Consider the following 144,179-nt stretch of genomic DNA (forward strand, 5'->3'; position numbering starts at 1 on the left):
ATCTCTTTTCTTAGGAAGAGCAGCTTCTGGGTTTTTCCATAATTATGCCATTCAGCATCAAATCACCCCTCCTATGCCCAGCTTGCCTCCTTGGGTTTGGAGATGATTTCTCAGACACTCAGTTATTCACTGTCCCTGCATCCCTGCAGCTGCCAGGGGCAGCTTATCCTACTAGACTCCCTGCACTTGGCAGGAAAATACATAGCTGACTCTTAGGATGTCCAGGATATTTAAAAAACTCTTTGGTTTATTGATATTTTCACTCTAGAGATTGTATTTCACTAAAAAAAAAAAAAAAAAAAAAAAAGAATTCCAGGTATTTAGAAACATATTTAGAAACGTCTTGGTCTTGCTCTCCCATTTACAACAGCAAGGACCAAAACTAACTCCACCACAGGCAGCAGTAAAACACTAGGATAAAACCAGAGCCATGCCAGTCACAGGATTGATTGATGTCTCAGAGCACTGTTTTTTTGAGCATTTTAGGACAGAAATCAGAGCTTTAAAATCTTCCAGCTCCCTTTCAGATGGCTCTTAACTGACCACAATCTCAGATGTTGCTCAGCATTTCCCGCAGACACCAAGTCCCTTGGAAAGCCTGGCTGAAAGACAGGCCCCTGAACTGGCTCTCTAAGGATCAAGTGTCTGTGCTGACTCTGGAAGCTGTTCTTTGGGGTAGCTGAAACAAGTGCTGCTGAGCCCTGGAGAGCACACAGAGAGTCCACCTGGGCCCACTTAGTGAGCTATCACCTCTTTGCCCAAAGCACATTGCAGGAATGGGAAGAGCTCCTTTCTGTCCTTGCTACTCTGCTCATCTTTCCTGCTTACCCATCACACTCCTCCTGATCTATTCCCTATAGCTTTCAAGATCTATTCCCTTTACTAAATTTCACAATTTTATTATATTTTTCCTGCATCTGCCAGTTCTGCACTGTGTTTCCCTCCAGCTGAGTGCAGTCCAAACACCCTCCAGGTCTTCTGTGAAATCCCTCCTCACATTCCCTTGTACCAAGGCAGTTTGTGGCATCTCTCCATTTTCTTGCAACACACTCACTCCAGTTCTCAGATTTGATACTCTTGGCGAGGAGTAATTACTGGGGGGAAAAAAGGGATGAAATTAAGTAACAAATCCACTCCAAACCAATAACTGCTGAAGAGGAGCCAGGAAGGCTACAGCAGTAAGGAATGGAGAAACTTTATCCATGCATGCTCCCATTCGCAATCAGCAATTGCCAGTAGCTTTCTATTAAAAGGAAGAGTAAAATTAAAAAATATTTCTGATACATATCACTGCTAATTGATGAAAAATGTGACTTTGAAAATGTGGAATTTCATTAAAATTTTCATGCCAAAGGCATTCTCCCTCTGGTTCCAGACATGCTCTCATGCTCTGCAGCTACAGCTGAGCTAAGAGACATCCCAGCAGCCAAAGGAATGTCCCAAGCTCCATCCTCCTGCAGGAGTCTGACCTGGCCAAGTGTGAACTTCCCCAAGTGACCAATGCTGAGCACTTCTCCTGCTATCCCCTGCCTTGAGCAGCATTAACTCAGAGCTTCTGCATCTCTCTTATGCTCTAAGGAGGGTCCTTGTCTTGCTCCAAGTGGTTGAGCACCACAAGGGTAAACTATACCCACTTCCACCAGGATCAGAGCTGGGATTCCAGCACCCTGTTCTCTCCTCAGATCCAGGCTTGGGACTGGAAGAGCTTACATGCCTGGGCCACTCCTGTAAATTCACAAAAGCTGAAGTAGAGCCAAACCCTGAACCCTGCTTCCCTCCCATCTCAGAGCAGGGCTAAAATCATTGCCTCATCCCTTGTCTCATGCCCGACTCCATGAATATAACAAGTTCTGCAACACAAGTCCATCAAGAGCAATAAAATCCAGGCCACCATCTTGGCTGCAAAGAGACTCCAGAGCCCTGGTTACAATCCCCTGCTCTAATGCCCACATAACACCATCTGGCTTTTATTCTATATTGGAACCAATGGTAGAAAGGCATATTACATAAAGAAGGAGTTTTATTTGCCTTTTTTTTTTTAATTATATGGCCCCAGAATTTTGTAAAACTATTCATTCTCTCACCTGAAAAGAGGATGCATTGAAAGAGAGATTATACATTTTTAAAAGCATGCGAAAATTAAAATATGAGGTGGGCATAAAACAGCTAGAGATTTCAACATCTACAAATAATTTCTATAGTTCTCAGAAAACATGATTTATTGTTGTTACCATCAGCTTACCTATGCACCAAATGAAATGAATTCAGCACTCAAAGTTTCAAACTGCAAAGAAGTTCCAATGAAGTCTTACCTTCTAAAATAAATCATAATGCTGCACCCATGTGCCACCAACTTCAACTGGGCAGCCCCAAAAAAGACCAGCCACAAGGGATCCCATCTGAAAGTAAGCAGACTAACTGGCAGATGTATCCTTCACCCTCATCCAACTCAAATTCACAGCTTGTTCTCCCAGTGCAGGAAAAAAAATAACCATTTTTCACTGGAGAAAGCCCAACTGCTTGAAATCCCATCCACTAAACTCAGAAAAAAACCAGAAATAGCCCAATTTCTTAACAGGAGTATTTCTGAGACAAGACCTGGTTGGAGTGGCAGATTTGTAAGTAATGTAGCCATCAAAGGGAGAAGAGCTCAATACTCAGCATCCAAATACAGCTTTTTGGGGGACTGAACACCCTGTTTTCATTCTGCCCTTCACCCTGAGTGTAGAATCCGTTATTAAGGTTGTTTTGAGTCTGGTTGCATTTTCAGTTCTCATCATGGTGATCCGCGGTCTGGTCCAGAGACTGATATCCAAGGCCACTTCGCCCAGCGTTAATCATGCTACAGTGCCCGCAGAAGAGCACATCGAGCTGGGGGACCTCTCCTCGGAGGCCGAAGAAGCTGCAGATGAGGAGGGGTCAACCGTGCCGCCCGCTGACCACCCATGGGCGGACGAGCCCCAGCTTGAAGAAGGCGAAGATTGGCCGGACCAGCCGCGGGTCCTCAAAGTTTAAGTTTATATGGACTCCTTTGTTCTTTTTATTTTATTTGTTAAGAAACAGGGAGATGTTGTGTTGTGTTGTTCAGTTTCCCCAGTTATTCCCCTATTTTTACGTATTCTCCCCACAGTTTCTGTAAAATGGTTCCTCCCTCCCCTGATTTTCCCGCCACTGCCTCCCTTCACAGTTCATCTCCATGGTTACCCCCTTCCCCCCTCAACAGTCAATCTTCCCTGTTATGTAATTACCCCTCCCTTATTTTCCTTATAAGTAAGTTTTTCCTCCTCCCTGGGCCCAGTCAATCACCCCCCCCACTCCTCCCAGGTTTCCAGAATCTTCTCCTCTCTGGGGGCTGTGGTTGGCTGTGGTCCCGGGGCCCCTCCTTTATGTTGTACCAATTGGTTAGTCCCTTATGCCAGTTATGTTTGTACCCTTCCTCGATTGGCTAGTTGGGCTCCCCTCCTCTCTCCACCCCCTTCTTTTTAAAACTGTGCCTCTCCCCCCACTCTTCGTCACTTGTTGGTGGGCACTCTCCCTTCCTGTTCGCGTCCTCGAACCCTCAATAAACCGGAGTTAGCCCCCAGCCTGTGGTCCCCTCTTTCTTCGTCTCACTGCGCTTCAGTCCGCACCGCGCATCCAGCCCAGCCTGAGGCCAAGACGCCAAAGGGGGCTGGCAGTGCATGCGCTGGGGGTGTCGGCCACCTCCCTCCTTACTTCAGCTAGCCGGACACTTGGGCCAAATACGCCCTCGCGCACTGAGCATTTAAGCTCTTCAGAATACAGACTGCTTTACAGCCTCCATTTCCATAAAACTTAACAGAACAGATGCCCATTCTGGTCTTCCAAATGATACTCCAGTATGCAATTTAGAAATAATCTTTTCCTATGCAGCTGATACTGATTTCAACAGAGAGCAATCAGATTTCTCTGTTCCACTCTTTCACTGTTTCATTCTGTATAGCACTTCTTCCCTCTACTTCAGAATGTGTTTCTTAGGCTTGGTGGCAAACTGGGATTTGGGTTAGGAGACATAATTTGTTTAGATATACGTGACCTTTTCCTCTCATTAGAGCTGCACTAGGCACATTAGAATTCCAAGCAATTTTGTGCTTTCTTGTCTGGTTTTGTTTTATAATGAAAGCTCCCCACTTGAAATTACAAGTTTTGGTAAAATCAGTGACTTGAAGGTTCTGGTCCTGAGCTACTGGTCAGATGCTACAAAGGGGAAAGAAAACTACTACACAATCCTTTGGTATATTCCAACTCTGAACTAAAGCAATTTAAAACTAGACATAGTCACTATTTAATTTTCCCCCATCAGACACAATATTATTGTCATTCTTGAGTTACATCCCATGATACACCCACCTAGGCCAAGTAAACAAAGTCAAGTCTGAGATACAGAAAGGCCAACCTGTCTGACCTCAATCCAAGGAGGAAAGCAGCACAAAGGTAATATCTATCTGTGATTGAGTAACATAAGAATTCAGTGTGTTGCTTTTTTGTTTGTTTGCCTTTTTTTTTTAATTTATTTCAAATGAGTGACTGGGGCATGTAAGGAAGTATTACTCTTTTTTCTGCTTATCCACAATGCAAAAAGAGAGCTCAGAGAAGCCTTTCTTAGGGAACATGAATTTTCCAGATGTGCCCATTTATGCTCTGCTTGCACTGTATCTTGGGACATACAGTGTGGTAGCAAGGCTGCACTTGCTTCTATCACTAGATACGATGTTTCAGTCTGCCTCTATAAGGAAGATACAGCTGAACTCACAGCAAAACTCACAAAAAGACTTTGTTTCCTTGGAAGAAGCTTCCCAAAATTTCTCTTCCAAACAGGCATGACAAAATCAGACAGGGAGTTTTGGTTTTGAATAACAACTAATTAAACCCCCTTCTAGAAGCTGACAGGAGATGGAATGAGGATGGAATGAAAACATGGATGAAAACATTTCTGTGGGTACTTCCTTTCCCTCCTCCTGAATCTGTATCACAGAGCACTATGCCATGAGAAAGAAAGAAAATCAGAGAAGCACCTATATGTGATTGACTTTCCTTACAAAACAAAAAAGCTTCACACTCCAACTAGCCCTGGCTGCAGATATGAATAAACACTTGAGTCTGAAGCACTTTCTGAGCATCAGCACATCCCTTCAAGGCTTGAATCCTAGATTTCTTTGAAGTGAAACACTTGAGGGCAACATCCCCCATGCATTTGACCTTGTGTTCAGATCTCTCCTCCAGCATGAAAGACTTTTAGGTATTTGTATTGTAGAGAGAAATTTCAGCACCTCAGTGGGAATTGATACCTGCCTGGCTGAAAAGAGACACTGGGCTGTCACCACAGCAGGCACCAGCTGGGCTGCCCATGAGACACTCCAAGGGAAACAGAGCAAGTACCAGATCACCCCTGCCCCAGGATTTTACTTCAAACAAAATACAAGTGCACAGAAAAACTGGCACTCACCAAAAAAGGTTTGAAGACAAATAGACACTAAATGTTTTAGAACCCTGTATACACACAGCACAATTATTTCCAGCTGCAGGACTACCATTAGGCTTTATTCCACATTCTATTAATCCCTTCAGAATTATAAAACATACTCCAAGAAAAATTTGAAAGATGAGGCTCTGTAAAAAACCTTAGAAGTTTAACTGTTAGCCCCCATGGACAACAGATCCTAGTTTTCAGTTGCAATGCTACTCCAAAGGTAGCCATAAACAATAGGGAAACTGTTTATAAAGCAGACAGGCTTTTTCTATACCTACCTAGTAAGTTCAGATGTTGCTTACAAAACCACATGATTGAATGATCCTGATTGCCAGAACTGCAAAATAATGCCTCCCTTGAAATACTGAATATTAACTTTCTTCCACTTCACTTCCTGGTTGCCTTTTGCCAAAAGTTGCCTTTGCCAGGTCCACTGTCCTTGCTGAAAGCTATTTGTCATACTGAACAGGGGTTCCTGGAAAAAAAGCTCTGCTGAGAGCAGAGGTGTAGAATGTCAATCTGATTTCTTTTTTCAAGAACTCACACTGCAGTTTTACAAAAACAAATGACCTGCTTATTTTTCCTGGATGCATGCAAGAAGGACAATAGAAAATTAAACATCAATATTGAAAGCACTTCCCTGACAAAAAAATCACAGAGCACTTCAGATTTTCCAGTACTAGTAAAGGAAGTTCAGTAATTAATGATACAAAACCCACCAAAAGGTAAGATTTGAGATTCCTTAATTAGCATATTGTGTTGGTGTATTGCTGAGTCCTCAGACTGTGGGTCAGCTCACACTCCAGAAGGCTAAAATACAAAAGCTTTGAAGGAGAACATCAGAGATAAAATCTGCAAATTCTGTGCTGGAGCTGAAAAACAATGCCAACAAAAACCCTCAAATGAAGCTCCAGCCTGGAGCTCTACAGTCCCTACAGATCTTTCTCCAGAACCTGTGAGGGAGGGAGCTACTGGGAGAGATGACCCAGCACAGCTTTGTGTCATGCTTCAATTTAAGGAAGGGATGCTCCTGCAGGTGTGCAGAACAGCTGCCTGCATGCCTGTGGAAGACCTCATTCAACCCCAGCCATCTGACTTCTCTAAAGTTATTTTTTCCAAGAAAAATTACGTGACTTCAGGAACACAAATGATTGTCACTCTGCATGTGTGACTTCCCATGAGGGCATTGAACTGGCATTCCATCTGTCTCCCCACCCAATAAGACTCTGCGCTCACTCGCTTTGGCACAGCAATTAGATTTCAGAATACTGCGAGACCAATGTATTTTTTGCTGTTGCCATGACAACTGTGCTGCTAGCCTGGACCTGAAGCAGCAGCTGGATTCTCCACTGCCAGGCCCTGACAAGTACAGCCCTTAACTTTTTTCTTCCCACCTTCTAAACATGTTGCCTATATACCAAGATTTTAGTCACTTAATTTTAAGACTTACAAACTACACCCATTTTTCTGCTTCTCAAGAATCATTTCTACCGTGAGGCAGGCAGCAGAAATAACACAAACACATATTCCTCCAGTAGCTCACATGACCCCAAGCATGCTGAAAATCTCATTTCCAAGTAAAGGCGGGTATGAGCTGCTGGCATTAGTAAGCTATGCATAGCTTAGTGAAAGGGTGGTAAATACAGCTAAAGCTAAGGAAAGCTTTTACAGGATGCCAGTCAAACAAAAATCTGAAATGCTGTGCTCTACATTTACTCTCTTAAGAAAATTGGGTAAGTTTTCAAATTAAGAAATTGAAAATAATACTAAGAAACAGCATCTATGAGAACAAACTCAACAGAGCATAATATAGGCAAGGAAAAGGGCAAGAATTTTTCATAAATACATCTGAGTTCTGCCACTGTCACCTCCTAGGCAGAGAGGCAACTGCTCCATTTTGAAAATGTTATGTTCCTATTCAGTGCATTACTTGGCCAAAATTTCAAATGCAACTGAGATGACAGGAGAACAGAAAAAAATAAAACCTTCACATTTTAGCTTTTTTTGCAGTCATTCATATTTCATACCATCCTAAGTGTTAACACAGATATTAGAAAACAAAGTGCTCTATGGTATCTTGGTATCACTTGTTTGATAAAAGCACTTGCAAGTTTCTGACAATTATATTACCACCATTAAGGGGCACACACATAGACTGAAAAAAAGAAACTAAAAACCAAGATTAACTAAATTTCTAACTAGCTTTTAAGAGGAAGTCCAGTTTGCCACAGAAAGTATAGTTCTTTTCAGCTCACAATGCTTCCCATACTCAGCTCTTCCTCACCTTTGATTAATACTGACATCTATCTAAGCTGTGTAAGTTACAAACCATCATCACTACAAATACAGGGCATTTTGGAAAGCAATTTAAATGATCAGGAGTATTTATTGCAAATCAGCTTCTCTCTTTTACCATTTACAGGTGGACAGTAAAAGTAAACACACATGAAGAAAAAAAACATTCATGAGACACAAATTGGTTTAATTAAAACTGTAAAGGAAAACAATATGCAGGAATAAAAACTCCAGATACATATCACTTATTAATTATGAAGCTGTTGCTGGTCTTGGAAAAGCATTTGAGAATCCATGACCAAACATTCAGTCTTAAATTCTGAGGGAAATGGAGGGAACAGCCATGACCTACCAAGTCCTTCTGCACTACTGCACATAAAACTGTACTACTTGATATACTTTTCCATGAACTTTTTGTGAAACTCTGATCGCAGAGTATCATTGACAAATCTTTTGTCCTTTTTCGTTTCGTCTATCCCCTTGGCACAGTTCTTGAAGACAACATCATCATCCCACCTGAAAACAGAAATTTTTCATTTCAGTAAGCTTGTATGAAAATTAGGTGAGATATACAAAAACATATAAATGGAGTTTGACCCTCTTACAGAACAACTAGTCATTAGGATTAGATTTCAGTCTTTCAGAAAAGATGATCTGTTTTTCTACCCCAATCTATCTCCTACATGCTTGTGACAAGATCTGAGGAAGGAAACAGAAACCAGCTACAGTGCTAACACTTTCTGACTCTGAACAGTGAGAGTCAGCAAGAGGATGGGTGTCACTGCACAGACTGCACAGTACCTCCTTTTAACTTTGAAGTTTGCCTGAGGCTGTGCTGGCCCAGTGAGGTTCAGCAGTGGGTTACCACTCAGGATGTTCTCCATCCGAATTCTCTCTTCTTCCGCCTTTTGCTCTTGTTCCTGAGAACCAGAAATGGATATATTATTTTTCTAGGCCACTTTTCTCCTCTAGTTGGTAGAGACACACATTATTTAGCTTTGAACACTCACACAGATGGAGCTTTAATTCTTAGCTCAGATTTTTCAGAGTGTTTGGCACTTGCACACAAGGAGATTAAGGACAGAAGCAGATATTCTACAGAGCTTGACTTTGCTAATAAACTGTCAAACTAGCAACACTCATATCAGCTCTACATAGATCTGATGTGCCATCAAATATTCAGGTAAATTCTAGCTTTACCACATACATATTTATTATATTAAAAACTGTATACACATTAAAAGCGTTTCTTTATCCTCATGAGAAAAGACAGTACATCATACAATATTCAGTAGGCAGAAGAAAACATACAGCATATTAAAACCTCTACTTTCAGCAGCTGTTTGGATTTTACAACTACAACTTCCCTAGGGACCAATTAAAAAGAATATTGAGAACCTCACCACAGTGAAATGAACAGAGGATGTCATAAGACTATTTAAGAGTTTCAATATTAAGAAGCAGACAAATTTTCTTGTCCTTGTACTGTCAAATGCATATTAACTCAAGCCTAAGTGAAGCAATGCTCTACAAGTAACACAAAGTAATTTCACTGCCTACACTTTCAAGCTCTATTAGCACATCTAGTGACTTAAATGTTTTCAGACTTCAAAATTAATGTTTAATATTAATTTTATATATTTTTCCACAAGCTTCCACAGATGTTGCAGGCAGTGTTCTTTGATGAAAGAACTAGTAGGGAAAGAAAGTAATTCTTTAAATTAGGATAACTAAGTAGGTTTCCTACTCTGAAGTACAGCGTGAAGACACTGGTTAAAAAATTAACTGAAACCTCATTAGCACTGCAGGAGAATCAAACCATCAAACCATTTTAAAAATTACATAAACTAAAAACAAAGAGATCATGAGGTGAGGGTTTGTCCCCAAGCTAGGGAGAAAGAAAAAGCCTGAGTAAATTAACTGCTGAGGACTTCTACAGGATCTCAAGACAGGAAACAGTTTCCTTGCTGCAGGAGTTAACAAGGTTTAAAAGCTAAACTTGATGATGATGCTAGCCAGAGTTTCCTAGCTTCAAACATGTAATCAATACTAAGTTATTTATTATTACCTACAATTTACAGTATTTTTCTATTAATTTGATCAGGCATGTTAAATTTTGGATGGATGCCCTATCCTTGGAAGTGATTAGGGCCAGGCTAGATGGAGCTCTGAGCAACCTGGTCTAGTGGAAGGTGTCCATGCCCACAGCAAGGGGGTTGGAAGGAGATGACCTTTAAGGTTCCTTCCAACCCAAATCATTCTGTGATTCTATGAAATTTTCTTTTAAAATACCTCTGCTTTCTTAAGAACATGGACTTAATGTACACACAAACAGTAGATGATACAGAATCACTGGTAAAGATTTTACTTTTCAAAATATACTCAAGTTTTAGTTATAAAAACCACCTACCATTACACTGCTTCTCACAAAATGTAGAACCAGCTGCAATTAATTGTTAGTGGGATGGAAAAAGTTCCCCAGATGGGCGCATTGCTCAAAAGCAAAGTACAGCTTCAGGACAAGCCCTGTAATGCCCTTATTAAAATATAGGCCTTGGAAAAACTTGCTCTTTCCTGCTACTGTATCCATGGAGCTTTAACACAAACCACAACAATTAGAAGTTATTAACACAAATCAATTGAGGTTTTGAATTTTCAAATAGCTCTAAATCTAATATTTGCTGTCCAGCTTCTGTTATTATCACCCCAGTAAGTAAGGAAACGTGGAGAACAAAAATATTTGATATGGAACAGCAATTTCCTCCCATGTTAGAAATATAAACTCAAATTATACTTTTCACTGTGGATCAGAGACAAGAAATGTATGCAGCTGCTTAAGCACAGGATGCCAACCTTTGATTTACCATCTTCCTTCCATGTAACATGGAACAGCCAAGAGCCATGAAATCCCATTTACTGCAGTCTGTTGCCATGTGTTCCCAGAAATCCAGCAGCCCTCAGATCATTGTACAGCACGTGCATGCAAAGCACTGCTTTCAAACCAAGCAAAATCCTGGATACTGGAACAAGCGAAAACCCAGTACTGATCTTCAGGTACCTCCCAGGAGGTGATCAGGTACTGCTTATGGCATCAGCAAATTTACAGCTGGATGCAAGCATGTGAAGTTTTCCCTGTGATGTCCAAAATGAGGTGGGCTCTGCACCACTAACTTTAATCTCCAGTGCTGCATTAAAAGTGAGGCTTTGAAAACACAACAGGCCAGGGAAAAACACTGAGAGCAAATGAAAAGGTTACAAACCAAAAATTCCTAATCAAGAGAAGGCAGCACTACTAAGACCATTGTAAGAAATTAATAGTCCTCTATTGAAAAATGGCTCTGTGGAGTGAACTTGTTCCAAGCTTTTATATGCAAACAGATGCAGCAGTTTCTCATTTTAGAGCTGGAGTCCAGGTGAACTCTTCTGAAGGTGGCAGGTAGAGCATGGCACAGTCTCATCCTCTAAGACATTAACTTCAGCCATGATCCAAAGTCACTGAACCTGTGCATCACGCATTACCTTATCTGAGTCAGACATTACTAATTTGGTTTGGGTTTTTATGATGCATGAAAATGCATCCACACACCACTCACATGCAGAGAACTACAATGCATTTCACATACAATTTTTTTAGTGGTCAAAAATCGACTGGAGTCAGCTAGCACCTCTTCAGGAGGAACTGCAGTTCCTCCTGCCTCCCTTTCCCCATTTCAGATTTAATCTCATCAATTCCTACAAAGCTGACAATTCCAGCACTCTCCACCATGCATGAAGAGAAGCAAAAAGCACTCAGTCATTTGAATGGGAAATATTCAGAATCACTAGAGAAAGATAAAGCCAATATTAAGAATCATAAAAAATAGGCATACAGTACTCCCATGTACTTCCTACACACAGATGCACATTCTCATCTTCTATACTAAGATTTCTAAAAGGCATCACATACATACATCACTCTAACCTTTTATCTGCTTTGACATAACCCACATGATATCCTTCAGCCTCAATCAGTCTGACATAGTTCGATTTCTAATAACAAAGAAAAGCATTAAGTGACAAAATGCAGTGATAGAAAAAAAAAATCAAAGCTGAAATAACACTTTTAAGAAGTGTTATACTACAAGCACTAGTGTAAGACTAGAAGAGGGATTTAGCTCTGGATTAAGACACCAACAGCTGGACATGGTCCCATACACACCTGAGCTCACATCTTGGCAGATGTGAGCTTAGAGGACACAAGAGGGAGCCAAGACTGCTTTTAGAGCTCACACTAAATTATGACATAGGAGACCAACCACACTCCAGGCTCTACTGCCTGCATCTCCACTGCACCACCACGCAGGCTATGAGACACAACTTGTACATTGGCCCCAACAATTTGGCTTTTCGGGCTCAACTGAATTCTGTCTACAGCTGATTATTGCTAGCAAAAACACTGCATTGACTTAAGTCAACTACAGTTGCAGGGGATTGGGAAGTGGCAGATAAAACAAGTGGTAGAGGCAATCTTGGGAATTTCTTTCCTTGGCATATCTGTTTCTGACTGCAAAGGAAAGAAAAACATCGTTACCGTGTTTATTTTGAGCATAGTTCCTACCTTTAGCACAGAGCAAGATTACTTTTACAGAAAGTGCTGAAATTCCCCAAATGACTCCATTGTATAAAAGTTAGTTATGCTACTCAGTTTTTATAGATGTTGAGCAGCTGAAAAAAAACCTGAAATACCCAATCTCATCAAAGGCTGAAAAAAAGTTTAAAAATATGAATTGCATAACCTGATTTAAATGCTAATTTTTGAATGACAAACTATGACAGCACTGCCTTTAGCAGCAGGGAATGAAATTCAAGAATGCACAGACACACCCTGTTATCTGAATTGTTCAAGTTACTAACTGTGCAATACAGAGACTCAAATAATTAACTGGAACTTCAAAAATACAGAGCACAAAGTAATCACAATGGCAGTGTCCACACATAGCTTTGTTGTGATTCTGTCCACAGGGAAAGGGGAAAGGGATGTTATCACTAGTTCTTGTCAAGGTTTAAGTGTTCCTGGCAGGTCTCACACACTGAATGAAGAAACATACTCTGCCACGTGCTTTTGCCTCTTGACTGAAGTTTTCTTAATCACTGATTTGATCTTCTAGTTTTAGTCAGATCCTTGAGATTTAAAGTGAAAAGATTAATAGCTATCAAGACTCATTTTCTGATGTTTTATTTGAAAGCCTGTGACATGGCTAAAATGGGGGGCCAGAGCTAAGATTTACTCTGACCACCAGTAAAGTAATATATTCAGTTATAGAGAAATCACTTGGTGAAATAAAACTGTTAGAAAACAAATTGAAAACTTTTTCTGCTCTCAGCTAAGCAAAGAACGACTGGATATTAAAACAGGTTTGCCAGAACCGCACACATACATTCAGCTGCTCACTGGTTTGATGTTTCTTTTTATTACTTCAACTTACTTTTTAAGGAAGCACTTGAAAACTGAAAAACAAAAGCATTGTAAAGCCTAATTCAGAATATTGAAATGTTTCCTGAAACCTACCTGTGGATGGCTAAAACAGACACCGATTTTGGGTTTGTACAGTTTTATACAGACCTAGAATAATTCCACTGAACGGGCATTCAAAACTAGAATTTCCTGGTCAGCTTAGTGTCTACTAGAAACAATCTGAGATTACAATTGTAGAGGAAACATCAAGAGGATTCCCATACTCAAACAATTTTGAAAAAACATTCATAGTATTTATTTAATGATTCTACATAACTTCAGGGAATTAAGCATTTTGAGAAGTTAACAAGCTTTGAGAGGAACTGTTTATTTGACTGACAAACAATTAGAATCTCTTAATATTAATACTGTCAAAATCAGATTTAGAAGGTTTCTATGGAAATTTGTGTTGCCCATAAGGGAAGTTAACAGAGAACAGGACACCCCATAAAAAGCAGACTCACATATTTTGTTTTTAACTGCTGTTTCAGCACAGATACATTTGGAAAGAAGCCGTTCTCCTTTAGTGGCAACTTAAATAATGGACACCAAAGTTATGAGTGAAGATTATTAACAAAAATACAGTTTACTCTAAATGAAGTCCCAGAAGTAATCAAAATAACTAAAGTATAAGAGAAAAAATCTATATATGGCAGAGGTTTGGGATATATTACAGTAGTTTACCTACTTAATCTTGTTAAGACCCTGGAATGTTCCAAGAAGATGACAAGAAGAGACACCTTAATCTGTCTGTGTAACAATGGGGTTAGAGAATGACGATCAGTGTGAAGAGAGAACAGGTATTCACTCCACAGTTTCTCTTTGCCTGGCCACTGGCTTATCCACATTGTCTCCTCTGGACAGCAGCATTTCAGCAGGTAAAGCATTCCTGAACATGGATTTGGATTAACAGCAACAGCACAGCTAAGAATTTACATGAGATGCTATCCTGAAGTCATCTGAATTATTAATACAAAGTTACTTATAAAATTAGGTCTAAATTATAGCTTGTTATAGTACATAGTAACATGAAATAACATGCACCTTAAGGGAAAAGGATTTTTTCTAAAATAACTCTAAAATGCTTAGCCTGTAACACCTTATTCCAAAGCCGTGGAAAACAAGGCATAACCTAAAGAGATTGCACACCAAAGCCAACAAACAGAAGACTTCTTTCCAAAGATGACACTCCTAAAGACTCTTTCCAAGGCTGTGGCCCACTCTGGCTTTAACTTTTTCCATCAAAATAGTCTTAGTTTCCTCTTCCCCAAAAAACCACAAGAAAATAAATTCCAGGTACCTGTAGAGCACCCTCTATTTATTGAAGGTGCCAATTTTAAAGAGAGACTACCTGTGAACACTGTAGGTCTAGATTCTGAGTGTGCAATAGTGGGCACTATTGCAAATAAATAACACAATCTTATTCACTATGCATGCAGCACTGGACATTACAAGCCCTGCTGCTGGGTAAGAGAACATCAATGAAAGTAACATAGAATATCTGTAGGAGACAGCAAAACAAAACAAGAGCTATCCCAAATACTTTGTAGCTTTTAGCACCATCTAGTGACAAAATGAGAATTTCAGAGAGATTATGATATTCCTACTTTCCACACATTATAAAAGAAGCAAGCACTTAGTTATCTGAGCTGCAATTTACTATTATTTTCCTAATGCAAGCTTTCTACACTGAAATGTGACCAGTTATGCTGCTTAATCTTATGCTGCATAACTTACAACTATCAAGCAAAGTGGAAAATCCACACAGACTGACAATTTCATTTTAAGTACTGTGCAAGGACAAGTGAAGTTAAAATCTTTCCTACACATGGCTACACTTAATTTGTAGTTTAGTACATTTCACCTACGAATGCACGGTCAAATTGTTGACAGTGTTTTTAAGTAATTTTCACCATGTTGTTACTACAAAAGACAAATTCATTGCTTCATGATGTGTGCCTCAAATGCCTAGATAAAGACACAAGAAATACTTTCAGACATCCTTTAATGCAGAAAACCTCTCACAGGCCAGATGGGCAATCAAGTAGCAACAGTCTTGTACAGCACAATTTCTGCAATGAAGCAGCATGGTACAGCTTTTAGCCTTGCATACTATTTAAGTGCAAAACTGCAGAGCTCACTTGTTTTACAGGCCTTGTTGATTCTAAAGGTAAATTTTTATATTGTTAGGCAAGAACAGGCTCACAATTACAATGCTGCCAACAGCAGTAAAAACATTATCCTCTCCTAGCTTTTCCTAGTATGTGCTGGAAGCTCAGCCCTGTTTGCTGCCAGCTAAACATGCATGAAAAACACTGAACTATGAATGTGTATGTTAAGCTACAGGAAAGGTTGTAAGTAGTTCAGAGGCACTAAAACATGACATTGTCAGAGCAGCCTTTGACTAGTCTCCTAATCAGCATCTAATGTGCTTATTTAGCATGTTCTAAAAAATACCTCAGATAAGTTTACACACAGGTGACAGGTAGCTTGGTTTTCTCACAGACTTTTTGATGGTTTGGGGGTTTTGTTTTGTTTTACACTAATGGAGAGTATACTATAAAAATGTACAAAACCACTCCAGGTGAAGGAACCAAAGTTTCACAAAAGCACTAAAATTATTTAAGTCTTACTCAAAAATAGAAAGCACTTAGTAAAAGCAGATGAGGGAATGTTGAACATACCCACTACTTCTGTTGCACCACCAGAGGAGTGTTTCAGCAGTGCAGATGAAATACCTGGACTCTAAACACTGCTGCAATACAATGTTAGATCCAGTACCCAATACAAACCTAAAACCTGCTAAGTTTGACAACACAAACCACGCCCAGAAACTAGTCCAAACTCCAAAGTACAATCAATAGTTAGGAATCTTGCTAATGCACTCCACACCAACAATCCCTCTTACACCAAGGACCACTAGGATAGGATTGAATCCCACTCACAGGAAAACATCTGTCACTACAGGGACTTTCCTCCCCTTTCAAGGGCAGAACGTGATGTAGAGAAAGAGATTATAGACAGGTATGAAAGCTGCATGTGAATGGAGTCTCCCAGTTCTGAAAAGACTACTGTATTGTTATTTGGTTTTGCAGAGACAACTTTCAAATGAATTTGCCTGTGTTTAATCACACAAAAATAGTTCTGGTCTTACAGTTCAAACTGGAGCTCCTTGCAACACCAAAGCTGTAACAGAACAACTACTGTATAAAACCTGCAGCCATAAGAAGCAGCACCAAAAAGCACACATTTTTATTTCATAAATAAAAATATTACTTCTTGTTTAATAAAAGCTAGTTAGCAAACTAAATTACACCAGATTGCATGCAGCTCACTAATGTCACTATATCCTTTGGTATGATAGCTGAGTGCAGAGGACTTACACATGAAATCAAGACTATCTTTACTCACTGCCTGTACAAAGTGTACGAAAAGGGAATGAAATGTTTCAGTGAGTGAAACATTCAATATGTCTTATTTGGAAAAAAACCCCAGTAATTATTAGACAGAAAAACAAATCCATCTGAGAGGAGGTTCTCAGTCATCCCAAGTACTTAAGGCACACCAGTTTTAACAGACATCAGTTCACAAAAAACAAGTGCTTTTTAATGTCTGAGATTTTACCTTTCGAGCTTGTTCTTCAGCTCTTTCTTTCTTGATTTTTTCCAGTTCAGCCAGAAGGGCTGCAGTGTCATCATCATCACTGTCTTCCAAGTCCTCATCTTCATCATCTTCCTAATAGTAACAAATGGAAAGCAAGAATCAGCTCATTTCCTTTAATAAAAAATGGCCCTGGGCTGCCAAACTAAGGCTACATTTTGCTGCTGGCTGATTTCTGAAACACTTGGGTAGCAACAAATACAATACAAATAGGGTTTTTGCTCTTTTATAGTAAAGTCAAGAGAAAAATATGTTTATGCTTTTGGGATGACTGCAATTAAAAATGCTACATAACTGACAGGCTCTAGAGAATGGCTGTCCCCAGTCACTCTCCAATCATTGTCATACAAGTCATTCTGTGTGCCTGATTAACCTGTCCAGTACTGCTGGGACCAAAAACCACAGGATTAAAAAACCCAGAGCTTATTGTCAAGCCTCTGACTTAACTCCTAGATATCAGCAATAAGAAGCACAGTCATAGGCAAGCACTGGTGGCTCCTGCAGACAGTCATTCGCAGGTACCCCAACAGCTCTACCCTTGGGAAATTCTTACTAAGCCAGTGGTAATTCCCCATACTGCAAGTGGTACTTTCAGTTTCCTAGATTTTTTGTGCTTTCCAAGAATATCACTACAGCATGGACCAGAATCCTCTGAACCACTCTGGACTTTCACCACACTTCAGAAGCTGTAAAAGGAAAATACATTGGAACCTGTCTGAAATCTTTAGGCAACCTAGAAGTATCTGTAGCATTAACAGCAAATCCTTAAGGCAGGGTAACAAATGGAAAGAAGACAGGAAAGAAGATACATACATCAGTAAGAGGATCATCTGCATCAAGATTTGCAGCAGGAATCTGGTCTAGCCGAGGCTTCTTAGACACAGAAGATGATGTTGTATGTTCTACGGAGTAAGAGTAAAAACAAAAAGTGTCTAAGTCACTTCATTTAACAGCATCTAGTGTCAGAAAGCAAAAATCTTCACAATTTGTCTTGCATTAGAGTGAGATAAACAAGCTTATGCTTACTTTCCCCTCACTTCTCAAATTTAATGCCCATGTTGATTCCTACCGCAGGAAACCTCAAGAGCAGCAATAACATCCCACACTTGTAGTTTGGCCTCCAGAAGTTTTTTTAAGTAATTATTATTGACATTATTATTAATCAGAAAAAAAATCCATAAAAAACAGAAGTGGAGAAATATTTTTATTATGTATATCCAACTGGAGGGTTGCCATTTAGGATGATCCCAAAGCATTACTGTTTGCTAGTTTGGTCCAAACCACATCTACTTTCTCCTGTGAATTTGAAAGCCATGCAATAGCTTCACAGCTAAACCTAAAGTACAAGAGGCTGTACTTAAATACTAAAAATGAATATTTCTCAAAAGGCTCTCTGATTTTGTTATTACTTCACCATATGTGAAAAGAATAGCATACTTTCAAACAGATTTATTGTTACACTGGTGCTGTAACAGAAGATGAGCCATTACTTTCTCCTTCCTGTCTTGCTGGTCCAAGTACAAAAAAAAGCCCTTTATTAGCTGTACACACTTGTTGCCAATTCATTACAATTATCCTGTATCAGCTGGCCATGCTTCTCTACGGGCTGGCCTAGATTCCTGCTAGCATGAAGCCAGTGTGAAAGCCAGTGGACATTCCCTTGCAGGTCAGCAGCTCTGAACTATCAGGCCAATACCTTAAATTCTACTCTCATGACATGCTGTCTGCAACTGCAAACTTCTTACAACACCGAATTTCATGCAAGAGCAATGTTTCACAAAGGAGTTAATATTTTTGTTTCTTGGTTTTTACCTCTGGTTGGTCTGTCTCTGTTCTTTTCTCTGGCAGCAACTCGTTCTCTCTCCTCCAGCTCCCTTCTGAAATCCCGGTTACGCACCTCCTCAGGAGCATCCTGAGTGGTCTGTCTACAACAACAAACAGGGAGAAAGCCTGGAGTTTGACACTCTGCAGCTGGGGACAAGTTTTTCATGGAGGCCACTAAATCCTGGGCTGACAGGTAAGGACAGGGAACAAGAACTGGGTTCCATGTAACATATGTTTATTCTCTCTTCAGCAGAGCCCTCCTGTGTGCATGTGCATTGCACACACAGACCTGCCACACCACACAGCCCTGCCCCTCCTGGTGGCTCCTGAATGGATGAAAGACCCTGCTTAAATTCCTACACAACTGGATGGTAACATCTGTCTGCATTTCACTAGGTTGAAATATTCTGTTCTCCAGCAGTCCAATCCCAGTGTCCTGGGAGACATCTACAAACATCATTGTCACCTTTCTTCATTGTTTTACCACCCAAAGTTGCCGCTGCAAACCCAATCTCTAAGGTCTACAGGTAAGACCAAGACTAGAACATCCTCTCCATGAACCTTTTCTTCTCCATGAGCACAGACCATGACCAATAATAAAAAAGTTGGGACAACAGGCAAAACACCTTGTAAATACATGTGACCCCTCTTTTATATAACAACACACCAGCAAAAACAATGAACTACATATATGTAAGCCAGATAAATTCCACCTAGAGGCTGCTGAAATTTTTGTGGATATCTTGAAAAGAACTAGTGAATAAAAACAAGCACTTCCCTTTGAACCCAGTGCTGGAAGTAAGAGTGCCTGGAATAAACCCAGACATGAGCCATTATAAACACATTGCGTGCACAGCCTGTCTTTATGATTAAGCCTTTAATTTGCTTTTGTAATTAAAAAACTGAATTTGGAATCCCTGTTAGAGCTGCAAAATCTCCCCAAACCCTGTGCCATGCACACAAACATAAGTGGGATTGAAACACTGGACTTCTCCTGCAGTGATACAGTCCTGGCAATTTAACAAAGACAACTTTTTATTAGCTATTTGGGAGGAAGAAGAAAAGACACTTGATGCTCCCTCCATCTCTCCCTCTCACACAAAAGGAGGGATTTAAAACATATACTGTATAATTCTGTCCCCACAGACATCTTCCAAAACAATAGACTGGTGCTTCAAACCCCATTTTTTTTACAAAACAAGCTACCAGAAATTTTCCCCATTTGGCAGCACTTTTTGTGTAGTTTGTTTTGGTATTCTCCAAAACACTCAACTCCCTTATGAATACATATTCTTGAAAACCAAAGGGGCAGGAGGGAAGAGGGGGCAGGGTAAATATCTACACAAAAAATGGCAAAAGTAAAACTTTAATAGTAATTTCACTGACAAGAGTAACATCAATTAGATAAAATAAGCATTTTTAGATTGACAGATTTAATTTAAATTTTATCATACTGACTCCAGGTTTTATTTACTCTTTCAAAAAGAAAAAAAAATATTATTCATTTCAAACATAGGAAAATATTAATGAGATCACTTTATCTTTCTCACTGGTTAAAGAATTTTCTTCTCCTAGGACCTGTGTAAACTACCTGCAGCTCAACATCAGCTCTTCCAACACATCCCACTACCCGAGTGCTATTCCATGGCTCCCCTGCCTCCTCTCAATGCCCTTACACAGTGCTCCTTTGCCAAATACATTATGTGGTTTTCCAGCTCTCAAGATGTGCTCAACTTCATTTCTCTCATCCCAACCTGCTCTGTAAGTGACAGTACTCCCTGTGGCTCAGCCACAATGCCAACTCACTTTCCACTTCACTGGCCAAGAAGTTCAGTCTCCAATGTTCATCTTCTGATAATTCATGCACATAAACAGCAACAAATTATCACTAAAATTAAACCTCCCCAAATCACCTGCAATGCATCTGAACTCCTAGCTCTGCTTTTGAGACTTTCACTTTTAGCCCACTTATTCAGCACTCCTGCACAATCTGGACCTTGCTCAGTGTCAAGCACATCAATATGTATTGAGAAAATTTTAGAGTGCCACTCCTAACAAAACAGTCATTCCCAGCCTGCTTTGCCCTGACACTCCAAAAATGATACTAACCTGTATTTGATTTTAGTATGAGAAGGAAGATCTCTGCTAGAATACTGTTTGGATAGCTGGCTTAAGTCTCCTTCACCTTTTCCTCTTCCTCCTCTGGCAGGTTCAAACGTTGGCCTGGCTGCTGTCGTCATCCTCACTCCTACAGAACCAAGGGATGAAACAAGTTGTTACTACAATTCACAGGGTAGGACACTCATTAGGAGCTACTCTGCCCCTGGAACAGCAGAAGCAGTGACAAGCCCCAGTGGTAACACATAGCTGGTATACAGCTGTCACTCAGCTCATGATCCTCCAAGTTTAAGTAGCATTTTATTGAGAGAATCTATTCAGGTTTCACAACAGAGTCTTCTCCAATATGCTTGAGAAATGATACATGGACTCTATTTAAGTATGAAGCTATGTTTGTAAAGCAAATAACACCAGCCAGGAACTGATCTCCCATCCCTAAAGCAAGCAGTACAGTCTGGTAGTCTGGTAACTAAACTCTTTCCCCTCCTGAAAAACCACCCTCAAGAAGGACTGTCTACTGGGCTGAGCCCTTCATCACTCCCCAGAGCACTCCTGGCTCACAGGGACACAGCGTGCCTAGGATGGTGCTGATCACTAACCACTCATGAACACCAGGCAACATAAACAAAGGGCAAGGAAAAAAGCTTGGATAAAGGGAAAAATTGTCACCAACTCTCCCCCAGAACATGCAGGAACCAAGCATGTCCTAAAAACCAAACTGGCAGATGCCCAAATTTCCACTATCAGCTCTTCCATGCATGAGAGTGAAACAGGCTCCAAGCAGCCTCAGCCACCCTGGGAGCACACACCGTGTTCAGCACTGCCTGACAGGACCTGGAGACCCTGCAAGCCCAAACCAAGCTTAGTTTGTTAGTTTGTCACTCTGAATGAGAGCACAAAATACCCAACTTCAGCATCAAAATGATAAGATCATGTGTGGCCCAAAGTAACATCCCATCAGGCAGAACAGTTACTGCCACTGAACTACCACTCAAAAAAACAAAATTAACAGAGGGAAAAACCTTTAAAAAGAAGCCGTGGTTTATTTAATCAAGGACAGCTGTCACATTTCAGTGATGCTGTACCAGTCAGCTGAAGATCAGTGAGCCATTTTAGATCGCTTGGCACACATTCTGCCAGACCCATGATCCAAGAAAGTCACTTGTTCCCACAACTTATCCTGTTCTAATTATGTGTAACAGGGGGATCCATGAAATCAAGTGAAGAATAAGATCTGGTGTGGCTCCAGTATTTTCAGGAAGCATCTGGAAAGCATCCCTGCTTCTCTTAGGTTACAGAATTAACCAGGTTGGAAAAGACCTCTGACATTGTTGAGTCCAACCTGTGACTGAATATAGCCTTGTCAACTAGACCAGGGCACTAAGTGCCAAAATCCAGTCTTTCCTTAAACACCTCAAGGGACAATAGCTCCACTACCTTGGGCAGCTCATTCCAATGTCCAATCACTCCTTCGGTGAAGGAATTCTTCCTAATGCCCAACCTAAACCCCCACTGGCACAACTTCAGGTCATTTCCTCTTGTCCTGGAACAAGACCCCACCCAACTGGCCCCAGGCTCCCTTCAGGCACTTGTAGAAAGCGATGAGGTTGCCCTGAGCCTCCTCTTCTCCAGGATAAACAACCGCAGCTCCTCGCAGAACTAACTCAGTCTGGATTCAAGCTGGCCTTCAAAGACCCAGACTCAACCTTAAACCTCTCGGATTTCAGAAATACCTGAAGAAGCCTCTTTAGCACTACCAGAAGTTATCGGCCAAGAGGGAATGACCGAGCTCGGCCCGCAGCCGGATCGCCTTGGCCTTGCCGGGCTGAGCCCTGACCGGGGGATCCAAATCGCAGCGTCAGGCCCGGCCGCAGCCCGGCCCCTCGCCAAGCTCCCGACACCCCCTGTTCCAGAGCCGCCTTTCCGCCTTCAGACCCCTCCCGCAGCCTCCCCGCCGCTTTCCCAGGCACTCACAGCGCGGCCTGCTCCGCTCTGCACAGCCGAGCCCTACACCGCCACCATAACTCCGCCAGGCACCCACAATGCCCCGCGGCAGGCATAGACTCGGGAGCGCTGACCATAGAGACGGGCACAGAGAGCGCGTCCGCCATGATGGGGCCGGAAGTGCTGGAGCGGCAGCGCCGCCTCGGTGGTAATGGCGGCTGCGCTGCGGGGTCAGGGCCGGGAGGGATGGGGTTAGGAGAAAGGAGGGTTGAGTAGCTTGGACAGATAACAGGGGAGGATAGAAACAATGGCAGGCGGAGGAGAAGGCATTCTCTTTATGCGGCGGGGTGTATTAGGAACATCAGCCTAACTGTGACTGTAAGGTCGCAAGTCACGTCTGACTTGTCCCTGCCCTCCTTGCGAAAAAGTCCTTTACATGATGTAGATACTTATACGATAGATTTAGATTGGCTATAAGGAAGACGTCTTTTACTGTGACAGTGTTGAGGCTGTGAAAAATCACTTGTTTTTAAATTTTTAAAAGTTTAATAGTCATAAAATTAATATAAAAATAGCAATACAATTAGAGTAATAATAATTTGGACAATTTTAATTAGGACAATATGAGACAATAGAGACAAAGAGTTACGGACGTCCTGGTACCTTTTTCTGGGCAGCACTCAGAACTCGAAGAAGGACACACATTAACAAAGCATTAATCCTTAAAAACAGCCTGTTGCATATTCATACACTTCATACATTCTGCATAAATTCCCTTCAAGTATAGGATTCTGTCTGGTCATAGTCAACTTCTTCCTCTGAATCCTAACAGCACCTTCGAGGTGGGAAGAAGTTTGTTTCTTCTGATAAGAGGGCAATAAATTCTTTTTCTCTGAAGGATTCAGGTGTCCTGTGGCTGCTATCTCACTGCAAGTCCTTTCTTTTAAAAAAACCATCCTACATAGCATAGTTTCTATTTTAACATTTTTTACAACCTAAAACTATATTTAACACACTTCCTAAGAGAATTAATACAGTATTACTTTCTAACACAGTAGATGTAATATTCATTTTAATATTTGCAAAAAGCCAATCATAAAATACGCATTTTTCACAAGGCTCTGGAACAGGGTGCACAGGGAAGCCAAGGATGCTCCATCCCTGGAAGCATCCAGGGCCAGGCTGGACGGGGCTTTGAGCCATTCGACAGGGGGTTAGAATAGGTGCTCTTTAAGGTCCCTTCCATCCCAAAGTGTTCTGTGATTCTGTAATCATTGCTGTCTGTGTAAAGAAGCTGAAGCACGAACGACAATCACTAAGGAATTAAATTCCCCCTCTTAAAATGCAGCTCCCTCCTTGTGTTTATTGCTCCTTTTAGATGCACTTTATTGTCAAGCTTCTGTGAATCCACACTTATGCATGTGAAGTAAAAGGCTCTCTGATGTACCTACAAGCGAGCACAGAAACATTTTCCCGAGTGCCGGACATCCAAAATGCAATTTAGGAGAGAGCCCACAAGAGGTCCCACAGATATTGCTGTCCAGGGAGCTACAGCGACCATGGCAATTGCACCCTTTGCCTCAACGAGCCGTCAGAGAAAGCACTTGGAAGAACTGGACCTTTAGTACAGGAAAAAATCAAACATTTTAAGCACGTTAAGCTTCGCTCTGAAGTTGAATAAATAGTGGCAGTAATTAGTGTGTCAGGTCCTCAAAGCTATACCTGTCATTAACTAAGTATCCAGCATTGCCTTTTCTCATCTACAAGCCTCTGTCAGCACCCTGTGAAATGGATTTATGATTTCTGCCACTACAGGCAGTTTAAACTCAAGATCAAACCTTGCAGAGAAGTCTGGCTTTGGGAAATTGGTGTTGTTGGGCTACAGCTCGCAGCAGCCTGAACTGAGTGCATCATTCTGCGATGGTGGGTGTTACTCCTAGATTATGGATCTGTGGATGCACTGACTGTTATGCTAATTTGACTTTCGTGGTGCAGCAGAATGTCATGTTTTGCTCGTGTCCTTAAGGCAGTGCCTACTGTCCAGTTGCAATATCCATCTGGCAGAAGCTATCAAGTCTTGATTAAAGACCTCCAGAACTGAAGGGACCTCTCCTGCTCTTGGGTTAGAGGAAAAGGCGAGCATTCCATTGTGTTTTAAAAACTACCACAGTCCCTGCTCTGAACAGATTGGAAGATTCCTCAAATAGTAAAGGAATGGCTTTGTGTCTTTGGCCAAAATTGTTCCCCAGGGAGCTTCCCTTCCCCCAGATTGTGTGTACCAAGATTTGGTTTATGGTCAAGGGCTTGATTTCCTTGAGCGCTAAAGAGGGATATTGGTGAAGTGGAGGTGCCCGAGCCCAGACTCCTAAAAATACAAACTCGGTTTTGTTGCAGAAGCACCTAACCTTCACAGATGCACAACTTTTGGGTTTAAAGATGTCAAATCACACAGAGTTTTTCCCAATCTTGGACTTGTTTGGGTTTAGTTTAGGAGTAGGAAGTTTAGCACCGTATTGTCTCCAGGGCCTAACAATAACAGCTGGTCTATTCCCCAGCTCAAGTGCTCAGAGAGCCTTCCCCCAGTAATTATTCTCAGAGCACATCCACACTCATCAATAGCACCATCAGCTTCTCAGTCCCTATGGGTCATATCACGGAGCTCCTTCCCAAGCAGAGCTTACCCCACACATGGAGAAATATTGCCCCACCAGGCAGGCTTTGACATTTAGGAGCATTCTCTGTGTGGTTTTGACTAGCCAAGCCCAAGTGAAGGGATTAAAGATCCACCAAAATGCAGGGATGTAGAAGGGGACACCACTCAGGTTCAGTGGTAAAGGTGGCAAGTGTGAATTCCTGTGTCCTGGATTCTGCATTGAAATGTCATCAGATAATGTAAGCAAGTAGACAATAACAAATCCACAGATCTTCCCCCTTCCCATGGCTGCTCCAGTCTTTGCTGAGCAATTTGGCTGTGGCAATGCTTAGAAAGGTATTATGTGCTGCATGGAAAACATGAAAAGCAGAAGTCACCACTTCCCTTGATCATTTCCTTCAGTGATTAATTATCCTCACAGTTTAAAACTGTACTTTATTTTTAATTTCAGTTGTCTTTGTTTCCAACCACGGGTGCCTTTTGTGCCTTTGTGTGGTAATTTTAAAAGCCTGTGTTCTCACTAGGTATTTATACTTTGTAATCTAGTCTTGCTGCTGCCTAGGCTCTTCTAGTCTTGGGATTGTTTTCTTCCTCACACCAATTTGAGGGCTTTTTCTTGCTCTCTGTCCAATCCGTCAACAACAAAAATATAAAAACTGTTTCAGCATCAGCTCCATCAATGTGAACTAGAGAGATGTAATCATTTTCCTACCACAGCTTTCTATGTAGTTGTTTATCTGAGGATCACGCTGGCCTTTTTACCCACACCACTGCACTGGGTGAATCCAGGTATATGTCCATGGTGTCTCTTGAATCCTTCTCAGAGTTGTCATTATCTGGATTAGAAAATTCCATGTAGTCTTTGAGCTGCAATAAATAAACATATTTGGTTGTGTTACAGGCATCGGTCTTAAAAATAAATTCTTTGCTGGTGTCACTGACATAGCCTCTTAGTGTCCCAAATCCTTTATGGTACCTTACACATTCTCAGTGCAATTTTGTATTTGCTTGTGGATCACACCAGGAGACCAGCATTCTTTGGTTATCCCAGTGCTTTAGGATATAGGTCTCACTAAAGTGCTGGTCCTTCTCTGAGATCATGGCAGGACTGAAAACGACATTGTGTCCTGACAGAGAACAAAAACATTTCTAAAAACCTTGTGCCTGTCTGGAGCCTTGTTAATGTTTTTCTCATCTACTTCTTGGCCTGCAGTGTTATGAAGATTGTTTATGTTCCTAATGGACTTTAAAAACTCCCTTTTAGCCTTGCCAGTGTAGGGATTTTTTCCTGTTTCCTGTGTAATTTTTCTGTTCTTGAAATCTTTCAATGTATATTCTTTGGGTTTTGGTTCCCCTTTCTTCCATCTCTAGCATTCTTCTTACTTATTGATTTTCACAGATTTTTTTTCCTGGATCCAGAAAGGCATTTAGTTGAAGCAATTGTAATTCCTGAGTTCTCATGTCTCCCACTGTAGGCTGTCTTCTTCCCACCCTTAAAGTACAGCAGAACAATGTGCAATCTCCTCTTTCAAAGCAGTGCTCTGAAGGTGAGCATTTTCCCCAGCAAGGCAGAGGTTCAGTGCTGGAATGGAAATCTCCCAGCTCAAATTTTCCCCTTGCCTCCCGTTTCTTGAGAGAGCCTGTTTTTAGCCATCTGAGGCCCAGCTTGCATGGCTGATCAGCAGTAAATGTCAATCCTGTTTCTGCCTTGGAGTGGCCACAGCACCACAGCACCGTTTCCTCCCTCAGGACACTGTGTGCTTTGAAGGTTTGTGTCTCCTGCTAGGAAACAGATACAGAAGGGCACAGGGGATTGTCAAGAGTGGAAACTTGGTGCAGGAATGCTCAGCATCCAAACCAGCCTTAAAAGAAGTTCGTGGGAAGTTGCTGTTTCCTTGATTGGAAAAAGAATAGAAGCTGGGCAGGGCTGTGAGTCAGCTGGTGAGTCAGCAGGGGCTGCTTTCCGATGTTGTGTTCTTTTGCTGTCTGCCACACCTTCCCTGCTGCCTGCCATGGGACAGTAAAGGCCATTTACTGCTGCTTCTCTGCTCACAAAGTCATTCCAGCCTGTAGCCTCTGCCCTGACTCCTCCCACTGCACCATCTCTCCAACTCTCTGCTTCTGTGCTCCATTCCATTCCATTCCATTCCATTCCATTCCATTCCATTCCATTCCATTCCATTCCATTCCATTCCATTCCATTCCATTCCATTCCCTGGGCTGCTGGGATTTTTGTGCCTTCAGTACTCCAGTCATGGGTGCATTTAGCAGCTGCAGACGCTTGCTTTGCAGCAACAGAGACGTGACCTAGATTGTGACCTATTCACCACAGAGGGAAAATCCCAGGAATGAGCAGGAATTCCCTGGAAGAAAAGACACAGGATGAGGAGCTGATCTGGATCCTCCCGAGGCAGTGATGACCTGCATCAGACACCGCAGACTGTGGCTCCTCAGCCAGCCATTAAACGAGCCAGACCAGTGCTGCAAGTCCAACACACTGGGATTTGAATACATCTTCTGTCAATTGTTTCTTCTCTGTCTGCTTCCCCACAGCACGGCTCTCCGCTGAGATCCCAGTGCTTTTCCAACGTGAGCCATGATGTCAGCCAAAAGGCACTCAGGGACTTGGGGAAGGGAGGGTGCTGCAGGAAGGAGTGGCGCCCCAAGACACACACAGCTAATGCTTCCTGGACTCACGGTCTTGGATGCATGCTCAGCTCCATGGAAGCTCTCTTGTTTCTACTCGAGGGATTTTTTTTTAGCTTGGACAAAGCAAATAATTTTAGCCATGCACTATTTACATCCAGGCAAGCAGCCAGGACATACCTCTGTCGATGGTTGCATCCACTGTTAAGCAAAAGTGTCCTACTGTTTTATTTATTAACCAAACATTTCTAATAGCCAAGCTAATTTTATCCTTTCCTTAATGCTGGCTGACGATGACTCAGTCTGGCTGGGAGGAGTCTCAGGAGCCCGGTGCCCAGATTTTGAATACTGGTGTTATAGGAGGGAGGGGCTGGCTGTCCATGTTCCACAGTGGCTCTGTCCTTGAATCTGTTCACTTTACCTCTCCCTTTGTGCAGGTGTGGAATAAAGCAACCAGTGAAGTAATTCACAAGTGAGTTTGTTAGGCAGGGTGGAGTAGAGATGACCTTGTCCCTGTAAGAGTCAGCTGCAGCTCTAACTTTTAGCAACATCAGGAGCTGGTACACATACTTCTCTGGACGTTTTTTAATGTTTTAATGCTTTATCTATATTTTCTGTCTGAATCAGTCCTCATTTTATGTGCATCTCTCCCTTAGCTTTATGCTTACTCTCATACCACTCCAGGTAAGTGAGATATCTAGTCTAGGCAAATCTTTAGGGCCATTTATCTGTTCAGTGGACAGTGACAGGTTCCTCACCTCAAGGGAGGTGATTCACTCCCTTGCTTGAGCAATCCCAGAAAATCCTGCTCTATATTTCATTAGTAACTTACAAAGCAACCAGAAGATGTGGAATTTACAATGTAAAACTATCTAAAAAGATGAGGTTAAGTTAAATGAGATCCTTCTGGATTCAAAATTTCAGTTACTGAAAGTTTCAAGATGCAGGTAAGTACTTCTTGTAAACAGGGCTCTAAGGAATAGAGAACCCAGTGTGGAAGCACAGAATCTTCTAGTTTATCTCCAGTCTCCAAACCAGGAATACAAGGAAGAGTTTATAAGAACAGTGAAACAGCTCTGTGTCACCCTGACCAAGTTAAAACACAATTCAGGTTCCTTTCCAGCAACATCTCAGTAGTGCAGTCCTCAAACCAATTGAAAGAAGGTCAGCCATCGGATCAATTTCTACTACCTGCAAAGATGCCACACAAATATAATATGTGTTCCTACCTAAGAGGATTCTAGCTGGTATCAGCCAGCAGTGAGTTCCCTTAACCACTGTGATAACCTTTAGTTATTCTTAGTTATCCTTTGTTTACTGAACTAGCGCACAGAGTAAAGGGTTTGGCCAGTAATGAGGCCTCTCGGGCTTTGAAAGAGTTTTAATCAGCCACATTGTTTCTTTCAGACGTGGGCAGAAGTGAGTTTATTCTGATTCAGATGGAAACAAAGAACAAGAGCTTGAAAAACAATGAAATCCCCATAAGTGGGATCAAGCAGGTTGTTTTTCTTTTAGTTCTTGATTGCAAATTCACAGTATTTTAGCTTCTGGGCCTCAAGGGAGCCTTTTGCTTTTGTGAAACTAAGTCAGTGCAGAGGGCTGGCACTCAGGAAACTCTTATTTTCTTCCTAGCACTGCCACTAGCCAGGGGACCTTGAAAAAATCACTCCCTCCCCCCAAGTCTTGTGGATTTCCCTTTTTGTAAAATCACAAATAATGGACCAAGGACTTTTGCTCTGCAACTTGTAGATGTAATGTCCCATTTAAGTGCAGGCTCTGAAGTTTTATTTCCCATATTACAAAGCCCATAGGGCTTTGACATTTAATTTTACCATCAAAACCATCACCTCTATTTGAGCAAGACTTGTGAACTGGGTCCTGTTGTGGGACTCAGACTAAGGATAGAGCAGGCTTCTCTTACCTGATCAGTAACCCTGACTTAAGCCACTTACAGATTACACCAGCCTGGCAAAACTTGTTCCCTTCCTGGGTTTTAATCTCTGCTTTGTGATTTGTGCAGAAAGACGGGAGGGGTTCAGTTGAAGTTCAAGTGGTTAATACTGGTTAGGAGTATGAAAACATGATTAGCAGAATTGGTTTGTTCAGGATTTCTGGTGGCCAGTTCCTTCAGCTGAACATGGAGCTCCACCATGGGTTAAGCAGGAGGCGTTTTGAACGGGGCATTGCATGCTCCCCTGAAGACTTGGAGCACACCAAGGAGGTGTGTGTGCTGCAAATGCCTCTGCAGATGTGCCTCATCTTGGCAAGACTCTGCCTGTTTCTGTATCACTGCTATTGAGGATGAGTAATTGCATCCAAGCTTTGCATTTCCCTCCCTTTTCCTGATCTCCTTGTCCAGTTGCCTGTCATGAGCATGGTGAAAGCAGCCACATCTCTGTCCCTGTAAACACATGCACAGTGAGCAGCTTGACCTCATTGCTCCTGTCCAGAACTATCTTACTGTGCCCCTAATGACTTGGCTTTGCTATCCTTGCAGGTAAAAATTTAGGCAGGAAGAGAGGGAGGAGGCCTGGTGCTGTGCAAGGTGCTGCATCCCACTGGTGGGGAGTCCCACCCACCAGAGCACGGCAGCTTGTGAGCAGCTGTGGAGGGAGGACCGAAAGAGCTGGTGCCTGTAGGGGTAGAGCCTGCGCAGGAATGTTTGGCGTGTGATGAATGTGCCTCACTGTTTACAGCTCTCCCCCCTTCAAGTTTTCTTTGTGTGGCACCCTGCCTACTCCAGCAACTCCAGCTCCTGCAGTGTTTACCAGCTATGAGCTTGGTAGTCCGTGCTTCAAAGCACTTCCCATCAGGTGTAAGGATGCTCAGTTAGGAACATGTGGGATGGTTACACAGGCCTTGTGCTGGAGGGAGGTCAGAAGGCTGTGGTGCTCTCAAGGGAGTTCTGGCTCCTTTGGCTGCTGCACACAGGAGATTGAGAGCACCATGTCCTGGCACAGGGATTGCTGCTCAGAGGCACTGTAAGCAGGGTGGTCCAGGCTGCACTGTGAGACTCTTGCTCTTGTGCTTTCACTATAGAACTAAGGGGCAGAAGGTGATTCTCCTTCTGACTATTTGTGCAAAGGTCAGTGGCAAGCCGCCCAGAGCATCAGAACAGTGACTCCTGTCACTGGCTCTTGCAGGGGTGAGACACTTGAGGCCAAACCTCCTCTGCCTCCTGATGGAAATAAGATCTAAACCTCAATTTCCTAGATGCTGAACTAGCTTGACAGAGACAAACAAAGTTACCTTGAGCTTGAGAGAGTCAGTTACCTTTCCTCAGGGACTTTGAGTTTTGCACTTGTAATTTACCTGCAATCCCAACAGCCACCTGTTTGTTTAGAGGTCTAATTTGAGGCCAGTACTTCCTTCCACCCTGCTGTCAGTGTGACTAAAAGCATTGCTGCTTTTTTATTTTAGAGGAAATATCCTGTCCTGGCTGTTGTGCACTGATGCTATTCTGTGAACTCTAAGGCAGAATCTGAGCCCTATATTCATGGTAGTGACAGGATCCTGGGACTGGTGGTTGTGTTTTCCACATCTGAATTTTTCCCTAGGCAGTACTGGCCAAGAAGAAACATATGTGGAAAATATGATACTACATTTATGCGTAGAGCAGTTGCTATATATATATTTCAGTAGCAAGCCAAGGCCTGAAATGAGAATGGAGAAAGCGCTGCTCACTCTTCTCTCACACAGCCAGCACACTTAATTTTTCATGAACTAAGTCTCTGTGGTGGCAGGAGTACATTAGATCCTGCCTGAGGTTTGTCTGACCAGCTGTGGGGATCCTGGGTTCACTTTAAGCTGGTGCAGAGACAGAGGCACAGCTGGAGGTGCCCCCTCATCCTCACCTGGCCATGTAGAGTGATGCAAGTCAGAGCCTTGTGGTGCCTGCCTCTCTGCTTTGGCTGTTGGGATGAGTGGGCTCCGTAGGGGCCTCTCCATGGCCAATCTGAGTGGCACAGAGGGTGCTGGAGCTGGGGGGCAGCTGAAACCTCAGAGCCATCTAACAGGTCTGGCCAAACGTTTAGTGCAGAACATCTCACTCCTCCTACTACTCCTTGGTTCCAAAACACAGTGCTGTTTCTGGAGACAGGCAGTCCTGGGTGTGGTTACTATCTTGCCTCTTGATTAGAGGTTCTGGATCCCGCCAGCAGGTTTAGCTTTCTCAAGGGTTATGGCTTTCTCCTTCCCTCTTCTGAAGATGATGCAAGCCTAACAAGCCTGTACTTCTAATTTTCTTCCCACTCACCAGTCTTTTGTCAATGCAGACTGTCAGAAGCTCTCTCACGCCTTGTTTTGGGCAGCATGCAGCACAGCAAGCTCTCAGCGTTGACTGAATCACACCGCGCTTTTGAAAATATAAAATAAAACAAATAGTAAAAAAAAAAATCAATATTAATACCTAGAAGAAAAGCATGTAAGTGGAGAACTTCCCTGTACAAAACAGATTTAAAGTGTGGAAGAACTGTTGTGGCTCTGACTAATTGACAATCTGTAAAACAAAGGCCATTACAGTTGAAACATCATCTCTTATTTTAGCTGTTATCATGTTAAAAAGCACCTCCTAATTTAAAGAATGGACATACTGCAGCTTTCAGCAGATCTCTAAATAGCTCATTTTGACAGATAATCATTTGCATTATTAAAAACATTGTCTTATACTGCTAATCTACATCCATCCTGCTTTTGCTGTCTAGCATGGGATTGTCATTGTGCTTCTTTTAGACAGTCTGAAGATTAACAGAGATCTCTTGGGTGTGAAGACTGTGATAAAATGCCAAAGGAAGCAGCATTTGGATTTTCTTAATTTTATTCAGTATTTATGCAATGCATTTATACTTCATGATGCATGGTTCATTTATACTTTACAAGGTGCCTGTCAGACTTCCACTGTGCAAGTTTTTGTACAAAATGAGAATGTCTCTATCCTAATGGTGTTACCATCCATAGAGAAATGTGGGTGTTTCACTCTTCCCAGTTGTCACCTTTTCCTCTGATTGTACACCATGGACAACTTCCTCCATAATGTTTTGTTTAAAACTTCACGCTCTTTTTCTCTTCTGAATTCAACAGTGACACCACTTCAGAGCATCCACTGTCTGCTGTGAGTGGACACTGAGTCTGGACAGGAGAAAATGCAAGTGAAGAAGCAGAGGAGCCAGAGCAGCATCCTTGGCAGTCTGAGGCATTCGTGGCCTCTCCCAGGGCACCCTTGCTAGTGAGCATCATGGCAGAGTGAGCAACAAAGCAGCACTGCCAGTGGAGGGCCATTCCTCACCAGCACCAGGGACACTATGGGGAAGGTGGGAAGACAAAATGCAGCAGAGATTGGCATCAAAGCCTCACTTTAGGTGGGACTCAAAATCCCAAAAAATGTGGTTTTATGCTCTTCCCTAGAGTTCGTTGTCCTTCTGCCCACCCCCTCCCCTTGCCCTTGAATCTCTTAGTTACAATAGGAAAATTGTTTCCCTCTTGCTTTTCCCTGTAGCTCAGCACTGGGCTGCCTTCCCAGAGCAAGTTTTTAAACTGATTTTAAAAAGAGACTGTTTCCCCATGAGACAGTGAGGAGGCAGATGTGCTCTCTGACATGCCATGGCGTGTCTGCTGGCACTGCTGTGCTCCAAGTCCAAGCTTGGTATGCCTACTGAAACAAAAGGTGTCTCTCTGATGAGACTGCTTGCCCTTGGAGACACTGTCTTCTTCCTTTTCTTCTCAGGAGAAAGAGACAGTCACATACAACACTTGAGTCTCACAGAGGCCATGATAGGAGACTGGAGATCCAGCCTGGAAAAATATTTGGAGTCAAGAATGTTTTGAAAGGCTAGGGTAGAGGGGTCAAGCATGTGAGTGGATAGATTTTCTATTTGTAGCAAATCCAGTGTCAGTCGTGTGAACAGAGACAGGGCTGGAGAAGAAGTGTGGGAAAGCAGACAGACAAGCCTGGCAGCTTCTTAATGGCTAGAGAGTTTGGATGCTGACATGATTTTCAGGTTTGTTTTGCAGGGAGGTATTCTTCCTTTTGAGATATTGTTCTTGATGCTTGTTCTTGGTCCTGCTCTTGACCCTTGGAGAAAAACTGCTCATCTATGGCAGGTCAATGAAGATGGATGTAAACCTTTTGTTTTCCTTTCCCACTATTCCTCCTCATATTTTCTCTTCATTTTCTTATCCCAAGAGACTTTCCTCAGATTTCTCTCATCATCTCACTTGACCTGTCAGAACTCGCCCCTGGGTTTCCTCACACCTATTTCCATTTGTTTTCCTTCTTCACCTTTTCTTAGCACCCTAGATTTTCAGGAATGCAGATCCTCCTTCACTCTAATTTTTGCCCAATATCTTCCTTTTCCTGCTGGTCAATGCCATTTTTTGGATCCTTACCTCTTTTCTTCCCTTCCTTCTCTCCAGCTTCTCTTAATTTTCCCCAACACTCTACCTGTGTCATGCCTTGCAAACTCTGTGTCTATACAGTTTGTTGTCTACAGCCTCTCTTGTCTCCCACAGCCTCTGCCTGCCACTGAGTGATCAGCTTCCTCATGAGGGGAAGAGGAGGGGCAGGCACTGATCTCTTCTCTCTGGTGACCAGTGGCAGGACCCAAGGGAATGGCCTGAAACTGTATCAGGGGAGGTTTTGGTTGGATATCAGGAAAAGGTTCTTCACCCAGAGGGTGCTTGGGCACTGGAACTGGCTCCACAGGGAAATGGTCACAGCACCAACCTGACAGAGTTCAAGAAGCATTGGGACAATGCTGTCAGGTACATGGTGTGACTCTTGGGGCATCCTGTGCAGGGCCAGGAGCTGCACTTGATGATCCTGTGTGTCCCTTCCAACTGGGGATACTCTGCGATTCTATGATCACTTTTCTCACGTGTCCCTTTGGCCACATCACTCTGCATCCTCTCTGGGTTCCCTCTGCTCCATCACATGAAACATCAGGTTCTTGCCTGCACTGTTGGCACTGCTCAGCTTATTGCACTGTCACTCCTTGATGGGTTTGGAGAAGGCAGCCCCAGGTCCCAGGGCCACACTGCTGGTCCCAGGTCCACCAGCTCACACTGCCCATTGCCAACCCAATGTGTATTTTGCCAGAGTTCTTCTGCTCACATCAACAGCCTTAGGGTTGTATTGAATCTGATCTTAACACTCCTTTTGGCATCAGCTCCTACAGGCGTCACCGCTATCACAGCCTATAGGCATCACTCCCTATGATGCCTATAAAAGTGTCTGATAGCAGAGAAGCTACTGCAGCACCAGCTCATCAAAACCTCTGGCCAACTCCATCTCGCTGTGTTTGAGCGGTCTGTCTGTGGTGCCTTGGCTGAGAATGTAACTTTCCTAGGGCAGGGCAGTCCTTTTGTCTTTATCTTTTTAGCATGGTGAGTGACACAGCACGATGGTGGCATGAGTCCCTTTAGTAGCAGTGATGTTAGCAAGAGAAAAAAATACACAGCTCTGTGTTCAAGGGTCACAACAGCTATCTTAAATGAGATAGAAACTGGACAGGCACCTTGTTTGGACAGAAAATCAAACTGGGAGCAGAGGAGTGGAACTCCATGCTGGCTTTCAACTGATGCTCCTCATGGGAGGTGAGAACCTGAAGCTCCTGCTCTTCAGGATGAGTCAGATTTAGCTGTTTGCTGGTAAATGCAGACCTGAATTAGCACACAGACCCCAGCCTCACACCCTGAAAGGAAAGAACTCCTCAGAGTTTCCCAAAAGCCCATAAAGCCCTTCAGGCTCAGAAGACAACTTGGGGCTGTACATCTGATGAGTCAGAGTTGCTGCTTTGAGGCAAGAGGTTGATTCACAGGTATAGGACAGACGCAGGATGTTTCCTGGTGGGAATCATTGATCTGTTCAGCTAGTGCCTGCTGTCATGCACATTTTGAGGCACCTCATGCTGCTTTTTCATTGGACTGGGACCATGCCCATCCTGAGGTAATGCATGCCAGCCTTGAAGTGGGGTGTTCAAATTCATTGTCTGACCTAGCTTTGCCTGGTAGTAGAGCTTACCAGACTTATGAAAATATTTTCTTCTGCTGCCCAGGCAATTGCAAATCTGGGATCAGAAAAGCACCTAACAGCAAAGGTTCAGCTTCAGTTCTTGATTTTCCAGGAGCCTTTTTACATCCAGGAAAATGAAATTTTATGTCTGTTCTTTCCTTTCCATCACCTTTCCTGAACATGACTAACTCTTTCTGGCAGGGCTGGGTGACCAGTCATCTGCCTGGACCAAACCCAAGCCCACTTACTACATTTCCTGTTGTTCCCCAGCCTGTCCAGGCTGCCTCCCCTAGCTGATATCACCACACCAAGAGGCATTGACGTATTTCCTTGTCTTGCTACTTCCAGAAGTCATCCCTGAGCAGAGGAATGATAGTCATACAGTGTGGTCTATTTTTAGCCTTCCACAGACTCCTTCTCTGCCCTTGGGCAGGCTCACCATCTTTAACCACTCACTGTTCCACCTCATCATTTTCAGTATGGACATAATCCTACCTTGTCTGCAAACTACTTGTGGGATGGTAGCACTTGGGAGGTTTTTTTGCTTGGAAATTGTATTACAAAAGGGACTTGTGCCCTATTGGCATCAACGATTTTTAAAAGTTGTTGGCAACACAGCTGATGGCATCTTACTTCTTGGGTGGGAAAATGCTACCTTTTCTTGACTCCAAGGTACTGCTCTGTAATCCCCTTTCCATCTCCATTATTTTGAAAACATCATTTTCCCAGTCACTGAAGGAATGCTGCTTTTACCCAGCAGCGGCCAAGGTATCATAGGCAGCTGCTTATTGGGTAGATGGTTACTCTACTGAACATAAACTCACGGGAGCAGCTTCATTTCCTTTTTTTTTGCCAGTTCCATAAGTTTGGCCAAAACGTTCTGTGGTGGATGCTGATTAGGGGTACGTGATCTGAGGGTCCTCATCCTTCTGCCTGTTGTTAATCTCCTCTGAGAGAGGGTCTCCCAAGATGAGGTGATGCTGGAGGGTTCTGAATTCCCCATACAGCACCAGGAGAGATGGGAGCTGAATGCCTTTCCCAAACATCTAAGCAGCATTTGGCTGGCAGCAATAGTGATGACAGACACCCCAAAAAGGGACAAAGGGGGCTCCCAGCAGCTCCAATGTTGCCACCTCTCTTCTATCTCTCCCTCTCCTTTGGCCAGCCTCACAGCCGGAGAGAGGACGGCTAATACCTTCTTTGGGGTGGTGGAATCTGACTTTGCAGCATCCCCTCTGACAGCCTCAGGAACATTTCTGGCTGTGTCAGCCAAAATTCCTGCCGGGGACTGCTGCAATGCAGCACACCACACCCCCAGCCCGGACAGCCGGCGCTGCTGCTCGGCCCCAGCCCTGCCGCTGCCACGGCCGTCCCTGCTGCCGCTCCCGTTGCCCGGGGGCAGCGCCGGCGATCGCGGGTTGCTGGGCATCCCGTCCCGCGGGCAGCGCCCTCCGCCCGCCCGCCCGCCCGTCCGTCCGTCCGTCCGTCCGTCCGTCCGTCCGTCCGTGCGTGCGTGCGCGGCGTGTGTCGGAGCGCCTCGCGCACGTTCCGCGTCCAACGCGCCGCCCGCAGCACGCGCTGCCGCCCCGGGCACCGGCCGCGGTTCCGGATTGCACTCCCCGCACAGCCCGGCTGCGGACGCTCCCCGGCCGCGCTGCTGCATGGACTCTGCGCGCAGCGCCCTGGCCGTACCCCGCCGAGGCGCACGGCGCTCCCCTCGGCTCCAGCGACTGCACCATGAAGACGTCAATTGCGTTCTTGCTTTGCATCTCGCTTTTCCCAGGCTTTTCCCAGGGCAGAGTTGTTAGGAAGGATGAAGCTGGTTTTGCCGAGTGTAACGTGTTCTTCGCTGGACAAGTCCCACCCGAAGGATTTAAGGAGCCGTTCCATGTGAAAATCTGTCAGCAGTACAACAAAGAGCCACGCTTTGCAACCCTCTACAGTACAAAGGACAAAATCCCTCTTTATTCGGCTTTTAAATTTACAAAGTCAGCTCGAAGTTGGTGGGAGTACTGGCTGGTTGAACCGCAGGTAAGGCAGCTTTTCCTTTGCTGAAAAGCGACTCTTCCTGGAGAACGTTTCCTCTGGGGTGAAGCGGGGCTAGAATTTGGCAGAGGAGGCAGGAGCTCTGCTTGTTGAACTTGTGTTGGTATGAATTTAGCATGAGCAGAACTTATTTTTGTGCTTGGAACTGAGCAAACAAATAGTTTCTTGTCCCAGGGAGCTTGTAATGAAAACGGAGAGGCTGCTGCATGAAAGTGCAGTGCCAGGGGAGAGGAAAGCCCTCTCTGACACCCGTGATGTGTTTGTCCTGCCCAGCCAGCTCTTGTGGGCAGGGAGCTGCTGGTGGGTTAAACATCGCAGTGTCAAGTTCAAGTTTGTTCTGCTGCCAGTATGATCACAGTGTTGATAGGGGCTCTAGCTTCACTGAGCAGAGATAAAGCATCCATTTGTGGTTCACCAAGTTGATGCTGCAACTTTTCAGTGTGTCCCAGTGTTGCAGACTGAGGTAGGAAAATGAGTTGCTGTGTTGTGGGGCGTGCAGGTTACAGTCAGGTCAGAAATATGCAGTATAAAATTAATTTTTCCAGAGCCTCAATGATTTTTGTCTCCCCTGTCACTTGGCATGTTTAAGCAAGGCCTTCAGGCTGTCCAATTTAATGGAAATCCTTTAAAAACTGGTGGTGCTGTAAGAAAACTTTAGCTCTTCTCTCCCCCCCCCCCCATAATGTTTTAGATTTTTCAGCAGTGATAATGACGAATATCGCCGCAACATCAGGCTATCCCATCTGTTGAGCTCAGGAGAGATTATCAGTGTGCAATGTGCTTTGTTAGGGCAGGAGTGGCTGCAGAGTCAGAGCAGTGTGTTGGGAGTATGGCCCTCAGGTACTGGATGTTGCCACAACCCAGTGGCGGCTCACCCCTCTGCCAGGAGAATGCTGTGCTTATTTCTCTCATGTGTGGGGATGAGAAACTAAGGCCACAAGGCCACAGGCATTGAAGGAAGGAGATATTAAGTGGTTATCTTAGCCTGGACTGTCTTCTAGCTCTCTGGGCTGAGTTTTGAGTTGCAGGAGTTTCTAAGGACGTTTTGATCTGAGCTCCTTCCACTTCACAGGTAAGCTTTGGGAGCTTGCCCTTTTCAAACAGAGGAAACTTTTTGCAGAATCTGTCCTTACTGAGTTGTGGAAGGGTGGCAAATTTTTAAAGTGCAAAGGGGACCTAGACTGGCAGAATCTTTGGGCAGTGCCATGGAGACAGCAAGGTAAAGCAGCAGAGATGAGATCCTTTCCCATTTGCCTTGGCCAGTGACACTCACCTCTAGCCCCCATATCTGCTCCTGCTTCTTGTGGTCCAGCTCTCCCAGTCCACCTGGGTAGGCTCAGGAGCTGCTCCTGCCATGGAGCAGTGGCCAGCTCCCCCCATCACCCTGTAACTTTGGTCCCCCTGGACCTCCCTTGAGCTGCTTCTCTGCCCTTCCTGCTCCATCCTTTTTGACCCCTCATCTTGTCTTGGCTCCTGCCAGCACTCCAGAGTCCCTAACCTTGTGTGTGCTGTCACCAAAACCTTCTGCAGCCTCAAAAATAATAGGGCAGGTGCAGCCTTTATTTGGTCTGGCTTCTCCAGAGCAGCCTCACAGGTTGACTGTAGTTCATAGTCAACACTATGTCTCTGCTGCATTTCCTTGCCAAGACAGGCATGGCTGGGTAGGGGCTGGCTCTGCTGCACAGTGGCATGTGCTTGCTCATGGAGATGCAGACACGCAGCAAACGGAAAGAAATCACTATAAAAACACTCTCAGCACTCCAGTGAGGGCCTCAGAGTTGTCATATGCGTTTTTTGGGATAATGATGTAAGCGGTGAGGGCACCATCTCACTCCCTCCTCAGGAATGTCTGCAAGAGAAACAAATGCCAAATGTAGCACCGAGGCAGTAATTGGGTGAGAAGTGTGAGGAATGTCAGTGCCACCCACCGCAGATTGGCAGCTGGAAACAATGAATTAATTCAGCAATTAGTGAAAAATTAGAGAGCAGGAAGGGTAGGCTGATGAGCAGGGTACTGATGGGACTCCCCCGGGCACAGGTCTGAAAACATGCTCTGCCACAGATTTCCTAGGGGTTGTGAGCAAGTCACTAAGGTGTCTTTTACCTCACTCCATTTTGGTTGTCTGAAAATCTCTGTTTGATTCTTTCTGTAGCTTAGAGAGAGCTGGAAAACTCCGGAGTTGCTTTTTCCATCCTAATTTATGAGGGGCTGAATTACCTTGTGTTTTCATTTGGTTAATGGCCACCACCAGGCAGACAACCAAGGTGGGATTCTTGCCCAGCTCTAGTGCAGCTAGCTCTGAGCTGCAATCTCTCTTGGTAGAGAGTCAAGAGAACAGGCACTTCTAGAGCCACTGGTGAATGTCCTACTGCAGAAACTTCAGTGTAAGGTGCAGTGTGCCTCTTCTCTGAGGTATGAATCCCAACTAAGATTGGATCCAACATTTCCACTTCAATAAAGGTGCAAAGGTGCCTGAGGAAGTGGTGGTGGGAGAGGGAAGCTGAAGTTCAGGGATCCTACGTAGCAGGGTGGAGAAGGTGGGGGGTGGCAGCGTCCTGCCTTGTTACATGACCAAACTCAGTGGAAGCTGCCTGCCCTAATAACTGTGTGGTGTCATACTTCTAATCCCCCTCCGCCTCTGTCCCTTCTGTCAAACTGCGCCCTCCACTTAGTGACACACATCAATATTGTTATGTGCTAACTTCCATACAGGCTGCAGGCACATTAGTTATTTTTAAACCCCCATTCTATGACAGGGAGTTTATCTGTCTGCTTGGGGTTTGCCCTGAGCTCTTCCAGGTTGTTTGGACAGGTGGCTTCATGGCTGACTCCATGAACACAGGTATGTTTTGGGGTGACACAAGCCAGAAGCTTTTTGAAGCAGGGAGGAAAGGTATCTTGCAATGCAGATTAGATGCAGTGCTGAGACAGCCTGCCTTTGGGATTGAGCTGGAGGAGGCATGGAAACCTCAGGTGCACATTAGTTATGACAAACCATAATAGGAGTTATTATAAGCATAATTAGGTGATGTCAGAGCCTGACACATGAGCAGCACACAGTTGCATTTTTGTCATATTCTTTTTTAATTGCACCCAAACAATCTTGGTGGTAGGTGCAAAGGCCTGCAACTGGACAGGTAACCAGGGACATATTTTCTTGATAGGATCCTCAAGGTTTGCATGCAGCAGCTCATAGGGAGAGTTTGTTTTGCTTTGTGTAGGTTGGTAATTCCTGCCAGGAGGCAGAGCTGATCCATTTTAGGTCTGCGTGTCCTTGTAGATTGGCAGCATTCACCGTGGGAGTGAGGTGGGATGAGTGTCTCTGAGAGGATGTCAAACTCCAAAGGGTCATAGCACTGAGGACAGTTCCTGGACACAGCCTCACATCTATGCCCAATCCCCCTCACCTCTTCTGTGCTATTAAACACACCGGGTGCATCCCTTGTCCTATGGCACACCATCATCTCATCAGAAGGGGAGAATGGCATGGGAAGGGGGGGGCAGGAAGAGACAGTGATTTTGTGGAATGCAAAATGTCTGGCCTCATCAGCCAGCTGCAGCCTGTTGTTTGGGGTCAATGCAGCCCTCTGCAATGGCCAGGCTTGGCACTGTGACCAGGCTTGGTGCAGAGGGAGCCCTGTGCCTAGACTGCAGGGGTTTGGCTGGTGCAGGAGGCCAGCCAGAGCTCAGCTCCCAGGTGGACAGCTGCTGACACTGGCCCTTTCCCCCTGACAGGCCTGTGCAGAGCTGTGAGGAGGTGATGTGCCACTAAGAGGATGCAAACTCTGTGTAAGGTTGCAAGGACATAGTTGGGTAGCTGTCCAAGTGCACTGCAGGGTGGTCAGGAGACAAGGATGGATGACCTGGCAGTGATTCAAGGTTGACTATGAGCTGTCTGTCATAGTGTCTCCAAAGTGCATATTATATAGTGCAGTAAACAATTTATGGGCCAGGGGCAAAGGCAGAAGGTTTAATTGGGCCAGCACAGTGTGGGGAACCTGAGGGCCACACCCTCTGAGACAGAGACTACAGAAGGCAGTGGCTGCCAGAGATCATCTGCCACCCCTGAACTTCTAGCAACATGTTCACCCTCTAATAATTTGAGGAACAAAATGACAATTTGGCACAGCCCTCTGGAGTGGCTGCAGGCAGTGTCAATAGGAATGACTATGGATCAGACAGAGCTGTGGTCACCTGAGAAGGACATGAACACACCCTGGCATTTAGTGCTTCTCCTCCCACTGCTCTTTACCTCCCCTGCCCGCTCCCTTCCCTGGCGCGTGGCTCCAGGACAAATCCCCACTGCAGTAATTGCTACCTCTGGCTGCACTGCACGGAGCCGCAGACACAAGCAGGGAGCACAGATTCCATCGAGGGCCTTGGGTGATGGCACCCTCACCCACGTTGTGCCAGGTGGTCATTAGGGATGAGGTTCAGACTGTTAATGACATGAGGATCAGGTTGCTGATGACCAGCCCTGTAACAGCCCTAGGAGCTCACTGCTGTGTCTCCTGTTCAAGGTGGGGTAGTTCAGGTCATCTGACATGAACTTGCTTCATTCTTGCTTCTTACACAATGAGCAGTGAGAGGTAAATGCCTTCTCTAGACATCTTATGCACCATGGCTTGTTTGGTTTTTTTTGTTTGTTTGTTTGTTTTTCTTTCCCCATGACTTGGATTTGATAGTTCAGAGGGTCTTAAGTTAAACCATGGTTAAGTTCTTAAGTGAACTGCAGGTACAACCACAGTAGGAGGTGAAAACATGACCCTAAATCTAGCCATCTGTTGGTCTTAAAATCTCTTCTAGGACAAATTACAAGTCAGAGGCCTGGTATGTGGTGCCTGGTGAGACTTTGAAGTCTGTGCTATGCTATATACCGGGCTGAGAGCTGCAAATATCCTTTGGAGACTAACCCAATGTGTTTGGCTGAGAAGCTGAGTAGAGAATACACTCCTCTGAAGCATTTCAAGGAAAGTAATGCGACGATGCAGGATATAATCCAAGGCATGGCATGTACTAGTAGTGCTATGTCAGGGCTCATTTTACACGTTGTTTTCTAGGAAGGTGAATTGCATGCAGTAACGCTTCTCCCTACTCTTTCAGATAGATGATCCAGAAAATGACTTGCATGAAATGGTGCGTGAAGCTGATATTCGTGGCACTGTGGCCAACCTTGGTGCAAACCAAGCCCTGACCTCAGACTACGTGGGCTCTGGCTACGAGAGAGGCCTTCTCAATCCCAGTTTGCTCAATGAGAAGGATTTCCAGATGGCCACTTACACACTCACGAATGCCGTCCCTCTGAGCCCAGCTCTGAGCAAAAGCTGGCACAGAGACATTGGGAAGGTAGTGGAGCAAGCTCTGATCCCTCACTGTTCCGAGATGGATCATCTATACCTCCTTGCAGGTGCGGTTCCTTCCAGCACCCAAGTTAAAGGCAAGGTGTCAGTGCCAGAGAGCCTCTGGCTGGCAGCCTGCTGTGATGCTTCAGAGGGATGGTCCTTGGGACTAGTGAAAAAAACCAGTGATGAAAACAGCTTGGCAGACCTCACGGTGAGAGAGCTGGAGAAGCAGCTTCTCCCAGGAGTTCGCTTGTTCAAGGGCAACTGTGGGAAAGGCAAACAAAGCCAGGAGAAAAGAGAAGCAGTACTGCAAGCTGTCAGTCAGATCCGCTCTGGAGAGCAAGTAGGAACAAATAACAACCAGGAGACCAAAGAGAATGGCTTGATGAGAACAGTGGCTGGCATCATTGCTACCCCTTTCATCAAACTTCTGGAACTCCTCATCTACATCTTTGTGGAACTGGTGAAATTTGTGTTTTACTTTCTGTGGCTTGTTGTAAAGCAAGTTGTTGGCACAATTCTGGGTGGAGTCTGCAGCCTGTGGAATGAGATGGTGTCCTACCTTAAAGCCATCAGCATGGTGCTCATCAGCATCCCCTATGATGTTGGGAGGGTCATCGTCAACATCTTCCTGGGCTTCCTGCAAATTGTTCAAGATGCGATGTCCCTCACCTACGGGATCCTGAGCATCCCCGTGGAATTCGTCCTTCACCTTGCTGCTTTCCCTTACCACTCCATCTGTGCCATTCCCTCTGTCCTTCAGGACATGACCACCGGGATCGTGGGCACCTTCTTGCTGGTCATCGATGCCATGGCCACGGTTCTGCATGGCTTTTGTTACCTGGCTTGGTACATCCTCAAACCGTTTGTGCCTAAAGGCTCTTCTGGCGACTGAGAGGAACAGGAACCAAGGCTGCAGATACATGGAATAAAGGAGGAGCGGGGCAATACTTTAAGATACATGGCCAAATGCTGTCAATTTCATTCTGGTATTTATTGTAGTGACATTAATAATAATGAACTGACTGGGGAATTACAAGGAGGGCCAAGGCGGTGTCTCTCGGGGCCGCCACCACTGTAACTAGAGTTCTGTCTGCTGTCAAATGTTTGGGTTTTATCGGTGCGGGCCACTAAGTTTCTGTGATTTGCAGGTGTCAAGAGGCTTCCTCTGGGAAATGCACACTAAATGTGGTATGAGGTAATTTCTTTCTGGCTATGATGACACTGAGACTTACGCAGTGGCAGTGAGCTCTGCAGCCCTTCCAAGGAGCAGGTGGTGGTGGTTAGGGGAGGACATGAGTTACAGAGGGTTACTGGGACTTGATGAAAGGAGAGGCAGGCAAGAGGGCAAGGACTTGGGGGTGGGAAACAGCAGGGAGCAGAGTGAAATAGAGGCAAGGTCCTGCTATTGACTGCATTGCTCATTTCTCTGGTGTCCCACTTGTGGAGGGGAGGCAGCTGGGTATATCTCACAGTCTTCAGGCCTTTCCAGACATCTGAAATTGCATGGATCTTGCTGCAAGGAAAGACCTACTTCCTGTTTTTTGTTTTTTTTGCATGGTGGGAAAGCATTTTTCCTTAGCTCTATACCAATACCAAGGTTGTCTTCCTCCAAGCCTTCCTTGCAGTCTGGTGACCACTGAAGGTCTGAGCCCTGAATCTTCAAGATGTGATGTTCTCTGAAGGTCTAAACCCACAAATACCTTAGCCCTGAAGCCCTCGTGTCTGCTCCAATGCCCAGCAGATCTGGGAGCCACACTTTTGGATTCAAATCTGTTGCAAACTGCCTTGTCTCCCTTGAGAGCTGACTGCTCCTGGAGCACACAGGGGACTATGGACTATCAGGTGGGAGGAGAGGCAGGAGGGATCCCGGGCTGCAGCGCTTGTTTTGCTGGGTGCAGATCCACACACAAAGAGACACCTTAATGTCAGAGGCAGAACCAACTGCTCTTCTGCACTGCACATCCTCTCTGCTCACTCTTCACCCCTTCTTCCCTCTGCCAGCATGAGTCATGTCCCCCAACATCTGTGAAATTGGAGCTGGGGCACATGTCAGGGCTTTGCAGGGGACCAGCAAGTGTTTGCAGCCAGATGAGGGGCACAGAGACATCTACCACTACTGGAGAAGGGCACAGGAGTGCTGCCCTTCCCTGGGGCTCAGCAAGGGGCTTTGGATCTCTTGGTGCAGTTGCCCGCAGGAGGGAGGCTTCCTGTCTCAGCAGCATTTACTTTGGTGGGACTCCACGAGGTGTTTGGGAGTCCTACATGCATGGTTCCTTCCTTTCACACCCATCTGTGTCTCTCCCTCCAGTGCCAGCTTGGTGTGGACCCTGATCTACTGTAGCATCCCATAATGAGTCCCAGGAGTGAGCAAGCAGGTGCTGCCATCCCAGTGGTGCTGTGTTGGTGGTGGCCTGCCCTGGGTTGAAGAGAGCTTTGTTACTAACATGGCAGCTTTGCCTCTCTGCATCGTGCAGCAAGGCTGAGCTGGCGTGGATGGATTCAGAGGGAAAAGGAGATTTGGTTCATGATGGGACAGAGCTGTTTCTTTAGCTCAGGGACTGTGTTCAGTCCAACCAGATGTGTGTGCACATCCCAGCCCAGCACACCTGGCCAGGTGGCGCCCTGCTCAGCAGTGATGCAGATGGCAAAGCTGGGGATGCCAGCAGTGGTGATGAAGTGGGGAAGCAGTGGCATGAATGGAAAGAGAGGATGACTCCTTGCCTTGCCCTTCATGGGCCACTGCTGTTGGGTGGAGAAAGAGAGGCTGTCTGCAAGCAGAACTGGCTTTGTTCAGAAGTAAAAATAGCTTTTGGGTGCCAGTATGGGTTGCAGTTGGGTAAATTCAGTGGCATTTTGATACAGGTATGTTGGGTGCAAGGTCATGGCTCCTAACGGGCAGAGAGCAGCCAGTGGATGCTCTCCAAACTGAACTTTGCATGTCTGCCCACTCAAACATGCCTGGTCTGCTGTCAAGACAGATGTGGAGCTGATTTCCCACTCCTTCATGAGACCCTGTCTTAACCCTGGTGCTCCTCAACAGCTACATGGCAGCTGTGAAGGCAGGAAAGAAGCTAGCTCAGGCCCCAGGGGATGCTAGGGTGGGGTGACAGGATCCCCAGCAGTCTCTGAAGGCAGGTGTGATGGTGGCAGCTCTCAACTGCAGCCCAAGCACTGGGGAGAAGGGGGAGCTGCCCCCCACAGCTGTCTTGCACCTTCTGTGTGACCTTGTTTCCGACCCATTTCAGCTGCATGGCACTGCACAGCAGCCAGCCGCGCACTTCCTGGGGCTCCTCCCTGCACCTGAGCCCAGCAGCCCCTGCATCCCAGGTCCACCAGGGCAGCTCTGCAGTCACAGTGACATGGGGGCTCATGGCCTGACAAGCAGCAGAGCTGAGGCACCTCAGGAGGTCTGCACTGTCAGTTTGCCACCACCATTGCCACCCCACCTAGCTCAGGCCAGCTTGTCTCTGCTGCAGCCATGGCTGCTGACAGCAAGCGGACAGTCCTTGAAATCCAGGGCACTGCAGCTCCATAGGATTTGGGCAGAGGTGCAACAGTATTATAAAAGTTGTCTTAACATGCTCAGATTTCAAATGGTAAGAACAGTAACTGGCATGGGGCATTTCTCTTCTGTGCTGCGTGTCTGAGCAGGCAGTGGGAAATCTGCCTTGAGCATCAAGCAATTATCACAGAACAAGCAACATCCTGCAAAAAAACCCACTGTTTGAGATTCTTCTTATCTAGGCATGATTTATGGCTCCTGAGCTTTACTCTATCCTTGGAAAAATATGGCTTCAACAAAATAAAATGACTTTTCCTAAAAGGGGCTGGTATCATTTTCTGTCACAGAAATGCAAATGAGATAACAACCTAGGGTGTCCTGACTAATCAAGAAAACAGCAGCAGCACAGTTTTTCCTTGTAACAGCTTGCAATCTGATATTAATGGCTCTTTTGTGCGTTTTGAACACCTTTCCTCTCTCAAAGCACTTTAACACTCAATTAATTAAGCTGCAGAATAAGTAGGTAAAAGCTGAGATGTTGCAGGCAGTATGACTATGTGTGTGCCAGAAGAGAGGATTGTTTTATTCTTGTGAGATGCAGTGAGATGCACCTGCAGTGCAGCATGTAGCCAGTTTCATACAGAAATCACAGCACAGCAGCACAGTTCTTCTCAGCTCACAGGAAGAAACTCCCTCTTGTGCAGTGCTGGTCCCTGGACTGGCTTTGTCACAACTTCCTTACCTTCTCTAACAGGGGTAATTATATTCCACTGAAGGTGTGGCGGTCCTGTGGTGAGTAAACCAGATGCTGGCACCTCCGTTTTGCAGGTACCTCTCTTTGGGCAGATGAACCCCTGCAGCTGAGTGTATCTGTCTCAAGTCTGCAGGAACTGGTGAGGCGCTGGTACAGGTTGCCTGGAGAAGCTGTGGATGCCCCATCGCTGGAAATGATCAAGGTCAAGTTGGCAGGTTGGATGGAGCTTTGATCAAGGGGGTCTAGTGGAAGGTGTCCCTGCCTTAACCAGATCACCCCGAGCTCTGGCACAGGGGTCTTTGCACCTCGAGGTGCCCCTTGTCTCTGCTGCATCCACCTTGGGGCTGGGCACCCATAAAGGCAGAGGGACTCAGTAGCCCTGCAGGACAGCCCCTCGGGCCCTCTGGGTCACACTTCTGCTACCACTGCACGTTTTGAAGCTGCTCACCTTGCATGGAGCTCCATCAGCAGCTCTGTCCCTCCCTTGGTCAGGGAGCAGCTCCTGTTCAGCAGAGAAGTGAGCCATGCTTGCTTACAGGTTTATCTCGCCAGCATAGCCAGTGCCAGAAAATGGAAAAGGTATTGGATAATAAACACCAGTGTAACTCGTTTGGCCAGGAGGGATTGTCTGGGAGCAAGGAGTGTGAGGTGTGTCCAGGGTGTGTGTGTATTAGTGAGGTTGCAATACTGTGGGTTTGGCATGGACTGATTTCTCTTTGCTGCACAGCCTCCTGGGCTCTTGGACTCACTTCGGTGGATCTCACACTGGGTAACATCTACTATTGATTTCCACACAACTGGTGTTTCCAGCCAGGCAGAAATGCCTAAAGACTTTCCAGTGGTGTTAGTGTTACAGCTGGTTGGAAAATCTCCAAGGAATTATATTCTGTCAGAATGGGGTGATTTATCATACAGGGTTCTTTTCATGGCAATTTACCATTTTTAGTGGAAAATAGTTTTCAAGTCCAGGTTGGAACAAGGACAGGAGACATCCAAGAGCAGCCCAGGGTCTGGATTAGCAGTTTGGATGCTGACATTCAGCACCCACTCCTGCCTAACAGCAAATTTGGCATGTGAACGTGGCTCTTTCTGTCTCAGAGGCATATCCTTCTGTAGGGGGCTGAGTGAATGTGTATCTGGGGGCCTGAGTTAACTTATGTATTGTAAGTATATGTATAGCAGTTAAAGATCTCTCTATTGTATTAGTGACCCCGCCCTGGTTCTAGTTATTGTAAATGGGCTGCAGCTGTGATGTCCTTGATTGGGCAGCAGCTGTAGCCCGTGGAAAGAGCTGAGATAAAAGGGGGCGGGGTGGTCAGGGAGAGCCTGGGAGAGGAGCCCTGACCGAGAAGCAACAACACCACTGCTGGGAAGATCTGACATGAGAAGACCATCGAGAGAAGGTATGGGACTCAGGAAATATAATTGTACAGCAATGTGAATACAACATCCTTCAGCCATGGCCCATCTTAGCACATGTGTGATTTTATTCCATTTTGTAAGGGTGAAAAAACCTTGTCTCCTTTCCAAAAATACTGAAATTGTGACAGTGTTCCTGGGAGGTAGAAGCCATTTTCTACTAAGGCAGCAGCAAAGTTGCCTGCAAAACTGAAGCACAGGCTTCAAATTCTTCTGCAGTATCATCTTTATTAATAAGTTGATGTTTTAATCTAATTTAACATGGTGAAGAATGGACATCTGGAGCAGATGTCACTGTGTGACTCTTCCAAATCCCCAGTACCTCCTGGTAGAAGATGGTTATGGACCAATGCCAGGAGCTGCAGCAGGTGGGCAGGACTGTGCTGTTGAGCAGGGGAGGATATATGGGAGAAGAACATCAGACTAAGTAAAAGGAAGAAATTTCCTTTTAAATGAAGGCAAATTATAATGAGTAAGCCCCTTGTACATGTTTTCCAGAGAGGTAGTAGGTGCCAGAGCCCTGGAAACATTCAAGGTTAGGCTGGATGGGACTCTGAGCAACCTGATGTGGTTGAAGATGTCCCAGGTTGAGCTATGTGGCCCTTAAAGGTTCCCTCCAAGCCAAGCATTCCATGACTCTGTGAAACCAAAAGGCCAGCAGCTAAACAGTGAGCAGTAGGGGCTGAGAAATGGTCTCTGCTTGGTCTGACACCGACCAGCTGCTGGTGTGAGTGAAACAGCTCCAGAGGGATGATACAATAGGCTCATGGAGACATCACTTTCTGGATTTATGCCATCTAATGTAGCCATTTAAAAATTCTTCTCTGCAGGCACAGGGGTCCCTGTGTTCAGTATAAATGTGTCACCTGCCTTTCACCTGGGCCCCTCAGCTGGGACCAGTGAAGCCTGGCTGGGGTTGGGGGCTGATGGGGCTTGTCCCATCACCCTTGAAGACCTTTGAGGTGCCCATTGACATGGCTCACCCAGATGATGGTACAGGTGGGATGGTCTTTCTCACAGCCCCTTGGAAGGGGTTAATAAATCCTTCCATGCAGGTAGGACTAATATCAGGGCCTGATGCCTCCTGAGTGCTGCTGGCCATGACCTGCAGTGCTCACAGCCACGTTTGGGTGGTGGGGTGGGTGGGTATGGCCCTGTTGGAACAGATGGGATTAACCACAGTGTGCACCTCAACCACACAGCTTGGCCTGACCTGTGTGGCATGAATCCAGCTCCCAAAGAACTTGGCCCAGTTTTTTTGAGTTCATGGAAAACATGTGTATTTGTGGGTTGGATGAGTTCATTCCTCACCCTCAGGCACCGTTGCACTGGAGGTGAGAGCCTGCACTTGAAAACACCACTACACCTGCAAAAATGAGACGAGTGTCTGATGTAGGGCAAGGGGCTGCCTTCCCAGGGATCTGTGAGGGCACAGAGCCCATGGCTGCAGAAGAGGCTTGAATGGTAACAGTGGCTTTCCTTGGTGTCAGAGGGGTGCCAGTCTGAGGCTCATCACCACAGCAGCTGAGGATGAGTACTCAGACACAATCATTAAGGTTGGAAGAGACCTCTAAGATCATCAAGTCCTTCACAGCACTACCAAATGCACCCCTAAACTGCATCCCCAAGTGCCACACCCATGTGTTCCTTGAATTCTTCCAAGGTGGTGATTCACAATTCCCTAAGCAATCTGCTCCAATGCCTGATCATCCTTTCAGTAAGGAAATTTTTCCTAATCTCCAAACTAGACTTCCCCTGGTGCATCCTGGGGCCATTTCTCTTGTCCTGTCACTTGCTACCTGGGAGAAGAGACCGATCTGCTCCTGGCTACAATCAACTTTCATGTGTGATCAAAGACAAGTGAACAGGCTCAGGCTCCAGTGATGAAGGATAATTTTGTCCATTCCCTGATCCTGTAATACTTTAGATCATGCCCCCATTCCCAACCCAATGGAGGCTTGGTGGTGCAGGATCTATCTGGGAACCTGGTCTCTGTTCTTTAATTCTCTGAGGAGTTTATTCAGCATCTCATTCTTTCTCCATCCCCCATTTCCAGCTGTGAACAGATGCAGGTGTTCACCATTGAGCACATTCCCACAACATGTCCTGCTGGCACTGCCGGGGCCCGTGTGGGCACAGCACTGAGGCTTTGGACCTCTGTGGTTGTGGGGATTTGCCCTCAGGTCCACTAATTAGAGCTGGTAATGAAGCCTCCAATGGAACTGCTCCTGTTCCTGTTTTTCACAAAAAATTCATTTTTGTTGTTTTGGTTTTTCATCAGAAAAAAACCAAAACAAACAAACAAACAAACAAACAAAAAACCCAACAAAAACAAAAAAACAGAAAGAAAAAGCCTAGGGGTTAGCTTAAATCTAATATCACGTTTTCAGCTGATCAGAGTCCCCCAGGAGATGATTCAGGGCAGATGCCACCCTCTGGTGGAGTCTCTGCCTCTCTCCATGCATTGCAGAGGGAGCCTAGGTAATTTTGCCAGGCAAATTAAACGCCTGTGTTCAGGCAGCAGCACCTCCCCAGCCCAGCCCTGCTGGTGCTTTCGGGGACATAAATCAGCAGGACAGAGGTGCTCTGGGCTGAAGCTAAGCCCCCTCCATGGGGCTGCACCTTGTGGCAGCAAACTGCTGGCAACTCCTTCCTGAGCAATTCAGCACTGAATGTTGCAGCTCACCACTGCTGAAACACTTCTGCTTTGACTGGAATCACATTTTGCTGCATTTGCTGTATCTAGTTTTTGGCTATGTTTTATTGCCTGGATATACAGATACTCTGAACACCAGCCCCAGGCAGGAGAAGGAGGAGAAGGAGGAGAGGGAGGAGAAGGAGGAGAGGGGGAGAAGGAGGAGAGGGAGGAGAAGGAGGGCTTCCCTTCTGCAAAAGCAGGTCAGAAAGGTTCCAGGTTTGCTCCAAGGACCTTAGAAAAGGCTGAGAGAAAAAAACACTCATGAAAGATGAGGAGGGTTTTAATTTAGCAGGGAATACAAATGCAGTGACCATCTTCCTTATGTATTGAAAAGCTTACAAAAAATCAATGTTTCCATGAGCTCATTGGTCTGATGAATGATGTCATTTAAAATCTATGTAATTCCAGCTTGCGTTTGTAGAACCTCTGGTCCTCTGCCCAGGTGCCTCACCAGATAACTCCATCATGATCCAACTAAAAGCTTCTGGGGGGAGTTTTCATGACCCCCACATTGCATAAAATTTGGTCTAATTAAGCATGTAGTGCAGAAATGAAGTGGTGCAGGTGGGTGCACTTCAGTTAATGTACACTTGGGAGAGCAGATCCACTGATGGCTCTGTACAGGATCTGAGGCTGGTCAGCATTTCTCCCCCATGCTATGGCACAAGGAGCATGAGGTGATGCTGGGAAGAAGCAAAGGAGATCCCAGCAGAAGTGGAAATCCAGCCCTGCAGCTGTGGGCTTCCTTGGGCCATGAGGGGGCAGGCAGTGTCCATGGGCAGTGGCACACCACTCTGCCAGCCACGCTGGCATGCTCGTGGCTCCTTGGCTCCAGCCAGGAGGCTGGGGGTGCCCACACTCCAGGCTGATGGCCTTGGGGCACACCAGGGCGTCCCTCTGTGCTCCCTGAGGAGGGAGGAACCTGGTGAGGCGTGGGGTCAGCCCAGCCAGGTGTCTCCCCAGGGATGTGCTGCCCATGGCAGGGCTGCCTACCTTTATCTCAGCCATGGCCCCTTGCCAGGTCCCAGGGACATCCCACAGCTGTCACCATGGGCTGTGGGGAGATTGTCCCACAGCCAGTCAGTGTGGGCACATGAGCATCCCTGTGACATGGTCCCTGGTCTGCCACCACCCTGTGGTGTCCAGAGTGGGCACAGGGGGCACAGGGGGATAGATGGCAGCAGAGTGGTGGCCCAGGAGGATGGGCAAAGAGGTCTTGGGGAATCACCAACACACAAATGTTTTTGGCTCTGAATTTCCTGTGGGAAACCAGCTGGAGAGGTGAGGATGGGGTGTGGGGGAGCAGGGCTGTCCTCTCCTGTGCTGGGTACCCCATCTGAGCACTCACACCACACACAGGGTGTGAGCAGGGACCAGAATCAGGGCAGGGCTCACTTGGGGGTAGCACTGTCCTGCCCTGCTGATCATCCATGTTCTAGGACTTCTAAGGGCTAAAGCAGGAATTCCACAGCAGCCCTTGGCTTTGAGGGATGCTACAAGATTTTTATCCTTTTCAGGATGGTGCTGGTGACATGGTGCCCCTCCCAGTCCCTCTGGTGACTGGAGGTGACAGCCACACCACCTGTACCAGGGACCTGGACCTAAGACAACGGATATTCTCAGGGTTTTGGAACTCCCACTGAAAGCAAATAAATAAGCACTTTATATATGTGCAGATATTTATATACATACATGTATTTATCTTATTGTGATGTGTGCATCCTGCAGCTGGAGGCAAAACTACACCCAAAATATCCCAGGTCTGCAGCTCATGTTAACTAGTTTAGTCTTAGGGAAGTGATCATCTCCCCCAGGACAAACTTCCCTGGTGATCCCTCAGCACTAAGTCACCCTTCTCTGGGGATAGATGGGGCAGGGTTTGGGGACTTGGGGACAATTTGACTGCCAGGTAAGCTTGGCACTGCCCTGAGCCAGCACCCTCAGCACACATTTCCTCTCACCTTTCCTGTTTTTATGGCTCTCACCCACTTCTGCTCTGGGGTTTGCCCAGGTCTCCCTGGAAGAGGGATTAAATAATATCTGTATTGAATGATACATAAATTAAAACCCACTACAAAGGCATGGAGAGGAAGGACACTTTGAGGACTGGATTTTCCCAAAACACAGGATGTTCTGCTCTAGAGATGTGTTCCCCAGTATGTGGCAAATGATGGCTCAAGCAGAAGTCAGGTTTTATCCATTTTATTTAACCAATGAAATTCCTACTGATAACAATGAAAGTAATTTCAGCAAGTATAAATGCGATACAGTTTTAAACAAACCCCATTGTTCCGTACCTATAAATAGATTTTTCAAAACCTCATAAAAAGTGCAGATTTATGAATTGCTGTTAAAATGTTAATACACGATTCCTTTGTTTAAAAATGCGTTTTTGTCTCTTAACTCACAAAAAAAAAGAAAGTTCCTTCTGCATCTGTTCAGATAAATTCAAGTCAGGTAACTTAAAAACTAACAAAAGTCACACACAAAAAATTCCATCCCACTAGGTCAGTCTGTCCTTTCAAAAAAAAAAAGAAAAAGAACCAACAAACCCAACCAGCAACAACAGGAAAGAAATGATAAAAGCTGCTGTGGGAACCCACAGTGAGCTCCTAGCAGCTGCCTCACCTTGCAGGCAAACCTCCCATGAAAGCAAGGAGCCCTGGCGTATCCCTGGGGCTCAGAACAGGTGGTGACCTGGGAGCAGGACAGGAGATGTGCCACTGCCCACAGGAGATGCTGCAGGGACTGTGGGACCCACAGAGCTGCCGCACTTCCTCCCTTCCTGGTGGTGGCAGGGAGCTACAGTGTCAGAGCTCTGTCCTCACCCTCCGTCCCAAACGCCCGCGCGGCCGCAGCACAGGGAGGCAGGAGCTGACAGCTGCTGGGCTGGGCACAATCCACCCCCTGTCCAGAGGGTCACAGGTGGGAGATGCAGTGAAATGCCCCTCTCTGGGCACGGCGCTGCCCTGCCTGCTGCCCCAGCCTAGGGGGCTCAGACCCATGGCTGCCAACAGGGAGCCAGTGCTGCTTCTCACCCCCATGTGCCAGGCTCTGCAGCCAGCAAATCAGGGGCTAATGTTTGCACTCGAGAGAGGCTTGGAAGCTTTTTGGCTGCAGAAGTGCCATGACCATGTTTGTGGTCCAGCAGCTGCTCTGTCCATCCCTCTCATGCCAGCGAGCTCGTGCGTGCCCCGTGCATTGGTGAGCAGAGTGTGGGAGGCAGCCTGCAGCAGGCTCAGGGGTACAGGGGGCTGAAACAGACCCCAGGCCCCAGCCCTGGCTGTGTTTGGGTCACACACAGGGTGGCTGTGTGGCTCCTGCTTTGTGCAGAGAGGGGCTTGGCTCCCACAGTCAAGAGAGGTCGGCTGGTGCTTCTCCCTGTATCTACAGTGGTATCATATCTACAGCAGGGTCTGTTTAGCAAGAGCAGTTTAAAGTGGCTATGTTTATCAAGTTTGCTACTTTATGAATTAAAAAAAAACAAACAAAACAACAAAACAAAAAAACCCAAACCCCAACAACTATAAATACAAAGACTCTCACACACCAGACACTTGCAGCCTGCGTGACTCATCAATAACCGCATCAATATTCTGTTAAAAAGCTTATTCTACTTAGAACTATACATAGTACAAGAGACCGAGAGTGGCAGTCGTGTTCGGGCACGCTACCTGCCCCAGGGTGGCCCACAGTCAGGTGCTTCCTAAAAAATCAAGGAGTTACAGTAACATGGCACAGGACTGCAAAGCCGATCACAGCTTCTGCTTACACTGCATACGAAGTACCAAGGGGAACACAAAAAAGAACTGGTGTTAATACTGATGGATTAAAGAGTAACTATAAAGATCAAAACAGACGTTCACAGCATGCTACATATATTGCTCACAAACTTTCCTTTTTTTTTTTAAAAAAAAGGCTAATACAAAACAAGGAGTTGGCAGTCTGATTTTCAGTTTTGTCGGATAGAAAGGTAAAGCATATACATTCATCGTGTGGCTTTCCAGCAAAAGGAGAAAAGGGTAAAATCCAGAGATTTCAACTTTGCAAAATTCCAATTTTTTTAAGCTACAGTTCATATCCAGTTCTGGTTGCAGTCGTGAAAAGACCTCTGACTGCACTGCCTAGCAGAGTCCAAGGGTTGTAGCCTACATATTATTATTTTCCCCCTAAAAGTGGCCACATCACCCACCACCATGAGCAGGCTGCTCCTGCAGCCACCTGGGCACATGGCAGCTGGGCTGGAGGGAAGAGGTTTGGGTCTGGTGGCACGACATGAGCATGAAGTGAGGAATGAGACACAGTTTTGGACTGTTGGTGTTTGGAGCTGCTGCTGTTGCTGCCGCCCAGACTCCTCAGCTGGAGACACAATGCTTGGTGATTGACCCATTTTGTGTCAAAACTCCCTTCAAAGGGCTGATGGGGATGTGAAAATGCAATTCAACAGCAGCAAGTTTTTCTTGGGCAGAATGGTTCCCTTCCCCTACTCCATCTCTGGAGTAAGGAAAGAGTCCCAGCTCTGTTCCCAAAGAAGCCTTCTGGACACTGTGGAAGGAGGCATCCTCCACCACCTCCCCTATGCACAGGCACACAAAAGAACCTCTCAGACAACTTCCCTCAACATCAGGGAAGTTTCTTCAGCTGACCAATCCCTCAACTCCTCCTGAGCTGGCCGTGTCCCCTTGGAGAGCCTGTGCCTCCCAGTGCTGACAGACTGGCTTGCTCCCCACAGTTAGTGTAACAATTGGCATCTCCAGTACCTCTAACTACTGTCAGGAACAAAGTTTCTATTTTCCACAAGCCTGATGATACTCAGTACCCTAGGAACACCCAACTCTGTCTCCAGCAGCTGCTCCACAACATGCATTTGGATTTTTACCTATAGATAAATGAAAAACCCAAATCCACTTGTTCCAGAGGCTGGATGCAGTCTGCCTGGCTGCAAAGCACCCAAGGGACTGCCAGCCAGGTGGCCCTGTAAGCCTGCTTGGCAGAAAGGGACCTCAAATTCCCTGTTAGATGTCCCTCTGAGAAACCTGCACAGCTGATAGCTCAAGCATGGGGCGTTTCACCAAAGAAAGAATTTCCTTAGTGAATCCACTGCATTTTTTACTGTAACTCCAGACACACTCTTTGACTCTGTAACTCTTTGACACACTACTAAGCAAATACTGAGTTTCATCCTTTTGAACCACATTTAGCATTTTCCTGTCCAGAAACAATCTACTACGGCAATTAAGTGTCTCCAAATGCGAGAAAGAGCCTCTGCCCTTACCAACAGTCAGTGACAGAGGAACCTTGTTTTCAAGGTTAAGGCTGGGAGGTTGTCCCTGCATCTGGGAGGCTGCTTGGGGTTGGGAATTGGGAAAACAGGAAGCACTTGACGCAGGACAGGGGTGGTGGCAGGTTGGAAAATGACAATTTTTCCCCTGATGAGCAGCCAAGGATTAAATATCTGCAAGAGAGACCTGATGCAGACTGGGGGAGCAGCAGCACGGCCACCTGCCAGGAAATGTGCTCTAAGGAATAAATTAACACTGATCAAGATGCTCCTGAAGTTTCCTCATACTACTGTGCTCTCTCCATCTCTCACACCTGTAATCTATGCAGTAGGTATGAAATACTATATTAATTTTCATTTGGAGATAAAATGTTTCACTTACAATTCCTAAATATAGGAAAGCTGGTGGATGCATCTTTTCAGACAGACATAGCGCTGGGGGACATGAGGAACTGTAAACCTGAAGTTCAGGTAATGAAAACTGACATTCTGTCCAGCTCTTGGAATGACTGCTAACAGCAACTAAATCTTACAGCTTTATAGTCAGATCTGCTCTGGCAAAGTTCATTTACAACAAATCCACTCCCTCTTTTGTTTTGTGCAACATCACCCCTTATTTATGGGAGAAGGATCCAAACATACAGAAAGTAACTGAAAGAACATCACTTGAGATCAAGAAGATTTGGGGTATTTCTTTTGATCCAAAAATGTTTGGTTCAGGCACATGTTATCCACTTACTCCCACCAATGAATGTTTTCTGTAAGTAGAGCCTAAACAACCCAGCTCTTCTAAAAGGGAGTCCAAATTCTGGATAATGAGCCTGAAATGTATGCCTATGTTCATGGAAAACACACATGCATGAGAAACATTGAGAACCTGTTCTGCAAGAGCAGTGGCTTACAGTTTAACTGCTTTAGGAGAGATTTCTCTAAGTCTACATTAGGTCCCCAAAACAACTCATTTCATTAACAATCACTGTGAATCACATGGATCTGGTGTATATTATTCCTTTAGTCTCTATGGAAATTAATTTTATTCTATTTTATTTAGGTGATTCAGTTTCTTTAAAAATCTGACTCAAACATTCAAATGGGCATTTTCTAGGATTTTGCTGAGTGCCTGGGTGCTTAAATCCCCACTGAAATTTAGGCAGCTAGCTGGTTTTCTCAAATCCCATGAAAATATCAGTAGCACTACAAACAAAAACACACTTGAAAAATCTGGTGCTTTGATTTTCTGCACTCAAGTAATACAGCAACAAAATGTCTTCCTTTTTGTTCTCTTCTGATCTGTTCTAAATTTATACTTACATTTGTAATTGTTTACAAGCACTGACTTTCCTGTCCTTAAAGCTTTTTTTTAATACATAGGAAGAGCTGATAGTGGCAATTCTTTAACTCTTACAACTGAAGTAAATCCTTTTCAAGGATCAAGGTGTTGGGCAAGGGAGGGGATTGTCCCACTGTGCTCTGCACTGGGGCAGCCTCACCTCGAGGGCTGTGTGCTGCGTTGGGTGCCACAATATGCAAGATATGAAACTATTAGGGAGCATCCAAAGAAGGGCGACAAGGATGTGAAGGGCTTTGAGGGGAAGCCACATGAGGAGTGGCTGAGGGCACTCGGTCTGTTCAGCCTGGAGGAGACTGAGGGGAGACCTCACCGTAGTTATAACTCCTTTGAGAGGGAAGAGGAGGGGCAGGCACTGATCTCTTTGGTGACCAGTGACAGGACTGGAGAGAATGGCCTGAAGTTGTGTCAGGGGAGGTTCAGGTTGGACATTAGGAAAAGTTTGTTCCCCCAGAGGGTGGTTGGGCACTGGAACAGGCTCCCCAGAGAAGCCTGACAGAGTTCAAGAAGTGTTTGGACAATGCTGTCAAGCATATGGTGTGACTCTTGGGCCTGTCCTGTGCAGGGTCAGGAGCTGGGCCTCTTGTGGGCCTCTTCCAACTCCAGATTTTATGATTCTGTGATTTTCATTTTAATGAAGGCTTTAGGACAAAGGATATATGTTTCAGTTCAGCCTTGATGAAAATAAATCCATCTACAGCTCACCAAAATTCTCACAGGACACCACTGCACTAGCTGTAGTAGCTATCTGCACAAACTGCACCCAATTTTAAAATTATTATTTCTGTTTTAACGATTATTTCTGTTCTTGTATAATGATACTCTCATGAAATTCAGCTGTGGGTAGAGTGTTCTGGGAAATGCAAATGCTTTCTCCAGTTGGCACCTTTTTCACTTCTCTTCATTACCAAAAAAAAATAGAGCAAGGACATACTCTACAGCAACACACAAGTTTTAAGTGACTCTGCAATGATAAGAAGCTGTTCATGCTCAAAAGTTCTGTTCCCTACTCACAGTGTTCCCTGTGCTAGCTGGTTAATTTGTACCTATCAGGCTTTCTCTTCAGCAGACAGGAGACTGTACACTTTGTTTTTATGTTGGTCACGGCTGGGATTTTGTGGACTAACATGAATGCTGGTAATTACCAATTCCAATGAAGGAACACAGAGGGAGAGGATCTACACTTCCAATCATTATGGTACCCTTAAGAAAAATATTAATGAACAAAGTGTGAAGATTCACATTCATGCATGCTTTAAAAATGCAAAAAAAATTCCAAGAACACTTGCACATTAAAACCTGGCACAGTGTGAACCTAAAGCACACATAAAGTGTATGGCAGCGTTGTCTGACTTTAAACACCTATTTCTGAGCAAACATCTATTAAAAATCCCAAATTTGTGTATAAAAACTAGGCTATAAATTGTTGCACTGTAAATGCAATACTTTCAAAAAAATGCCACGTGGAAAACATTTCCAGATGTTTCAAGTTTGCATGTAATATTAAAGAAAAAAAACAGAAATAGCAAACTAGTTTTACAATGACATTTCCTGTGATGGAATGTCTTGCAGGCCATATGGGACTTGATATGGCACTTAAAAAACCAAAACAAAACACTGGTTTACTACAAGTTTTATGAAGCAATCCATTTATGGTTTCTGTATTTCAAATCTGCTCATGTACTTTGCCCATGAAGGCATTTGAGCTGGCAAGTATATTTCATAAGGAAAGAAGTAAAGGCACTCATGTTTCCAAATGTAAAACTCAACCTACTCCAGAAGTCTTTGCATTTCTGAGGGGAAACAAGCCATCATATTAGTTATCCCAATCTAGTTTCACCTCCTTTCCAGAGCTCAACTGTGCTTCTTGAGGACTACTTGACTTTTCAACGCAAAGAAATTTAAAGTAGTACTGAACAGTTCCCATCACTTGAAAAAAAACAGAAGTATTGCATGAAAACTTCTCTCAGCAGAAGCCATTAGGTATGGCCACTACAATCACAAGAGGGGGGAAAAGATCATAACAATTTAGAAAGTAAATCTAAGTTCACACACAAGAGCATCTCAGTATTTCTGAGAAATCTTTGCCGTTAGCTATACAAGATAAGTAAATCTGATGTTCTACCCAATGCTCTCTAGCAGACAGACCAGTGCTGTCTGTTGGGTAGTTTTCTAAATAGCCAACATGACACTTAAAAAAAATTAATTACTGATTTTTTTCTTCAAAAGGTTTTCACATGCAGAGTCTGCAGTCTGAAAGTGCAGAAAAGTGTACAATCATTGGGCTTTCCAATCTGGAACGGACAGATAAAGCAGAAAAAACAACATGCAAAGTCAAAGCAAGGATCATGAAAAGGAAGAAAAGAGAAAACTAACTTTAGTAGAGTACTGGTCCATGGTTTTGTAAATGGAAAGTGTCAAAATATGACTGGTAGTATTTTTTTTCTAACTATTCTGCAATCACCAATAAAAAAAAGTCCTGCATTAACTACTGCAATCCAACAGAACATTAAAAATAAACCTGTCTAGTTAGTTTTGAATGTATACCACAGAAATAAAGGTCACCCTCCTCAAAAGAAATATGAAAAGTCCAAACCAACAGACAAATTTGAAGCAGTTAACTTGTGTTCTACTGGGTAAGTTTAAGCATCTCTTTAGGCACTTCACTGGTTCATTAAATGCAATACAAAATAAAGCTATAAATATCAACATTTTGTGCTCTCAAAAATTAGTCAAAAGCAACAGAAAACAGCACAAAAGTGTGACATTTTTGGCAGCTTATTTCTTCCCTTCCCCAATATTACTGGTTGTCCAAAAATGCTTTGTTTTGGGGATGCTTTGGCATCTCAGTATCAAGTTGTCTTAAGCCATAAAAGCTAAAACAAAACTGCTAGGCCTTAGACATTAAAGAAATTTGGTTTTAAAATTTCTTTATGGCTATATAAGAAGGACACTTTAGCAGTGGCATGTCAGGGAAAAAAGCTTGCTTTCTTTTTAAATATTGCACTTTTCTTTTGTTCACTCACACTAATGCATAGAAACTTTTAAAACTTTGAATATTACAATTTCATGCTATGAAAAAGTTATGGGAAATAATTTCTATACATCCAATATGAAAGAATAGATATACTAGCCTTCCTTTACTTTCCTTATTTAAAACATTGATAAAGAAGAGAGTGCAAAAAACCCCACAACCCTATTTTTGGTCAGCCTGTGTATTAATTTTATAGGTGCCAACTAAACAAATTGCAACACATGATGAGCATGGATGTTGTCAGGACAACTGAGGGTGACTGTCAGTAAAACAAGACTATGCATGATTGAAACACAGTAAGTGTGGCTGAAATGGCAAATCGTGAGGCCTCTTCTCCTTGCGAAGGGGCACGACAAAGCGTGAATGAATTTTGCACTTCAGTAGCATGCTGTAAGATTTATCAAGATTAATTTCACATTAAAGTGTGCTCGATGTTTGCATCCACATCTTGCATCACCTCCAATTGCTGTAGTAAGACAGTGACTGGCAGCAGTCTCCGGGACACACAGGAGAATCCAGTGGGCGATTCGATGCAGCACAGCCCGCGCGTCTCTGTCATGAGTCACGACGTGGTGGGACGTTCTCAGGACAGGCAGAACTGATCTTCTGCTGGACTCCACTCATCTGAAAAATGATTGCTTGGAAAAAGAAGTCTCTAAGCACTTCACTCCAGTGCCTAAAGAACAAAGCGCTAGGATTGGATACAATAAAACCAGTTCCAGGATCCTGACTGCTGTGCAGAAACCCAGCCAGAAACAATGCAGAGTAGCGCTCCTCAGTGTTACTTTTGTTATCATTAGTAATGTTAAGCATCAAGAAAATAAAACACGTCATTGCACATTACAGCCGCCAAGAAGCACGGCTAAACTTTGACACTAGAGAATTGAATAACCTGATGCTACATCACAAACAGCTTCTGGTGTGTATCTATTTCAAAAGGTCTTTACATACTCAGTAAAAGCCCTGTACTCCTGGCCAGCGAGTGCTTCAGGTTAAGTGACGAGTTATGGCACGAAGGGCATACAGAAGTTCGGCTTGCATCCGAGCTTCCATCAGAAGTAGATTGACATGAACCTGTAAAAAATTGCATCAGCCATTTAGCTCACCTCTGAGTGCAACATGGTTTATTCATTCAGGCTGAAAATTCTAACTTTTAGTAAAGTATAGCTGCAAGAAAACTTTGCCATTTCTCCTTGTACCCTGCTGCAGGACTACAGTTCCTCTAGAAACAGCTGTGTAGTGATGGACAACATCCCAGGATGCTGTCAGGACAACAAACAAGATTGCTGCTTCAAGCAATCTTCCATCTGAGAAGCCAACCTTAAATATTTTTTGTATCCTAATGGAATTAGTTCTTTCAAATTATATTTGGTTATCCTTACTACCACCTGGGACCATTATATAGGAGAACAGAATAAAGAACAGTTTCCATGCCAGAAAAGCTAGAAGGCACTCATGCACTGAACCCTTCTCAGGAAGCATTTAATGTGATATCTGAAAGCACGTTGACATTTTTATTGCTGAAAACCACTATAAAATATACATATATATATATATGAGTTTAGGTATTTCTTGATCTCCAAATCCCAAGTATTGGCATAGTTGATCACTTCTGCATTCTCAAGTTTATCTTTAAAACTTTTTAAAAGTAAACTATCTTGACTTTTCTTTTACAGTTGTCCATTCAATTTTATGGAGAAGTGACTCAAAATAACAACAATAAAAGTTATTTCCAGCACACTAAGAAGCATTTTTGTCAAACTGGTATCTAACACTCAAGGAATGCTTCTCATTTGTTTTTCTCTGATTTAAAACAGTTCATATGCCAGATGCTGCCATTTTAGGTGTCCTTATATTTTAATTTTCAAAGAGCACAGGGCTCTGTGTGAAGCCACTTTGGTTTTGGAGCACATACCTTCTCCGAGTGCTTGAACTGGCGCCAGTAGCTGTCGTACATGCGCTTGGTGGTTCTCTCGGGGTAGCAGGTCACTGTCTTTATGTAAACCTTCAGGCTGCGTTCAAGTAGCTGATTCACTTCTCCATAATCGTAGTCATCATACCTACACAACACAAGCAATCATTCTGCTTGATGTAACTTTCTAAAAGCACTGTCTTTTGCAGCATCGTGTTCTTAAGCCTGGGAACTGGAACGTTTATCATACATGACCAAAAACCATGTGCTAAGAGAGGATCTTAAAGGCTTAGTAGGATCATAGAATTTTAAGGCTGGAAAAGACCTTTAACATCATCAAATCCAATGGTTAACCCTAAACCACAACCATTTCACCATTAAACCACGTGCCCTATCCACCATTTTATGAACACTTCCAGGGATGTTTTTTTCTCCCACTTCTGTGGGCTGGTCCAATGCTTTACAAATCTTTCTGTGAAGAAATTTTCCCTAATATCCAAACTAAACCTCCCCTGGTGCTACTTGAAGCCATCTGTTCTCATCCTGTCACTTGTTACCTGGGAGTAGAGGCTGACCCCCACTTGGCTACAGTCTTCTCTCAGGTTGTTGTAGACAGTGATAAGGTGCCCCCTGAGCCTCCAGACTAAAGACCTCCAGCTCCCTCAGCTGCTCCTCTTAGGACTTGTGCTCCAGACCCTTCCTCAGCACCACTGCCCTCTCTAGACATGCTCCTGCTCCTCAATGTCCTTCCTGTAGTGAGGGACCCAAACCTGAGCACAGGATTGGAGCTGTGGCCTCAGCAGTGCTGGGTACAGGGGGACGGTCACTGCCCTGCTCCTGCTGGCCACACCATTGCTGATCCAGGCCAGGATGCCATCGGCCTTCTTGGCCACCTGGGCACACCCTGGATCATGTTCAGCTGCTGTTGTCCAGCACCCCCAGCAGCACTGAGCAGCTTCCCAGCCACTGTCCCCAGCTGTAGTGCTGCCTGGGGTTGTTGTGACCCAAGTGCAGGACTCGGCACTTGGCATCGCTGAACCTCATACAATTGGCCTTGGCCCACTGATCCAGCCTATCCAGAGCCCTCTGTAGGCCCTTTATCCAGAGCCCCCTGTAGGGCCTTCCTAGCTCCTTCCAGCAAATCAACACTCCTCCCCAACTGAGTGTTGTCTGTGAACTTGCTTAGGGATGCTGTTTTTCCTAAATGAAGGATACAGAAGACATTTCTGTGAAAATTTCCATCCTGACTAATTTTCTGCAGTGGAAGGAGAAATTATACTGATATGCCAGCAAAACCACTCTAACTTCCATATAGAGGTATCATCTCCACTTTCAACACCCAGCCTAAAACGATGCTTTACACATGGTTTATTTTTCTGTTTACCATGTATTCCTAAGTTTTACCATGTATTCCTAAGCCAGGGAATTTTTGTCCATACCTGATTCCATACATACAGTGGACATAGTTAAATAAAGCTCTTCTTAGTGTAGTTGTATCAACATCTTCATGTGTTGCCATAGTGTTATATGTGAGGTTATACACCATCCGAAACTTCTCATCCAGGAGATGCCCAATATCAGAATAAAGCCTGTTTACAAGGGAAAAGCCATGATTTTCCCAAGTATAGTCCTGCAGGAAGAGAAGAAAATATATAAAGGCACAAATGAAGTGAATTCCTTATGTCATCTTCTCTACAACTCAACAGTTTTTGTTGTCTGATAGTTATGACTTTATTCTCTTCCAAAAGTTTGCATTTTGAATCCTTCATCCACATCACTTGCTCCATTTACCGAGAATTCTTGGCAATGAATATCACATTGCGACACCCTAACCCTGGATATCATTAGCCTACAGGCGAAAAAATCCCAAGCTTCTCCTGAAGTGCTTATGGAATCTTCTGCTTTTCCACTCTGACCAGTATCATTCCATGTGGGATTGGCTTTTAAGTTTAAAAACTTGCTCCTCTTGGAAGCTTTGGTGCTTAGCCTCAAGCAGAGATGGAATCTACTTCCAGCGAGGATGTACAATCATTGGGTAAAGTACTGAACCATCCCTAAAAATCAGGTAAAATCCAGGCTGCTTTGGTCTTAGACAGCCACCTGGATTGCAAGATAAAAGCCTGCCTACTTATATGAGGAATGGGGAATCTTTGCAGAGTGGTGGCACAGCAGGAAGAACCATCCTGCTCTAGAGCAGGGAGCAAGGGCGCTCTGCACAGCCGTCACACGGAAAGTGAGAGTGTGCCCAAATCCTTGTCAAGTGCTCTGTCATCCCATCACTGACGGCATCTTTACAACTGAGGGCATCATCTCCATGTCCTTCCTGTTTCTGGCTGTTTTCCAAAGGTACTGCCAGGCCAGGATCCTCACCTGGGCACCTTGAGGCACGTCCACTGTCCTGTCCCCCGAGCAGGACGGCAGGGAAGAGCAGAACAGTGCTCCGTTGTCTCACAGAGGCATCAATACAACATCTAAAACATGTCACACTATCACGTTTGGCCTCTGGCTGCCAGCACAAAAGACTATAAGGCTTGTGAGAAATATGCCATACCCATACAGCCCTGGAAAGGTGTCCAGGACATCACAAAAGCCTCTGAGAGCCAGAAGGCCCAGAGAGGAGAAAGTGCCGTTGACTAATAGCAATTGATCCCCATTATCAGTGAAACCTCCAACCCAAAAACAAGCTTAAGGACATTCTGCTGTGTATAGAATACCTTTTCTCTATTAATAAATTTAAAACCATAGAGACAAAGGCAGTTTCGGTTTTTCAGAGTAAGGATTAGACTTATTGCAGGTGTCTGGGATGCTTAAAATTTGAAATACCATTAATAGGAGAAAATTTGGGAGGCTGTGCGTACATACATCCAACTGCTAAGAGTAGGACATAATAAAGTTAAATTATCAAGGTGACTCCTTTGAATGTAAGCCAGAAGCTGTCCTGTTTATTCAAGAGCAGAGAGGTTTCAGTTCCAATTTCAGCTTCTTTGGAGCTTCTTTCCAAGGGAGTCTGTTGCTCCTAAAGTAGTTAGGCAGATTGTTTGATATATAGGCACTGACTGTCCCTTATTCTTTTTGGCAGTAATAACCTACTTCAGGCTCATATAAAGACCACAGAATAAATTATTCAGTTCAGCAGAGACTGCTATAAAGCTAAATACATTTCCTGAGAGCAGTCGTGGATTCTTTATTTTAAAGTCTCAGATACATCTTCTGACCATGGAGTTTTCCTGCACCCACTGTCATTTTAATTGAAGTTCTCTGATTTGAAGATTCCTTCCATTGCTTTCCATTTACTTCTAGACTGCTTATGAATGTGCTCTGTAAGACAGAACAGAACCACCTAGAATGTCCCTACTGTTATATATAATATGAACCTCATGATTCTGGTCATGGCAAAGAATGTCAGTATAGAAGACAATCTACACATAAAATGTATATTCTGTTCTTCCAACAGCACTGAGTAATACATATTAAAATACTGCAAAAACTTCAGTAATCATATTTCAGCATTCCTTTTCTTTCATAGCATTCCAAGTCCAGAGATTTGGTGCACATACGAGAACAATACTCCCCAAATCACTCTCACAGACCTGTATGTATCCAGGTATTGAAACCCACAGGACAGAGAGTACTTGGTAAAGTGACAGGAACAAAGAGTTGCTCCAGTGGATTTTTTTCTACAACATCTGAAGGGATGGGAAAGAAATTCTTGCTTTTCTACCTTTCCCTTTTATTTCAGATATGCTTTACAGTTTTTAAACAATAATACTAGTAATAACTGAAGTAAGGTGGAAAGCCAAGTACTGCCTTGCCAGAGACTGACAAATAGTGAAAGACTCCATCTCAGGGAGATTTATGCAAGGTTGTGAGTTATTTAATAAACCAGGACAAGAAAAGGAGCATGCAACCAACATACCCCACTATAATCCCTTCATGTTTTGTAGTGCGATATATAAACATTCTTTGAGTTGAATGTGGTTTTAAGAGATGGTACCTGAGCTCTGAATGTTGGCAGATGGTCTTCTCCTCGCCTTGCAAAGTCTTTGTACCCAAACCCAGGATCTTCAACATAACGGGAGACATCTGTAGAAACTATTTCATCATCAAATGCTGGGAATAAAACAGCAAAATGCTTTGCTTTAGGCAAGAACATGAGTTAATGCTGACTTCCAACTACCACTCTACTACAGGACTAGAGGACAACTTTAGAAGTTATGCAAAGGAGAAGAGTGATACAAAGGAAAGAAACATTTCAATCCTCATATGCTTATATTGGATACATTACTTTCATTAAGCCCATTAAATGTCAGCCTATACCAGACATCTAATGTACTTCTACAAAAAGAGAAGAGATGGGCTATACTTCTGTCTGGAGGTTTCCTGTTCTCTCTGTTGACTTCTGAGGGAGGCTAATTAAGTCAGGAAGATGAACATCATTAGCAAAGTCACTGTGTTAGCATAAGAAACAAAATAATGGATCCTTGACAGCAGGATTGTTGTACTGATTAGCCTTTGTGTCAGGAATCACACTGGCTCTGTCTGTAAGCTGGAGTATGAGCACCAGACAGCAACACAACACTCCACTGGTAAGTATCAGCTGAAGACTATATGAAAGCAAAGAGCTCCACAGTACACCAGGGTGAAATTCTGCCAGAAGCTGTAGTAACTAAGCATATTCAAAGAGCTCCAAAACATATCACTAAGCACACGCAGGTTCTCTATCAGGAGTCAGTCTTTCCCTCCCGAATAAACAGGTGGCTTGATTGTGTAACTACCTCTGCAGAAGTTGACTGCTGCATAGCTGACTGCATTTGACCCTGATGTTAAAATCATGGCTTGCTTCCACATGCATTGGTAGAACAGTTGCCATATGTCCACTGTTAGCACCTTGAAAAGTCTGTTAATCTAAGAATTGCAGAAGTGCTTTATCTCCTCTTTGCCTCATTAAACAATCAAAACATAACCGTGTAGGAAGAAGCTTGGACAACATCTGCTACAGTAAATTCTCAGCAAAGAATAAAAAAACCTGTACACATACACTCCTCTGCCCTGACAAGGACTGGATTTCTTGAAAGGGGTAAGGGCCAACACACACAGACTCCTCAACTGAAATCAGCAAATGGTAAAGAGGAAAGAAAGTCAACAAAACTATCAGCAATCCTACTCAAAACCCCCTTCTGTCTTGAATGATTCCTTTTCCTTAAACACCTGAAGTTGCACAGACTCATGGAAGTCCTGATTTGATAATGAAACTGCAATGAGTGTCCATTTAACTGCACTGCTAATACTGCCTGACCAAAGGAAACTACAGCAGGAATTTACAATGTCCATTTCAAAAAATCCAGCTTGATGTTGCTGGATGTATCTTCTTTCACAGATTTTTCCATGTTCCTGGAGAGCCACAGAACAATCTCTCTGCTGATCCTCAGTGCATTCTTCCTCCCTTTGGGGCTCTTTGCACAAACCCATTGATTCATTCAAATACATTTGGTCTGAAGCTGTGGAGATCTAAATTCACTAAGAACAGTGCAGTAAAATGTGAAGCATTTTAGTAGTCACTTTTTAAAAAGACACAAGCAATCATCTTCAAGTAGCTTCTACTATGAGGAAATAGCTAGAGATTCTGATTGTCTTAATAATATTCTTTCTTCCAACACTTTCTTGGGGGAAAAACCACTTTTCTGTCTGTATGAAGCAGCCTTCATTCAGTAGTTTGTTAGAGATGAAGGCATCCAGAGCATATGAAGAATATAGAAAAAGAAGGTTTCAGCTCAAAATTTGGAAAATAATTTGAGAATAAAAAAATGCTATCAATCTCCATCACAAGATAGGCAGTGGAACAGCACAGCAGTATGATCACTCAGAGCAGCAAATTGGTAATGTCCTTTCCAGGTGGGCAGTAAATGGTAAAGTAATTGAGTCTCATCATCTTATTCCTAAACTAAATGCCATATCTGAAAGCTACTTATGAGTGTCATTGAAGTTCTAAGCTCCACAGAACCTACACCTGTGAAATATCACTGAATATTTATTACTAATTTGTTAATTATAATTAATAAATTATTAATTATAATTGACAAAGTAATTGTTTTGGTTATACAGAACATATAAAGAAAAATGTCCACCCTACTTTTTAAGGAATCCTACAGGCTTTTTTTCCCCTTAATATACAAAAGCTAAATTCAAGTAGTAAAAAGGATATTTGCCAATCAAGAAATCCTAAGATGATGAAGCAAAAGGTAAGACCACCCTTACTACACACTTCCTACATGAAGAGCCAGAATAAAGAAATGGACAGAAAACGTTTCAGTCACTGAACTAGCCTCAAGCATTTATTTCTGAAAAAGCACACAAGAAATTGAACTGGAAAAGCCCAAATACCTCCACTAATTACTAGCAGACTCTCCTTTTTCTCCTTCTCAAAGCGAGTTGCCATTTCTTCCTGAGAGGCTTCTTCATCCTCTTTATCTTCCTGTAGTCTCTTCATCCTTTCCATCAGGGCCTCCAGCTCACTTAAAGAGTCTGCAATCTGCAAAAAACACCATGACATTCTGCAAAATTAGAAGATAGACAACCTGTGTCATCTTTGGATTACATGCTTGACAGTAAATGTTCTCAAAACCAGCCAGCAGCAGCAAACACAAAAACTCAAGGTAGAATGCATTTTGTCACATAGATCATAGACAAACAGCTTTCACACAGCAGGGAGACAGGAGCTGGGAAGTGTTAATGTGGCCTGCTGCAGCAATTTACTGCAGTGGGATTAACAGTGAAGAGGTGGTGCTTGAGTGTGGAAACCACAGTCACTCATATTCCACCACATAGACAGCTCAGGAAAATCCATCTGCGTGCCCTACGTCTCCCATAAACAACTTTTCATACTAAGGGAACTATATTCAGTCCATTGGCAATGGAAAATATGCTTCTGAAGAGATGCAGTGCAGCACTGCCTTACAGAAACACAACCTGAGATGGCAAATCAGTATTTTTCTTTCATTATGTGTAACCAAAACAGCCACTTTTCCTTACTTTTGTGAGGAAAAAAGACCTCTTTTAATTAGAAATGCATCAAAATTTTGGGTGCCCTGTACCTATCATTCAGATTTTTTATAAGATAAATTATTTTGGGTTTTTTTTCCATCTTTTTGAGTCTGTTCTTTTGCCCACAGTTACAATTCTAGCAGACTCCTCACTGCTTAGCAATAAGCACAGTCAGCAGCAACGCTCTGCCCTCTACAAATGGGGAATAAGGGACCTCCATGGCATGAGCTGGCATGTTTTACAGCCCAGAAATTTAATACACAGTGATTGAACTGAGTGATGACATGCTTACATTCTACTGGTAATTGTAAAAATTGTATCTAGCAACTCTGCTCATAATCCTGATTTTCCATCAAAGGCAATGAGGCTAATTCATCTGTCGGCATTAATTCAAGGGCATGTCTTCAAAAGCATTCTAGAGCACCTTCCAGGAAAAAATGTCCAGTTAATTAACTGGTAATCAAATTAATCAAGTTAATTAACTTAGTAATCAAAGTTCTCTGTTGATTCAAGACAGGAATGCCAGCATGAAGAATTAAGTAATTTTATTTCAGACATTTCCTCCCATCTACATGGAAGTGTTTCAAACTGTTTAGTGACTGTAGGCCTTGAAGTAAAAATAATAATTATTATTATTACTACTACTACCACTACTACTACTTGTATTTTTTTTCCATCTTTCTTTTCACTCCCTATGTTAGGAACATGGATGGAACAATGCTCTAGTCAATGCCCCACTGTCTAAAGAAACTGGGACTTTGAGTTTTCTGCTGAAAGCAAAGTTTTAGTCCTGCCCGATGGGTGGTGAGATTACCTATCAAAATCACACTGCTCTGACTGCCATCCACTGTTACAGGGTGGTTTTCAACAGATTACACTGGAAATTGCCAGAGTATATGTAAGAATTATCAGACTCAAGCATTCCTGTAAAGTAGGCAAAAAGAAATTTCAAACTAAAATTTAAACAGAACAGAATGGAAGTAAGTTTTCTAATGCAAAACAGAGGCAAGCAAAAGAATTTTCTTGCAACACTAACCCCGAAGTTGCTACTTGTGAGGGATGCATTTTCTATGTTGTTGTCATTGGCAAGATCACAGACACAGAAGTTGTTGACTGCTATAAGTCTGACTCCATTGGATGTATCCGGATCTCTCTCTGGATTAATGCCACTACCAAACACAAAACTTGCCAAGGCATGATAATGGGCCAACAGGACAACAGCATGAACCAGTTCAGGAAGAGACCAATTATTTTCCCCAGTCTTGACAAGTTTCTGAAATGAGAATAAAAAAAGTGTAAATATAAAATTTCTTTTGGCCCCCAGATTTTCTATAAAACACTACACATTTCAAAAAGGCATCAATTCTTTCTTCCAATAATACCATGTTCCCCTTGCACACAAACTCTCATGGGACAAAAAAAGAGACACCTAACATATTACTTCTTTTCTTTTGGGCTATTTTAGCCAATGCTACTCCTCAAAAGAAAATCTTACTGGCTTTGTCACACAGGAGAATCAGCTTGTTTGGTGCACTAGTACTTCCCTGAACTTTTTAACTCAGGGTAATGAAGCCTAACTAGGCAGACTTCTGCCTGTAGTTCCAAGCCTACCTTGCACAGTTCTAGGCAGTTTTTTCACCAGACATTTACTGGTATTTGCAGGGCATGACTGAAGAGGTACCTGGATGTGCTCTTTTGTGATCAGCCAGGGCCGGTGTGCAAGAAGTTTGTTTATTTCGTTCAGGTTTTTCAGTCTTTGGGGAATGTATTCTAAACCATTCAACCACTCTGCAATCCCACCAGTCTTCAGAAACTCATCAACGTGCATATTTATTAGGTAGGAACACTGATGTCTGGCAGCAGCCTGGAATAATTAAACACAGAGGGAACAGTGCAGCACATTAGTGTGTGATCTGCTTTTGCTGTGGGTGAGAGACAGGTTAATAACACAAAACAAAAGTAAAATATAATTCCAAAAGGCCTTGTGCAAATGCATTTCAATGCACTTCTATATAGTATAGAGGATTCTCCAACAAAAATATATTTGATTACTCTGGAGTGCAAAATATAATTTTGGGTGGAAGTGATCACTAGAAGAGAAACCTCACAGAGCTGACTTAGAACTTGTTGCTTGGAACCTGGTCCAGACAAGATCTTCACCCTTGGAGATCACAGAACCTTTCTTGCTGCAATGTCTCAACATCCTCAGAGAGAGAATTGTTTTCCTTGTGTCCCTCTGGAATTTCTTGTGACTTGAGTCCACTGCCTCTCACCCTACTGCTGCACAGTGATGTGGGCATGTGAGAGGAGCATCACTGCGGGAAACAGGGCATGATATAGGTTGCCGATTCTCCCCCCTCACTGAAAACCTTCTGGCTAGGCATGCTTTACTGTGATTAAAGTCTACAACAAAAATTCAGCCTCTGTCAAATTACCACCCTAATTTCTCCTTTCTAAATTCTTCCTGCTTTTGTTCTTGTTTTTACTATAGAAGTCAGCGCTGCAGGAGAGGAGGCCCAGCCTGCTGGTACATACCATGATGGCAATGTAGTGCCTGTAGGGCAAAGGAAGGGGCCCATCCATGCGCAGCATGTAGAACTGGCTGCGGAGGAAGGACTCCAGGTACTGACTGTGGATGCTCATGACCTGGGTGATGTTGTCCAGGCGACCAGACGTAGAATATTCTTCCACAAGAAGATTAGTACGTTCATCCAAACCATTTGCTTGCATAACCTTGAAAATAAGATGGAGAAATGTTAACAGAGGGAGAGATTTTCTCTAGCTTTAGCCTTTGGGAGAAACACACTGTGGTATGAAAGGTTTATCTGTGTCCAGACTTAAAGACAATGATGGAGTTCTGGATGTGTATTTGCAAACATACATGCCTGCATGAATGCAAATACACACACAGATCCTGCTTGTATACTGTGAGAACTGAAGAGGACTTTACACTGAACCTCTGTTATTTTTTATACGTTTCTAAAAACTCAAAGCCATTTTTCTATTCATCTTCTTGAAACAGGAAGTCGCAGATGCTGAAATCAAACCTGTACAGGGAGCTGAAAGTAAGTAAGAGCTAAATGGGAAGTAAATTCTTTATGGAAGACAACCTGTTTAGACACACACCACCTGAGTGCTCAGCCCTAAAATCAATTTCAAAATTAATGGAGAGGAACTGGATTATGTAACCAAATTATAGAAACAGCCTGGCAATCTACCCCTTCTGTGCTTGTATAATTGAACAGGAGATCAAATGCTAATTTGTCCATAACATTCAGGTATTATTTAGAATAGGAATTTAATGCTTTCTTTAAACAAAAGCTGTTCTTTAATTATTCCAACCAATCCAAACGTTGGGCACAAGATGAAATGAAACAGCAGAAGAGTAAGTAGCTCTTGCATTGCAAGCCCTGACACAGTATGAGTGCTATTACTCAGTGTTTATCACCAGGAACAGCCATTCTCAACATGTTCACCACTGAAGTTACAAGCACAAGACTAGAAAACCCAGTATTTATTCTGACACTGTGCAGTAATAAACCAGCCAGCTTACTATTGCAAACACCATGACATTAGAACATATTTTAGTTGTTTTACTGCACATGAAGGTAAAAGTGCCTAAAACCAAGAAACACAATGCTTTTGCTGAAATATTGTATTTAAAATATGTTTTCTTCTTTATGATGGGCTGATGAGTGGTCCATGTCTCAAATATTTTTCTACCAGATCTTATATAGAAGTCACATGCAAAGAAACAAAACAACATATTACATCTTCATTTCTCACCACATTTGTGGGCCCAGAAAGAAAGGGGAGAAGCAGCTTCACAGTTAGGCAGCTCCACCTTTTTAATATGTGTATCTTCACTATGGCAGCTTTTCTGTGTCTTATACCCAAACTGATGCCTTCTCAGTGGTCCTTAATAATGTTTTTACCATCAGAATTTTATTCATACATTAGAGACAATTTATCTTCCTGTATATACCTCACTCCACTCCTAGGAGTCCCCCTTATTCTTCAGCAAGTGTATCTCCCATGTATTTAAGAGATTCTTGTCTCATTTAGTGGCTTCTTGGGGAAATAATATTTTTTGTATCTCCAGTAAGGTTTCTGATCTTCTCCAGCTTGTCAGGAATTTTTCTTGTAACAGTGCAAGTTATAGAAAGAAATTCTGCTAACAGAATCAAAATATAATCCTGTAGGACTGCGCTGTTGCTATGTTAGGCATAGCAATATGCCATATGATTATTTCTAAGCTTTATCTTCATCTCTATTACTATCCTCTTCATACTGTGCATGTACTTCCTCCTGATTTATTTCCATCCACAGACATTTTTTTTTAAATTCTGCTTTCCAAGCCTTGTGGCATGTTAATAGGAACCTTTACAATTAAGTCATTATTCTCTGCCCATATTCTTTCCATTGCAACAATAAAGCAGCCTTTAACACCAGTAGTGTTATTATCACTTCAGTGTGTTACTATTCTGTCACTAAACCCTCTCTATTCACTGCACCATTTCATGACAAGGAGTGAGGGAGAAAGGCAGTCGTTTGTTCAACAAACCACAGTCGGCATTTGTCATGGTAGAAATCTCCAGTCTGAAATCCACTCCTTCCTTTCAACCATAAATTCTCTCAAGAGCCACAGCTATAGTCTAAGGAGTGAAGTCATATTTGCAGGTTCACTCAAACTGAAGGTCAGGCACTGCTCTGAGAGCTAAATAATCACGCTGCTGCAATACTGGACAGGCCTCCCCTCAGGTCTGGCATTATAAATAATGTGTTCACACCCACCTGAGAGGAGCAGAGCTGTCACTCATGGCTGTCTCTGGGAAAGCTGGTAACAGAAAAGATGTCAAACAGTACCACTTGTGTGAAAGGATGGGGTGGGTCTTACCCACTGGAACCTGCTCCAGAGACACCATTGCTTTTGCTTTCAAGGGAGCTCATCCAAGTATCATGGAACAAGCAGGGTCATAGAACCATCCTTCAGTGTCATTATTTTCAGAATTATCACCCAAGCCCAGCTAACTGCAAACTTACTTCATTCTCTGGTATAAAGGCACTTGGTCCTCTTGTCAATGGCGGGGAGACCTGTACTCTCTTTTCCTGCAAAACAGTCACACAGTTCAGTCACTGTCAGGAATTACATATTCACCTCAGGATGAGATCTTCAAGGTCTGGATTCTATTCTCTTCTCAAAGCCCCCTGAGTGTCCACTGAGGATGTATGGCACCACACCACATTAGATCAGCTTTGCATCCCCTGTACTTTGCATGATGGAATGGCATTCATTTTGGCAAGGAACAGCACCAATTTTGGGCAGGGGTAAGGCAGAAACAAACCCCAAAAATCCAATTCCAGTTGGTTGACAGACTAGTTTGAAGATACACAGACAATAGCAACAAAACATGTGGCATGATGCTAAAATTAGCCAATTTACTGGATTGAATGGAAATTTGAAAACAGAGGGGGAAAGAAACCGCACTCAGGAAATTATAAGCAAGATGCTGGCTTTTTTCAACATCGGCATCTGATGAGATCCTTAATGTTGTGAAGAGTGTAAGAACTTTTTGTGCCAAATATTGGCATGAAAAGCAAACCAGCAAGACCCAGTTACATGCATTTTCAAGAAACCTGATGAAAAGGCCACCTGACTCACTGCTGAGCCTGGAGCACACTGCAAGCAGCACAAGCCTCGGTGTGCAAACCCCACCTACAAGGCAGGAGGATATATTTAGTACAGAACAAGCTGATAGTGTAAGAAGAGCTAGAGGAATTTTTTGATTTATTAGGGATAAGAAGCTGGATTAAGATAAACTGTGCTGCCAACCAGAGGAGTGAAGGGGACCTGGGAAGGCTGTCTGCTCCTCCAACTCATCAAGGGCAGGACCAACACTGTCCACATGATTGCTGAACAGTGTTGGTCCAATTCTCCTGGAGGTTCCTTCCTCTCCACGGGTCATTTATTTCAGTGACTAACTCCTCAAACTGTTAAAGTTTTCCTAATGCCTAATCTGAATTTCCCTTGCAATAATTTAAAGCAGTTGCACCTTGTCTTTTCTTCTTTTCCTCTTTATGGTTATTTTCCACCTATCTGGCTGGCTGCACACTTGTCTCAAGTCCCTAATTGCAACCACTGTGTTGGTGACTCTTAATATGTTATCCATAAACAGCAGTATTGGATTTGCATACTAAGTATTTCGTGCCCCTAACATAAAAGGCTGAAGTTTTCCATAACAAATGACTCTTAAATACCTCTACCAGGGGGGCTTTAGGCTTAGCTGCCAGTGTGCACAAACAGCAGTGCCAGTCCCATAATGAATGTGCCACTGATTTCCACCCAGGAAAATTAAGCCACTGGAGCTGCGTAACTATTGTCCTGATCCTTAGAAACATCCTGTCCTTTCTAAATTAGATTAAAGAATAACATGCAAAAATCAGCAATGATTACTCAGGAAAGATGTTCCAAAGCAAACTCTCACAGGACAATTGAATTTGTGACTTTGGAACAATTAGCTGCTAAAAGACGCAGAAATAAGCTGGATCAACCACATGAAGCCCAGAAGCCAGGAGACAACTTCCTGCATCTGCTGCCTACTGTCACAGCCCCAAAAATCCTGTAAGACACTTCTCATGTACAAAAAGTACTCAATCTAAAGTATGAAGAAACGGTGAAGAGAGTCCTGGTATCTGCACATGCAACCCCCTCCTCACACAGTTACACAAGGCACAGGAAGGCATCTTCTGCCCTCAAATACACCGTCTTGCCAGCAGCCAGTCATTTCCACCAACATTTAAAAAAAGAAATGCTTTCCAAGATTGGATCCAAGCTTGGATTTTACTTGGTTCATGAAGGTTATCTGGAAATTAAGATTTAAAACCATTATTTCACACTACATAATCTGGAGGAAGCAGCTTGTGTGAGTGATACAACTTGGACACCTGTACACTGTCAGCTTTTGCTGGAGCATACCAGAGCTCAACCTTCTCCATCCTGCTCTCTGATCTGTGCCTTCTTCAGGCTCTGCAAAGCTGGTCCTTAAGGCCAGACCATGGCAAAAAAAAATCCCTTTGTTGCTTCTGGCAGGATCTGAGCTCCATTCCCCTGTTCTCCCATTCAGTGTGACTGCAATTACTCCTTTGTGCCTGCAGATAAGCTACTGCTGAGGAAAGGAGGAAACAGTACTTGGGTGGATGAATACAGGCAAGTATCAACAGCTAATTCCTGTGAATGATGACAGAAAGTTCAGGAGATAGTCAGACATGAAAAATGTGTGCAAATCTACTACAAAAAGAACAAAATCTAACTCCTTTTGGGTGGTGGCAATTCTAAAAAAAAAACAAGCCTGGGGAAAAAAAAAGACAAACAACCAAAACAAGAACAAAATCCCAAAAGCCTGAACATGATCATTCAAGCTGATGAGTCTTATCACTAGACACTTACAGGGAGCTGGGCTTTTTTGATATTAGAAATTATATTCTTCTCTTCCACCAACAAGAAAGATTATTTTGCCTTCTTGCCAAAGCTTTTATTTTATTAAAACGGGTTAAAACAAGATTGTGAGGAGAAAAGGAGCAAACATCATCTGGTTGCCCAAGTTCTCGGGATGCTATAAATAAAACCACGTGAAGTTTACAAGCATTGAGAAAGATAATGTTGGCTTTGTTGAGCTGCAGATAAGAACCACTCCTTCTGGGCATGCTTTATCTAGAACAATGATTTAAGGTCTACCCAAGAACCCAAACATAAAAACCAGTTCATAGGAATTAGAAAGCAACAGTGCAGATTTATGGTCCTTTATGGTGAAAATTCTTGCAAAGCTTCTTGTTTTCCAAGAAAGCCATTTTGTTTTCCTGTCCAAGTAGTCTTTGTAGATTACACTATCACTAAGTCAGACAGGGTCCCAAATATCTTATTTGAAACTGGATTCTTTTGCTAAGAGGCTGAAGCAAGAAACAGGTTGCTCAGCAACTAAAATGCTGCACGCACATCTACCAGTCATTCTCTGCTTCATGATCCTCCAGAAACAAAATTACTTGAGTAAGAACAATTTCCATTTACATCAACACTAATACTTTTTTGAGGGCTGTTTCCTCAGAAGGAATGAGATACGAAGGGCTTCAAAGCAGAAAAAAGTGTGCCTGAGCATCTTCCTGAGAGAGAGGCTGCTGCAAGCTAGAGCCTCAGAGTAGGTTTGGCAGCAGTGTCACTGTCACACTGTGGTGTCAGACAGCAGAACAAGTCCCCTGCAGAGCATGGGAGAGCTAATGCAGGAATTAATGAAAAATCTGACGTAAGCTCAACCTGTGACTTCTGTCCTTAAACTGCACTTGCAATGGTGTTAGAACCTTCATCAGGAATCTGAATGGTGACAAAGTAGCAGCATTTCCCCTTTGCCCAGGATAAACTGTAAGAAATACCTTTGTCCTTGGGCGAGCTCTGCACAAACCCAGCCACAAATCTGCAACTTGCCATCTCACGGGTTTATTTTCAGTTGTGGCAGTGACTGCACACCCTTCCCTCCAGAGCCAAGATGGGCACTGGAATGCAGCACCTGCATCCCAAATAGCTGCCAAGTGGCAGAGCAAGGAATGCCAGAGCCACTGGGGTTGGTGATGTGGCCATGAAGGCCAAGGGGCAGCAAGCACGAGCCCAGCTGGCACCGGGATAGCACAGCGGCTTTCCTCCCAAAGCCCAAAGCTAAAGAAATAACCTTTCTTCCTCTCCACCACCACATGAATCACCGTGTCCTCAGGCTTTAAAGAAATGGCTATTTTTAGCAAGCTGTAAAAGGAGGCTGTTCTGCTTGAGAATGGAAGTGCTAGCTGGTGGGGCTGATCAAACAGCTGCTTTAGCAAGCACTTCACTTTTGTGAATCTACGGATTCTCAAAACACGGGCAAGAAGCAAGTGCTTGCACTGCTATGGGTGCAGGGAGGATTCTTACACACATGGCACATAAAATCTAATTCATCCTGAGCTTGACATCAAGGTGGCCATGCTTCAACAGGATGGGGGGAGGGGGATCACAGGGAAGAAACATTCAAGAGGGAATTTTGTGAGCCATGACAGCGCTGCCACTTGTGTCCCTGCAAACTCTCAGCGCAGTGCAAGTGTCTGGGAAACACTCATGAAGGGGCTCAGAACCTCCACTCTCACAACACCTGCCACCACTGCCAAGACATCAGGATAATAAACAACACCAGATCAAATATAAATCCTAAGGGCATCCCAAAATTAGCTTTTCCTGAGGAACAAATTATTTTTCTTAAACAAGCAGAAATGTTTTGGGGGGAAGGCAATGAGTAACTTATTATTTATGAAACCTTTTCTTATATTATAATCTACAAGCCATTTTGCTACCATCTAGGATTTGTAAGGATCTTTGTTATTTAAATTCAGTGGTCCATCTCTTTAAAATACTCATTATCATCTGCAGCAATAATCTGAGTCAAGTGCATCACTGGATGGGAGTGGAGAACTATGTTTAGGATTCTCTATCCGGGCTTATTCCCCAGTCTCAGTTTTATCTTACAGTTCTTCAAACTCAAAATACACCAGCTCAATCTCACAGACTCAATGTAATGGAGCACATATTTGCTTTTCAGCTGACATACACAAATGCCTTGAATTTTAGTTCACATTACAAGCAGCATTATTTACTGCTGCTGCTGCTGGTTAAAACCCCACCTATAAACTGCTTTTTCCTACTCCCACTGTTGTTACTGAACCTATTTCATTTTTTGTTCTTGGATCCTGGAACAGGGTCTACCCCGACTGGCTCTAATTACAGTCAAATGCTCTGATTTTCGGTAAATTGTAACACAATTTTAGTCATGCAGTCATACTGGACCATCTGCTTATTCCATCCTCACTGGAAACAGAAGAAAGCATTAAAAAAAGTTATCTGAATACCAGTTGTGTCTTAGCATCTACTTTTATTCAAATTTTTTCCTAGGATGCAGGAGGGATTTTGTCTACTTCTGCACATGCCAAGTTGCCTTTTGATTTAGCTCCCCAACCTTGGCAGAGGAACAGTAGTTTAGAAATGTGGCAGAAGTTTAGGATGCATCTAATTCATTTTAGGTGGTAACTTTATTATTTGTTGTAAATTTGCAGAGGATTAATGTAATAGTTAAAACTACACATAGTCTTGCTGACTAAAATGAAAACCTCAATAGTCACAGTTTACCTGTCGTCACATGTCAGTTCTCCTGGGAGAGACTGATTTACAAGAACAAAGAAGTATATTCAGCAAAGCTGAGAAATTTTGACATTTATTGACAACAATTTACTGATGTATCGTTCTTTAAAGAAAAAAGAAACTGTTTATGGTATCTAATGTAATAAAACTGGGAGCTTTATAGCTTCAGAACATATTTACAATTCATGTCACATTAAGTTTCCATTGCAACTTCAAAATTTGAGATATACATTTAAAGGGTAAACCTTGGTGTCCTGTTTTCAAAACAATTTATGTAGAAAAAGAAAAGCCAAATGACAGAAATGTGAAGAGCAATGATTTGAATGATGCATAACATTTTATTTGCTGTCAGTGCAGAACTCCTCCTTACAGCTGACCTATTCCTATAATTAAACCCAGGATATAACTCCAGAAGCAATAAAAGAAATGTTCAGAACAAACAATGTCAAAATGTTGAGAGTTCACAAAGCAAAAGTCCTTGCCTAGGGTCATTTGTTAGGGGCATTTCAAGTGATTTTGCAACAGTTTCTTCCTCTTAACAGACTGTCCAACTCCAAAAACGCAAACTAAGCCATAAAGATGAAAATTAGCAGGGGAAGTCAAACAGCAGGAAATCTTGTTTTTAAATGAAACAGCATTTCAAAATACTTAAACCAGTAACTTTTAACATTAAGAATTTGGCATCTTTGTGCCTCACAGCTGATGAAGTGGTGCAAAGAGCTGGGAAAAGAGCCAATGTAGCACAATTGATGGAGAGCTTTTGCTCTGGTAACAGGTTACAGCCCTTTTGGATTTCACACAATAAAAGGAAGCCTATCCCAAGTTCCCATCCCTCTACCAGCTATAAAGAACACAATCCACACTAATTAGAAACCAAAGGTCAGCAGTTTCTACCTAGCCCAAGATGGATGGTCAGGCAGAAGTCCCACAATGGCTCCTTGCTCTTTGAAAGATATCCGGTACACAAGGGACAAAAACTCAGCAGTGAACACGGAGTTGTGGCAGAAAAGCCCATCACCTTTTCCATAAAGGAAACTTCTTCTGCATCCTTACTCCTCCTACTGCTGTGTCTCTCTCCTTGTGCTGGAGATCATTCCTAGGAACCAAAACCAGCCTCCAACTGCACCTTGGAACCTCCAACTGCACCAAGGACCACAAGTCACATGGCACAGTAACAAGTATGCTGAAATACACTTCTTTATTTAAGAAACCTCAACTGTATCTCACTTTTTTTTTTTTATTAGAATAGATCAAAATGTATCAAGTTAAAGACACACCTGTAACTTAATACTGACTGAAGTTCAGGGTACATCTAGTTGTGTAACTAAGTCTGAGGCTCCTCAATAAAAAAATGGAAAGACCTTCACAGCAAAATTCGCACAACTAACGGTGCCAAGTCAAACCTAAATATTGATTATTAACATCTGAAAAGGATGAGAGACAAGCAACAACCTTTTCTACTTCCTTGTTGCTTGAGAATCACTTCTATTTAATAGAAGCCAAACCTCAAAGGCTGACTTTTCACTCATGCCCCAGTTGTTCTCAGATACCAAGGATGAAACTCAACTGACCAAACACAAGCACTCAAATCAGAGTTAGCCAGCTGCCTGCTGGTTCAAATGAAAAAAGGAAAGTGATGTCTAACTCAGGATGAGAACAACTGTGTCATGGAAAAGCCTGAATTTTCACCATAGACTAAAAGGACTTCATGGCTAACCAGGTATTGGTCTGAAGACCAGCAAAACATGCATCACCAGCAGACAACAAATGGTCTTCTGGTCTATTTCAGCCTTCAAAAAACTGCTCAAAAAACCAAACAAAACAAAAACTCAAAATCAAAATTATGGGGAAAATAGAAAAAAGGAGAAACAATGCTTCTCTCATCCATCCATGGAGAACTTCCTCCTTCCCTCCCTGCACACCCAGCAGTAAGACTGGAGTCGTGTGCTCCTCAAAAACTGCCCTCAGGACAGAAGATCTTGTGAGTGAATGTCTAGATGACTCAATACACTACAAGCACAGCAGAAAAGCATTTTCTATGTTTCAACAGCACCAGATATTAAGAGCAAAAGTTAGAAAACTTCAGTGGTTTTAGCTGGGACTTGTTTCATCTGTACCTTGGCTCCCTTCCACCTTCAGGTTTAGTCCACATCTGACATACTGAGACAGAGCAGCATTATCTAGTTTGGAGAACATAGCCTTTAGCCATTAAGTTGGCAAAACTGCAGAACTGCACAGAGTTAATCTGGCTGCTCATCAGCCAGGACAGGAGCGCTGCGTGTTGAGAAAGGCTCTCTGAAGCAGCACAGCATATCCTTTAATCCCCTGCCTCCTTGCAGAGGGCTGCCTTGTCCTGCCTGAGCACAGCCCATCTAAGCAAGCCTGGTTTTGCTCTGCCAGAAGGGTCCCATGAGCTCAGGAGGCTGCAGGCTCAGCGTGGGCAAGGGCAGTGACTGTGGTGACACGTGTGGCCTCCATCCTCTCAGGGAGAGACTGGATTGACCTCCCCGTTGGATCCATGCAGCAGAACACTGCCAACAGGTACAGCAAACATTTGCCACCAAGTGCAGACAGAACAGCAGCCGCTTTGACAGGCCTGAATTAATACCTAAATTAATGACTGAGAGCACAGCCTCTTTCCAATGCAGTAATTGAATGGTTAAATACTTCAATTCATAAACACACACACACACATTTGATTTATTTGGCATACTGCCAATTGGAGATTAAAAAACAAAAAGAGAGAAAGACCCCTGGGGTATGCAAATCCATCATGTATCTCTGGCAGAACTGTCTTCCAAGAATGCTCTACCGAATTTTTAATAGAAGTATTGTCCAAAAGGCATGCCCTGTAAGCAAGCAAAATAGAATGGTATTCATCCATACTGTAAATGCATAATGGCATCCTCCTACTGTTAAGAAAGCGGCCCAGGGTTTGGTGGTTTTTTGTTGTTTGGTTTTGGTTTTTCCAAGTATTTCAAAGATATTAAATGATTGAAACACTAAATTGATGTAAAGGCAGCACACTGCACAACACTCTGACAATTTTTAAAAGAAAGTCTTGAAAGGAATCCACTGCAATTCATGCTAGAAAAACTTCAAATGCTACAGTATTTCAGCAGAGACATCATCACCAAGGGTTTATAGAAAAGAAGATGCATTTAACAGCATGTTACTATAAAAACAAACCGGTTGAATTTTTAACTAGGGACCATCATCAAGGCTGCATTCTCTCATCTCTCCTCTTTGTTACTGGTGTTGCATTCATTATGACAAACAGCAGAGAGAGAGAGATTTTAGGCACAGTGTGCCCTAAAACATTAGGATTTGGATTTTTACCAAGGTAAGACTCTTGAGATTATGCCTACATTGCAGTCACTAGCAAAACTGCTGCTCTTCTACAAGTCAGCTTTAAAGAAATTCTTGAGATTCACTGGTTTTGAAGAAGTCCTTGGTTAACAGTTCCTAAGTCAGGCAGGCACATGAAGCTCTGCTGCACAACAGGCTTGAGAAACCAGACAAATGTTGAGTCAGCCACTGCTGAGTTTCCAGTTAAAAGGATGAAGCTTGACAGCTCAGAGTGAACATAAAGAGATCTGCTAACAGCAAGTATGGAGTCCTACCTTTGCACTTTAATGGAAAAATAATAACAATATCTTCCTCTGATTAGCATCTCAGTCCCCCACAGCTGAAGGGGAGGAAGCTGGGCTCTGACCTCTGCACCAGCTCACTAAAATTATTTTCCTTCCCAGCTTCAACTTACCTGCATGACAGACTACCAAAAGCAACAAGGTCTCCTGCACTGGTCTCCTGGCCACAGAAAAGTATTTTGCTGCCTGAGATGTTATTCAAGCAATGTTTGTGACTAATGTCAAACACTAGATGTTTGCAGGCTACCAAACACTGAAAAAACTTCACAAGCTGAGTGTGGTGGAAATCCACCACAGAATTTAACTTGAGAAGGCAAAGGTTGAGGACCTTTTCCATGTGAAAACCTGTTTGACCTGTAACTATGAGATTTTAGATCACACAATCCAGCTTCCCAGGCATTTCCACTCCTTTTCACCCTGCAATGTCACTGTACAGCTTACTCTTCTTGTAGTTGTTCTTTTAAAATTCAGTAGGAGGTGCACTCTGCCAGCTCCCCCGATTGGCCATTGAACCAGGACATATAAGTGGGAAGTCTGAATTTTATCAGAAGAGCAACAAATCCACTGCAGAGACACATTTTGCTACCTGGAGCACATCACAGGTGCTTCTTTGTTGCATTTCAGGGAATAGGTACATGAGCAGAAGCCCCACCCTCCAGAAATAAACTTAGCATGTGTCCCTGCCAACACTCCTTTCTGATAAATCCATGTCCTTGTAGTGTTTTCAGCTCAATAAAAACTTCTAGGAGACCATCTCTTTGCTGAGTAGTAAATGCTGCTGCAGACACACACTCCAAAGCACCTTTCACTAACCAAGTTGTACATAAAACCAAATTCTCTTCAGAGACATAAGAAAGTCAAACAAATGGCACAAGCATGGGCTTTCAAACTGCTTTCCCCATACCTTTAATGTACCAAATGATCATAGCAGTTATTTTGAATCTCTGTGTATGAACTATCTTAAGTGACATGGAAGTAACTTGCCAAGCTTTAGAAAACAAAATCCTCTCTCACAGATTAAAGAGGGAAATGTGCTCTGCTCAGTACTGGAGCTCCTTTAGCTAGTTTTCTGCCATCTTTTTCATACAGGATTGTGAAACACAGTAGCTTGAGTCTTAGAAATAGCAACTCTGAACTGAAGATGCTGCTGTCACAAGCAACATCTTTATTTTAATTGATTGCCTCCTTGCTGTCACAGTCCATGCATAGTGTGCTTGTGCCACCTTCAATAAAAAATTATCAACCAACCAGCAGGTGACAAGCTCAAGCAGAGATACTTAGCTTTTTCCACAATGTGCAACTAAGCTGTGGAAATCCTTGCTGTAAGATGCTAAGGACAAAAAGCCAGAGTGTGTTTAAAAGTGAAGTGTTCAAGTTCATGGAAGAGAAATAGAAGAACAGTTATTAAATACAGAAAATTCACCTCCAGCTCAGGAAGATTTCAAATGGCAAATACTTGAATAGAGGTAGTGCTGTGGGAGTGCATAACAAACCGCTCCATTTTGTGTCTCCTTTCTTTGATATCTTCCCCTGGCCACTGTCAGGGACTGGAATCTGAGTTGCAATCCAACCTACTGTATCTGCCCTAATGTTCTCTCTCATATATCTGCAATAGATTGGCGCGAAGATAATACTTATTTTTTATGTCCTATTAAAAATGGAACTTATTTTCTAATAGAGACAGGAATTGACATCCCCCAAGCAAGGAAGCATTTTAGCTAAACTGAACCATTTCAGAAATAAGCATTGTGCTAATCCAGGGTAGATGATGCAAGCCATGTTATGGAGCTCCTCAGTGCCTGGGTGAGCACATTCCTGCACTGCCTGTTCAACACAAGTGGTATCATATAATTTACTTCAGAATCTGAAGTACATTACACTTTAATTCTTTACTAATATGGTTTTAGGAAGCTGGTGTTATTATTCCCATTTTCTAAATGCACCTCATCAGAAATGTCCTCAATTTAGATTTGAAAAAGGTGAAGGACAAAATGCCTATTGTCTTTATGTTTTAATGCCTTAAAACATGAAGACAATATACTTATGATCTTCACTACTCACCTAATGGGCAGAAGATGTTTGTTTAGATAGATGGTACTGGAAGAAAAGTATATTTTGGCTATGCTACCTCACCATGGAGAACTTTAACCCCTTTGCATTCACATTCAAGACAACATCAAACATGAAAACATGAGCCAGAAACATAAGGTTTCTAATTTATAGCAAAATTTGTAGCTGATGTTCCTTAAATTTTAAGTTAATCCATTGAAAAGCTTTTAAAAGAAAATGAGAAGCCCCCTTGGCACAAGTTTCTTGGACAAATGCTCGTGTACAACTGATGGTCTCTGACATCTTTGCAACAGTTCAAGCAATGTAAGGCACACTGCTGATGTTCTCCTCGCTCTGCCTGGGAAGGGATAGCCCTCCTGGACATCCAAAAGGAGCAATATCCTCCTGCTTTAAGAGAAGCACCTTTTTTCCTCCATCTTTCTTTGGCTGATGACTCAAACAAAGAGAATGCGCCAGACAAAAATAAAATCTCCCTGACTAACATGCTTTACGTCTAGCCTAAAGGTACAATTTCCAAGAGCGAGCGCCTTGCTGTCTAAGCCAGGAGTTTAAGCCTCTTTTGATTAGTTGACTTGTAAGCATTTTTCAGGAGGTGGCATCCACACCATGCCTCTGAGTTTTCTGAAGTAAGTCTTCTTACACAGTCTTCCTGAAGGAAGCCCAGAAAAATCCTATAGGTGCTAGGGCCACAGATGGAAAACCATGGGTGAGCCCTTTTGATTTTTCACCTGATAGAAAATCCTAAAATGGTCACCAATTAGAACAAATTATTTCTGCAAGGAGTCTTGTTTGCAAAGGTAGGAGACTGTTTTACAATGAGCAGGGAGCTGACACACTGTTTTACATTTGATTAGTCTGGGAAAGTCTGGCTAAGAGACAGACAGGGAAAGGCTTCATCCCAGTAGCACATTCGCAAGCCACCGACTTGCTGGAACGACCATAAGAATTCTTGCAGTCAGGCTGTTTCTTCCCTTTTTTTTTTTTTAAAGAACATTTTGCATCTTAAGTTACATCTTACCAAAGTGAGTCATTAGTGAGATACAATCTTCAAAACACACTGACTTAATGTAGCTGAGCTGGTGGCAGCAAAGACCTAAGATACAAATGTATTTTCATGATGGAGCTTAAAAGATATGCTGATTTTCAAAAATGAAGACTCCTAACTGTTAGAGAAGATTTATTGCATGTAAATACAGGATTCATCCAGAGACAGATCAGCTATTCCTGCTCTCTCCAGCCACCCAAGCCAGCAGATTGACAGAACTTCAGATTTACCTCCAGCCTCTGCTGGCAGGTGCTATTATTTTCTCAGAGTACTGCCTATACTTTTACTAAGAGGGCTTTTGCTACAGTTTGGTGACTTAATGACTCTACCAAAAAAACAAAACAAAACAAAACAAAAAAAGCACCAGCAATAAATAAATAATAATAAAAAAAAAATAAACTCACTTATTTTATACTGTTTGAATAATGACTTCTGTAGCTATGGGAGAGTGATTTACATGCACTGCCTAATAAGGTTCTTCATTGCCCTCCACTCGACTTGCCCTTTTTCTTAATGAAGTCACCAAACCCAAACTGAGACCTTTTCAACAGAGTAAACACAGCTCCAAGGAGACATATTCACAGCTTTTACTTGCCCCAGCCCTACCTCTATACAGACAGAGGTGCAATTTTTCGTCCAGCTTTTCTGGGAAACAAGAACTCACGCCATAGACCTACCTTCTCAAACAAGGCACATTAATCATTTTGGATGGCTGGATGCTGCCTCTATGCATTCATGAGGCACAGCTTAACTCCAAGGAGTGTTCCATACAAAACAGCAACAGCACTGGATAGTCAAACTGCTTTTGCTTGTATGGCGAGTTTCTGTTGGATAAATAGGTCAAGTAACTACACCTTTATCTAATACCTTTGGCATTAGTGGCCTAAAGAGCAGGGGCACGGAGGGAGACCCTCCTTCCCCTTCCTGCTTTACTAAGCCATGTGTGAAAGATGTTTGCAGCAAACCCTCCATGGCTGCAGCCTGCATTCCTTCCCCTCGGACTCTGCCTGCTGGAAGAGGCGCCAAGCTCCATGTCTCCTGAAGAACTACAATGCTGGCTGCAGGCTCCTTCAGCCTTTAATTACGTTAAGCTGACCTTTTCAACCAACACACCTTTCCTCCTAACTACTTGTCAAGCGCCAGCACAGAAGTGAGACAACTTTTAAATTGCTGGAATAAAAATCACTTATTTCAAAGCAGATTCTACTTGAATGATCCCAAATGTTACTGCCTCATCCAGTCTTTCCTCAGCAACACAAAACTTAAAGTAATAACGTAATTGAACAATTTGTTTGTGTTTTCAGGAGGGAAAAGAAGATGAAAATATTCTGTGAACCATTAATATGGCATAAACTAGTCAGGAGTTTTTCTAGTTCAACCACTGCATTTGTTTAAATGTGACAACTGCAAAATGTAAAAATATTAAATATGGTGGAGAAACAGAACTGAAAAAAAACCCCAAAAAACAAAAGAAAAGAAAGAACACAAAAGGCCATGTCTGATTCTAGTGAGATGTATTAGAACCTGTCTTCTGGATTTCACAGGGAGAAGGCAACCAATCAAAATGAACTGTTGACTCATGAATACCAAGCACCTCAAGTGTTCCTTAAGTATTTTGATACATCTCCTACCACTAGAGTCTGGAAGTTTCCACCACACGATATTAACAGAGATCCAATTTAGAGTTTTCTAGCCATAGTGGTCTAGAGTGAAATTGGCTGCAACTGAATTAAAGAGGACTTACAAAACATGGGTGCTCAAACAGCTGCCACTGCATATAATGGGTGTTGCAATCAGCTTCCGGAGGGAACTGAAGGAGCCAGCTCATAATGGGGAGAGAAATGTGGTGCTTCAACTTTAAATTCTTATCAATAGTGTGTTGTTGTCACCTTATTACCGTACAACAGGGACAAAGTGGGAACTTCAGCATGTTTCTACCTCATATACACATCAAGCTGTGTATAATGTATGTGCACAAGCACCTGGAGTCCAGCTTACAGAGTTACTTCTCTATTAACAGTTGCCTTAATTTTCTAACTAAGCCAGATATTGCAGTCAGGCAATCACTGCTCACTGGAATAGTCACATCCTGATGCTGATTTCCAGGGAGGCACAAGGTTTGCTCTGCCTGCTGAATAGCCAGTGGGTATTTGCAGGCAGGCAGCACGTTGACTTCAAGACACAGAACATATTGTAGTAAAGCAACATTTCAAGTGTTCTTCCACACTGGATGAGATCCAGCTGGTGTCAGGTAGAATATTTAGACAGCATGTAGGCGCTCCATTTCATTAGAGGTCTAATCAAATTTCTAAATGCTAGAACAAATTACTATTTCCACACCTCTAATCAGCAAGGAGGGTGCTTTACTGAGAGGAATGTCAATCAACTCAGAGGGGAATATTTTTTATTTTTTTAGTTAATAGGCATAATTACTTTAAAACAGATTTAGAACCATATGGCCAAAACCCCTCCAGATACATTTAGACAATAATGTAACTATATTCCCTTTACCACATGCTACAGCAGGAGATATTAAACATATTTACAAGCACGTGCTATTAAATTAGGTTCAACACTGTTAAGACACTGTCTTATTAAACAGTTTTTAACTGCAGAATTCATATGGAGGAGAGAACATATGCTAGCTTTCAATTGTTCTGTTAGTATCAGCCAGAGTAAATCCAATGCAATAACAAACTGCCCAGAGACAAATAAATGATGACTTTGAATAAGCAGCTGTGTACTGCTCTAGAATGGTTTACACCAAGACAGCTTGTATTCCTTCACTGTCATGAGCATAACTTTGTTTACTGAGGTTATGTGCAATTGCTCAGAAGCATGAATTTTCATTTGAAAATGTTAAGTGAGGAGTCATTCCTGCAACCATTCCTCCCTTCTAAGGAACAATTTTAATCCATCCTATAAAGTGTCAAATGACTCTGAAGGAATTTACATTTCTCTCCAGTTTAATGACAAAACTAATTTGAAATTTAATATGCTTTAAAACAGATACACAATTACACATTTTGATTCCAAACTGCAGCAATTGAGACATATTCACTGTATTTATGACTTTACTGCTCATTCTGAATAGATAAAAACCTGATTTTCAAGTTACCTTTTACTTTTCTTCTAAATGTCTTTTGCACTTGCAGAGGTAACAGATCTATGACTCCAAAGAATTCTCATGAATGCGATTCCTCCTGGCTTTCCTACACTTTAACCTAAATTAGTGTTTGTTGGAAGACTTAAATCACAAGCCAAAGGGTGGTCCACACACTGACCACACCATATTCCCTTGTGATAAAGACTTATTACTTCTGCTCCAGCCTACTCTCAACACATGGAGCCAAGAATACTTCATATTCCACTCCATTATTGCTTTTTACCACCTGATCCCCTGAGGAGGGGGACTACAGGTAGCCTCACACTATTACCAAGTTCAAAAGGTTGGAGGCTGAGCTCAGAATCCATTAGAAATCCATTGCTAGTCTAACAAAACAAGGTGCTTACCTTAGGAGTAACATGAGAGTCATTAACAACAACAAAAGATGTTTAATCAGGAGGTTGTATCTGTTTATTTATCTTACCCTAATTCAGGTAACCAGGGACATTCAGGAAAGAATTAATATATCTTGCTCGACTAAGAGCACTGACTTCTGTCTCTTACCCTGAGCACCATCACTTACATCAGCCTCTCCCTAACTTAAATCCATGACTGCCACAAAGATTATGCCCACAAGAAAAAAGCCCATGCTTCAAAACACCTTCCTCTCATTTTAAGAATGATGTGAGAATGAAGATATCTGAATAAATAAGTGGTTGATATGGTCTGTAACAGGAACAAAATAGTTATTCAGCTTCATAAACACATAATATTGTCTACCATCTCTACCAGTATTTTGGCCCAAGTGATAGTTATCTAATGTCTGATATGCAAGAAGCATCCTATAATAAAAATTTGAAACTAGTAATTAAGAGAGACATTTAAAATTAATACCCCTTGATCATGCCTCCCCTGTTATCAGTAACACTGCTCTGCCCAGGATGGCATACCAAGAACTGCATAGAATTTCTTGAACTATCTGTAATGTATTTCATGGATAGGCAAACAATCAGAAAAAAATTGTTTGTGAAGAGTCTCCCTACTCCCCTCTAATGGCATTTCCCAATTTGATTCATCTGCATTACATTTCCTATAGCTTCTACTCAAAGCACAAAGACTACCAGGCTGGGCTGCAGAGACAACAATGGGGAGCACCTCTGCATACAAACAGGAACACCTGCAAAGAACAGAGAAATTAAACAGCATAAATTATTTCCATACAGGTTTTTCCAAAGATGATGAGGTGCAATTTCTCATTAACTGAGGTCTCCCTCCTGAGAATTCAAATTTCTTTTCTACTGAAAATGCCCCATTTCCCCCTGGTCCATCCTGACCCACTTAGACAAAAGCCAATATTCAGCCCGGACACGCAAACTATGCTTGAGATCCCCCATTTTTCTCTAGCCCTGTAAATGGAAATCTGATAATAAAATCTCCAGACCCCAGCTATGCACAGCCAGGGGAGAATTATACCACTATCTTCTCTCTCTCAAATCTCCCTAGCCAGAAAAAAAACAGTTCAAATCAAGAATTAAATGAGTATTAGCAGCTCCCTCACCAATGTGGGAGAGAGGAAAAACCAAGGATGCTTAATGAACCATAGTATTTTTTTCAGATTTCAAAACACTGCCATTTAAAGAGATGTGAGATTTGAAGCCCTAATTAAGTAATATGCATAAATTTAAAGCAAATGTTCACAGAGTCCACATCTCCGAACCACAGCCTGTGATTTGGCTAATGCAATGCTCCACTCCCAGAAGTAAGTCTAGCAGAAGACAACCTCCACACTCGGCTAACCCACTCGCAACACTAAACCTCAAAGTTTCTTTTGAAGAAAATCCTCCAGCTCACTTTCTTTCCTTTCTCACCTCCATTCCCTCCCTGTAATTCAGGAAAGATCGTGTTTTTGCTTTTGTTCTTTTTTTTTTTTTTTTAAATAGAATGACTACTCTAAATGAACATGGTTGCTACAAGGCCACCTCTTACAGCTTTTCATTGCAAAACAGCGTCATTCACCAGAGGTTCATTTCACTCATGCCACTCTCATTACAGGTCTAATGAAAATTTAATAGTTCTGCCATCTCATTTTCAGCCAGCAAAACTAGGAAAACACAAGGAAGTTTCTTTACAGTAGTTTTTAAGGCAAAAGTGGGAGAACCCAGGCAGCCTTAGGACCAGCATACATGCGCAAAGAGCAATACTGCCCTTTGATTTCAGGATACAAAGACTCTACTCAGGGGATGGGAGAACAACCAGTTAAATGGATCAGATTCTGAAAAGGTACAAATTACTGAAACACTCATGAGGATGGGGAAGGAGAGAAACCACCCAGCTCTGGATTTTCACTGCATTTATTTCACAGGAAAGAACCTTGTTCTTAGTTGTTCATTTGTTGGGAGTTTTTTTAAATCAAATCTTTCAATAAAAAAATGAGAGTGAATTATGAGAGTGAGGGGCCTGTTGCTGTCAACTTTAACTGCCCTAAAAAGTTTAGTTTGTTGCTCTTGGTTTACACCTTTACATTTTTGGATCCTAAAAATTCCATCTTGTCCCCTAGCTGTGCATGCAGGATTAGTTGGAGGAGTGACCTGAGCTGGTTTCACCATGTTTCACCAGGGTTCCAGGGAACTGGGAGACACAAACACTGAAGGCAGACACAATGTTTTACACAACAGAATGTTGCTAAAATTAGAACCAATGAAAACAGAGTTGATTTTTCACGACAGACTTTGCAAATAATTTTGAGAACTCCTTTAAGAAGAAACATATTGAAGATTTAAAGCCATCTAGGCAGCTCCTCACACCCCCTACAATGTGAAGAGAGATTATTATTAAGAGGCATCAAACTATAGAAGACATAATTTGGTTTTACAAATTAAGATTCTCTGTGACAGCCAACATTTGTTGATGAGATTTCCAAAGCCAACTAGACTATGCAGCACAACAACAAACAACAACAACAACAACCAAAAAAAAAAAAAAAAAAAGAAAAAAAAAAAAAAGAAGAAAGTGCTGCATTGTGGAAAACCCAAGGTGTTTTCCAAGCAACGACATAGCAACTCTGGTTTGCCTATGCTCAGAATAGACTGAACCAGGTTGACTTCCCTCAAAATAACTGAGATATCCTTGAAAGGCCTCTGGATTTTTACAGTGCAGGTAACAGCATCTCCATGCATCTTCATGACTCATGGTGACACATATTTTAACTTACACAGGCTTATGAGACCTGACATTAAGCTATTTTTGGCTCACTTTTGGGCTACTTTCTTATTCACCCACACAGAAGAATAATATGAATGAAAGTGTGTCTTTTCTTTTTTTTTGGATATGACCTCAACTCCCTGAGCCCAGGTTAGTGCTATTGTAAGCGCAGCATCATTTAATGATGTTCACACATTTTTCTATCTTAAAAGCAGGTGCTTTTTTTGGCAGCATCAGAACTAGAACAAACTCTTCCAGATCCTCATACCTGTGGACACTTCAATTTTCCAGCCTAAATGATTTATGACCATATTACATCCATCTACTCTTGAGCTAATTTCTCCTCACTTGCTCTTACCATGAGATGTATTTATAGACACTGATCATATCCCTCTTAGCCTTTGTTTCTGCTGGATTAAAAAACCAAACTTTTTTAGTTTCCTTCTGCAAAATCAGCACACCCTTTCTCCCAGCACCCAGCCAGCTCCCCTCTGGGCCTGTTTAATTAGGGACCATCCTTCCCAGCTTCCCTCCTCTTCAGCACCACAGCCCTGCAGGGGGACAGGAAGGTGCTGCTCCTGCACTGGCATCCTTCTCCCTGCTCCTTCCAAGGAGCTGCTCTTATTAAAGTGATCAGCAGCAAACAGCCAAGCCTGTAACTCTCACCTTTCACACCACTGGATTTCACATCACTTCAACTATGCCTGTGCTCAACATCTCCCAGCTCTCCATGAAATGTTCCTGTCTCCCTGGACCAACAACATTTATCACTTGTATTGTCCTCTCAGCACAGCAACTTCTCCTTCCAGCATGGCCCACCATAATTCCCATTCTCTTCAATTCCTAATCCCTGTAATTAACAGTAACAGAAAAATAGACAAACTGTGTCAGATCAAAGGTCCCTCCTGCCCAGTAACCTGTCACTGCCAGGGGACAACAGGATACATGTAACAGCCAGGAAAGCACACAGAACCTATACTGAGAGGTGTTGCTATTTCATATTTACATGTGTTGTTTAATTTTTCTGTTATGAATTTGTGCAAATAGTTTTCAAATCCAGTTAAACTTTTTGATATATAGAACATTTGAGTAAGTAAATACAAATATTTAATTAGCACTGACTTGCAGTGTCAAGTTAAACCTTTGATGTTACTTCAGATGTTTAATGACTACAGTGCAGTTTTAGCCCATTGAAAGCTTTTTAAAGAGGACACTCTAGTAGCTGTCTTATTAACAGAAGACCACTACATTAGTCTAGAATGGCCTGCTTTTGGTGATATCATGTAATATATATTTTTTTTTCATATTTGCTTTAGTAACTTTGTACATATTGAGAGTTGTACTAAAGGAGGAGACATGCATGGGAGGATGAGGAGCAAATTATGTCCATCATTTTTATGGGTATTTCCCCTCTCACAGGATCACCCTGATCAGGTAGGTCTATAAATACCAGGAAAGGCCTGGATTTAATACGCCTTGATGCTGCACTCCAGAACAGACACTGGCTCAGGCCAGGAGGATCAGCTAAGTCAGCTCCACTTCCACCTCACCAACACTGAAGGTTGCTTTTAAACCACACTCCTCTGTCACACACCTGGCCACTGTTCTTCTATCTCCCTCACTGAAATCTAACACAAACCAAATATTCAATCCTGGAACCATATTTATACTTTTCTGTCCTACCAACTTGTATGTACACGCAAAAGAACCTTTTACTTCACACGCTTTGCAATTTGCAACCAAGCTTGAACAGTTGGCAAATCCTCCCTGTTCCTACATTTCCTGACATATCAGGATTTTTCCATCCCCTGAAGACTTTTTGCTCATTCCTAAAAGCCTTCTTGAAGCAGTGATTTATCCAAATAAACACTGAGCTCTTCCTATATAATATTCTCTTATTTCTTGCTTGGATATTGATTTTGTTTAGGCAAGAGAATCTTGGGTTTCCATCAGGCTCCAGGATAACACCCTGGAGCTCCCCTGTCCAGGGACTCCCCTACATGTATTTTCCAAGGGAGAGCTGGAGCTGTCCTGGTTACTGAAGTGGCAGCAACTCTCAGGCACCTCTAGGAAAGACTTGGCAACAGCACCTCTGTGCCCTGCTAGGCACTTTCCCCTCCTGGTATGCCAAGGTTTGTTACAAAGGCTGACCATTCACCCCATGAACCACAGCTACTCCGCTTGTTTTGGTCATTCCTCCATGTATTTAAAACTGATTTTTAAAAGCATTAGCCTGGGTTGTGTGTTCAACAAGCTCACTCACCAAACCCAAGACAGTATCACCTATAATCACCTATTACTGGCTGTCCTTTTCTTTTTCCTCCTAAACCAAATAAGGATGCAGTTGTTGTACCTGTGACTGTCTAAGCCCTTCTGATTAGCAACAATTCTTCTGCAAGCAGATCTGATTATCTATAGAGTGCCATAACAATAAACTCAACTGGGATATATATCCTTTTATTATGAGAAACCTTCTTCATAGGTTTCATCCTTAGCAAGATTCTCAGTGCTGCCCTCATAGAACTTTCCATAATAAATGTAACTTTGATTAATCTGAAATTGAATGAAGCATAAAGTGCTGCATCTAGCTTTTCCTGTTTCCCAGCTGAAAGAGAAACTTACCTTCACCCATGAGAAACCAAAACCTGCTAGACTATTTCAAATTTCATTATATGCCACTGAGTTGAAAGCTTGCTTTGCCCCTTATGATTTTGACAACAGCTCTACCTAAACTGTGAGCATTCAAATGACTTCAAATAAAGACTTAAAACGGAGGAGGGCAGAAGAGATTCAACATGTTCCAAGGCCAATCATTTTTTCCAGTACATTATCACATGAACATTAAGAAAAAAACCCCAACACCATCAAAAGAACAGATGAGGCAGCACTTATCTGAAGATTATTACTCCTCAAGATTCAGGTCAGATTTACATCTTGCTTCTATCAAGCGTTTTGTTTTGGTTTTTTCCTCATGTCTTCTACTTGCATGCTTGCCCATGAGGTGCAAAAGGTTAAAATTTACAGTGATTTTTATTACACCAACTTTTAAATAATGACAGATGTAGTCAGAAGCTTTGCACTTCTGTTTTTATTGTCCAGCCTACAACAGAGATGGAACCATGTCCCAGTGCCACCACTGAAAGCACAGAACACCTTTCAAGAGGCTTTCATGACTCAGTTCCTTTATTCTTCCCCATTTTTGTATGGTTGGAATGACCACAGCCAAAGCAGAGCAGCACTAAATTGCCTTCCTCAACAGACTCAACTGGGTTCCTACGTTTCACCATCATCCCTGAACTACTTTAAAATAAAATTAAAATACAACAATAAATCAAATCCAGCAAGTTTCCCATTACCAGAAAAGTACTATCTAACCTTGCCCCCACCTTCTACCTCCCACTGATATTAAAGAGGTATACAAAAAAGTCCTACCCAGCAGGATGGGAATACGACTTCAAAAAAATTCACTAACTTAAATTTAATTTTAGATCTACAAGTGCTGCCAAGCACCACTTTATTTGTCAACAAAACATTTTGATTATTTGGCAGAACAAAGCAAGCTCCCTCCCTGCTTGTTCTACAGACATATTTGGCACTGGGTAATTTGTATGTCTTCAGACATATGTCAAGTCTGAAGCTGTTACAGGCTTTAACCCTGCAGAACTTCTCTGTTTTAAGTACTTGTTTTCCTTTAAGTGGGAACAGCAGCAAGCTAAAGCCAAGAAGGGGTTTGGTCCTGCAATGAAATGGTTAAAAATCAGACTCTGCTGATGTGTGCTTCTCTGATCCATTACATTTCTCGCAAGCTGAGCTAAGAGCTGAGCACCAAGTATCAACTGTAATATGATCCAAGAGTTTATGGAAAAAATAACTGCACATACCAAGCATGCACATTTAATAAGATTTTGTTTCCATTAAAATATTCAAGAAACACGATTTTTAAGATCTGCTTTTCTCTCTGACCGATTTTTAACGTTTCTCCTCCCCCTCCCCTAAATACACACCTCCTTTCCAAAAACCAAACCCTTAAAAAAAAAAAAAAAAAAAGGGAAGAAAGAAAAAAGCAGTCCTACTGCAGGGAAGAGAGGCTTGAAAAACAACTTTGATTGGCACTTGGCCTGACCCACAGAGGAAGAAAAACAGTTTTCGGACAAAGAGCGCAAATATTTGAGCTCATTGACTTACAGTCTTTCTTAGCATTTGCAAGAACCAACCTGGAGCAAAATGTGTTGGGAGAGATTGAATTAAAATAAAAGCAAAACCGGCATCGCGTTCATCTCGGGCGCTCGGAGACTCGGCGCATTTGAACAGCTCAGCAATTTTAATTCATTTGCGCTGGACAAACAAAAAGCACCTCCACCGATGCTCCCCGAGAGGCAGATGCGGGCACCGGGGGGTGCAGCCGCCGCACCCCGGGGGATCGGGGAGGCGGCCGGGGCTGCTCCGGGGCTGCGCTCTGCGGGCCGGGCCGGGGGCTGCCCATTCCTGCGGCTTTCCTTACACCTTTAAAGCTCTGATCCCAAATCCCCCCCGCACAAAGACTTGAGGAGATCGCGGGGGTGAGTTTCGCCGCTGCAATACGTGGATAATAAACTTTACGAGCGCGGCGGGGCCCCAGGTCAAGCCCCGCAATGCCGAGCGCCCCCCAAACCCTCGGGATGCAGGGGGGCAGCCTGGGACAAGCCTGGGCAAGTGACAGCCGTCCCAAGGGGGATGGGGGCGATGGGAGCCATGGGGGTGCGGCACTTGGCACCCTCGGCGCCCCCCGGGTTCCCCTCGCCCCGCTCCCCCCTGCTCCCCACACTCCCGGCACTCTCCTCCTGGGAAGCCCCCATCCCACCCCTCCTCCATCCCCCGCCCCACTGCCGCCCTATTGCCCACTTCCTCTCTGGCCACTGCCGCCGTACGCGTCCCAGCCGCCAAGTCTGTCCCGCTGCCCCTCGCTCCCCGAATCCCCCCACAAACCTCTCCCGCCGCTCCCGCCGCCTCCTTGCGGGCGCCCCCCGATACCTGTCTCGGCACCTTCCGGCAATTGCCGCACACCCGGTACTGCCCGGCGGCGGCAGCGCTGCCCACGGGTCCGGAGCTGAGGCGGTTCATGGTGGCGGGGACGGCGGCGACGGCCGGGCGGGACGGGGAGGCCCAGGACGCTCCGCGCCGCTCAGCTGCCCGCACCGCCGGCCGCCCCCATCCCCGGCCGCGGCCCCAGCGCCCGCTCCGCGCCTCCGCCCCCCGCGCACACCCCCGCGGGCCCCGCCAATCCGCGCCGTCCGCCCCGCCCACCGCCGCCGCCGCCGACCAATCGGAGCGGGCCGCCCGCCGCCGGCCAATGGGCAGCGCCCGCTCCGGCTCCCATCTCCGGGCAGCCTGCGAGAGGGGGCGGGGCAAGAGGCGTGGCCGGAGTTGCGGAGGGGCGTGGCCGGCGGCGTCTCTGGGCAGCCTTGGGCAGAGAGAGGCGGGGCCCGCGCCTCGGCGCGTGCTTCCCGCTGACCAATAGCGTGGGCCCCATGCAAAGCAGGCCCGGAGACCACGCCCCCAGGGCCGGGGTCCCGGCGGCCGCGGCTCCCTCAGGGCCGCTCCCGCTCCCCTGAGGCGTCCCCGGGGTCCCGGTGCGGGCACCGCGGGCATGAGGGGCCGGCCCCGCTCCCGCTCCCCAGCCAGCCCGGCTGCCTGCTGGGGTCAGAGCCAGTCCCCGGCCATCGCCTTGCTCCTCGTCTCCAGATACCCCGGCTCCCGGGGCGGGGGGCGAGCTGCTCTCGCCGCCAGGGCGGCGGGCTGCACATGCAGGGACACGGCTGCGCTGGAGCAGGATGAGCTGCTTGCTCTGGGGGAAACTGGGAGCAGAATGCGAGACTCTGTGTGTGTGTGTGTGTGTGTATCTGTGTATCTGTGTGTCTGTGTGTCTGTGTCTCTGTGTGTGTCTGTCCGTCTGTGTGTTTGTGTGTGTGTTTGCCTCAGGTCGCCGGGATTGTTAGGGATGATGAGTCAGGTTTTCTAGGCTCCATGCTAATGCACGGAGATGGAGTGTATAATTAGGACAGAGGCAAATCTATTATCTGCAGCCTCGGAGAGCTGGAGTATGAACCTCTTTTTTTTTTCTTTTTTTTTTTTTTTTTTTTTTTTGCATCACGGAATCACTGCAGCTTCCCTTGCCTTTGTGCTCCTTAGCTTTTAAGTGTGCACAGAGGAGCTTCAGCATAAGTAGTCCCACCGACGTCAATAAAAGTTCATTATATGTCGAGCGTTACATAACTCATATTTTGAAAGATGATGATATAGAAGGATTTTGTTTTTTATTTTTTAATGGGATCAGAATGCTATTACTCTACAAAATTTCTAAGCAGATTTGGAATGTTACATTTTTTTCAAGGTTTCTCTTGGAGAAAGAATTTGAAATCAGCTGCTTTTGCTTTGCCTGGGAATACTTTCTATTTTTGTAAAATGAAGTGTTGTATAATTTAGTCAACTGGCTGGCTAAAAAGGGCACAATGCAATTAGTAATTTACATATCTTAAAGGAGACTGATTGAACCTAGATCTGTCTTTGAGAACTACCAAAAAGTTTCACAGATCAGACTTTGCCAGCTTAAGTAAAATCACATCCACAGAAACATTCTCCTCCATGCTTTCCCTTCTATCCATTTGAAAAGGGATCTTTTCCTCAGGCAGAGCAGCCTTCAACAGACAGACATTCTATGGACTCCACTGTTGGGAATGCATCCAAATGTTACACTCACAGGCAGCCATACAAAATGCTTGGAGAGGAATACATGGAAGGGGGTTGGGTTCTTTTGTTTTGTTGTTTTGGGGTTTTTTCCCCCAAACAGTGTACTAGAAATGGCATCCCAACATGAGAAAACAGTTTGTTTGTCTGAGTGCAGGTACTTGCTGTTGTGCCATGTCTGAATCCCATACACTGCAGCATGGTGCTATTTAAGCCAGGGGAGAAGGGCAGCCAAACAGGTTAGTTTTCATCATGTAGTCTGAATGTAATGCTAAATTCTAAGTAAACTATGTGAATGATGTAAACAGCCTTTTATTTCTTGCTGAACTTCAATATAATGTTATCTGAAATAGGAATGTTTAAAAGAAGCTGTAGAGGGTCAGTGTAATTAAGCCACAAGCAAAGGGGAGTTTTCTCTTCAGCTCAAGCAAGATCACTTTGAGCCATTTGCTGTTAAAGTGTCTGGTTCAAAACTCAAACCCATTGGCAATGATGGTAGCCAGGTAAGAGAAAGATTTTGGCCGAGTTACTCCTAACATTTAAGATCAGAACATTTGCAAATACTCAGATATCGGTAATAGCATCCATTCATTTATTTTATATCTACAGTGGCATGTCTAAACATTCTTAGAAACCTGGTTGGGTCCCATTCCCCTGCTGAAATTGTTTCTGCCTTGAGTGACAACTTCAGATCTTCAGCATAGTTCATTAAACCCAGGAAAATTTTCCATTAGCCAGGTGTGAAAGTTAGGCTGACTTGTAAGGCAGTTCAAAATTAAAGAAATTTGGTATCTAGTCTCTGTTCTGCCACAAACATCTTGTGAAAGAAAGCAGGACATGCATGCCTAGATGCTTAAGTATTTGGTTGACTAACCCTTAATTAAACAAGAAGCACTTAAGTACCTTTGTGGCTCCCAGTCTTGCCTTTCAGTACTTTAGTATCTGAGAAATGTCAAGAGAAATATAAACTTTGAAAGTGTTTCATTGTTTTTGGAAACAATACAGCAAATAGAAGTTGCCTAAAACCCTTTTTTGCCTTCAACAAAAGATCTATTGGATATCTTTTCTGGAGTTCATTTTTCCCGTCTGCAATTTTTTTAAATAAAGAGTTTTAATGCTACTAGAGATCAGACACGTACTTAACAGGGCCAATGCTCACCCAGTATCAGTCTTAGAAAACTTGTGTATAGACTGGAGACAATATGACAATTCTCAAAATACCTGAACTCCTAGATGTCGTATTTGGAAATGAACTGCTGGGCTCTGTGTGACAATGCTCCTGTAAAACACTGAGTTTGTGCTCTGTTTACAGCATCCATGCATCCTGCTGCCTGAAAAGGCTTGAGCCTGTGGGCTGGATTTTGAGCTCTTGGATTACTCCATTTTGAGTTAAACATGTGCATAAATTCTCCAGAATAAAAGCCTGTCTTTGTATAGGCTGGTTTCTTGGTGAACATATCTGCATTCTTGAAAGTTCTCCTTGTAAGCTTAGTGCTCAAACAAAGTATGCAAAAATATCCAATGCTGCCTTCACAATTGTCTGGCTGTTCTTATGATTCAACTGTACCTCACTTGCCATCCACTGCTGTGGATTTCCTTCAGTTTTTGCCCAGCTGCTGAGTCATAAAGGAAAGCAGAATGCTGAAATTAAGAGGTACTTGAGTTACAAGCAGCATGGCATCTTGACCTGCCTGGGAATTTTACAAAGATTATCAGTTCTGTAAACCCAGTCAGTTGTCTCTGCTGAGCTCACCTAGACAGGCTGTGAACTGTGGCTGTGTAAGGGTAAGGTGGAGATATTTTTTTAATCTTGATGACATGGAGCATACTGGCTTGAGACCATCACATCCTTTCACAGAGATTTCTGACCTGCTGGGATAGATTTGCACAAGTGGTTACTGGTTTAAATAGATTTTTATCATCAATGATCATAACTTTCCTAAAGTTTAAAAAACAAACACTGTGATGAAACAACAAGGCAGGAACAAACTTCCAAAGGAAGTAAGAATTACTCTGCCTCCTGAAATCATCAGATGCATTTTTGGCAGACACACTGCAGCCAGGCGTGGACTGCTGCCCTTGCCATAGGAGTGGCTGAGATGTGATGGCCTTTGCTAGAAGGTCAAATCTCTCCTAATGCCTTATGCAGCCTTCAAGTTAACGTTGTTCAAACAGATTGGCTGAGAGACGCAGGTGCATCCAAACACTGAGCTGCCTTCATCCCCCAGAGCATATACCCATGCTGTGTTTTAACAGTGTGATACCAGCTTTGAACCCCTGCTGAGGCTGCACTATTTCCACCTGGAATTTGGACAAAATGCATCTCCACTGTCTTCCAGAGAGCATCACACCCAACAAGCATCTGCTGCACAACCATTCTGTAAGGGAGCATGGAGTTATAAAATTTTTTCAAGAGCAATAAGAAGATTATCTGTAGATTGACTGCACTGATCATATTGTGTGTCCCAGAACAGTCAGCCTGGTGGCAATGTGCTGTGCAGGTGCTAAGGGATACTCACAAAATCTACATTATCTTTCCCTAAATTATGCACCTATTCTACAAGTGTGCAGTGCTTTTGTTGTTCATACATTATTGAACAGCTTGATGCTTCCTGAAAAGGCTAGATTGACAAGATCAAGTGCTGTAAAATTGCACTCGTTATGCAGTGGGAACGTTTGTTATTCATAGACACCCAGCAGCTTGGAGAGAGAGGACAGGAGGGGGCAGCTGCCATGCAATAGCTCTGACTGGATTGCTGCAAGACTAGAAATCCCATACGAATTTAGAAGATCCTCAAGTTTTGCCCAGAAGCAGGAAGAGAGAGCATACCTGAGCACCCAGTTCTGGAGCCTTACCCAGCTGCCTGACTGCCACAGTGAAGTGCTGTGATTAAATGAGCTGATTGACACATGTCACATGCCTTACATTTCATGAGTCATTCAGTAAAGCCATACTGAACATGTATTCACAGGCAAATAGTTGTAGTTTCTTCAGGCCAAAACTCCAGCCCATTGACATGAGGTCAAATGAGTGATAGCCCTGCCTTCATTATCATAATTTTTGTTGCACAGTCCTAATATCATTTGCACAGCGTTTATATTATGTTGTTAGGGAAAGGAAGAGCAACAGGTAAAGTCTGTGCCCTGAGTGATGTTATGCACTATAAAACAACTTCCCATCCTTACTATTACACATCCTAATAATTATGGAGACAGGGAGATGTGATAGTTTGTGGAATTCTTCCTTGAGGGTGATGGTACACGCCTTTTCATTTGCAGGATTTAAACTCTAACTAGATAAAGCTCTTGAATTTATGTTTATAATAAGAAACAATTGTGGCCTGACCCAGGAAAGCTGAGCTCAGTGACCTAATAGGCCTTTTTAATATCTGATTTCTTTGACAGAAAACATTAAATCACTATCCGACCAAGAAAGCTCTTCTCTCTCTCTTCATGTTCTTCTGTGGTTTGCATGATAATTCACTAAATGTATTTCAACATGTTGTTTACTTCAATTTAGCCTTCTGAGACCACACTGGCCAGTGCTGCAAGCCCATAAATAGGGATCATCTGGAAAAAAATACTTTATGCTTCAAGTTAAAGCTGGAAATGTTTCAGCCTGTACAATTTCTGGGAGCGATACAGAGGGGAAAAGTATTAAATGGAAAAAATCATATCTGAAAATCAGGACAAAGGCAGCCTGGTCTAACACCCTACAAAAGGAGAACTGCAAGTAATCCCTTATAATGCATTCCTATTAATATTGATGGTAGTCCTACAAAACAGATTTAATGACAGCAGCAAGGCTACCTGTGGGGTCAGAAAACGCTCTCCCCTCCAGGACTGGAGGTGGAGTTCATGGGGCAGACAGGGATGCCTGGGGACAGGCAGGATGCAGAGCAGGGACAAGTCTGGGTCTCAGCGCTGGCTGTGCTGCCGCAAGGAAAGGCACCAGTTCCAGCCCCGGTAAGGATGTGCCTGAGGTTTTGTCCCTCTCCTAAACATGTGCGCCTGCATCAAAGCTGCAGGTGTGACATCTCTGTCAGATGTAAGTGTCCTCTGGCACTGTGGACCAGTGGCAAGATTTCCTCAAGAACACAAAAATGCTGCTGGCCTTTGGGTGAGAAGTGGGAGCTCCTGCCTTGGCTCCCAGCTACAATGTGTGTCTCTGAAGAGCACAGCCTAACCACACCTGTGTAGCTCAGGCTGGGCAAAACATGTCCAGCTTTCCCTTTTGCAGCCAGGATGCCATGAGGCCAAGAGTTCAAAAGCCAAGGAGCCAGAAGAGGGCAAGCAGATGGCAGCTGGCTGGGGAAGAGAACTGGAACCTGGGGGTTTGCTGCCTGTTTCCTCCCACTGCTTTGGCTCAGTTTTGTGCCTGGCCAATGCAAAGCGTACAAATGTCTTTGTCTGACTGAAAAACTGTAATGTTTTTCAAGCAGCAGAACTTATCTGTTTGTATTTTGCAAATGAAACACTTGGTACAGCATGATGCCACATTAAGGATGGAGCTGATAAGTGAAATTAGCTTCCTGTATTCACTGGCAAAAATATGGCTTTCATTATTTTCAAATACAAAACACAAATACAAAAAACCCAAAACCAGAACTTAGCAGCCTGTGGGATATGGCACATATTTTAGCTCCATTTCTCCTTGAAACCCATGAGATATGAACATAAATATGTTGGAAGATCAGGCTAAATTATGGCAGAGTTTTATTCCTTGTTTTTGGACAAAGAAGATCTAAAGTGCTGAAAAATATGAATCTGTTAGGGACTTGGCTTATTTTTATTTAAAAAATGTTTTTACCCTAGTTCATTATTTTTCCAGTGGTTACACCCTGAAAAACCAGAGTGTCAGTGCAAGTGGGATTTTCTGAGAAAGTACCATACTTAGAAGCAATTAGGCGTGTGAGTGGAGGCAGTTAGCACATGGGATCTTCCCCAGCAAAATCAGCAAAGTGCTGAAGGCTTGTTTGCATGGTGTGTTTTCTTCTTTCATTCATCTCTGTCTGGATGCTGGGGACGTTCTTGGACAGGAGAGGCGTTGAGATTCAGCCTTAAAGAAAGCCCCCTGCAGGGGAGTTGGCTGACTGAATCAGCAGCACAATTTGCCTGTGCGGAGCCTCACAGCCTGCTAACCTTGGCACTCGCACCTCCCTCCCTCCTGCACAGCTAGGCGCGCCTGCTGCGAAACTCCGAAATGCAGCGAGCGGGACGGACCGGCCATCTGGCGCTGCAGAGCAGAGAAAAGGAGCAGCAGTTTCCCTGGACCAGCACCAGCCAGCTCCTTTCTGCTTCTGCCTCCTCGAGCCTGCTGCTTGTCTGCCGCTGGATGGAAATTCATGACTCCTGCATGTAGATTTTTCTTTGAAGGCTCCCTGACCTATTTCAGCTCAGTGTTGCAGTAGACGTGAGCTCTGTTTGTAATGTCAGGAGAGGGGAAAGGGAGGGTCAGTCTGGAAAGGAACAAAGGCGTAATCAATGCACCTTGCTCTGCTGGTGAAACCCTGACAGTCACTGCTCCAGGGCTGGGTCTCCTGAGCTGGAAATGGCAGAACCCAACTCCTGTTTGGGCAAATGATACTAACATGGGTCATTGCATCTTGCTCTGCTAACTTCCAGATCTGTCTGGTATAACTGAACCTCAGGCACACAGACCAGACTACTTGCTAAGGCCACTGAAGCATTTATATTGATGAAGATTCGTGAGAATACTGGATAGTAGAAGCAGAGACTGCTTTATAGGTGAAGTGATGTCTTTGTACAGCACAGGGTTTGAGATGGAAAACATAAAAGGATTCTATTTCCACAGCAAGGTCATGTCATAAGAATTTTATTTGTCCTTATTTCTATTAAAAGGTCATTTTACAGGGAGAAATAACTTATTTTAGTCAGGTTGTATTGCTCTTGAACTTAACCTTCCTCTAGCTGGACTCTAAATCACTGGAGAGCATGGATTTTCTTGTAAACAGACTTCAGAGCAGTTTTCTTTTTTGCATTATTTGGCTCCCTTGTTTCAGAAAGAGTATGGACCAAATTCCTCCCTGGCATAACTCCAGTCCCAGTCCTAGTATTCCTGTTCTGAGAATATCGGGCCAAATTCCCACTCCTTGTTTTGTCAATATATGTTCAGATCAACTCTGCTATAACCGCTGGAGTCATATATCATTAGCACTAATCTACTGCTGAGCAGAATGCAGCCCCCTCTATAAATATCACTTTGGTGAAGGGACGTAAGGAAAATAATGCTGAATGTGGCCTTAAATGTATTACTTACTCTGTTGAAAGATCATTCACTCTTGGCTTAACTTATTTCAGGCATGACAGTCCTGGAAAAAATGTATATCTGTGACTGGCATAGGACTCAATAAGAGTCAATAAAGGCCTGGTGTTATGTGGTATTAATAAATGTATATTTGTGCTGAAGCATGCTAAACCTCAAAGGCTGGGTATAAATATCAATGTCTATTGAATTTCAGGAAGAGATGGCTGGCGGTAACTATGCTCGATGTCATTCTCCAATATGCAATCTGTGTTTACACAGTGGCTATTCATAGGCACATTCCTGCTGGTAGGCAGAGAATTTGCCTCTTTCTAGTCAGTTTATGAGAAGTGAATTTCTTCCCTTACATCTCTGGCAGGATTGTTAGATTTCCTTTGAGTAAAGTAGCAGCGATGTGCTATCGAGCAAGTAACGTGTGAGCCACAAGCGCTGGAGAAAGAGTGCCAAGCAGTCCACTATTGGATGAGGACAGCACTTGGCTAAAGGCAAAGGGGGTCCTGGTGCCTGAAGCAAGTTTCTGCAGCTGGTGGGCAAAGCATCTTTTGTGCAGACTGGGGATCCTCTGAGCATCCGCAGTGACTTCTCTCTGCGATGGAGCATGGCATTCATGCATTTAATCAGAAAGTGTGTGTTGTAAGCAGTGGCGACAAGTCATTCTGCAACAGAAGGATGTGGTTTCCAAGCGCTGTCTGCAACATGATTAAGCTTGGAGAGCAGAAGAAAGTGGTTGGTAACTGTTTGTCAGTGTGGTGAACAACTTGCAACTGTGCCAGGTAATTTTCTTGGTAGTGTTCTGAGCTGCCACGTGCAGCTGTTGTGAGAACATCGCCAATTTGTTTGGCTGTGGATGGGAGAGAGGGTCACAAGTGAATAAATCACATCTTTGGGTTTGCATACCTGTAGCTAGCCATCCCAAAGCAGAGAAGCTGGCATTTAATATGAAAAAGGCTGGAAAAAATATTGTTTGATTAATAAAATAATCAAGGCATGTCCTATCTGTAGCATGTTTTCCTTTTCCCCACTGGGATGATGTTCATGAGAGATTATTCAGAAACAAAAACGGAGGCTGCTCAGCTGCTTTGGTGGCACTTGTCTGGGGTGGGCACCTGGGCACTGTGGCAGCAGTGAAAATCCTAAATGCTAAAAAATTTGTCATTTTCCCAAGCCACCTGGTACCTGAGGCTGAGTCTCCACTACCTCCTTGCATGAGACTCATGGTTAAAACAAGGCACAAGGGGCAGCTGACTGCTGCCTTCTGGGACTGCTACAGACTTCTTGTGTCTTCTGTGTGAAAATTATTTTCTAGAGACACAAGGTCCACCAGCAAACAACTTCATCATGAAAAGCAGACAGGATTTGTAATTCTGTGAAACTGGATTCTGCTTTCCCACACCTCAAATTGCTTTGCAGGCCTTTAAGCTTTATGTTATTATGAAGGGCAGCACGAGATACTGGAGAATCAGACATCTGCCTCCAGATATTCCTTTCCAGAGCTTCCTGAAGCATATGGAGATCCACTCCTGTAAGATGCTTGTTAAACAGTGAAAATAAAAGTCCAGAAATAGCAGTTATTTGTGGAGTTGTCAAAGAACAGTGTCTGTACTTGATAAGATGCAGAGAAAGTAAAACAGGAAAGTACTCATACTGAAGGCAAAGCTGATGTGGCTGCTGAATTCTTGATAATAGCATGAAGGGGAAGAACCCAACAGATCATGCACAGCATGTCTGAAGTTATCTGAGCGATAGGCGGAAGTTTTATTCTCCTCACCAAGAAAGGCAGTGTGATGGTTTTAATGTGAAATAATTTTCTTCTGCTATCCAGAGTTTTCTCACAGTTGATGCTAAAATGATTAGCCAGATTGGGGTTTCCTAGGCCAAAAGGCATGGGGGGACATTTGCCATCTAATTAGCTGCCACTGGTTAGCACAGGGAAAAAGCTGAGCAGCAGCTTCTCTCTCCCCCTCAGTACCATGGTTGCATCCATCCCTGAAAGCTGGGATGTTGTCAGAAGAGCAGAATACTTCTGATCTTGAGGGAGCCAAGGCATGGTCATAGGCTGTGCTGGAGCATGGTGTCCAGACTGACAATCTTGTGTTTCCTAGGATTTGTAGTGACACACAGGACAGTGGTGTGCTGGGGGTGATTCATGAGCAGAGCCTATTAGCTTCCCCAGCTCCGGGTTGAATGCCTGTTCCTCTCTCAGCCCTTGTGCAGAGCCAGTGAGCAGCACCACAAGCCTTAATCCCATCACATCCTGTTCCTTGACAGGACAAATACCTATCTGAGAAGAGCCCATAGGAAGGCAGGTGTGTCCTGGGCCTCTGAGTTTTCCTGCATGCCTTGCCTAACTGCTGCAAAATTTCTCGGGGACTTGGAGTTAAGGTGATCTATTCCAATGCCACGCTTCCCATGAGAACTGCAATGGCCACCGATTTTTTGAATGTTTTACTGATCTGCAAAGTTTTCATTTGCACCTGAACACCCCTGCAGCACAGCAATGGTGTGACAGGGGGTTTCCAGCCCCAAGTCCCATGCACTGCAGCTGAAATCAGAAATGGACCTGCTCTGTGCGGCAGCATTATGGGCACATGGTGGGCTTGCCATTTTCCCACACAATCTGTTGTTTTACCATGCCTCGCTCTCCATCTCCTAAGAAGAAGTGCATACTGTGGGCTCCTCACACCACTGAAGGTATTGGCAAAGGTTTGGGGTTTGCTGAAGAGCTACTAAAAACTGCTGGCTGAAGTCAGTTGCTCATGGTATAATGAAAACCAAAGGTAGTGTGCACTAGGAGAATATCCTAAGCAGCACCAGGAAATTTGCATAAAGTTCTTGCACAAATATGCATTGGAAGGAAGAAATCCTCAAATATTTGTGTTTAAGGCTCTCTTTTGCATTTCTGTACATGAAGACCCACGGCAGACTTGCAGCGTGGAGTGGTTAGCAACTTTTCTCTTTGATTAAGAAGCTAAAAAGTTGAAAACAGGAAGACCGTCCAGAGGTCAGGACAGGCACTCTGCCATCACAGGCAGCATTCAAATGACTCTGTAATCAAAACTGTACTTCACAGCAAGTGAGGTCGCAGCAGTGAATTTGAAAGAAACTGCAGGAAGAACCGGACATTTTAAGCAAACTTTGCTGTTTCTAGGTCTCCTGTGGCTTATCCAAATGGCTCCAGCTCCAAAGGTTCCTCATGGCCAGAGGCTGCAGCGCTGTGAAGCAAGAGTCCTGACGGTAATTGCAGAGGTCAGGCAAGTGCAAGGCTTTTGGCTTTTGGCTGGTGAAAATGGGACTCTGGAGCCGCAGATGAGAAACAGTGATACTGAAACTCCATCTGAGACAATCGCTACCAGGAAGATGAAACCAGCAGTTAAGGGTGTCGGTGTGAAATGAGGCAGCCAGTCAAAGAGGCGCGTTGGCTTCAGGCACCTAGGAACAAAAGGCTGTTTCATGAAGACGATGCCCTGAGAACAGTGCTGGTGGGGGGAGGAGGGCAGAAATCAAAGAGTGGGCAAAAAATAAGGTGGCTGGATATCAGTGGACAGGGTGACTCCAAAGACTGCCAGTCCTCCCAGCTGAGATGAATGGTTTCTTTCTATTTACGTAGATCTGTATGCAGAAAAACATTATAACTATGATCTAAGCAGAGTCACAGACATTTTGGCGCCTGGGCTGGTTCCCTCCTCCCACTCCAAGGAGCAGGGCTTGACCCGAGTGGTGAAATGCATCCCGCCAGCGCTGTGCGTGTTACCCCGCCATGCCGAGCCCTCCGCCCGCCACTTCACCCTCGGCCTCCTCTGGAGGGACTGGGGTGACCACATCACTTGGGGGAGGTTGTGTGGGCAACACATCCCCCTGCCCACCAGTGCTGCAGAGCTCTGCCATGCCCCACACCTTTACATTGCATCTCTGCGAGCGTTTCACCTAGAATCCAACCAAGCCAACAGAGCCTCAGTCGCCATCCCAGGCTGAGCATGTGCTGGAGTGCTCTGGGAGCAGCCAGCTGAGTCATAAGCCGATCCAGCAATTCCCATTCAAAGGCTGCTGTCTCTGCCCTTGTGGAAAATGCATTTATTGTTTTGGTTTTTTGCTTCTTTGTGCTAAGGTTCAAGCAGTCCTTTACTTGTTATTGCACGTACTGGTTTGTAGGCAGCACACAGCCCAGCGAGGCTGATGCCAGGTTGCAGCAGCACTGGGACTGAGCAGGTGCCCTTTGTGAGCACAGCACAGCTGTGGCTGGCACGGTGGAGCTGCACTGGGCACCCTCTCAGCATCAGATGAAATGGGAAACTCAGGAACTACCAAGCTAAGATGGGTCTGAGCACAAAGCTACCAAAGGTACTTGCTTGCCTCAAGACTGAATTTATTGAACTGCTTACTTACCTCAAGATTAAGTTTTTAAAATTATTTGTAAGTTAAATTTTTTTTCTCTCTGCACGCTCAAGGTGTAATATGTAAGTGGATAAGATCTGAGGAAGGTCTCATCTCCTCTCTTGATTCACAAATCTGCCTGCAGGCTGGACTTTGCCACAGGTTCCAGGATCCTACAGCAAGTAATTTCACCTCTCACCTTGGGAGGGGCGATTCCAGAAACCCGCTTTGGCATTTTATTCATGCAAATGAACAAATGGGAGGCAAATCTTGCTGTGGACTGGAGCTCTGCCCCTGGGCGTCCCACCTTTCCCCAGTGCATTGCACTGTGTTCAGCCCTTGGGGGTGGTGATTCCCTCCCCAGAACCTCTCCAAAAGGTCCGTGTGTGAGGTGGCTCTTGGGTGCTGTCACCTTGCTGGCATGGTGTACGTGCACCCTCCAAAGCCCCCAGCATTGACCCCAGCTGCGTGGTGGTCACTCCTTGTCACCCACCCTGGGCCATCTGCATCACCTGCTGGCAACCAGGGTTCTAGGAGGAGAATTAAATGAAGATGCACATTGTTATAGGCAGAATAATGACCCATTATTCCCATTTTAGCAGCAGGCTAGTAGGACACCACACTCCATAAGAAGCTAGCCATGGAATCAACAACAATAAGATAGAAAGTCTATGTTTCCTCCTTGCCAGCCCCTTTTCTTACTGCCTGGAGGGCTGCCCTGAGCAGCACATAGGGAGCAGGAAGATTTTGGCTCAGCAGTGCTGTTTGGAGGAGGGGAGGAGTGCTGGGCCGCCAGCATCGTGTGCGGCAGGATGCAGAGAAACGTGGGGCTGGCCTGATGGAAAGGGTGAAAAAACCCCACTGACAGCCCTACAGCCTTTGAAGGGCAGCATCCTCCTTTGTAAACAGAATATGCAGATATATTATGTAACTCCTGGTAAATTAACTGTTTTTCCATACTGTTAAAAGAGACAGTAATTAAATGTTTGCTTGTCTAGTGCCTTTGCAACAGCAACAGTTTGACTCTCCACTGCTTTTACTGTTGTGGCTGTGTTATTTGTGTCCTTTCTGTGTTACTGCCATTCTGCTAACACCAAATGTTAAAAATAACCCCACCTCACCTCTGCATATATTCTCAGGTATGAATAACTAGTGTGTGCATTTTCAAGCTTGACTGAAAATCTACTTTTCTTTTAAATGAAAAATTAATTTAGTGCAACATCCCAAGAAAGGATATTTCATTACAGCCTCCAAACATGCAGACCTTCAGTAAATCCCCAAGAACTGGTAACACTGGCAGTGCCAAGAGGCACAAATCAGGCTGACAGCTCTGGTTTACTATGCATTGTACAAACACAATGAAACTCATCTGCCCAGCTCACAAGCTGTAGAGATAAATGCAGAAAGGTTGGAATGGAAAAGGAAGCATGAGAAGATGAAGTGACTGACACAGGTCACAGCACAGGTCATGGGCACAGCTGAGAACTGAACTTTTGAATCTGTCTTTCTGAAGTGGTGCACTCTAGAAACAACTTGATTTGACTGTACTCTTACTTAGGTTGTACTGGGAGCTCTCTCCCACCAGCAGACAAATCAATTGCCCACATAGACTCTTTTTTAGTTGAGGGTATCACACAGGATATACCAGTGGTAATGCAAAATCAGCACCTAAAGGGATGGTATCAACAGGTGAGATGGAGATTTTGAACAGCAGTACTTTTGTAACAACCACTGCTATGAGAAGCCCTTCTTGTTCATGTTTCTGCTTAGTTATTGCAAATAAAGCAGGTCCTTGGATGTAAACCTTATTTGGAAAATCCACGATGGAATATGGTGTTCAAATGTCTGCTTCAATTGAATGTATGCAACAGCAGCACTTTGCTGCTCTGGTTGGTATCTGGTCACTTCTGCTGTAGCTGTTGATACACAGACCGTGGTGAGGGGCACAAACGTACTTAGAGTGCTGCAGGTCTCCTGCTTACTCTCTGCACTTGCCCATCACACAAGAATGAGGTAGGATAAAAAAATTGGTGCTTAGGCAACTTCAAAAATGAATCCGTATTAAAAAATAATGCCTCAGGCTTTCTTTCAAACCAAACTGCATCTTCCTTTTCAGTTCATACCCTCCTTTTGCCACCTATTTCAAAATGCTACTGCATTGAGAACCCCTGTTTGGCACACAGAGCTGATCTCCTTCCCTTGCCCATCACTATTGAGCCAAATTCCTTGGCCTGTTTTAGCAGTGCCCCAGATAAGGGGTCAAGGAATGAACAAACATTTTCCTCTCAGGAGTTCAGTGTGTGTTTGCACAGGCTCTTGGACAGCTCTTGGGCATTATTCAGCTCACCTAAGCTCAGTTAGACACTTGAGGTCACCCTTGGTAGCCATGCTCCAGCCATGGGTCCAGGCCAGGGAGGCAACCCTGGTCTTGGTGTTGGTGAGTCCTGTCTTGGCACAGGCAGGAGAAATCAGGAGCCACAGTGCAGTGCAGCTGTGTTGGCTGTCACTTACTGGCCTGAGCCTTGGTGGCCTGACTTCCGTGGGAGGTCACACAGGCAGGTGAAGGGGAGGTGGGTGGTGTGGGTTTTTACAGATATACAGCGCACTAACATGGGATGGACAGCAGTGGGTCCCAAGTACTGCTCTACCCAAAGGGGGCTGAGCAGCTGAAATCCTCCATCCATTTAATAAATGGAAGATCTCCAGCCAAGCCCCTGCACCTGGGCTGACTGCCCCAGCCCTGCAGGAGGTGGTGAGCATTCAGGGTGCTGCAGGAGCTTAAGGGGGCCCCCAGACACCCAACCTGATTGCTGTCTCAAGTCTGTCCTCCCATTTCCAGCTCTGAGTTCTAGTTCCTGTCTTTTTTGAGTTCCCAGAACAGCCCTTTGTCAACTGCAGTAGTTATTTATAAAGACAAAGGATATTAGGAAAGAGCTTGATATCTTTTAAATTGCATCTGATGAAATCTGCTTGCAATGGCCACATGTGTGAGAATGTCCTTTTGGCTCTCTTGGAGCCTTTTAGCTCTCAGTGCTGGGCCCATACATCACAGCCATTCCATTATCCCTACCTTAGGGCCCTCATCTTCAAGTGGAGAAGCCCCTGCCCCCTCAGCACTCATGAACACTTTATCCAGTTTGTCCCATGTTCACCCCAAAGCTGGAGCTTTGGCCACTGCAGCTGGCAGTCACTAACTCATGGGCCAAGGCCAAAGCTGGAAGGCTCTGAATTTTGTTTCTTACATGTGAGAAGTATCCAGCATTCTTCTAAAGTCAGTAAGAAACTTTCAGGTGACTTTACCTTGCCATGGTTCAGACTTCAGATTTGAAATTAATTTTTGAGCCAGTCCCATTAGTATCCAATGAGGGATGTGCTGACCATCCTCACCTCAAACACATACAGAGACCTGGGAGGAGAGAGAGGTAGAAAAAATAATAAAGTGAATATAACAGAAGTAAATCAATATGAAAAAAAGTAAGTCTTCCATCTTAATTTCAAACACTATTAGAAATGGCATAACATGAAGAGGTGAAACTGTTTCCCTGACAGGCAACCTACAGACAACCCAAAGATGGCCACGTTGTTAAATCTGTTCATGTTCTAATAATGCCAAAGAAGCTCAAATGGAAATGGAGCCCCATTTTCCTACGTGCTTTCCAAAGCCAAGGTTTTTCCTGCACTGCCTCCTTGCCTCATGTTTCCAGGGTGGTGAGCTGTAAAACGAGGTGCCTGTGTCGCTTGGTGGATGTTCCTGTGCTCCCTTGGTGCCAGGATGGGCAGTGGCTGCACCCATGATGACCTGAGCCAGCAGGAGACAAATCTCTCTCCTAGACTTCCTTATTACTGCATCTCAGTTAATGTGAGTGAAATTAATGTGTATTATTGCTCTTAATCCCCTAGTTGCTCCAACCTGCAAAATTTCCTGTGAAACTTGAGGCATGGCTCAGAGTTAGCTTTCCAAAGTGGCAGGTACCAGCGAGTTTCATTGCTGCTTGGTGGATTTGGGAATGCAAGATGATTGAGAAATTATGGGTGCAGATGCTCTGTATGAATAGAAGATAGGACTCATGGCATTCAGTTTTGGTACTCTGTAAGCCAAGTGATGCATTTTGGTGGCCCATCTCCTCTGGTCACCTGCAGAAGCAGGAGTGCTCAGCAGATGGTTTATCCCTTCTGTTTCAGAGGCTCAGGGCCATGTGAGTCACCATTCCTCTGTGGATTTGGAGGGCTCGTGGCAGGTTACTTGCTCTGCTGCACCATCACTGCCCCCAGTCACAGAGGGGCATGAGGTGATTCTCAGAACAGCTGCTCAAATTTGTGCCAGACCATACCAGGGGAAAGAGTAACAAAACAGAGCTGTGCTGGCCAGCCCTAGGAAGCTGGGCTGGTTTTCTGCTGATGTGGAAACAGAATCTGCACTATTGTTCCTACCCAGGGCTGTGAGCAAGGGCACACGCTGTGCTCTGCCTTTGCCGAGCAGGTTCAAGGTCTCCATTTCCTGCTCACCTTACAGCAGTTCTATAGATAAACATCTGCACTTTTCTAGGCTGAGAGTGCTAAAAGCAAATGCCACCCCTGCTCAGCTTTTCAGATGGTTGACAAAGCACTGTAAAGGTCCAAGTTTTATTTGGAAATGAAAAGATCTTTGTACCAAACAGAATATAGCTTGTGCGCTGCTGAGGCCGACAGTCACTAAAAGCGAGCACATCTGCTGATGCAACCTAATTGCTGTTTTGATTGCCCAGCCATGACGGGGCATAAAAATATTGTCTGTCTACAAAAAAAGAATGAAACCTCACTTGACCGTTTTGTGCCCAAATACCTTGGCACCCAGCCCTGCCGAGCTAGAGTTGGGCAATCTGAATTCAAAAATTTCCCAGTGGAACCAGCTCCTAACAATACAAAGCTGTGCCTGTCTGACTGGATGGGCTATTTTCATGACTCTGAATAAAAACCATGTCTAGAGCACTGCACGTTTCTGTGGGGGCTGTGCAAGCAGGCGGGCACGCTGGCCTGTGCCCAGGAGCTTTCCAAGCTAAGTAGGTAGAGAATGAGCCACTGTTGAAAGGCAGTCTCTCAAGGCTTATGGGCTTTCTGCTTGCCAGTGGACAAGGATCCTTACAAAACATCATTAGGAACATTTCTGAACCAACATGGCAGGGTTGGAGCTAATAGCTTGTTAGGAGAGGCCACATCTGCTTACTGAAAGAAGTCCTTGACTCTTGTGGGAAACAGGAGAGTGGCCTCCTCAAATTCAGGTATAAATCACAAGGATGTCTCACTTTCACTTGATTTCAATGAAAACCAGTTGTTGTACCTCGCCCTGCTGTCTAACAGGACAGCTTTTTAACAAGTTACACCAGCACGGCTGACCCTAACTTTTCTCCTCCCTGCCCCAAGTAATGTGGACATTGCAGAGCCCCAGTTCTGAGCTGGGGCTGGACTGGGATGGGGTGGGGACCCTGCCACAGCCAGCACAGCCCTGCAGGACACTGCTCCAGCACAAGTTTTCTGGGTCAAGTCCAGCCTCCCACAGTCCAGCTCTTCTGGACATACCTGGTTACAGGAAGTGAATAGAAGGGAGCTGGGGTAGCAGTAAGCACAGAATCATAGAAACAGAATTCTTTGCATTTCCAAGTCCACTACTCCACATGTTCCCAGTGTGACATCTACACATCATTTAAGTACCTCCCAGGGGTGGTGACTCCACCACTTCCCTGGGCAGCCTGATCTGGTGCTTTCTTTTAGGTCAATATATTCTTTGTGATATCCAAACTAAACCTCCCCTGGTGTATCTTGAGGTTATTTCCCCTTGTCCTATTGCTTACTGCTTGAGAAAATAGACTGACCCCTACCCCACTACAACCTTCTTTCACAGATCAATAAGATCTCTCCTCAGCCATGTTTTCTCCAGGTTAAACCACCCCACTTCCCTCAGCCACTCCCCATCAGAGCTGTGCTCTATAAAATTCAGCAGCTTCATTGCTCTTGCAGAGAAAGAGATTGATCCTTCCCTCCCATTAAAAGGGGTATTGATTGATCTGCCCATTTAATAGGCTTCACCTGCTAAACCCCAGCTTGCAGCCTGTCTCTGCCTCTTCAGCCAGCTCCTCATACCAGTGCTTTTGTGTTTTTCTTCCTCCGTGGTGGAGCCTTTCAAGTTTTTCTTTAAACAGTGAACCAAGTGATTTCAATCAGCTGCCAGCCCAGCCCTGTACCAGTGAGGGGCTCCTGGCTGCTCCCTGGCTTGGCATTGCTGCATATGAAATCCTCAAAATCCTCTTCCCTAAATACAAAAATGTCAGACTGGCTTAAGACTTTTGAATGTGTGTGTGGGTTTTGTTTGTTTTTTGAGGTGCTTTTGTTTGGGTTTTTTCTTTTTTTTTTTCTTTTTTTTTTTCTTATATCTTTTTTTCTTTTTTCCTTTTTTCCCCCTCAAATTCCTCTTGGGAACCAGTATGTTTTACACACTTGTTCAGAGACAAGCTGCTGTGCAGCAGAGTCAAGCTCTTGCAGAGCTCTGACTGCAGCATACATCAAACACTGTGGGACATTGCATTCACCTGATCACAGGTGAGAAAACAATGGAAAAGATGGGCTGCCCCTTTTCACAGTCTGCTGAGCAGACCCTAACTGCAAATCTGGCTGTGTCTCTGCTGTATTCAAACCTCCAAGGAAAAATCAGTTCTGAGTCTAAAATCAGTCCTGAATTGCATGTTTTCTCTGAATTATGAGACTGTGTAATAGAGTAGTCAAAAGAGCTGGCATGGCTTTCACCACGTCTCCATGTTGCCATAATCACCCTCACCTTGCCTCCACTGGGTTCTCTTTGGATGATCCTTGGCAGTGCACCAGTGGTTCCCATGTAGAACCTCACCTGTGTTCTCCAGACCAGAGGATTCAGTGCCTTGACTTTGGCCACTGTAGAGCTGATAAGAAAGGAATGCTGCATCTTGCTGAAACAGCCTTTCCTTTTGGTCACAAGGAACAAGGGAAGTTGTCAGGATTAACATCTTTCGATGTCCCACAGTCAAGAGCCCTTTGGGAGGATGTGTGGGAAGTGGAACCATTTTTGGAGACCTCCCAGGGAGAAAGAATGAAGCTGCTGAGAAGAGGTTGTGTCTACTCCCAGCAGCATTTGCAGGCAGTGCAGCAGCACCTTGCTGTTGATAGAGTCAGAGGTAACCAGTAATTTGAACAGATGGATCTACATTGTATTCCATGTTCAGCTCCACAGATGACACAAAAAAAAATTAGTTTACTTCAAAAAAAGTAAGCATTTGCAATGGTGAAATTTCAGAAGTCATTTGAGAAAACTTTTAGACAGAATTTTGTGTGTCAAGCATTTACAAGTATTCCCAAGGCTCTCAGAGAGAGGGCTTGGGGAGGATGGCTTTCTTAGCATGGTAGCCCTGCAATCACTCACCTTTCTGTGCAGCAAAGGGAAGCTCCAGGAACTTGGTAAACCCATGATCCTTGTGCCTGGTACCCAGCAGGGCAGCCTGCCAGGGGTGCTGTGTGTGAGCTGACAGAAACAGGGAGGGTTTGGAAACCCACCTGGCAAGTGAGACTGTATTGGAAAATTGCCTGGTTTCTGTCAAAGTGTTGTCAAAATCATCCCATTCTCAAAGTATGGGTTTTTTGTGTCAGGTCAGCATTTTCAGGGTAAAAAAAAACCCAAACCAAAAAACCCCCTGAGGAAGACAACAAAAAACAGTTGGAAAGTTTTCAACCAGCAATCAGCCCAATGGCCGTATGTTGTTGGCCTTCACAAGTCTCCAAAAGGAGGTTTCTAAGCTGACTTGCATTTTACACAGAGAGAGTGAGGAGGGTGAGGGAGAGCAAAGGCACTTGGCTCCTCTGGGACCTGCTTCTTCACAATCTGATCCCAAAAAGAAAATGCTGTAGCTGAATGTGACCAGAATTACAAATACTCAGCAATGACTTGAGCAAAAACCACTTATTGACTCCTTCAAAGCAAAATCAGTCTGTCTTGATCAAAAGCAATGCTGAGCATTTCTAAGTCAAGGACCTGATGTTCTCCACCAGCTTTCATCTGCCACAGATGATACAGATGCAAGATATTTTCTTTTTTTTCCAACATCTACACCACCTAAGCAGTACCTGTTGTCCATGCTTTACAGAAGATGAGTACTGTGTTACCTTATGGGTTTGTTCCACCACCAAATCAGTCCTATCCACAAAAAGTATAAGAACCTCATCCTCAGTATAAGAACCTGGCTTTGCTGTGAAAGCAAGATCATCCAGATTTACCAGTCTGTCTAAGACCAGAAGAAACCTGTCAGAATTCTGGATAGCAAAAAGGACAAAGCCATGCCATGCATGGAAAAGAGGTTGTTTCAGGGAGGGATGTGCTTCCCCTCTGAAATGCTGAGGTAGTGGTTGATGCACAGTGTAAGATCTAATTTACTATACTCCCCAGTTGAAAATGAGATCCAAACATTCAGGTATTGGTAATCACTGATGTGTAGCTGCTTTATGAACAGAAAATTCACATCTGCCTTCCCAGATCTGCCATTTCCAGGCAGGTGGACAGTGCCCCAAGTGACCATGTCCAGTGTCACTGTACCAAAGAATGCATTTAAGCTGTGAAGTGACATGAACTAAGCTGATGGTACACCTGGGGAAATAACACACTAAATCCAGTGTCATTTCATGCTGAAGTAGACATTTTCATCTCTGAGGACAAGCTCCCTTCAGAGATCAGTACAGCCTCCTCTTCTCCCCAATGGTCTTAAATCCTGGTCCACTGCTACATGATGGGCATGTTCAATACCATTCTTGTGCATTGGTAACACACTACTTCTAATTTTTGGATTGCAGGTTGATGATTTTTCCACCAAAAGAACATTTCTTGTAGTTAACAAGGATTTTTGGGTGGCATTAATCTCACCCTATTTAAAAGTCCACAGTAATAATCTATATCTGACCTGATTTCTCTGGGAATTTTTTGATGGTTGTTGGAAGAAACAGGCAATGCAATGTACCTGTTTTACTTTAAAATTCTTATTTAGGATTGAAACAATGCAAAGTGATCTCAAAGTCTCCAGGTGAATTCCACCCTTGTATCACAAGGATTTAAGATCCTCAGAGCATGAACTGTAAAGAACCAAAATTAAACTCTTTGTGCAGGATGTGCGGTCTCTGTGGTTTCCCTTACCTTGTTTCGAGGAGCCACAGGGACTGAGGACACAAGACTCTACTGCTGATGTTCTTCTTGGGTCCCTGTTGTTGCACCAGTGACAGCAGCCTCTGCTGAAGGCAGCTGACAAGCAAAGAAGTCAATAACAAGAGTGACCTTGTACCACCATACCAGAAAAGAACTCAGATTTTCTGCCCAGCTCCTGCTCCTTGTCTCACAATGAAAGGCTTTCCAGGCATTATACTTCTGCCCCTCTTCTGCCCTTCTAAAATCCCCTTTTGTCACTGTGGCCAAAGAGAGGTGAATGTGAATGCAGTCACTCCTTAGGCTGGTCTCTGGCTAACCTCTAAATCCTGCTGCCAGAGTCCTAGGAGTGAGGGGAGAGTCAAAATTGGTTTGTCTCACGCCAGCAGGGGTTTCACCCATCTGCAGTACAAGCCCTTCCTCTCTCCTCTCCCCATGATAAGACCACCTTTAAAGAAAGAGATGACTTCTTATGCAACTAGAAGGCTCCCTAGAGCCTGTCAGTACCAGTTGTGCCCATTTCTGGCTGTTCTTTCTCTCACAGAAGCCAAACTATATGAATTGCATTAGGGATTCAGGATTTAATGAAGTCTTGTTCTTTCCTGTTGCTCACACAGCAGAACCATCACACCCTATCCCACTGAGTCTCTCAATATAACCAATATGTAAGGACCGGAAGGAAGGAATTTTTATAGCCAGGGAGATACGAAGGTAAGTCCTTATCCTAGATATGAGTTCCCACTGAATGAGAAACTCCTCTACCCACTAGAGTGGTGGTAGATGGGGAGAAAACAGCAAGACAAGGTTCTGAGCTGTGTGGTACTTCCCCACTGCCTGGGAAGAGCCCCTCTTGCAGGCCAGGTCCCTTCTCTAGTAATCCTCTCTGTTGCTGGCAATGTGGGTCTGCTATGTAAGGTGAAATGAATTAAAAAATCCAAACTGGTATTGATGCAAATGAAAAACAGGGAATTTTTTTTTTAACAGCTGTCAGCTATTTGAATTCTTGCAAAAGTCTTACTCAGTGTTGGAGCTGAGTCACTCCTACAGTGCATGGCCAAACTAACATCTTGTGGGGATATGTTTGGGGAGGGGAGTGGGAGTAAAGGGGAGGGAGGGGGCTAATCATACTCATAATTTCTCATCTTCCAAAATAATCTGTTTTCTAAATGCGCTGCTAAACCCTTGTGCTAGCAATCCACCATCTGCTCCTTCTTTCAAAACACCCACTATGTAGTCTGCTGTCTTGTTATACTGCCAAAACTCTCTATATTGTGGGTAGAATAGTCTCTTCTTTCAGATGCTTTTCTTAGGTGACAGGGGAAAAGAACCTTTGGAATTAGCACCAAATATAAGTTAGTGCATGGCCATGCAGTTTGCTCTTATCCTGCAATCTGTGATGTAATCTCAGCAGCAAATAAGCAACTAAATTTTATCCATCTAATTCCAGGCAGGGGCTCTGGTATCACCCTCCAGCATAGACTGGAGCTGGAATGTTTTGGGTAATCTCTGGAATGCCTCAATAGAATTATAAATCCATAAATCAAAGCAGTCATTATGTATTTGAATAATATGTGGATCAAAGTCTCAGATTGAGGGCCCCTTTGTTCCCATGGTCTTTTTATATCTTACTCAGTGAGCATCTATTCAATGAGAAACAATTACAGTGAATTTAGAGCAAAAACATACAGTGCTAATGGAGCTCTGAAGACCTCCTCTGGCAAAACATTTGAGCATATGCTTAATTTTAAGCACATGAGTGGTAAGAGTGAAACTGCACACAAAAGAGTGGTATTTAGTTCAGCAATATGTTGAATTGGTATCTAAATTTAAATTATCAATCTCTCCAAACTGAGCCTGTTTCAAAGCAGTTCATCTTTACTCTCCCACCCAAACACTTTGTTAGCAGCATTTCATACCACAGGTCTGTGCAAATACTGCACTAAATCCTGCTCATCCTACTCTAAGGCAAGTCTGTCCTCAGTAGGAGCAATTAAAGAAAGAGGAGCAAGACAAAGGCCATGTCTTGTTAAACAGTGCAATTATCCTGGGATATATGAGTGCTGGTTGTTTGCCAAAGGGAAACTGAAACAAAGGAACCAAGTGAGTTATGATGTGCATCAACTCCGTTCCATGACAGACACGGGACCAGACCGTTGGATCACAAAATGCCGCCACCAGAAACATCAGCCAAAAACCTTCTGCCTCCAGTCCGGGATAATCCCAGCCAGTCCAGGGCTCCTTTCTCATCTGAAAGGAAATTGTGATGAAAGGCAATGTTTGCAACACTGTGCTGGTAAGCCTCTGAAAAGCAGTACAAACAAAGACAGGTATGACTGTACCTCCAATAAAGGAAAAAGTAGCACTGATGGATCTGGAAAGGTTCTTCACATGGCCGTGCTAATGCTTGCCAGGCAGAAGTGAGGCCAGCGAGACAAGGGCTTTGGTGCACTCTGTTTACACATGGGGAAGTAGAAAACCCCCTGGCTTTAAACCACCTGTGGCAAACAAAACAAATCTGACATCTTTGCTCTGCTTTGCTCCAGAGAGGCTCCCCTGGATGTGCTCTGATGCTGAGATGAAACGAGGCCTTGAGGTGGCCTGCACAAATGTTTGGGAAGGATGAGGACCATCCTCCAGCACAGCTCCTGCCCCAGTGCCTGGGCTCTGCCTGAGGAGCCTTCCAGCTGCTCAGGGGCCACTTCCCTGCTCCAGCTCACGTGGGTGGTCCGGCTCGGTCCCTGCCTGGCAACTTCCCGCTGTGACTTGCCCTGTCACACCGGCAAAAGTAGGGATTGTGAAACATGTGTCAAGGCAATTGGGAGCACAAAGGTGGTCTGCTCACAAGGTGCAAATGAAAACATTATTTTAAAAGATAGATGTTGCAAAATACTTAATAAGATCAGAAGATTGCGTAAATAGTGGTGAGAGGAGCTCACATCACTGAGAAAATGAGCCAATTTTTCTTTATCATACAACCTGCTGTGTGGACTGGGGTAGAAACCTTTCCAAGGAGAGCAAAGGAGAAATGGATAATCTTTTCCTACAGAAAACAGGAGAGTTTCTGTCTTGCTTCAGCACACATCAACTCACCTGCATAACTTTAAACATATTCCTAACGCTTAAGGTCTTTCCAAGCTGCAAAATCCTAGATCATCTCGCTCTATTAAAAAAAAAAATAAGTTGCTTATTCATCAGCTACAAAAAAATCTCCTACTCCACTTCTCACATAAACACCAGACCAAATATGAGCCTCCAACCAAGCAGCAAAGATGAAATTCTTTCTAGACTTGTAGTTAATGAACATCCCAAAGACTGCCATGCTTTGTCTTAGAATCTCCCTGTAGGGATGCTGCTACACAACTTCCCTGGTGGACATGATTAAAATCCAATGAAAATAATGGCAAAGACTTATTCAGGTCAGCTACTGTAATGTGAGAAAATGTTGTTTATGTGTAAGCTCTTTTTCCCTTGTATGTGTTTCGCCCTTTTTAAATGCTCTTCAGTTTGGCCCCAACTGAATCACAGATCAAAGCATTTCGGCTTTTGAGACCAAATTGCAATTTATAATGTCTGTGGTTTGAGCTAATCTGTCTCTGTGTCATCTCATTTTAAATCAACAGAAAGCAGCATAAAATAACTCATTTTGGTATGCCCTGCTGAATGAGGATTTTAACTCAAGCATCCTGTTACCAGTTCTCTCCACAGGTAGACGGGGTTTTCTGCCTTTATCTGAGAGTGTTTTGTTCCTATTGTAGATATCAGTTTTGTAAACAACTTGTGTTCTACTGAGGTGAAACAACCACACCTCCAAACTTAAGGTCTGGTTTGTCTCCCTTCTTCTAACTTTAACTGTATCAAATGGTAGCTTAATGCTGTAAATAGCCTTTCATTTTTAATTAAGACAGTCCTAATTTCAAACCCACTTGAACGATCTGGGTTTAAAAGTTCAATTCATGATTCATGCCACAGTCTTATTTATTCTCCACAGCAAAGACCATAGCAAACAGGCCAGTTCTAGTGGAAGCACTGCTCCCCAGCTCCCAATATCACTGCTGTGTGACTTCTTGCTTCGTGCTGATCCTGCTCCCCTGACAACAAAGGGGATGCACCAAAGCATCATGAGGATGAGTCAGTGAGTCAGCCCCAGGGTACAGCACACATCAGCATGTCACTGGCACAGCTGAGTGCATCTCCATGGGCTCTCTGCTGGGCTATCACCATCCCTGCATCCCTGCCCATTTTGCTGTGTACCACTGTTTGTGAAGAGAAAATCCAATCTAATGTACTCATTTCCTATTCTGATTTCACTCTTCCAGCTGACCTTCCTCTCCTTTTTCTTGCAGCCTGGCAGACCCTCTCATGCTGTGCCTGGGTTAGTTGTCTCCCTATTCCTGCATCCCCCACCTGGAGCCCAAGGGAGGGAGAGGAGGGTGCATGCTGGATGGTGGCTGGAGCAGCCACGGGTGACTTTTATGTCATAATACCCTGGGAAAGTCAGAGACAGAGGCATGGGCTCCTGGTGTTGAGACTACAGATTAGCTCTGTTGGAGCAGATCTCCTTGAGGAACGAGTAACACATGAAATTCCCACTAATGCCAACCTGGCTTTTGTTTGGTATTGCTTAACTTTGATGAATAATGGAAGAGTCCGGCCTGTGGTTCTTTTTATTTAACCACATCTCTCTTCAAAACAAAACCAACCAAAACCCAAGCAAACAAATACCCCTCCAGAGCAAGCTGATGTCTGACCTAAATGAGCTTCATGTGCATGGCAGAGATGCTGTGTGTGGAGGGAAGAGCCACCTTTTGCAGCCAGGGCAAAAGTCCACACAGCTCAGTCCATGCTCAGTCTGGTCCATAACAGGAGTTCAAGTAAAGAGATAAAAGCAAAGAGACAAAGCAAAGCCAAGATCTTCTTGGCCTGGAGGTTGTACCCAGAACATTAGTTTCAGCAGCCCTTGGTAGATCTGTCCTTTATGAACTTGTCTGAACTATTGGCCTCCAATATCCATGCCACCAAGTCCCACAATTTAATTTTGTGTTGGATGAAAAAGTACACCAACTTGTTTGTTTTAAAGTTCAGGCTGGGTAATGGCATATCACAGTTCAAATACAGTAAAAGCTAAAAGAACAAATGAGATTTTCAGAGCTGTTATTTGCACTCACATTCTTAAAATACGACCCAATTTCTTTCCACATTGGTTGACTAAGTTAATACTGAGTGACAAAAATGACTCTTGTATATTTGAGTGTCCAGAGACCAAAGCCTGTTTAGGGCCTCAAAACCCCAGATGCTGCACTCCTGTTCTTGGGGAGGTTTGGGTGCAGGGGACAAGGGTTTCCAAGGATGAGGCCAAAGCAGGGCTGTCACCAGACCCCAATGGGAGGAGGGGCAGATACTGTAGAACAGCTTGTCTTTGGTCCCCATGATCTCCCCATTTAAGTTTGAATCAATTTTCTCTCACACCAGTGTAAAGTAGCCATCTTCTCCCAGTCAAGGGAACCAAGCCCATCCTGAAAGGATATGGGCCACTCTTGCTGCTGCAGTAATTTCCAGCCTCCAGCTTCCTCTGACAATGTGTCCTAAACCTCTCATGTTGCTGGTGAAACTCTGGATAGGAACATGATTGATAGCCTGAATGAGCTTCCCATGGAGAATGCACAAGCCTGCAGACAGGGCAGTGCTGCCTCCAGCTCTGCTGCTGGCTCATCCCCCAGAGAGAAACATTCACCTGGCTCTGCCCAGCTCTCCTGGTGGCACACAGCCTGCCTTCTGGGCTGTGCAAAACCCCAGGCCAGCCAGGATGCCCGTCCTCCTGGGAGACAGTGAGGGTTTGTGTCACTGCTCACGGGGTAGCTGAAGGGAGACATGTGTTAGACCATGTCAGCAGTGCAGTGCCTTAAAAATTGGGGTGTATCTTGGGGAGGGATCCAGTTCATCCAGTTCAGCAGGGGTCAGGGGGGAGCATGGAGGAGGAAGGAGAGCAATGCTGTCAGGAAAGGATAGCTTACCTCTAAGCCTCTTTCACTGAAAAAGAGCAAACGGCACTCTGCCTGTCAGACAGAAACTGAAATAAACTCTGCAAGATGGAGAGATTCCTGGCATGGCTGAGCTCTGCAGGAGCACGTACCCCAGTCATCTTTCCAGATCTGTTGCCACAGGTTTACAGCCAGAATATAGAATTGCCTGAAAAGCAGCATTCCAAGAAAACAGAGTTAAAGCAGCTCAAATGTGACAGGCCTAGCCCTACTCTGCAGAAGGCATTGGCAAAAATACCTCTTGATTTCTTCTTTGTGGTTTTCATGTTATAGTGTCCTGTTTTGCCCTCGAGTACCTATTGGTGTCCTCTGTAAGGGGTGGGTAGCAGGGCCCAGTGCCCAGGAGAGGTACACACTGGCACAGTGAGTCAGAGGACCCTCCCAATGTGCCCAGAACCCACCACTGGGAGAAGCTAATGCTGGCTGGATTCAAGCAGTGGGCTGGGTAGCAGGAGGAGGTAACACCCACGAGGGACGGAATGGGGAGAGTATGACCAGACAATGGCCAAGGCTGGGTGGGGACACGTGTGCAACCCCAGAGATTGAGAAATGAGGAGAAGGCACCAAGAGAAGGATGGAAGAATGAAGAGGTGAGACAGCGGCAGAGACTGTGTGGTGGTGGCCTCTGATGAGGATGTGACGAGACATTTCCAAATGGTTATTGAGAAATGTTTGGAAGTAGAAAGTTTTTTCATTTCAAGTGTAATTTGAAATACTTTGCTTGACTTTCAAGACTTTCTTCTTCTTCATGGCTTCATCAAGGTCAGGACCTGCCTGACCAACCGTGGGCAATAGTGGTCTTCTATGATAGAATGATTACAGCAGTGGACAAGGAAAGGGCCAGAGGTGCCATCTACCTGGAATTCTGCACAGCCTTTGACACAGTCCCCCACAACATCCTCTCTCTGAACTGGAGAAGAAGGATTTGATTGGTGGACTGTTCAGTGGAGGAATTGGTTGGATGGTCACATCCAGAGGACAGTGGTCAAGACCTCAGAGTCCCAATGGACAGCAGTGTCTCTCCAGGGAGTTTGGACCTCCAAGTCGATTTGCCAAGATGTATACTGAAGTAATTTTTTTCCTTTGGCTGAGTCCAGTCCTTGGAATATCTTTCATATTATTTAGTACAGTCCTGTAAAAGATCCCCAGCATTTTGAGAGAAGCTGCATTTATGCTGGTATGCTTCAGCACATAAATATAATCATGATCAATATTAAAGAAATAACTTTGCAGGGTGCCTTGATGCAAGTTTTTTCCATTGAGGTAGTCTGCATGAGTTGTTCAGACGTACATATATTTGAGATTTTCTTCTTTTGTACCAGTTTGAGACATAAGAGTTTTACAGTATTTTAGTAATTTCTGCAGCAAAAGAAATGCTGTTCTTTCCAAGTCTACCTTGACTTGGCTGCAATATCCTGACGTGAACGCTGTTTGTGCCTGTTAGTAATTACAGTTGTTCTGCTAATTGCAGATGGAGCACTTATCAATACAACGGCTTTGTGAGTTTTAATTCTGCTAAGCTTATTGACAGAATGGAATCTCTAAGCTCTTCAGGCTGCTCAGCCATTGTGAAAAATCAATTCCTTTGAAAAACATCCATCTTCTTTATTCCAACCAACTTCCTTTGCTCCTGGAGTTGCAAGAATGGTCCATTAGCCATCCAGCCCAGCGGAGCCCAGCAGGGAGTGCCGATACCTCTGGGAGAACATAACCCATTTTGGAGTGATGCCTGGCCTGCCAGGGCACAGGAATCATTGGCTCTGGCAATACACAGCAAAGTGCATTTGGGAACTTGTGCTCTGCACCACTCGTTACTGACCTGTGATTCATCCTCTCCTGCTCTGAAAGAACCTCTGACCTTTCTGTCTTTATTTTCTTCTTGCCATATCTTTGCAGAGACTGCTTTAAAGGGCACCAAACAAACTGGGTACTGCAATACCTGCAGCCTATGTCATGCTTTCTGAATTTCCCTTCCTTGCAGCCCTGTGTGTCACCCTGTTGGATGATTTCATTTCAGGAGCACCTTGAGCTTTTCCTTGGGGACTGCAGGTAATCCTCATGCCTCAGGGAGCCTGGGCAGCTCATGCTGCTCCTACCAGCAACTCTGCTGCTACATTTTATCATTTTATTGATGCAGCTCTGGAGCTGATGGCTTTACGAAAATTGTATTGCTTTTCTGCGCTGGGATGCAGTGAGCAGGAAGGATCTGTTTAATTTTAGGTTTAAATCCAAGGGGTGCTTTCCCTTTCAGGATGGGACAGATTAGGATTGCCTATTTTTGCCATCATAAATCCTAGCAGAAGGCTTGAGTGTGGCAGTCCCCTGCATCCCCTCCTTGTGCTCACCACCCTGCAGAGTGGCTGTGAGCTGTCTCTGTCCCTGCCTCAATTTCCCTATCTCTGAGCGGGAATTATTGTCCTGAAGAACCTTGGGACTTACTGGTGAAAATGCAGTTTAAGCCCTGCAGTGTGCTAGGGACCCTGCCTGTTCCCACGCTTCCAACTTCATTAGACAGCTCTGAAAGCTGCATTTATCATCTGTATTTCAACAATATGACCAGCTTCTCCAAAGCAAAGAACCCCTTATCCCATGTGTTATTTGAGCACAGTCTGCCTCCTGAAAAGTCTAGGAATCTCTTCAGTTTTGGCTGCAATACATCACTTTGAGCCACTTGCAGATCTTTCCCTGTGCTTCTGTTCCTCCCTGCAGGCACCAAGGAGTCTGTACAGCTCAGAAATCCTCTGAAGGGACATGAAGTGCTCTGTCTGGTGTTGCATGGACCCTGTCACCGGTGCCTGGGTGGATTGCTGCTCCAAACCAGGCGCTGAGGCAAGGCCATAATGCTGGGATGTGGAGGATGCCTTTGAGCAGGGATCACTGCATGTGGTGCCCTGGAAGATGACATGTGTCCTGCTTGTCCCTGGCACCCATGCTGAGACACCAGAGGGGTCCCACACCCCTTCCATGTGTCACAGGGCAGGACAGAAGCCACAGAAGCAGCAAGGGAGCACAGTGCAGGAAGCATTGCTAGGTCTATTTTTGGATTTTCACCAGAGGGTCAGTCACTATCAAGACATTTGACAGGCTCAGCAACAGGTCAGAGACTGAGCTACCATAGCAGGATATGGTGGTTGAATGTCCTTCCCAAGCTGGAATACAGGCAGAGCTGCTGACCCTGTGAGAACCAACACAAAACAGATCCCAAATGCAAGATATGAGACCAAGAAGCAGGAGATTTAAGTTCTGATACCTCCTCACTCACCAAGGGTAGCTGGAACCAGTTTCTATGCCCAGACAGGATGCAGGATTTTTAATGATTAGCCTTTCTGGTCCTTGGTGATCCCTGAGTCATTACCACTTGGGCAAACTTGGGCAAATACTTGTTACCTAGGCCAATTTGAGAAGCTCAGCTAGTCCTGATGGAGGTGGGAGGTCCACTCTGGTACAGCAATCAGTCCAGCTGAGCTTAATGAGAAGTCTTGCAGCCTTTGTTTCAACCTTGACACTGCTGGTGCTTCTCAGTGCATGGAAATCCCAATCCAAGGGTCAGAGAAATCAGTCACAGAATTTTCATTGGTTCTGAAGAACTTCAGACCTAAAAGGATTGTTTCATGGTCCATTTTATATCCTCCCTCCCCCTGCTCCCAGCATATCTTGTCCCTCAGTAATGCTGATAACATGGTTTTGGCAGATATTGACTGACCATATTCCCAGTTCTGGGAAGAAGCCCGCAGTGCCAGGTATCTAGGGAGCATCTAACCTTACTTTGCATCTCCTCAGCCTCCTCCTTGTTCGACTTCCTGCCTCTTCTCCTCCTGCACCCAGTTTCTTTTATATCTCATGGAAGCAGGTTGGCTCTAAATACACCCAAAATGTAGCAGCAGGCAGATTCTGCCCATACCTTTGCGCAACAAAGGAGAGTGAAGAGAGCAGGAAACAAAAGTGAAAAACAATCTGGAAGGAATCTACGTGGGAAGAGTATTGTGCTTTGGAGGTGTATTTTATTGTTTGTTTTGTAGCTTTGAGCTTGTCACAGGAGGTACAGTTTGCTCCTGGCAGCAGGGTAGGAGACTGTGGGGATGAATTCCCACTAAGTGCCCAAGAAGTGCTCTGACTCAGTCTCCGTGCCCACAAATAGACGTGCAGACCATTTTATGCACAATGAAAGAAGCTGCACCGAGAACTACAATGCCTAACCTAGTTTTTATTCGTCCTATTTTGATCAAGGCCCCTAAAAGGTTTCTGGCTCTTTTAAAACTATGGCAAATGTGGATAGATGCCCAGACGCTGTCCTGCTGACAGTGCACTTCTCTGACACATGTACCCTGTGCTGCTGAAGCGCTGATAGTGGTTTCTCACAGAGGTCTGCAATCTATTAGACAGCACTTACTGCTATGTTTCGATGCATCCACCGATCCAAGGCTGAGCAGACCATCAAAAATTATGAAATATTTGGCTACATGGCAAAGATCCTTTTAACCATCAATGTGCATGTATTGCACTGTGCATGGATATAAATAATACACACCCACACAAAATCAGTGGCATTGATCCTGATAAACTGATTGTGTACCTTTGATCACTGCTGCTCTGCTCAGCCACGCTATTTCATCTCCTAAGGGTGCTTCTCTCACTCCCAAACCTCCCAAGAGGCTGTCAGCAGGAGACATCATTGACGTAAATCAACTTGACACAAAACTGCTTCACTCCTTACCCCACACTGGGAAATTCCTCTCCCACCCACCCCATACAATTTCACATAGAAAAGCAGACTAGACAATATTATGAGTTCTAGACCTAAAATGAGATTGAGGTCCAATTTTTGTTTGATCATGCAGGACAGAAAAAAGGGAATTTTATATGACAGGAAAAGGTAAATTCTCAGCCTTCTTCAAGGACCACTGACATCATCTTTGACTGTCAAATTGAGACACAGCTGACCTTAAAGTCATGATGTTTTCAGCTCCAGCAAATTTAATTTACATGATTACTGGAGGTGTTGAAAATTCATTAATTGGAGGTTTTACTCTGTTTTAGTTCCTGGGCAGTTGAACTTATGCAAAGAAAGATTTGACTTAACATAAAAGGGCCTGTAAGGAATATTTTGTGTTAATATTACCTTCTCCAATTGCATGAAGGATTTTCTTTTTGAAGGAAAATGCACAAAATGCATGTTAAGAGTTGAGTGACATAAATTGGTTTGTTCTCTTTTAGGTTTCCTTCCACAATCAGTTTATCATAAAATCATTAATGTTGGAAAATACTACTAAGTCCATCAAGTCCAACCATTAACCCAGCACCACCATGTTCACTACTAAACCATGCCCCCAGATGACACATCCTCGCAACTTTTGAATACTTCCGTGCATGGCAATTCCACCACTTATCTGAGCAGAGTATTTCCATGTCTGACCATCCTTTCAGTGAAGAAGTTTTTCCTAATATCTAATCTGAGCCTCCCCTGGCACAACTTGAGGCCATTTCTTGTTGGCCTCTCACTTGTTACCTGGGATAAGAGACTGACCCATCTCTCCTTTCAGGCAGTTGCAGAGAGCAAGGTTTGCCCTGAGCCTCCTTTTCTCCAGGCCAAACACCCTCAGCTGCTCCTCATAGGAGTGGTCTTGGTTATTGTGTTAACCAAGAGTTGACACACATTTATAGAGACTTTGGATCCAAGCATTGCTCTGCCATGTACGATACATGGCTCCAAGCATTTGTGCAGTAAAATCTTTATGCTGCGCCTTATGCTGCAGGTGGAGTGGATTTCAAGTACTGTCTGAGCACAGGTTTGAAAGGTTCCTCAGAGCTGTGTTCTCAGAATTACCCGCTTTTAACCCCCATAATTTAGAAAGCAGTTCCTCTAAACACCAAAAAGCCTCCTGAACAAAGATCCATTAAGCTTGGCAGACCCTTCTGGCTTATGTTTCTCTAAAAGTGTGCTTGCAAGGACTGAGATGATGTCAATGTGGTAATGGCCTTTCCTATTTCAACCAGCACTCAGACAGGACTGCAGAAGTGATGTTAATATTGTGTCTGCTTCATTAGTTCACCTACTGGCAGTTGTCTTGCTGAGATCACTGTTTTTTCCCTTTCTGTATTTATAGCTTTGTGTGCAATTTTCAGCATTCAGATTATCAGAGTCCAAATCACCACATTTTGTAGTTCATCAAGACTTTGTTTTGCTAATCATGAAAAAATAGTGTCAAGCAACAGGGTGGGAGGGAAATTTTATTTCTCCCTTTTTCTTCCATAAATTTGTGTATGTTGTTCAAGTATTTAGACACACATACAGTAGCTTAGAAAATAACTAGTGCAAATGTTGTCATTTCCAGCATGAAGCTGCTATCATGTAAGATCTTTAGAAATGTTTAAAGACCAAACAGGCTCAACTTATTACTAGCTTGAGAGGTAACACAGGACAGGAGAATAGCTGTTTACAGATGGACGTGCTGTTTACATGGAGCCCGTGCCTGGGTTTAGGACTGGTGACCAAGTTCTCTTCATCCTTTCTCCACGTCTACACCAGCGGGTGCTTGGCAGACAGAGCTCAATCTGCTGGTTATTCTTGAGTTTTTGCTGTTTTAAAGCATTAAAGCTTTTTATTCAGGAGACAAGTGATCTCGCATTAATATCAACCACTGCCTTTTAAGAGAAAGTCTGATTTTCAAAGCTGAAGATGAAGCTTGCTATCAAAGTGAGGAGTCTAAAATCTTGGATGCCAGCAAGTAAATGAAGAAAGACATACATTTCCTATTAAAAAGAATGGAATGATATAATTCTTGGCTGAGAGGCATTAACTGCTGTCAGCATTATTTCTGTGTGCTAGGGCCAGGGCTGAATGCACAGGGCATGTCTGTGTTCCAGAATGAGCCAGTGAGGGCTTCAGCTGTGTGCCAGCTCAGCACGCCCAGCCCAGCTCTGGATGGGGTTCTGGATGATCTGGATGATGACTGTCCATGCTAATGGATGGCTCCTGGGCCACTATGGCATTGCCATGCCTACACCCAGCCCTCATGTCATGCTGGGCATGGCTCAGAGGCACCTGGGGCACTGGCAAGTCTCTGCATGAAGGCCCATCATGAGACAAAGGAATCTACTAGAGGATTCCTTTTCCATTTCATTTTGATGAAGGGTTATTTCTTGTATCTTGTTGCTTTTAAGAGAGGGCTTTGGCTTAAGCACAGAAATGTATATTTCCCCGAATGCTTGTCTTTTGTTGAGTAGTTTCCCTTTTTCATACCTCCTTTATAAGATGCTTGGATCCATTTTTGTGTGGTCAGCAAATAATTCCCACCAGCTGAAAAGGAAGAAAGTTTATAATGTCAACTCCTATTTGACTGACTTGGCTGATTGTTGGACAATACAAAATTGTTCTGTCAATGTGAGGCAGGTTCTTGGACAAAAAGACATGGATAGGAATTGAGGAAAATTCAGTTGTACAAAAGGTTTTGTGTGTAGTGTTCAAGATTAGATTAAAACAACAGCATATTGTGACGGTGGTGTACTGTAAGACAAGTAATGCCAAAAAAGATGCCTAAAGCAGATGGGATTGATCACCTTCTGATTTTACTTCTTGTTCCTCATCAGTGGCCCAGAAGAATTAAACAATTACCTCACACTGAGTACTAAGTCATCATTAGGTTACCTGAAACCAGCATTTTGAGCCATTTGAGACCCTTGAGGCCACGTGAGACACCTGAATGAGGCTGGTGGGTATGAGTGCCCCAATGAGCAATGGCTGGAAGGCAGGCAGGACAGTCAGGGGCACATCACATGGCACAAGATATTTGTGACGGGCAGTGACACTCAGCCACGAGGGTGGGGTGCAGCTGCCGATTCAGACACCTGCTTTTAGATATTGACTACGTGAGTTGGGTGTCCAAACTCTCACTGTAATCAGGGCAGACCGAATCCCTGTAATCAATGGAGCCTAGAGAGAGATTCAGGTGGGCACATACAGATAGCTACTTACAGGAAACATGAATTAGTCTCTAGTCTCCATTGGCTCAGGTAGGACTTGGTTGTCTACTTGTGACACGTAGTGCTACATGAGATGATTTGCTGTGTCAAGATACCAATATAGGGTGGGTAGATTGGAGCTTGACCTGAGACCTTCTGGAGACTAAGATGAAGGATAGGCAGGATACCCTGGGACATACCAAATACCTGCACCATGTGAATCATGTCTCCAGATCTCAATGGGTATGGAGGAATTTTGACACACAGCTCACATCTGCACCTATGTGGCAGACATCCTGATAAAGCTGTCTCAATCTACAACTCCTCTCACTTCCAACTTTCAAAAAGTTGGCAAAAAAAAAAAATTATTCATTTTAAAATAGATCTTTACCCTTAACATCTCATGTTAGTTCACAAGGTCCCTTGAATTCCTAACTTCTCATTCTTTTAAGGACTTTGAGAAGGAAGAGAGTCATTACGTTATCAGCTAGGTCTTACCTTGGGAGTTAGCTGCAACTCAGGATACACTTACAAACTCAGTGCTCACATAACTGGAGAACACTCATCTGCTGGTTTTCTCAATCAAGAGTCTGCAAAGTTTAGAAATTCCATCAAGTGCCTGATCTCTTGCATAACAGAGGGCATATTATAAGTTTTGTCCACCAGCTGAAGCCAGAACATTTAAATCTGTGACTTCCATGAATCAACCAGAACTAAGGTATGACTTCTGTGGAAAAACATGAGCCCTGAGTTTAAAATTTCCTTTGATAAAGAATTCTCCACAGCACTTGGTGACCTAATCTGTTGCTTAACCCTTTCACATTAAATCTTTCTACTCTGGATGTATGCCAAATGCCAGCTTATAGACATTGGATCATATTGTAGGTTTGCCCATGATAGTAGCTAACACTTTGTTGTTCCAATACCTGCATGAGGCACTCAGCATTTTTATGTTTGTTCAATCACTTTGGCTTCATTTGCTTTTGGCTGCAAGTATTTATTTACCCACACGTGGCCTTAATAATTGTTTTCGTTAGCATTCCCTGCTTTTATGTAAAACCAATACTCTTTGTTGTTAGATATTTACTCTGTCAGTGATGTACTGTCCTCATTAGTTGCTACTGTGCATATATTTATACTATCAACTTTATTAAAGAATTCTTTTTCCGTGTCATTGTCAAAAAAGTTAAATAACATGAAATCTCGGGGGATCTGGTCTGAGGATGTTTCCCTGGTTACCCTTGGATCTGAAATTTGTCATTGCTCACAGTTAACCCTTGTCCAACCATGTGCTGTTCTGTTTTTCCCATTTGTTGAGCCTGTGAGTGAAAGTGCCACATATAAGGCCATTCTGGTGCTTTGTGGGAATCTCTTGGATGAGCATTACACCTTTATCAACTCAACCTGTGATTCCATCAATAAAAGCTAGCAAGTTACATCTTGTCACAATATTTTATGTACCAGTATCCTGAGGGAAGGAATCCCTTCTCTATCCAGTGGCTTTTCCTTTTCAATAGGGACAGTCTCGTTCCTTGTCTTCAGGAGGAAGGACACACAGAAGACAGCAGTGGCCCAACACCTTGTCACGCACAAGTTGAATTGGGTGACAGTGGAGAGCTTCATCCTCACAGGGCATTGCTGGGGCTGCTTGCCCTTCCTGCTGCCCAAGGAGTGCTGCTGAAAGAGGGCTCAGCTCAGCAGCTCAGGGGACCCACACCCTGCCCAGGGGAGCTGGGCTGGGGGCACTGCCACAGCTCACTCAGCCCCAGCGCTGCTGTGCTGTCCCTTCTGTCGGGGGACAATCACAGCAAACACCCACCCACCTGCTGTACACTGGCTAACTACTGCTCAAGCTGTCCTTTGGAATTGCAGAGCATTGTGAAGGCATGAGGTGTTGTCACCAGTAAATCAGTGTTAGTCCCTAGTTCTGCTTAAATTTACAGCTCTGTGCTAGAAGGTGTGGAAAAGAGCATCACGAGAGGGGCTGGACTCCAGGCGTACGCTCAGACTTTAGCAGCACTTTGGACATGCAGTTTGAATAATTGCAGGATTATGGAAGATGTGGGACTGAAAGGTTACAAAATATGCACATTATTATACTGCCTCCCTGCACTGCTTCAGCTCACAGACAGCAAATTCACTGAAGTTGAGGGAATGATATCAAGCTTAATTTGACAGAGAGCATTGGTTAAAATAATAGTAATGTACCATATGCAGTAAATTACCAGGACCTGGAAGGAGGAAGGGAAAAATCAAAGGTATATAAATTTATTGTTAGTGCAATTGATTATGGCATGCATAAAATTAATAATTAGGTTTAAAATCCTGAAAATGTATTTTTGGTTCTGTGAGCCATCTGGGCAACTGGATTTTTAACAAATCATAGATAGTATCAGAATGCAGTGCTGTTACAGTCATCTGCTTGTGCTCACACGGTTTTGTCATAAGGCTCGTGCTATTTTGTGAATTCTCGCTGGATCATCAGTGAATATCACTATCTTCAGCTTCTGTTTACTGCAGCTTCTGAATATTGTAAATTTTACAGGCTTAAAAGAATGATGCCTGAGGCTCTCAGAGTCTGGACTTGGTTAAAATTTGTGGTGCAGAGAAAAGAGAAAGGAGGTGGAGTGGAAATGAAGATCTCCATCTGAGGTAAATTAAGATAGTGCTACTCCAATCTATGGCATTTCAAGACCACTTTAAGGAAAAAACATATGCTGAGAGCTCATGGAGGTTAGCTCAGAGGGCCCCTGCTGAGTAGCCAGCCAGGTGGTATTTTAATCCTTTTGTTTTGTTTAGCTGAGAAACCTGAATTAAGTCCATGGTTGTATTCTGGTTTTGTTTCTTCCTCTCTACTGTACTGATAGTGCAGTGGCAAGAAAAAGAAGTCTACTTGTAAACCAACTACTTGCTTTTTCCAGATAAAAGTTTAGATATCCCATTTGAGGTGGGGTAAAGTAAGAGAGGGTGGTTCTGAGGCCGGTGATTTATTTCCTGACTTTAGAAGGAAAGAATTAATTGGCAAAGTTTACAGGAATTTCAACTATTGCAAACCCTGGGATATCCTTACCTAGATTTTGAATTTCAGTCTCTATGTCCTTTAAGGAAAAAACACTAAAATGTTAAAGTGGTCTGTGAGCCCATATTCTGCCCTTCTTCTGGCTTCTTTCAAGTACTTTCACAATAAACTTCATGTTATGAAGGGCAACTCAAATTTTCCAATATTTTAAGACAGATTAGGGAAACGTCTCAGTTCTGATATCACAGAATGTCAGCCTTCACCTTCCAAATGTGTGTGTTGGGGGCTTAGGTGGTTACAGCTTGGGAAGTATTTGGTACTTCATGAATTTCGTGCATTTCTTGCACGGCTGTGCACTTCACCTCCTGTGCCACCATGAGGAACAGTCTCTTTAGACAACTAGCCTCAACAAGTATGCCAAGGTGAGCTTGCTAGTCAGCATTCACAAACTCTTTCCTTATTAAGGATGAGGCCAGATTTAGTCCATCATCCCAGGGGATGCAGACTCAGGAAGGCTACTGAGCATTTTCAGCAATTGCAGTAAGTATTTTCTTGAGGTCAGCAAATGCTTGTCTGAAAATGAGTTTTAGGATTACAGCTGGAATGCTTCGAATGGGATTGAAAAAATGCATTGCTCTGTTTCCCTAGGCTTCCTAAGGTGTTATCCCAGTGAATATGACAACTGAACCTGGAGTGATTTGTTGAGCCTGGATCTCAAAGCACCTCTGAGCTTGTATAGCAGTCAGCTGGGCATCTGTGTTTGGGGTGATTTACTATCAGGATTACTTCCCGCTTGTTTGTTGTACTAAATCCTGATGCTGGTTTCAGCAGTCAGAAAAAGACACCTTTTCCTGAGTTATTTTACTAGCATTGCACAGACTTACAGAACAGAGCTTCATTTTACTTTTCCTTTTTTTTTTTTTTAAAGAAAAATTTTTCTCTCTTTTTGTTTTCTTTTTACTATTCAAATACCCTATTAGGTGTTTCTAAATGTAGTGCTTTTATACATCATCATGGATTTGTTAACAACTGTGTGCATCTGGCCTAAATTAGACCACCTATGAAGGTCGCCTACAAAATCTAGATATTACCAGAGGAAACAGTGGGAAAGGCAGTTTACAACCAAGAAGAGAAACATTTTAAAGCCGGCCCACCAGCAAAGAGACCCTGGCAGTCCATAAAGAACTTTTCAATAGAAAGTGGAAAGTGCATGTGAAGGACAGATATTGATCCTAATTCGTCCAAAGGTAATTAGCTGTGTTGACCTTGGGGTACTTGCTGCAGCCTTACAGTTGTGGGGCAGAATGATGCATAGAGAGCAAGATGCAGTTCTGAGCCCCTGTGAAGCCATTGAAGATTATGTGCTTAAATTTCACCTGCAGGAAGAGAAACCCACTAGGAAACCAAAATATTTCAAGAAATTTTTGGAGAGCATTGATAGCCTAGAACTCTGCTAGAAGTAGCAGGCTGTAACAAAAGTAAAACTTCGTGGCTTGTAGTGAGTTTGACCCACATAATAATCCAAAAAATAAAGGAAATTAAAGTGAAGATGCATACAATTAAAGTACTTCCCATTTCCTCTCTGCAGAGCTGAGAAGTATTGATGCTTACCTCACACACCAGAGCAGAAGGACTACATGCTGTCCTATATAAACACTGCCAGTCCAAGTCTGATTTTATGGAGTCCAGGTTTGGCTCAAGAAATTAAGGCTGCTTGCAGCCCTATGCACTCACCCTTGGCTTCCTCACCATTGCACAAAGCTAAGTGGGAATAACAACTCTTACAAACAGGGTTTATCTCTCCATTACTGAAAGAAAAAGGAGTGTATTATATTGTGGCAACCTGAGAACAGGAACTGAGCATAGAGTGCCAGTGTTTTTTGCAGACTGTTGTTAGAGATCCTGTTACATGTCTGGTATTCTTTCAGCTAAACCATCACAGAGGATCTCGTGCTTGGTGCTCAGCTGTTGCTATTTGCTTTTAAGACTATTTAGGTGGTGAAATATTTGGAATAAGATTTGAGGTTGGTGCATTCGTCCACCCTGCCGGATGAACAGAGTGGTCCAGCAGCCTTGAGGGGAAGCACACGAAATGTGAGGTCTTTCCTGGATCCTCTTTGTTCTCAGGATGTCTGGATGGGTGCCTCATCCTACAGACTCAGGTGATTATGGTACTCTTGGGTACTCCACTAGGTCCTCTGCTAAACCCTCAGGACAGCAGCCAAGAGGCAGCAGTCTCTGGCATGAGTTTAAAGGTGAGCGGGGGCTGTAGGTCATTAGCATCACCCTTTTTGGGTAGTCCTGCTTGCCATTTGTGTGAATACTTGGTCTCTCTCACTTTGGGGCTTTGGCACAGATGAGGGAACAGCAGTGAAAGACCAACTTAAGCTGCTTCAGAAGAAGGTGTAAGAAATCCTGTTAGGACAAATTGACTGTGAGAAAAGTTTATCTCTAAATTTTATGAGACAGTAGTTTGTTTATACCAACTCTTTGATTGGTCAAAGGCATATCTCAAGCCTAGAACATTAATGAGTTAATGTGGTGGAGACATATTGGCACCTGAAGAGTGTTTCCATCTTGTCCATCCTCTTTGGACTGTCAAGTCCAGACTCTGTGGCACAGCTACAAACCAAGATGAAGGACTGAGTTTATACCCCTGAGTGAAGGACAGGAGCCATTCAGACATGAAAACAAATGAATTACACAGACTGGCTCATTGCCTTATGCTGGTGCACTGTCCTGAACAAGAGGCACTTCGCCTTGTGCTCCTCCAAAGCCTCAAATCCCTCTGGTAAAGCAGGCATCATGTACGTAGGCTCTTACTCTTACTCCTTTCCTCACAGAGTGGTCTTTTTCTCTGCTTCAGACAGAATGGCAGATGCCTGTTTGCCATAAATAGTGGATGATACAGAGGCAGCTGGGTCAGGGACATGGTAACATGAATACGGGAAGGGCATTTATGTTACCAGTTCAGCTATGGGGGATACTGGTGCTTGGGGTTGAATGTGACACATGAAAGAGCCAAGTGCTTACATTTCAGTAGATAACCATGCTGTGGCTGCACTTGCCATTTTCTAGCACCCGCCTGTAGTTCATTTCATCCCTGGTTTGGGTTTCCTGAAGACACAGGGTGAAGGGTGAAATGGTCTTGTTTCTCTGAGATCTCAACATGAGTAAACTCCACAGGTGAGCCTGTGGAGACAGCCCTAGGAAGAAGGAAAGGGGTGAGTTTCCATACCCCTGGAGCAACAGGAAACTCCTTACACTGAATCACTTGGCATGGGAGAGTCTGCAGAGTGGAACTCTGTCTGGAGAAAGGCACAAAATCACTCCATAGTTTTCCATCTCCTGTTTCCCTGCTCATAGCAGCTCCCATCTTGTGCTGGTTTTGCATTAATTGATTTGTGGTGAAGAGGGAAAAAGTCAGCCACAGAAGTGGCTTAAGTCTTACAGAGAGTGAAGAGAAACTGGAGGCAAGCAGGGAAGATATGGATAGGAGCACATCACTGATGTGATCTGTTAAGAAAGGTGAAGCATCCTAAGCCCACTCACTGACTCTGTCACTTCTTTATATCCATGGCACCTGTGAGAAGATCTCGAGGAATGGACCAAGTAAAAACCACCAGTGCCAATGTCATCTGGCTTAGGCGAGGTCCCAGTGCAGATGACCCCAGCTAAATTTGGATAAAAGTACCTCTAGGCTGAAGGGAAAAAATCAGTCTGCAGTCCTGTTCTGCAGTCATTCAGCCTTTCAGGGCTTGGGGAGCAAGAAGCTGATCTCCACCTGCGGATGGCTCTTGTGAGGATAATGCAGACAGTCCTGGACTGCACTGTTGCCTGTGGCTGATGGTGACTGGCACCTGCTCTGAGCTCAGTTTGCTGTGAGATACCACAGGAAAATTCGTGCTTTCTGCTCAATACCACCTGGGTTCACAGTGGAGAAGGCGATCCAGCACTGATGCTATTGTGGAGCAGACATAAGGAATCAAGGACCAACAGGTGAGGAAAGGGGAACCAAAGTAAATAAGGTCACTAGTGCCTGGGAAAGAGGTAGCAGCCACGCTGGGTGTCAGCATGTGCTGGAGGAAGATTTTTTAAGTGATGTGAAGGCAATGTCTGATTTTACCAGGCAGTTTGCCTACAGTAGACCCAACTCTCCTGGACAGGGTGCTAGAGGTGTAAACAGAGAGGTTCTGCTACATAGAACATTGAGGGATTTTGCTGGGGTGCAGGATGGCCATGTCTGTCCAAGCTAGTCACATTAGTTTTGATGAGTGTTACTGCTTCTTGACCAAACCTGCATGCATATGCGATGAACTTTGAAGGAAACCATTGTTTTCTTCTAGAAACAGGACTAACTTGTCCTTCAAATATTTGTCTGATTCCTGCACGGATTCAGACTTGATTGCCTGCTGTAACCAGTGAGAGCTAGGCAGGGACTCTAAACATCCCACTTTTAAAGATAAAATTCAGCCAGCTGTGTTGAAGGATTATTTCTGAGCTCTGCCCAGCTCCTGAGGGGCTCAGTTGTAGCAGGACAAGGAAACACATCTTTCCTAGCTTGTATGCCAGTAGTTTGGACCTGGAGCCCCAAAACTGCTGTGTGTGAGGGAGGAGGCAATTGTTGTCCTCACCAACTGCTGGGAAGAAGCAGAAAGGGTGTTGTTTGTGCTGCTTCACATTTGTGAACTCTGAGATCTATCAACCCTGAGATACTTTTTGAACTGTTGTCCTCCTAAACTCCCACAGCAGAACACACACTGCCTGTTGCCATCAGCTTCAGGCAAAATGGAGTTTCCTTGTGGGCAGGAAGAATATGCCTGATTTTAGGTGTTTCAGATATTTTACTGGCCTACACCAGATTTTTCACCAGTGAAGGTTTTTTTTCATAGTAAACATAACAAGCAATTCTTATTCAAGAGCTTGGGGAACTCCCAGATTGGGTGTATGAAGTTATTCACAGAAGTACACAGCAAAATCTTTGCTTAATTGGTGGAAAAACCTCCCCAATCTATTGTCAATGCTGCTTTTGCCCTTAGTTTATAACTCCCAGTACTCTGAGATGTAGGGTGCCAGCTCAGAATCAGCTTAGGTATCTATTTTTTCTACACCAAAGGATCCCCAAAATCCTGTTATACCACTCAGGTCACACCAACAGCTCCATCTACATTCATGATCTGATTTTTGTCTAGCAATTTCTTCAGAGGTTTGCTACTGTGGGACTATGCTAGAAGCGATCCAGAAGAGCAGCACAGGGCATACTGGAGAAGCCACAGATGCCTGTACTTCCCATTGCAGGCAGAAGAAAAATTCCTCTTCTACCTTTGCTACTGAGGTTCCCAGAGCATGAGTAATGCATTCTCTTGCCAGGTAAGTAACTTTAGGTACTTGATATAAAATGCATTTGTTATTTTTTAAAGGACTAAACCAAAAATAAAAAGCATTGCTAATTGCTTCCCAGATGTTGCTATTTGCATTTGCAAGACTGGGAGAACTGATGCTGAGGGTCTCAGATGTGAAGCTGTTCTTCTGAGGGCCCATCTGACCCTGCTCCCCACCTTTCTCCTCCCTTCCTGCAGACTGCAGCAACACCTGTTGCTGCATGGAGCAATCCCTGATGTTGAGTTTTGAGGTGCAGGACAGCTAATTGGGCTTAAACTTTGTCTAGCATTTTTGTGAATAATCTGGTGTGTCATGTGTCCCAGGCCACTGAGCAATCACCTCACTACCTCTGTTTTGAGGCCAGTTACTTACAATTTGATAAAGCACACCTCGTGCATTTTGACTCCCTTTTAATTCTTCTAAGCAGAGATTTCCAGTTTTTATATCTTTTCATGTCCTGCTAAGCACAATAGCCAGCTGAGACCACCCATTTTTCTTGGCAAGGGTCCTTACCCATTCCAGTCAGAGCTACCTCTCAATTTTCTTCTTGATAAATTGTGCAGCACAAGACTCACATAATTCTCCTTGCAGGAATTTCTCCTTACGCTCACATTGTTTATGTTAGTATTTTTTTGCCACCTCTACAATTTTTTTCAAAAGCCCTTTAAAAACGCTGACATTTAACTCAAATACAGTTTTATGGTACTTTACAAATCTGTATGAAGAGGTAAAATCACCTTCCTTGCTGTAATCACCATTCTCTTGTTTAAATATCCAAAGGTCATTTAACCAGTCTTGCTACATGCTTTCGAGAGGTGCTTCTCTTTTCTGGTCCTGAATGCTCTGAATCATCTGAGCTTTGCTCGGTACACCGGCAGATACAAATCAGGCCTTGTTGAAGCATATTTTGTTTGAATGAATCCTAATTGCTTTGTATAATGGTCTCATTATTTACTATTCTGGTTGTGTTGGACCACCCACATGTCATATCAGCAGTGCCTTTATGGTTTGTTCCAGACAGCTGATGGCCCTGCTGGGGCACTAGCTGAACATCCATCCTGCTTTCCTGGTGGTGTCTGCTAGCTCTGCAGACCTGGATAAAGCCATTGAGGTTACCAGCAGAGCTGTCTGTCTAAAGAATCTCTCCACATTAATTCAGAGGCTTACACCCTTTGGGAAGGGGGGCGCAAAGCTTTCTAGCTCCCCAAGGCTTTTCCATCCCAATGCCAAACCTTCTTGCTTCAAAAAACCAAAACCCTTCCCCATGTTGTGTTTTCACCCTGGAAACATTGTGTGTTGATGGTTTTTATTGATTTCAAGTGAAATACAGCCAGAAAAGGCATAGATGTCTGCAAATAAAAGCTCAAATATGAAGAGGCAATATCTGACCTAAGTTTTGAGAAGAAATGCACTTGTCCCTGCTG

General features: G+C 43.9%; 3 protein-coding genes across 4 annotated transcripts; 1 reads left to right on the top strand and 2 right to left on the bottom strand.

The window, feature by feature from the left end:
* Positions 1 to 7,949: 7,949 nt before the first annotated feature.
* Positions 7,950 to 22,935, bottom strand: CWC15 (CWC15 spliceosome associated protein homolog). The gene is made up of 7 exons (XM_063148879.1): positions 22,854 to 22,935; positions 20,871 to 21,009; positions 18,750 to 18,862; positions 17,751 to 17,839; positions 16,902 to 17,012; positions 8,585 to 8,703; positions 7,950 to 8,299 (listed from the first exon to the last, which is right to left on the bottom strand). Exons 2-7 carry the CDS (start codon positions 20,999 to 21,001, stop codon positions 8,170 to 8,172), a joined length of 693 nt encoding a protein of 230 aa, XP_063004949.1. The 5' UTR covers positions 21,002 to 21,009; positions 22,854 to 22,935; the 3' UTR covers positions 7,950 to 8,169.
* A 14,837-nt stretch (positions 22,936 to 37,772) lies between these two features.
* On the top strand, positions 37,773 to 47,345 carry ENDOD1 (endonuclease domain containing 1). The gene is made up of 2 exons (XM_063148882.1): positions 37,773 to 38,161; positions 43,281 to 47,345. Exons 1-2 carry the CDS (start codon positions 37,868 to 37,870, stop codon positions 44,412 to 44,414), a joined length of 1,428 nt encoding a protein of 475 aa, XP_063004952.1. The 5' UTR covers positions 37,773 to 37,867; the 3' UTR covers positions 44,415 to 47,345.
* A 6,736-nt stretch (positions 47,346 to 54,081) lies between these two features.
* Positions 54,082 to 98,913, bottom strand: SESN3 (sestrin 3). Of its 2 annotated transcripts, XM_063148881.1 has the most exons (11): positions 98,801 to 98,913; positions 75,555 to 75,620; positions 73,047 to 73,244; positions 72,193 to 72,375; positions 71,548 to 71,784; positions 69,852 to 69,999; positions 67,465 to 67,580; positions 64,910 to 65,100; positions 63,474 to 63,618; positions 62,510 to 62,632; positions 54,082 to 62,182 (listed from the first exon to the last, which is right to left on the bottom strand). In XM_063148881.1, exons 1-10 carry the CDS (start codon positions 98,888 to 98,890, stop codon positions 62,546 to 62,548), a joined length of 1,461 nt encoding a protein of 486 aa, XP_063004951.1. In that variant the 5' UTR covers positions 98,891 to 98,913; the 3' UTR covers positions 54,082 to 62,182; positions 62,510 to 62,545. The 2 variants fall into 2 exon arrangements, with proteins under 2 accessions (XP_063004951.1, XP_063004950.1); XM_063148880.1 differs by having other exon boundaries at positions 54,082 to 62,632; positions 98,801 to 98,912.
* Positions 98,914 to 144,179: the final 45,266 nt, after the last annotated feature.

The sequence above is a fragment of the Melospiza melodia genome, chromosome 2 (assembly GCF_035770615.1).
Source record: "Melospiza melodia melodia isolate bMelMel2 chromosome 2, bMelMel2.pri, whole genome shotgun sequence".
NCBI lineage: Eukaryota > Metazoa > Chordata > Aves > Passeriformes > Passerellidae > Melospiza > Melospiza melodia.

Coding starts and splice junctions, on each gene's coding strand:
- CWC15 (XM_063148879.1), bottom strand. CDS start 21,001: ATGACGACAGCAGCCAGGCCAACGTTTGAACCTGCCAGAGGAGGAAGA. Junction 17,840..18,749: donor CAGAGACAGACCAACCAGAG/GTAAAAACCAAG, acceptor CTTACTCCGTAG/AACATACAACATCATCTTCT. Junction 8,300..8,584: donor AACTTCAAAGTTAAAAGGAG/GTACTGTGCAGT, acceptor TTCTGTTTTCAG/GTGGGATGATGATGTTGTCT.
- ENDOD1 (XM_063148882.1), top strand. CDS start 37,868: ATGAAGACGTCAATTGCGTTCTTGCTTTGCATCTCGCTTTTCCCAGGC. Junction 38,162..43,280: donor ACTGGCTGGTTGAACCGCAG/GTAAGGCAGCTT, acceptor CTACTCTTTCAG/ATAGATGATCCAGAAAATGA.
- SESN3 (XM_063148881.1), bottom strand. CDS start 98,890: ATGAACCGCCTCAGCTCCGGACCCGTGGGCAGCGCTGCCGCCGCCGGG. Junction 72,376..73,046: donor GGCACTACATTGCCATCATG/GTATGTACCAGC, acceptor TAATTATTCCAG/GCTGCTGCCAGACATCAGTG. Junction 63,619..64,909: donor CACTGTATGTATGGAATCAG/GTATGGACAAAA, acceptor TGTGTTGTGTAG/GTATGATGACTACGATTATG.